General features: G+C 40.0%; 3 protein-coding genes across 8 annotated transcripts; 2 read left to right on the top strand and 1 right to left on the bottom strand.

The window, feature by feature from the left end:
• The first annotated feature begins 47,779 nt into the window (after positions 1-47,779).
• LOC106081406 (calcium uptake protein 3, mitochondrial) lies at positions 47,780-88,026 on the top strand. Of its 5 annotated transcripts, XM_013243337.2 has the most exons (11): positions 47,780-48,050; positions 59,982-60,117; positions 60,199-60,309; positions 61,913-61,960; positions 62,037-62,119; positions 62,473-62,535; positions 65,659-65,742; positions 69,018-69,128; positions 74,350-74,755; positions 74,831-74,988; positions 82,988-88,026. In XM_013243337.2, the coding sequence occupies exons 1-11, from the start codon at positions 47,826-47,828 to the stop codon at positions 83,057-83,059; spliced, it is 1,497 nt and encodes a 498-aa protein (XP_013098791.1). In that variant the 5' UTR covers positions 47,780-47,825; the 3' UTR covers positions 83,060-88,026. The 5 variants fall into 5 exon arrangements, with proteins under 5 accessions (XP_013098791.1, XP_013098783.1, XP_013098811.1 ...); XM_013243329.2 differs by lacking the exon at positions 82,988-88,026 and having other exon boundaries at positions 74,831-75,433; XM_013243357.2 differs by lacking the exons at positions 69,018-69,128; positions 82,988-88,026 and having other exon boundaries at positions 74,831-75,434.
• Positions 88,027-88,113: 87 nt separating this feature from the next.
• Positions 88,114-136,097, bottom strand: LOC106081431 (serine/threonine-protein kinase/endoribonuclease IRE1). Of its 2 annotated transcripts, XM_013243373.2 has the most exons (9): positions 135,623-136,097; positions 135,380-135,497; positions 95,251-95,694; positions 94,975-95,197; positions 93,840-94,906; positions 93,588-93,778; positions 93,361-93,525; positions 92,989-93,303; positions 88,114-89,240 (listed from the first exon to the last, which is right to left on the bottom strand). In XM_013243373.2, exons 1-9 carry the CDS (start codon positions 135,812-135,814, stop codon positions 88,641-88,643), a joined length of 3,315 nt encoding a protein of 1,104 aa, XP_013098827.2. In that variant the 5' UTR covers positions 135,815-136,097; the 3' UTR covers positions 88,114-88,640. The 2 variants fall into 2 exon arrangements, with proteins under 2 accessions (XP_013098827.2, XP_059219746.1); XM_059363763.1 differs by lacking the exon at positions 135,380-135,497 and having other exon boundaries at positions 135,623-135,707.
• Positions 136,098-137,121: 1,024 nt separating this feature from the next.
• On the top strand, positions 137,122-139,111 carry LOC106080904 (venom serine carboxypeptidase). The gene is made up of 2 exons (XM_013242511.2): positions 137,122-137,237; positions 137,330-139,111. Exon 2 carries the CDS (start codon positions 137,336-137,338, stop codon positions 138,794-138,796), a length of 1,461 nt encoding a protein of 486 aa, XP_013097965.2. The 5' UTR covers positions 137,122-137,237; positions 137,330-137,335; the 3' UTR covers positions 138,797-139,111.
• The last annotated feature ends 5,068 nt before the right edge of the window (positions 139,112-144,179 follow it).

Below are 144,179 nucleotides of genomic sequence, written 5' to 3'. Positions count from 1 at the left end.
CATGCGACGCCTATATTCTTCATCGAGTGTGCAAATCACTGTTCTAAAAATAAACAAGTTAGAGCGTGCTAAGTTCGGCCGGGCCGAATATTATATACCCTCCACCATGTATCGCATTTGTCGAGTTCTTTGCGCGGTATCTCTTTTTAGCCAAACAAAGAATAATGGATAAGAATTGTTATGCTATTGGAACTATATCAATTTATAATCCGATTCGGGCCATAAATGAATTGAATGTTGGAGACCATAGTAGTAGTCATTGGGTAATATTTCAGTCCATTCGGATAAGAATTGCGCCTTGTAAGGGCTCAAGAAGCATAATCGGGAGATCGGTTCATATGGGAGCTTTATCAGCCTATAGATCGATTAAGACCATATTGGACATGTATGTTGAAGGTGATAGGAGAAGCCGTTGTACAAAATTTCAGCCAAATCAAATAAGAATTGCGGCCTCTAGAGGCTTAAGAAATCAATATCCCAGATCGGTTTATATGGCAGCTATATCAGGTTATGTACCATTTTGCACCATACTTATCACACTTTTTGGAAGTAATAACAAAACATCTCATGCAAATCGGATAAGAATTGCACATTTTAGTGGCACAAGAAGTCAAGATCGGTTTATGTAGCAGCTATACCAGGTTTTAGAACGATTTGCGTCATACTAAGCATAGTTGTTGGAAGTCATAACAAAACATCTCATGCAAAATTTCAGTTAAATCGGATGAGAATTGGGCCCTCTAGCGACTCAGGAAGTCAAGATACAAGATAGGTTTATATGGCAGCTATATCAGGTTATTAACCGATTTCAACCATACTTAGCACAGTTGTTGGAAGTGATACCCAAACACCAAGTGCAAAATTTCAGTCAAATCGGATGAGAATTGCGCTCTCTAGTAGCTCAAAAAGTCAAAATCCAAGTTCGGTTCATATGGCAGCTATATAAAAACATGAACCAATATGGCCCATTTACAATCCCAACCGACCTAATTTAATTAAAAGTATTTGGACAAAATTTCAAGCACCTAGCTTTACCCCTTCGAAAGTTAGAGTGCTTTCCACAGACAGACTGACGGACGGACGGACATGGCTGGATCGACTTAAAATATCATGACGATCAAGAAAATATATACTTAATGGGGTCTTAGATGCATATTTCAATGTGTTACAAACGCTACGGAAACTACCGTAACGCAGAGATTAGAATGTATGCCTATAACGCTGAACGCCTGGGTTCGAACCCCAGCGAAGCCATCGTAAAATTTTCAGCGGTGGTTATCCCCTCCTAATGCTGGCGACAAAAAAAAAAACCTCTTCTCTCCTCAAAAGAGGTGTCACACTGCGGCACCCCATTCGGACTGGGCTATAAAAAGAAGGTCCCTTATCATTGAGCTTAAAAACTTGAATCGGACTGCTTTCATTGATATGTGAGTAGTTTGCCCCTGTTCCTTAATGGAATGTTCATGGGCAAATTTGCATTTGCAATTTACAAACAGAATGACGAAATTATTATACCCCATCCTATGGTGGAGAGTATAAGAAGGTTAAGCTGAAACAGAAATAAAACCCGATATTAAAGAAGTACAGATAATTTCTTTTACCATAGGCGGGTTAAATTCGAAAATGGATTACGGATTATGTATTGATATAGGTATAGGATGAGACATTAGAGCATCTCCTTTGTCATTGCCCGGCTTTTGCGTCCAACAGATACCGGTACTTAGGTGCAGACACAATATCAGATATGAACCAACTTAGGGAAGTGGTATTAAAAACAATTAAGGATTTGTAAGTAGCACAGAATTCCTAACTTAAAATTTTCTTTTTAGACGTTACTTTATAGTTTTTAGAGCGCACAACAAGCCGATTACTGGCTTAGGTGTATGTGCATAGTGGCATGGGGCGGATTAATATCTGCACCCTCTTTTCAACCTAACCTAATCCTTTGTAACCAGAGGATGAGAAGACGGCTCTTAAGAACATAAGTGTCATAGCTCAAAATTATGAGGCTACAATTTAAAGAGCAATTTCAACAGTCGCCATACGAAGATCTTCCCTCAACATTTGCTACACCATACGTGAAATTGGCTTCAATGTATCCTAATGTTATGTTTGCGTCATTTAAATTTCTTACATTAATGACTCACTCGTTTCCCTTTAAACCAATTAATAATCCATTACTTGAATGATACCTTTTAATTGCCAAAATATTGATTCGAATGTCACTTTTTCACATGACAGACAATGGTTTCAATGACATTGTTTACATTTGATTTGTGACAAAAATTGACATGATGTGAACAAAACTCAAGGTTCAAGTTCGCTTCACGTTGAGATGATACTTGCCATGGTAGGTATTAAAATGTTTTATTGCTTCTGTTGGCTGGGACCGGTAATGTTCAACACTTGATTCAATGAATCAATTAAAACAATAAATGTTCCAAAGTGTCAAATTACACAATAAAATGCCCAACTTTCTGAGAAATCAAATTCGTTACAGCCATAAAGAATCAAAACTTCCAATGAATGGCTTATTTCGAAACTTTGTTCTCGAATTATTCGGTTTTCAAACACTTCCCAACGAAGGGAATCTGCCAATTGCTTCATTCATGGGAGCAGTTGGAACGAACGACCAACCAAAGAAATGGAGACAATAAAATAAGGCAATGACAATTTCGAGATGTGGGTAAAAGAACATCGCCGCAGAGCAATGATCGCTGCCCGCCACACACATACTGAGTTGCTTGGAATACAAGCAAGCACACACACACTCCGTCACCTTGGAGTATTCCAATCAAATCTGATGCTTAGAATCACCTTCACCTCATGCGTTGGCCAGACAATGCACCGCAGCACCAACAACAATGTTGGTATGCGCCACAATAGACATAAAGTGTTAAGGGGACAAACAAAATTATTGTAATGATCGATCTTATCGCACCCACAAAATCTTATGTGCGTCAGGGCATTGTTTCAACACAATCATATCAAATCACAGCATCGCAAACCACCACAAAAAGGATTAACTCCAGGCTTCACAAATCCCTAAAATACGCTAAGCTGTGAATGATAGTCATAAACTCGAGTGATCCTCGAAAGGCAACATTTTTAATGGAAGTCTCATCATAAGTCATCCCATTGTGGATGACAAGTTCGGCGATTATTAAGCCTTCGAAGATAGTTGTCCTCTTCGGGAAAGGAAATCAGCCCAAGAAAAACCCTGAACGACCGGGGAGATTCGCAATATTGGGAAAGAGTTCCACAGACTTTTTAACAGAGCACGTAAAAAAAAAGAAGTATATTGGGATGTGTATTACACACGGCTCAAGGAATTCAATAAGATAACCAGAGCAGCTAAACGTGCCTGCTGGAAGCTTTTCTGCGAACAGGTCGTTATCGTTTATGACGCCGCCAAGATGAAAAAGTTTCTCTCAAACACCCATGTCCAGACTGAAACGTTAGTAGACAACATTGGAGTGAGAGCAGACACAACAGAGGGCATGTTGCGGCTCTTGATGAAAACGCATTTTCCACAGGATACGGAGGGATTCACGAAGACACCGGAATCTTGGAGTAATGACGTTGATCAAAGGTTTATAATAACGGAATTTATGGTGAAGGAATCCTTGAGGAGCTTTAAACCATTTAAGTCACCCGGACCTGATGGAATATTTCCGGCGTTACAACAGAAAGAGGCAAACTATCGCCTGGCCAAAATTTTCACAGCGTGCCTAGGACTTGCATATACTCCGAAAACCTGGCAGGAAGCAAGCGTGGTGTTTATACCCAACCCCGGCAAGGCAAGTTATGCGACACCAAAAGCCTACAGACCTATAAGCCTTACGTCCTATCTACTTAAATCCATGGAATGTATTGTGGATACCATGATAAATAGTATGACATCCAGCGAACTGCTCAAATACACACAGCATGCCTATGTCAACCTTATGCACTGCCCTGTACATAAAATAGAAGAATCGTTAGATGCCAAAACGTACACAGTGGCGGTATGCATTCACATCGAGGGGGCTTTTAACAATGTGCGGAGCGACACACTGTTCCAATCCTTAGATCAGTATCGGGTGGATCTGGTCCCTAGAGACTGGATAACCCATATGCTAAGGAACAAGTGGATTAATTGTGTTTCCCAATGGCATAAATATAAGGCAGAAAGTGGCACAAGGCTCGCCACAGGGGGGCATTTTATCGCCACTCCTAAGGGTGACCACCATATATAACCTTTTACGGATGCTGACTGAGGAGGGATTTGAACCCGTCTACCACGCAGACGCTGTTATACTACTTCTAAGGGGTAGGGATCCGAACGAACTATGCAGAAGGGCCGAAAAGGGTCTTGCGTATGGCATATGACTGGGCTAGACCCAGATGTCTCAATGTTAACCCAGAGAAGACTAAAATATGCCTGTTCACGATGAAGACGAAGGTGGGCCAATTTAACGCACCACATTTCATCAATAAGACTATTTCGATATCTGACAAGGTCAAATACTTATGTGTGGATAAGAAACTGAATTGGAAGTGTCACATTCAGGAGCGTACTGAGAAGGCTCACAGATGTTGGGCACTATGTAGACGGGCCGTAGGCTCGAAATTGGGTCTGAATCCTAGGATAGTCCACTGGCTCTACAGGAGCGTGATCAGATCAATACTTACTTACGCCTCATTAGTTTGGTGGACTGCGATGGAGAAAAAGCGCAACATAAGGACAATATAACAGGTTCAGAGAACATGTTGTCTTGGCATAGGCGGAGCGATGAAAACCACGCCCACTAGGGCACTGGAGACTATTCTAGATATCCGACCCATTGATATACATATTAAGTGTGAGGCAGCCACTGCGGCTATGAGACTTAAGGCGGAGTGAGTATGGATTGAAGATGGCAGCAGCTCATACCATCACGGTATAATCGAGGCGACTAAAGGAAACCTGGAAGGAAAGGGAAGAGGTTTCCGATCGGATACCTGAGATGAAGCTTGAAGTCGAGTGCGAGGCACTGCTGCCATCGGCACAGTAGTGGATTGACGGAACCCTTGTATTACCATCTGGAAGATCATGTTACACGGAAGGATCAAAGCTAGAGGACAGAGTGGGCCTGGGGGTCTACATTGAGAACCCAGGGACTGAGATCTGTTTTAGACTGCCTGACAATAATACGGTCCTGCAGGCGGAGATTCGGGCGATCACGGAATGCGTGAGGTGGTTTGGTGCTAACGTCGAGTGTGAACATCTTTACCGACAATAAAATTGCCATAGGGGCACTACCTACCAGGATGGTAAAATCACGAACAGTCTTGCAGTGTATGAAGGAGATTAACGCCTTCTCCGAGCATGGCAAAATCCGCATCGTTTGGGTGCCGGTCCATAGCGGAGTATGGGGAAATGAAAGGGCATACGATTTGCCAATGAAGGCCACAGGACTTGGTTAACCCGAAGCCTTTCGGGTCGACGCAGCCCGAGTTAAGGGAGTGGACGAATGCGCATGCAACTTTGTGGAACAGCAGATCCAGATCGTGAAAAGACGAGGCTATTACTGAAAGGAAGTAAGAAGAAGGTCAGTATAGCTATTGGTATCATCTACGAGCTCACTTATGTAAAATCGGTGCGCAAGTGATAGCATGTGTAGGGCGTGCGGGGAAGATGATGAGATGTTGAAGCATGTCATTGCCCAGCTTTCGCCACTAACAGATACCGGCACTTAGGTGGAGACTCAATAACAGACATGAACCAATTTAGGGGAGTGGTATTGAAAATAATCAAGGATTTTGTAAGTAGCACGGAATTCCTTTTCAACCTAACCTAACCTAAGCTGACATAAATGAAAATTGTTATCAAAACAGCAAAACAGTTTTCAGTTTTGAATACTGCCGATCCGAAAAACAACATTTGATACAACAGCGAGTATATTATTCCGCATTAAAACTATACTTTCGACACCACTCCAGTGCGCGTTAATAATTCATGAACTAGCAGCGAACTTAGCATATTACGAGTACCGACATTAATGTGTTAAATTATAACAAATCGTATAGTTATATATATCGTAATAGGTAGTTATATGCGGAACAAAAAATTTGAGGCACTCAAGGATGGCGGCCGGTTGGTGATGTGCATCTGTTTTCAGTGGAGCGACAGATGTAGAGCTCGGGAGTAGGCTTAGAATGGACTCAAAAGACCTAACAACTGTGGCGGCGTTATAAGCCGTAGCATGTTGTCTGATACTGAGACTGGTGGAGCAGATGCATCAGGCTATACTGGGCGTAAAACAACTGGTCTGCAGGCGTTTTTTAACAAAGAAACCTGGATGGAGTCTTCAGGACAAGGCCGCACCTATTATTACCTGCAGGGCATTTCACCCCCAAAAAAACTTAGGCGAGCAATAGTATAATGCCACCAATAACCTTTGCTTATGTCGCTAAGAACAGCTTGGTGATGGTAGTTGTTGACAAGGGAGATGAACAGGGCTACATACCTAGGAACAATTGGAGTGGGATAGTTAATGGACTGTCATCCGCATACTCCGACGTTCTTGCGTAATTGGCTGGATCTCTTCCAGTTTGTGACAATGCAAGCTATTGTAATATTAAGGGATCAACGTTCAAGTGACATGCGTCGCTGTGCCCTAAAAAAGATTGGTGAGATGAGGCCAGGCGCACCACTGGATTTAGTCAAGAAGGAAAATATTCCTTGGAAAACGGAGTGGTAGATTTGATGAAGCTGATGACAATCGGAGACATGGGGTATTCGTACAAAACTCTGGCTGTCTCGCAGACCTCAACAAGTCTGAAAGAGTTGTATCCTATGGATTCAACAAGTTGAAGCCGAACGTGGGTTTGGGGATTCAAGAGATGACTCAGCAGTTGTTGCTGAAGAACTATGAATAACATCTCTTAAGCCTGGATAGATTGAAAATCCCACTGCCACAATCAAAAAAGGAGACGAAGACGGAACCTGAAAAGTCCTGTATGGGTGGATCTGTCATTCGGTTGGATTGAGCTCAAGGTATGCGCCAGGGGTGAAGGACGTAACTCATAAGGTACTTCGACAGTAGCAGCTAGTGAAGCATCTAAGGAAGAATAGTCCCCGCCGCAAATGTCAAGTGTCCTGAGGAAGAATGGTTCCAATCCTTTCTCAACTGTCCCTTGATGCGTAAGGAAACTCAACATGACAAGATCTAACGCGTCTTGTAAGGATGGACTCCTGGGGGACTCAAAATGACGAGTCTAACGCAACAGTGAACTTGGTCGGACTTGTATGTTTAGAGCGTCCACAAAATAAATAAAAGTCGCATTTTTCCTCCGATTTCGATGAAATTTTAAACAATGAGTTGTATACCGATTTCTGAACACAGTTTGTCCTAATCTACTATATTTCGATATAGCTGCCATATAGAAAGATTGGCCGATTTTGAGTCTTAAACCAATTAATGCCGCATTTTTACCGGATTTCGCTGAAATTTGAAACGGTAAGCTTCTGGAGGCTCCCCAGTATTTGAATTGAAGATGGTTCATATCGGACCCCATTTAGATATAGCTCCCATGCAAACTGATCTCCCGATTTAACCTTTTGAGCCCCTGGAGAGCGTAATATTTACTCAATTTGGCTGCATTTTCATGCCATCTACCATAGAATTGGGAAATACTTATTTCGTTATTGCTTTTTTAACTCATCAAAATATTGATCTGGGACCTAACAAAGTTGAAAACTCTTGATCAGCTTGACGTTCTAAGTAAAACCCTTTGAATAGCAATAAAATGAGCAAATTTTATCGCAAGCAATAACATTTTTAAAATTCTAGGGACCTTATAGACTCAGAAACAGCTGAACCGATTTTCTTGAAATTTTCACAGATTGTGCATAATGACCCCGTGGTGAAAATAGGGTATTAAATTTTTTTATATCTGAAGGGGGGGCGGACCCTCCCCCTTACCCTAATTATCAGAAACGCCAGATCGCGGAGATGGGTGGTGCGATTTAAGCCAAATTTTGTGTGCTCTCATATAGAACCCTAAAAATAAAAAATTGGTATCCAAATTTCGGATGGGGTACCTAGGGGGGCTGCCCCACCCTAAAACCTACCTAACATATATTTAGACCAATCACGACAATATGGGATTCAAATGAAAGGTATTTAGGATGAGAAAACGTATCTGATATCCAATTGTCGGACCAAGTGCTACGGGGACCACCCCAAGCACCAAAACACCTCTAAATCGGACATATTTACCGACCATGGCAATATGGGACTCAAATGAAAGGTATTTGCGAGTAGAATACGAATCTGATATCCAAATGTGGGACCACGTTTCTGGGGGTCCACCCCTTCCCCAAAATAGCCCCCAAACAGGACTTATTTACTTACCATAGGAACATGGGGCTTAAATAAAAGGTATTTCAATGTAGAATACGAATCTGATATCCAAATATGGGACCAAGTGTTTTGGGGGCCGCTGCTCACCAAAAACATCCTCAAAAGGGGACAAATTTACGACTATAGCAATATGGGGCTCAAATGAAAGGTCTTTAGGAGTAAAGCACGAATTTGATATCAATATTCGGGAAAAGTGTCTATTGGGGCCACCCCACCCCACACACCACACAAATAGTAAGTATTTTCTGACTATTGCAATATGAGGCCCAAATAAGAGGGTTTTTAAAGTGGAACACGAATCCGATATATATTTTCGAGGCCAACTCACTGAGTGGCCGCCCATCCCCCAAAATACCCCCCAAGCCGGTCATGTTTGCCGACTATGGAAATATGGGGCTCATATTAAAGGTAAGTGGGAATAGACCACGTATCTGATATCAACATTGGGGGTCAACTGTCTAACGGACGTCCCACCACCATAACGACCCCCTAATAGGATTGCTCACCAAGACAATTTGGGTCTTAAAGAGAGTGGAACTATATATTCATAGTTTTTAGGGCCAATACCCCAAACCGGACATATTTACTGAATTTTGAATAAGGAGTTTAAATGAGATTAGAAAACGAATTTGATATCCAATTTTGAGGGCAATGGCAATATGGGGTTCAAATAAATGATATACAGATATATGCGAGCATATTGCTGATATATTTTCCGGGCTTAGTGTTTGGGAAACCACTCTTATTCCCAAAACACCCCTAAATCGGGAATATTTACCGACCATGTCAATGTGGAGCTTAAATGAAAGGTATTGGAAAGGGGTAGAGTTTTCTAGGGGTCTACTCCATTCCCAAAATACCCCAAAAACAGCAATTATTTAGTGACTATCGCAATATGGGGCTCGAATTAAGGTATTTGGGAGTAGAATACGAATTTTATATCTAAATGTAGGACCATGTACTTAGGGCATCACCCCTTTCCCAAAACACCTCCAAAGGGAAAAAAATTTTTCGACCATGCCAATATTTGGCTCAAATAAAAGGTATTTGAGATTAGAAAACGAATTTAATAACCTATTTTGGGGCCATGTGTTTGGGGGACGCCTCATCCTGTAAACTCCTCTTAAGCCAATGGCAATATGGGGTTTACATTAATGGTATTTGAGAGAAGAGCACGATGCTGATATTTTTTCAGGGCCAAGTATCTAGGGGACCACCTCTGCCCCGAAAACACAACTAAATCAGACATCATGAGAATATCGGGCTGAAATGAAGTATTTTAAGAATCGAGTACACCTTACATCCGAACTTAAATCCGTAGACCAATAGAGATCATATGGGATTCAGATAAAGGCACTTATATTGTTAAACTGTTAGTCAAGTTAGCATGGTATTTCACTAAAAGATCTTTAATAGTCGAAAATAAATATTCCAAGAAATCTTATGTTCCATATAAAGTAAAAGAAGGCGCAGCGGAGCGGGCCCGGGTCAACTAGTTTCATATAAAATATATATATTTTTGGTAAGGTCAGGACTTGCTTTACAACACATTGTCCAAAAAAAAAACACATGCATTGGGAAAAGTGCAGTTAAAGCCAAAGTTGTCGAGCGTGGTTAATGTGGTAATTGTATCATAGACACGTTTTCGCAATTAATACGATTCAAATACAACATACAAACGCACGGCCCTTGAAGCCATCACACCTTATATGGTTGAAATAACTTCTAACCAAAGACGAAATATTCATTTGTGGTCCGATATCTAAAATATCTTTCTTTTTTGCAAAGTGCTTCTTAAGCCCTATAAGACACATGCGTTTTTGTTTCAAATATTAGATATTAGACAGACAAACTATTTTTTTTTTTTATTTTTTACCGAGGCTGACCTCGTATTTTGTAATTAGCGATAACTTTTGTCTGATGAGACGGATATTGTAAAATAATACAGCAAAATTGATGTAAATTTTGTGACCTATCTAAATCAGTAGTAAGATTAAAATTCGGGTAAAATGGAGCTTTCCAATTTTTTAATAAAAAGTTGTCAATTTTTGAAATTGGACTACAAATGAAGATTTCGCCGAGGTGATCAAGGGGCCAGCCAGAAGGCTCTCGGATAACTCCTCAGCACACGATGTCGATAACACCTCAGCTTTTCTCACCTCTGCTTTCAAATGGCATATTTTTTACTACTTTTTTCGATTCGATCCCACTGTGCCACGCCACTAATCTGCTATTATGTCCCCAGTTATATCTAGTATTATGTCCCCACCTATGTCTGGTATTATGTCCCCACCTAAGTGCCGGTGTCTGTTAGCCCACATACCGTAAACATGCTATCAATTGCCGCACCGATTTTGCATAATTGAGCTCGTAGTCCTATACTGATCTCCTTCTTATTTCCTTTCAGTAATAGCCTCGTCTTCTGCCGATCAGCATCTCCCCATAGGATTTTTTTCGCCTTACCGATCGCAGCGCAAAGGTTAGCATGTCCGCCTATGACGCTGAACGTTTGGGTTTGAATCCTGGCGAGACTATCAGAAAAAATTTTCAGCGGTGGTTTTCCGCTCCTAATGCTGGCAACATTTGTGAGGTACTATGCCATGTAAAACTTTTCTTCAAAGAGATGTCGCACTGCCGCACGCCGTTCGAAATCGGCTATAAAAAGGAGGCCCCTTATCATTGAGCTTAAACTTGAATCGAACAGCACTAATTGATATGTGAGAAGTTTGCCCCTGTTCCTTAATGCGATGTTCATGGGCAAAATTTGCAATTTGCATTTACCGATCGCGTTCGTCGCCCAAGCCCTTAACTCGGACTGTTTCGACCCGAAAATCTTCGGGTTATCCAAATTTATTGACAGCAGTCCACTGGTCTTCACTGCCAAATCATCTGCCCTTTCATTCCCACATACTCCGTTATGGCCCGGCACCCGAACGATGCGTATTGTGCCATCCTCAGAGAAGGCGTTAATTTCCTTCTTACACTCCAAGACTGTTCGTGACCTTAGCTTTCTGGTTGTTATTGCCCTTATGGCCATTTTACTGTCCATAAAGATGTTTATATTCGACACCCTCGCGTTAACACCACACCAATTCACACATTCCGTGATAGCCCAGATCTCCGTATTATGGCCGTATTATGGTCAGGCGGTCTAAAACAGATCTCAGTCCCTGGGTTCTAAATGTAGAAAACCAGGCCTACTCTTTCCCCTAGCTTTTGACAAATCCGTGTGACATAATCTTCCAGATGGAGGGTTCCATCAGTCGAAAACTGTGCCGCTGGCGACAGTGGCTCGCACTCGACCTCAAGTGTCGTCTAAAGTATCCGATCGGAAACCTCTTCCCTTCCTTCCATTCTTTCTATCGTCGCCTCGATTATATGAGTATGAGTTACTCCTATCATCAATCCACTCTCCCATTGCCTTATGTCTCATAGTCGCAGTGGCTGCCTCACACTTAATATGTATATCAATGGGTCGGATATCTAGAATAGTCTCCAGTGCCCTAGTGGGCGAGGTTTTCATCGCTCCGACTATGCCAAGACAACATGTTCTCTGAACCTGTTGTATTGTCCTTATGTTGCACTTTTCTCCATCGCAGTCCACCAAACTAATGAGGCGTAAGTAAGTATCGATCTAATCACGCTCCTGTAGAGCCAGTAAACTATCTTCGAAATCAGTCCCAATTTCGGACCTACGGCCCATTTACTTAGTGCCCAACATCTGTGAGCCTTCTCAGTACGCTCCTGAATGTGACACTTCCAATTAAGTTTCCTATCCAAGATCACTCCTAAGTATTTGACCTTGTCAGATATCGAAATCGTTTCATTGAGGAAAAGTGGTGCGTCAAATTGGCCCACCTTCTTCTTCCTCGTGGACAGACATATTTCAGTCTTTTCTGGGTTAACAATGAGATCCCTGATCCTAGCCCAGTCATATGAAATATGCTAGAAATTTTTTGGCCCATCTGCATAGCTTGTTCGGATCCTTACCCCAAAAAAAATCATTATTGTATAAATAATTTAAAAATTTTTCAAAATAATTCAATTCATAGCTTCAAAAAGTTATATGGAAAATGTAAGATTTAATCGCATATTAAAATTCAAACCTTCAAATATGTGACTTTTGTTAAGTGTGCACCACTTATCTAACCGTTTAAGGTCGCTCGAGTGTGTATAAACACCGAGATTGAAGGAAACCCATGAAGCAAGAAAATATCATTGGAATATCAATGGTATTAACATTAATTGATTCCAGAAACCTCATCTTTGTTTTCACCTCGTATTACAATACTAAAAGTTCTTAGCGATTTGCCTGGGGGTTGAATGGGCTATATGTATCTTCAATATTAATTGTTATTGTCGTTAAATTCAATAAATTTCCATTTTTGGTAAAGAGGGACAGATTAGTTATCTTTTTCTTTTGTGCTCGGATCGTTCATTTACCTACGGTCATATGAATGGGCTAACAGTGATCTTTTCTAGCTTCTCTTAATTCTTTGTTTTTCATTTTTTGTTTTCAAAGCAATGTCTCAGAAGAAGATCTCCATGGCACAAAGTATTTATCACTTGAAATCTTTGTTCACCGGCCATCGTCTTCATTTGGGTATTTTGGAGGGTGCCGATTGGCATCGAAGAAATTAATCACAGATTGCCGGAATGTTGGTGTGTGGTTTCTCTTGGCCGTGCGGAGTAGATGTTATCACGAGCCAAAAGCTCATTAGAGTGTCTAAATAGTGTGATAGTCGTCGATGCATGGATGCATGGGGTGAAAAAAAGTAGCAGACGCAGGGTGGCAGATGGATTTAAGGTGATTATAATTTCAGAATTGGCCTTGTTCTGATTTATGTGCCTCACATTTCAGTGGCTGTCATTTCAATTGGCATTCGATTCCCATTAGAACATACGATTCGGATTCTGGTTCTCCACGTGCTGGTACATAGAAATCGTTTTAGAACGCCTTATTGTGTCGGAAATTAGCATATCTCCATGCTTCCGAGGATGACAGATGACACACTTGGGATGGCGGACTATCTCAAAGGATATATTGGTGTTGATTTGTATTAGATTGGACTTATCGTTGTTACACACGTTGTCACTGTTCTCAACAAGGTTTATCATGTTGTCCAATGACAGGTTGAATGATAAAGCTGAAGCGTCTATAAATAAGCCGAAGTATACTGGTATTCTTAATAGGGACTATGTATAGATACGATTTACGATAGAATACGAGCAAATAAAATTGGAATGTTCCATTTCAAGTTTAATATTTGGGAGACATCAAATCGGCTCGGGTGCAAAACTTTAGGGAGAGAGACATTAAATCAAAAGATCGATTTTAATGTGAAATTTACTTAAAAAACAACAAGTAACAAAAAGACGTATAAACCGAGGAGCCTTATGCGAGTTGGCTGTAATTTTACGTAATGATGTCCATTTAGATTTCGAACATCCATGTGAAATTTGGTCCGAAGTGGTATATAATCTGATATGGATAACATATAAACCGGTATTCTGATTTGGCTCTTTGATCCCCTAGAGTGCCCAATCCAATTCAGATTTGACGTGCCTACATCTATGCTACTTGGTAAGCTTACATATTATTTTCAAAGTTTACTTCTTGGGCACCTAACTTACATATTATTTTCAAAGTTTACTTCTTGGGCACCTAAATGAAGCATTACTTACCTAAACCAAAAAAGCGCCCCGCAAACCCAAAAGAGACCTTGGTCTGTCGCTACGGTGTATCACAATTGGCTTAAAGTTGTCTAAGTGAGTCTCAGGAGAACTGGACAACCTTCTAAATACTAATAAAGTAACCGCGTAAAAGAAAATCTATGTTAGGAATTCCATGCTACTCACAAAATCCTTAATTGTTTTCAATGCCACGCACCTAAGTTGGTTTATGTCTGGTATTGTGTCCCCACCTAAGTGCCAGTATCTGTTAGACGCGAAAGCCGGGTAATGACATAGGAAATGCTCCAACATCTCTTCATCTTCCCCGCATGCCCTACACATTTCACTTACCGCACCGACTTTGCATAAGCTTTACTCACCTCCTCTTACTTCCTTTCAGTAATAGCCTCGTCTTTTCACAATCCGAATCTACCCATAGAATATTCGTCGTCCTACCGACCCTTCGCTTTTACATGCGCATTTATAGCCCACGCTCTTAACTCGAATTGCGTCGATCCGAAAGGCATCGGGTTAACCAAGTTTGTGGCCTTATCAGTACACTCCTGAATGGATGTCCCACTCTTTTTCAAAGTACCCACAATGCATTCCATGGTTTCGAGAAAAATGACGTACAGCCTTTGGTGTCCCATAACTTACCTTGTCCGGCTATGGTATAAATACAGCCCTTGCCTCCTGCCAGGCTTTCGGAGAACATGCAAGTCATAGGCACGCTGTCAAGATAGCTTAATTTTGTAGTAACGTCGGAAACATTCCATTAGGTCCGGGTGACTTAAATGGTTTGAAGCTCCTCAAGGATTCCTTCACCATAAATTCCGTAATTATAAACCTTCGATCAACGTCATTATTCCAACATTCCGGTGTCTCCGTGAGTCGTATCCTGTGGAAAATGGGTTTTCATCCAAATCCTCAAAATGTCCTCCGTTGTCTCCGCTCCGCTCTCATTCCAATGTCGTCTACTAATGTTTCAGTCTGGACATGGTTGTTTGTTAGAAACTTTTTCATCTTGGCGGCCTCATTAACACTATCGTCCTGGTCGCAGAAAAGCTTCCAGAAGGAACGTTTTGCCGTTCTGGTTTTCTTATTGTATTCCTTGGGCCGTGTGTAATACACATCCCAATATACAAAATGCAAATTTTGCCCATGAACATTCCACTAAGGCACAGGGGCAAACTTCTCACATATCAATGAGTGCAGTCCGATTCAAATTTAAGGTCAATGATAAGGGGCCTCCTCTTTATTGTGAGTCCGAACGGCGTGTGGACACCTCTTTGGAGAGAAGTTTTACATGGCATGGTACCTCACAAATATTGCCAAAATTATGAGGGAAAACTACCACTGAAATTTTTTCTGATGGTCTCGCCAGGATTCGAACCCAGGCGTTCAGCGTCATAGGCGGACATTCCAACCTCTGCGCTACGGTGGCCTCCAACTCATCCCAATATATTTCCGCTTTTTTACGACGTGCTCTGTTATAAAGTCTGCGAACTTCTTCCCCAATGTTGCGAATCTCCCCTGTCCTCCAGGTTTTTCCTTCGGGTAATTTCCTTTGTCGAAGACGACAACTATCTTCGAAATACCCCACCAGTGCAGTCGTAATCCTGTCAATGTCTACTAAGCTTGGCTCACAGACCAAATAATTTATTCCGGGTTGTCCATGGATTCTGAATTAAGGCAATATATATATTGCCTTTGCTGACTTTCTCCATCAGAGGGCGTGTAGCGTTCACGCTCCGGTGGAGGTTTATCTATAATTGATCCTCCAGAAAACGGGCTTCTGGGGAGTGATTAATGATCTCATCGACCGCTCCCTGCTCATTAGGCTGCATTGACTTTCCTGTCACTGCACTGACTTGTTTCCGTATTAGGTTCTTTGCCTATCCTAATTTTCCGAATCCTTATAAAGTCGGTAATGGTTCTATCGTCGGGTTCCTGTCCGTTGGGCTATATCCCTGTACTGCCTGTGTTTAAATACTAGGGTCTTTGCCTTTGTCTTCCAAATCCTCAGTAAATGGGCTTCTTGGGAGTAGGTGATGATACCATCTCGGGTCACTGTTTGTTAGGCTGAACAGGCGGTTCGTTTACCAGATGCTTCACTTGGAACCGATGATCTGGTGAAATCCTACCGGATACATTGCCGATATCGATGACTGCATAATTCATTTCATGTCTGTTGTGCTTCCTTGCCACTCCGGCGTAAAAGGGCAGCTTCTTACTCAGCGACCATCTTCCTCTTCCGTGATGGCTGTGGCCTCCTTTTGAAAATCACAGTCCTCCATGAAGACTCTGAGGCCGTTCGCGATTCCTTCGTTCCTATTCTAACTGTCTGGACATTGTCTGGATTCTCCATTGCGGTAGGGCTAGCTTGGTCTTTCCAGCGAACTTGAAAGCGGGGAATTCTTTTTCTTCTTCAGCATTTTAGCAGTGTAATGCTCTTCGGGAGATCTGATTCTCTTTCAGAAACCTTTAGAATTACTTTGAATGTCAGTTCTATCCTTTCTAGCATCTTGCACTTTCGCTCGATTGCACTGCCGGTGCATATTCCCCTGTCCCTTCGTAGTGCCCCGGATCGCTTTCTCGATCCTCTTGCTAGAGCAAAGTCCTCGCTAACTACTGTCGTCATCCCTTTGTCCTAATCTCCCGATTCGACTGCGACGACTGTTACATTATCACTGTCGCTGTCTGAATCCGATATTTTGTAGTCAAAACAGCAGATTTTGGTAGCAAAAATAGCAGAGCGAAATATTTGTTAAAACAACATCCCTATATTTGCTAAAACAACATTCATGCCTACATCCCCATTTCAGCAGACAAACAATGCATTTTGTACCCACCAACGAAGGATGGGGGTATATTCATTTTGTCATTTCGTTTGCAACACAGAAATATCCATTTCCGACCCTATAGAGTATAGATATTCTTGATCAGCAGAAAAATCTAAGACAATCTAGCCATTTCCGTCCGTCTGTCTGTTGAAATCACGCTACAGTCTTTAAAAATAGAGATATTGAGCTGAAACTTTTCACAGATTCTTTTTTTGTCCATAAGCAGGTGAAGTTCGAAGACAGGCTATATCGGACTATATCTTGCTATAGCCCCCATATAGACCAATCCGCCGATTTAGGGTCTTAGGCCAATAAAAGCCACATTTACTATCCGATTTTGCTGAAATTTGAGACAGTGAGTTGTGTTAGGCCCTTCGACATCCTTCGTCAATTTGGATCAGATCGGTTCAGATTTGGATATAGCTGCCATAAGACCGATCCTCCGATTTAGGCCAATAAAAGCCACATTTATTATCCGATTTTGCTGAAATTTAGGACAGTGAGTTGTGTTAGGCCCTTCGACATCCTTCGTCAATTTGGACTAGATCGGTCCGGATTTGGATATAGCTGCCATATAGACCGATCCTCAGATTTAGGGTCTTAGACCAATAAAAGCCTCCTTTATTATCCGATTTTGCTGAAATTTGGGACAGTGAGTTGTGGTAGGCCCTTCGATATCCTTCCAAATCTTAATCAGATCGATTAAGATTTGGATGTAGCTGCCATATAGGCCGATCCTTTGATTTAAAGTCTAAATAAAAGCCACATTTATTATTCGATTTTGCAGAAATTCGGGACATTAAGTTGTGTTAGGCCCTTTGACATCCTTCGTAAATTTGGCTCAGATCGGTTTAGATTTCGATATAGCTGCTATATAGACCGATCCTCCGATTTAGGCTCTTAGGCCCATAAAAGCCACATTTATTATCCAATTTTGCTGAAATTTAGGACAGTGAGTTGTGTTAGGCCCTTTGACATCCTTCGTTAATTTGGCTCAGATCGGTCCAGATTTGGATATAACTGCCTCCGACTCCTCTTTCGACTTAGGGTCTTAGGCCCATAAAAGCCACATTTATTAACCGACACAGTGAATTGTGTTGGGCCCTTCGACATCATTCTTCAATTTGGCGCAGATTGGTCCAGTTTTGGCTATAGCTGCCATTTAGACCTATCTCTCGATTTAGGGTTTTGGGCCCATAAAAGGCGCATTTATTGTCCGATGTCGCCGATATTTGGGACAGTAAGTTGTGTTCGGCCCTTTGATATTCTTCTTCAATTTGACTCAGATCGGTCCAGATTTGAATATAGCTGCCATATAGACCGATCTCTCGATTTAAGGTTTTGGGGCCATAAAAGGCTCATTGTTCGATTGTCCGATTTGAGACAGTGAGTTGTGTAAGGCTCTTTGACACTTTTCTGTAACTTGGCCCAAATCGGTACAGATTCGGATATAGCTGCCATATAGACCGATATTATGTTAGACTTTTCGACATCCGTGTCGTTTACGGTTCAGATCAAATATTGGCCCGGCCGAACTTTACGCCTTTTGACTTGTTTTAACAATTTTTTTTGCTATTTTGTATTACAAATTTCGTTGAGTGTATCATATTTCAGAAAAAATTTAAGCTTTTAGGGAAGCTACATCAGGTAGTTTCTTATCGAGGCGACGATAAGAAACCTAGAAGGAATGGGAGAGGTTCCCTGAGACGACACTTGAGGTCGAGCCTTTCGAGTCAACACAGTTCAAGTTAAGTACCTATTGGTTCATCCAACACAATAAAGTTTTAAAATTTTCAATGCTTAATCATTATATGAGCATTTCCTCAATTCCTTTTGTTAAAGTTACATATTACCTAAAACCATGAACTGATGAATTCGTACTCTACTCCCAAAATCTTTGATTTTAATACTTATATTGTCCTGGTCTATAAACTCCGCTTAGAAGTCTTGATGGTTGACAGATCGCATCCTTCTTGTCCTTGGACAATCATTTGAAAGTCAAACACTTACAATACTCCCAATCAAATATTGCATTTGTCGAATGTTGCATTGTCCTCCTAACTCAGAAGAAAGCTTTGGCCTCTGTCTGTTAAAAATGTTTACTAACCTTATAAATTCCCAAAAAAATCCTAAGTCTTTTGGACGATGAGTTGCTATTGTGAACCACTGTGAGGCAGCTAATATGTAATCGAAGTTACCTCAATCCGACAACCAGAAATTTTCCATGAATTTATACTTAATTTGTCGAAAATAACCAAAATGGCCATGTAATTGAATAGATTTCCATCATTTATTTTAACGACGAAGTTAACAGAGTGATAAGTGTTTTCCTTCTTATTCTATCGGTATATATGACAAACACTTATACTGAATATTTGAAGAAGAATATCAGAATAAATGACTTCACTTTTTTCAAACATATTCCCCAATAGCTTCAAGTTGTAAAACCTCTTTTTTCAATGTTAACAAATCAATCGAAAGTTTTTGATGACCCAAACTTGAAATCGAGAATTGAAATCTGGCAGTAGATATTGTATATGTAGAACTCTTCTTAATAAATAATTGTTGAAAAGTTCTTTGTTATTCAACCCAAATTTCATGGATGATCTTCTGTCGGAAGGGGTTACGTTTCGCCAGCACTTTCATATTTTTCTGATATTCACATCACACAACAAACAGCTCACCTTCGTTTGCGGCCGGCGAATAAAGTTAATTGAACTTGTGGCATGCATTTGGAGGGGGAGTTGGTGTGAAATGTACCGTGAAGTTCAATTCCAACTCGATGTGCATACGATGACCCATTTTCCCCCATCATCAATGTACTCTCAGTGCATCTCATGCCGCACCATCATGGGGCACTTAAGCCCTGCTTACAAACACGCGTTTACACATCACTACACAGGGCCACATAAGTGTCGGTCGATTGGAAAGGAAAAGGTGTGACTTTTGAAGTGTTGAAAAGCTTACAGTTTATGTGCTCCTTTAACCCCCCTCGCCATGCCATAAATAACAGCGGCAATTTGTTTTACTATTTTATGGAACGCCAACGGTTCTTCTTGAACTTCGTTTCCATGTAATTCCTTAGAAGTTTATTAAACCCCACGAAGGGCATGGAAGTGAAAATTAGACTTGGGCAAAAACCCATATTGAAGATATGACGATAAATTTGCATAAAGGCGCCCGCACATACTCAAACGCATGCGTGCCACACAAAGGTAGCAATAGTAGTAGGAGTATAATTGTAGTTTCCTTATGGTCTAAATATTTACATACCTCCTTTAATCGAAATTGGGATTTACATTTTAACGGCATATGAGATGGTGGCCAAGATGATTTCCATTTTCAACTATTAGAAGCACAAACGAAATATAAGCTATGGATGTACGTATATGCCATTCTGCACTGAAAGGCTTACATTTTTCGAGATAGATTGTAAAATTTAAAGCCCTAAGCCAAATCACAATGAAAGATTTTTGATATTTTGAGGAATTGAAACATTTCTATTACCCTTAAAATAGAAAAAGTTATAAGCTTCTACCAAAAAGGTAGAAATATGGTATAATTGGTAGGATTAAATGTAATTAGGTATTGCAATCCTTAATTCTAAGCTATCAGATTGTGTGTAAAAAAAAGTAAAAGCATGTAAGTTCGCAATCTTATATTACCGAATTTGTCTAGTTCAATGATTTCTATAAAATGCTGAATCTGAATGCTTCTAGATAATGTGGCCCAATCTAAACTTGAACGTATCCGTCATGACCAGTGTTGCCGTTTTTGGTAGGTTCCTACCAAAATTGGTAGGTTTTAATTCCTTGATAGGTTGGTAGGCTGACCTCAATTATTGGTAGGCTTTTGAAAAAAACAAAAATACCGAAAAAATAAATGAAAAAAACAAAAAAAAATGTTTCAGTTAATAACTGAAACAAGTAAGAGCGTGCTAAGTTCGGCCGGCCAAATCTTATATACCCTCCACCATGGATCGCATTTGTCGAGTTCTTTGCGCAGTATCTCTTTTTAGGCAAACAAAGAATAATGAACATGGACGGAGTAGGAGGAGGAGCTATATCAAGTTATAGTCCGATTTGGGGCTCAAGCAGCAAAATCGGGAGATCGGTTTATACGGGAGCTATGTCAAGCTATAGATCGATTCAGAACATATTGCACACGTATGTTTAAGGCCATGGGAGAAGCCATTGTACAAAATCTGTGCCAAATCGGATGAGAATTGCGCTCTCTAGAGGCTCAAGAACTCAAGATCCCAGATCGGTTTATATGGCAGCTATATTAGGGTATGGACCGATTTGGATCACACTTCGCATAAATGTTGGAAGTGATACAAAAACACCACGTGCAAAATTACAGCCAAATCGGATGAGAATTGCGCTCTCAAGAACTCAAGATCCCAGATCGTTTTATATAGCAGCTATATCAGGTTATGCACCGATTTGAACCATATTTCGCAGAATTGTTGGAAGTGATATCAAAACATCGCGTGCAAAATATCAGTCAAATCGGACGAGAATTGCGCCCTCTAGAGGCTCAAGAAGTCAAGACCCAAGATCGGTTTATATGGTAGCTATATCAAAACATGGACAGATTTGGCACATTTTCAATCCCAACCGACCTACACTAATAAGAAGTATTTCTGCAAAATTTCAAGCGGCTAGCTCTACTCCTTGAAAAGTAAGCGTGCTTTCGACAGACAGACGGACGGACGGACAGAGAGACGGACGGACAGACGTACGGACGGACGGACGGACCGACGGACGGACATGGCTAGTTCGACTTAAAATGTCACGACGATTAATAATATATTGGGTTGCCCAAAAAGTAATTTCGGATTTTTTAAAAGAAAGTAAATGCATTTTTAATAAAACTTAGAATGAACTTTAATCAAATATACTTTTTTACACTTTTTTTCTAAAGCAAGCTAAAAGTAACAGCTGATAACTGACAGAAGAAAGAATGCAATTACAGAGTCACAAACGGTGAAAAAATTTGTCAACGCCGACTATATGAAAAATCCGCAAATACTATACTTTATGGGGTCCTAGATGCATATTTCGAGGTGTTACAAATAGAATGACGAAATTAGCATACCCCCATCCTATGGTGGAGGGTATAAAAATCGCCGGAGATAACTCAAAACTAATTAACTTCTTGTCGTTTCTGTGTATTCGTTAAGAGAACAGAATAAAGCAATGGATATTGAGGGACTAAATACTGTTACAAAGGGTGCTTCAATCGAAAAACAGGACTATGTAGTAGCTGCATACAAATATGGTCAGATCTGGTCCATACTCAGATGTTGAGGGTTCAATGCAACTCTCTGTAACGGCAAAAATGGGTAGTAAACGCGCATTTCTGGACTCAAACACTTAAATCGGGAGATCGCTTCATCCAAACTCGGCTCGGTGGTTCAAAATTTCTTATTGGGAGATCGGTATAAAGGGTGGTATATGGAGATGTTGACCATCTTTGAGTTTTAGGCTGTAGACGGACATGTTTATAACGTCTATGAATGTAACGACGATCCTGTAACGTTGAAATTGGATAATTTTCGGTGTTGCAAATGGAATTGCAAAATAACTTCGGTGGCGGGTATAAAAAGATATACTGCATTTTCTGCAATGGACTAAATGCTTCAGTAGGTGCATCACAACATCAATCGTCTCCGATCAGAAACTTCTGGCCCCTCCTCTTTAGGTACCTTGTTTGTCATACTACCACCTTCAATCGCTTCCTCTTCCGTTTCAAGTTTTGTGCCTGTCTCGTTACTTATCCATATATATATGAGTCTTAACGAGACCACCGTAGAGCAGAGGTTAACCTGTCCGTCTACGACGCTGAACGCCTCATTTCGTGTCCTGAACATCAGAAAAATTGTTCAGCGGTGGTTATTACCTCCTAATGCTGGCGACATTTATGAAGTACAATGTCGCACTGCGGCACGCCGTAGTATAAAATCGAAAAACAAATAAGAAGGCGTTTTGTTCGGCCGGGCCGAACTTTGGATACCCACCACCTCGGGTATATATTTAAATCACCTTTCGTCAAATTCCGATGAAATATCATACCTTTTGCCCCATAGCAACTATATCGAAATATGTTCCGATTTGGACCAAATACTAAGAAGTACAAGTCATTGTTCAATAGTGTATAACAAAATATTGGTCTTTTTAGTAGCTATATCTAAAAATAAACCGATCTGAACCATATACGACACGGATGTCGAAAAGCCTAACATAGATCACTGTGTCAAATTTCAGTGAAATCGGATTATAAATGCGCCTTTTATGGGGATAAATCGAGATATCGGAAGAGCCTAACACAACTCATTGTCCCAAATTTCGGCAAAATCGGACAATAAATGCACTTTTTATCGGGCCCCAACAACTTAAATCGAGAAACCGGGATATATGGCAGCTACATCAAAATCTGGACCGATCTGAGCCAAATTGAAATAACAAGTCGAAGGGTCTAACAAAACCCACTGTCCCAAATTTCGGCAACATCGGACAATAAATGCGCCTTTTATGGGTCCAAAACTTTAAATCAAGAGATCGGCCTATATGGCAGCTATATTAAAATGTGGACCGATCTGGGCCAAATTGAAGAAGGTTTTCGAAGGGTCTAACACAACTCACACGCCCAAATTTCGGCAAAATCGGACAATAAATGCGCCTTTGTGGGCCCAAAACCTTAAATCGAGAGATCGGTCAATATGGCAGCTATATCCAAATCTATACCGATCTATGCCATATTACATACGTATATATCGAGGGGCTTAACTTAGCTCACTGTCTCAAATTTCGGCAACATTGGACAATAAATGCGCCTTTTATGGGCCCAAAACTTTAAATCGAGAGAGAGTGGCTTTTATGGCTCTAAGATCCTAAATCGACGGATCGGTCTTTATGACAGCTATATTCAAATTCTTAACCGATCTACGCCAAATTGAAGAAGGATGTCGAAGGGCCTAACACAACTCACTTTCCGAAATTTCAGCCAAATCGGATAATAAACGTGGCTCTTATAGGCCTAAGACCCTAAATCGGCGGATCGGTCTATATGGGGCTATATCAAGATATAGTCCGATATAGATTATATTAGCGTGCGATTATATAGCGTGATTTCAACAGACAAACGGCTAGATCGTCTTAGATTTTTACGCTGATCAAGAATGTATATACTTTATAGATCAGAAATGGATATTTCGATGTGTGGCAAACGGAATGACAAAATGAATATACCCCCATCCTTCGGTGGTGGGTATAAAAAGGCATACGCTTTATGGTCTTGAGTAGGAAGGACGCAGGCTTCATGTGGTACATAACTCGCCGCTAATTATATTTTCATCGAAATCATTTGAAAATTACGCGCCATATACATTACAACATCTTCCAGTGTGCTGCAACAAGGGCTTAAGGGGTTTCAAATGCGATGCGTAACCAGATGAAAATTGTAAAATATGCCTTACATTCTCATAAACTAAACGAAATCTTAATATTTGCGCAATAAATGTTACTTCACACCAAATGTTGGCTAGTTATGGCCAGCCATCAAGGATGGATGAATGCAACTCAGCCGATATCGAAATACATTTAACTGGGGGGCATTCATATACAATAACCACATAACTATCTACCCATCGATGCTCACTATGGAAGCCGATGCTCACATAGCAAGCATCCAACTGCCAAACGGACGGCAAAAAGGCCAGCCAAAGATTACTGCGAACATCGTTAATAAAAGGGCATTAAGGTTGGCCAATTGAAGATTTTATTGTTTGCCAATGAGCGAGAGTTGGTACAGAACTTGTAAGAATCCGCAATCCGTCCCAGTTGTTAGCATTAGCGATGCAAACAAACTGGTTAACAAGATTCTTGTTTATTATTAGAATTGTTATTGTGTTTACTTAAATTGCCACGAAAGAATCTATTGGAAGCACTTACTCAGTGACTGCCCCTACCCATGCGAGTTGGCAATTGCAGCGAAGCAGGATGCGCACAATGTTTGTGGTAGTCAACACTGGCACTCGGTTGTATTGGCTGTTCTCTGCCAGCCTAATGAAGTGATTGCTTTTGATATGGAGTTGCTTAAATCGATAACTAAAGGTGTCAAGTGCCACATTACTCAGGGCTTTCTAATGATGATTTAGAGGTTGTAGACTAACAATCAATGCATCTTACTATTGCCCAAATGAATGGACTATTCTATGAGGTTCTGTTTGCCAAAGAAGATTAGAGGACATACATACATATGTCTGCGTCTTAGAGAGCGTCTGCTGTCATTGGCCATTTGCCTGGCATATTTGAAATGCTTCCTGTCTTGTTAAATTTCATTGTCTTCTAACACCGCGCCTCTTGCAAAGCATGTGTCGGTCACCGGCGCGATCGTCTGGGAAATATTTCTATTGAAAAAGGTTGTCATAGCTCAGACGACAGAATCAATTGAGGGCAAATTGCACTGACAGATTGTTTTAACACCAAATATTGCCACAACAACTATTCATTTACCGAACATCCTATTTCATCAGCTCTGATCGCCCGACGTTTATAAATCAAAAGAAAGCCAATTGAATTGCCTTCAGAGAGTACACTATTTGCTGATTTAGTAAATCACCTATCCGGTCAGTTGTATTGGTTGCTGAGAGAAAATTCTGAGGCATTGTAAACATAGGGAAGGGTAGTTTCATACTCGCCGGTGGACTACCTCAGGTGGGACCGAATTTACCAGCGTAGTCAGGGAAACTCGCTCATTTGTAAACTCTGTCTAGATAGTTAGAGTAGTAGTAGTGACAGTGAGGAATTAAAAGTGATCTTATCTATATCGATGATTTTCAACCTGCACCTCCAGTCGAAATCTCCACTTTGAAAGAAGGGAATAAACAAGGATTCTAGATCATGACCAAGAATTTAAAATTTTCTCTGTTCAATGATATTTTTGCTGATGTCTGAAAAGGAATAGGTGAATGGTATAGACCAGATCAGGACTAGTCCAGAAGCCAATACATTTAGGGCAGTTCTCTTCAAAGCTTGTTTGGAATTGTAAACAGAAAATAACGACATATTCTCATCCAGTTCAAGCCGATCCTTTTGGGACCGCATTTGATTTATAGAGCACTTTCGATAAAGTCAGCCGCCACACAACATCAACACATCCCTCAGCCGAATCTGAAACTTTGGAAAATGATTTATTCGAGTAATCACCAAAAGAAAATTTTAAGTTAGGAATACCGTGCTACTTACAAAATTCTTGATTGATTTCAAAACCACACCCCTAAGTTGGTTCATGTCTGGTATTGTGTCTCCACCTAAGTGCCGGTATCTGTTAAACGCGAAAGCCGGGCAATGACAAAGGAAATACTCCAACGTCTTATCATCTTCCCCGCATGCCCTACAAATGCTATCACTTGCCGAACCGATTTTATATAAGTGTGCTCGTAGTCCTATGTGTCCCGTTATGATACCAATAGCTATACTGACTTCCTTTCAGTAATAGCCTCGTCTTCTCACGATCTGGATCTCCCCATAGGATTTTCCCCGTCCTACCGACCGTTTCGTCGGATCGATTATACCGTGATGAAATGAGCTGCTCCCATCCTCAATCCATTCTCCCATCGCCTTAAGTCTCATAGCCGTGGCTGCCTCACACATAATCTGTATGTCAAAAGTGCCCTAGTGGGCGTGGTACTCATCGCTCCGCCTATACCAAGACAATATATTTTCTGGACCTGTTGTATGGTCCTTATGTTGCACTTTTTATCCATAGCAGTCCACCAAACTACTGAGGCGTAAGTAAGTATTGGTCTAATCATGCACCTGTAGAGCCAGTGGACTACGTTGGGATTCAGGCCCCATTTCGAGCCTACGGCTCGTCTACATAGTGCCCAACATCTGTGAGCCTTCTCAGTACGCTCCTGAATGTGACACTTCCAATTCAGTTTCCTGTCTAAGACCAAACCTTAGTATTTGACCTTGTCAGATGTCGAAATCGTCTTATTAAGGAAATGTGGTGCGTTAAATTGGCCCACCTTCGTTTTCCTCGTGGACAGGCATATTTCAGTCTTCTCTGGGTTAACATTGAGACCTCTGGGTTTAGCCCAATCATATGCCATATGCAAGATCCTTTCAGCCCTTCTACTTAGCTCGTTCGGATCCTTACCCCTTAAAAGTATTATAACATCGTCTGCGTGGTAGACGGGTTCAAATCCCTCCTCAGTCAGCATTCTTAATAGGTCATTGATCGAATGTGCGTCTACAAATGCCTTACCACATTGCATTACAAACACCCATGTACACTGAAAGGAAAAATCCGGTACTCTGCCAATACCTGCTGGTACTTAGTTATTCACATTATTTTTAATAACATTTAGCATTAATTCAATGCCAGGCGAAGGTAAATATAAGGAATTGACGGCCTCAACTCTATAGTCTTGTCATTTGCAAAAGTTTTTATGGCTTTGTACTTCAACTATTGTCACTGTTATAAAATGTGTGATTCAGTTTCATAAAATTTTATATAATATTATTTTATTAAGGGATGGAAAGTTCAAATTATAACGAGAATAGTATTTAAACAATCTCGGATAGGTACTAAACCCAATGGCAGTTTGGAATTAAAAGTAATACCTGTTTGGTAATAAATTTAATTCGAAATGGTACTAATCGATTTATATTTTACTCAAAGCATGCGGTATTGTTTTGATACCATTCACGATTGCATTGCTATAAAAAAATAACATATGGTTTTGAAATAAGCATATTTGGTATCAATTTTCCTATCAGTACACCGAAAGAAAAATTGATACCGTATGGTATCAATTTTCCGATTCCGAAAGGTGCACTGGGGGCGAAATAATTGATTTAGCGGCTCTAGACTTGTGGCGCTTCATTCCAAAATCGACAATTCTGCTTATTTACGTACCCATTGAACCAAAACTGAGCTTCATCGTAAAATGGATGAAGCGCGCGATGAACTTTCTTAACAGGGCACGCATTTTGATATTAAAATTCAATAATTTGCAAGACATGTTCGTTTTTAAGACGATTTGTGGTTAAATATCCAATAGAACCATGTAAGATTTTCCTACGACAGGACCACAAATTTGGATTTCCACGTCCTTAAAAGGTCATATCGGATAAAAAATTATATGGGAGTTGTATCGAAATCTGTGCCAATTTTGATGACACACACTAGGACGTCAAATATAACATTTCACGCCCTATATTGTAGAGATGTGACCAAAATTGTGGCTTTTACTGCCTTAAAAGTCCGTATCGGATAAAATATATACATTGGAGCTATATCTAAATCAGAACCGATTTTAATGAAATTTTGCGCACGTATTGGAACGTCAAATAAAACATCTCATACAAAAAATTGTGGTTTCTACAGGCTAAAGTCTATTTCGGATGAAAGATATATCGGAGACCTATATCTAAATCTAAACCGAATTTTATTAAATTTTGCACACGTATTAAGACGTCAAATAAACACCTCGTACTACATCTTATTAAGATCTGACAAAATAGTAGCTTCTACAGCCTTAAAAGACCATATCGGACAAAAAATATATATATGGGAGCAATGTCTTAATCTAGACCGATTTATATGTAATTTTGCACACATATGAAGACGTCAAATAAAACATCCCATGCCAAATTTTGTAAAGATCGGACCAAAATTGTGGCTTCTACAGCCTTAAAAGACCATGTGGGAGCTATATCTAAATGTTAACCGATTTTTATGAAATTTGCACACATATAAAGACGTCAAGTGAAGCACCTCATGCCAAATTTTGGAAAGATCGTACCAAACTTGTGGCTTCTACAGCCTTAAAAGGCCATATCGGATAAAAGATATTTATGGAAGCTATATCTAAATCTGAACCGATTTCATTCAAAATCAATAGCGTTCGTCCTTGGGCCAAAAAAGAGACTTGTGCAAAATTTCATGACAATCGGACAATAAATGCGACCTGTAACTTGATCACAAGAATACATGGACAGACGGACATAGCTAAATCGAATCAGGAAGTGATTTTAAGCCGATCGGTATACTAATCAATGGGTCTAGCTCTTCTTCTTCCAAGCGTTGCAAACAAATGCACAAAGTTGTAATACCCTGTACCCCAGTGGTGGTATAGGTTATGACGACCCGCCTTAATGTATATACCTTGTGGGATCTTAGATGAATATTTCGAGGTGTTACAAACGGAATGACAAAATAAGTATACCCCATCTATGGTGGAGGGTATAACAACTCGAAATTAACTACTTTTGGTAATTCATTTTACATTATTAATCAGTGCAAAAATGTTTACATCTTAAAAATCTTTGATTTGTTCAGATATAAAAAAACAATTTAGGATTTACATAAAATTTACAGATTTTTGTAAAATATTTTCAAATTAACTTTTTGTTCCCAGTGGAACCGTATAGCTGCAAACTTTCTTCATATTGGATGAACTCCCATACTCATACTTTCACTATACAATTGCTGCAAAAACAATTGTGACATCCCAGCAGCAAATTGAGCTTGACCATAGCTGCGAATAAAATGCAGTTAATTAAATGAATATTCAGAGCAAATTAAAAAAGTAAATATATGTATGTACGCTCCCACCCCAGCAAAGGCCAATAAAAAAAAATACCACAGTAAAAGTGGCGACATACCACATTGGCAATATGACAATTCTATTTACTTTTTAATTGAAAAGGGAAATCAATTTGTTTATTTGTCTAACAAATGTCAACTATGCCCACAAGCTAATACATGCAACCAAGCCGTAGAACACGGTCAGAGAAATTATTTGGCAAATCACACCCTAAAAAAATTGTAACTGAACAGAAAGCTAAATGGCGCTATTTTTCATTTGGGTGCAAGTCCATCTAATAGCTCACTGTTAACTTATTACGAATAAAAGATACCAACTCAGCAAGAACTTTTACACCAAAAAATTCTACAAACTTTAAAGACTTTAGTCAGACTTATTAGTAGAGAGCGGATATATATGCACTTTTTGTTTATGGACCGATTTTGACCAAAATTTACATTTAGGCATTATTTGGTGTAAGAACGTCATATCTGACGTATGCAAAAAATATGCAAATTATATGCAAAATGTACGAACCGTAAGATAAGATACGTTTAGAACCTTAAATGATTTAATGGTTTGGGTTCGAAGTACTTTTGTGGGTATAAATGTCCTCTTGAAACCCATTTTCCTCTAATTGTAATCTAAGAACATACTAGATCCAAATTTGTAGCGGCCTCCCGATTTAGGGTATTAGGCCTTTAAAAGCCACATTTATTATCCCATTTGGCACAACGAATTGTGTTAAGATCCCAGATATCTATGCCGAATATGGTTCAGATCGGTCTATATCTTAGTGTAGCTCCCATATAGACCGATTTAAGGCTTTAAGTCCATAAAAGCCGTATTTATTACCCGTTTTGGCTTAAATTTGGCACATGGAGTTGTGTTTAGATCTGTGATATCTGGGCTGGTATCATGGTTCAAATCGGTCTATATCTTAGCATAGCTCCCATATAGACCAAACTCCCGATTTAGAGTCTTAGGCCTATAAAAGCCACATTTATTATCCGATTTGGCTGAAATTTGGCACAACAAATTGTGTTAGGATTCCAGATATCTGTGCCGAATACAGTTCAGATCGGTCTATATCTTACTATAGCTCCCATATAGGCCGAATTCCCGATTTAAGGTTTTAAGCCCATGAAAGCCGTATTTATGGCCCGATTTGGCTGAAATTTTGCACAACGAGTTGCACTTAGATTTTTGATATCTGTGCCGAACATGGTTCAGATCGGTCTATATCTTAGCATAGCTCCCATATAGACCGATCTCCTGATTTGGGGACTAAGCCCTTTAAAAGCCACATTTATTATGCGATTTGGCTGCAATTTGGCACAACAAAATGTGTTAGGATTCCAGATATCTGTGGCGATTATAGTTCAGATCAGTCTATATCTTAGTATAGCTCCCATATAGACCGAATTCCCGATTTAAGGTTTTAAGCCCATGAAAGCCGTAGTTATTACCCGTTTTGGCTGAAATTTGGCACAACGAGTTGTGTTTATATCTTTGATATCTGTGCCGAATATGGTTCAGATAGGTTTTTATCTTAGCATAGCTCCCATATAAACCGATCTCCCAATTTAAGGTCGTAGACCCTTAAAAGCAGTATTTATTTTTTTATTTCGCTGAAAATTGGAAATTTTGCACAACGAGTTGTGCTTAGATTTTTTATATCTGTGCCAAATATGTGACACATAGACTGATCTTATTATTTAAGTTGAACAGATTCTTAACAATTTGCCTTCCGCATTTTCAATGTATCGGGGTTTTGCAAAGAAGACGTTTCTTTAAATACCTTTTAATATTCGTAAATTTGAATTCAATTTTAATATATATATATATATATATATATATATATATATATATATATATATATATATATATATATATGTATAGATATATATATATATATATGTATATATATATATATATATATATATATATATATATATATATATATATATATATATATATATATATATATATATAAATATATAAAGTTTATAGGAGTGAAAATAATTAAGGTTTGAATATTTGTACAGAAGAAATACTTAAATAAAAAAAATTTTTTTTACCATGTCTTTTAATTGTCAACAAGTTTTTTGTTCTTAATATATAAAGGAAATAGGAACTAATGAAAATAAGATTTAAATTTTTGTACAGAGGAAATACCAAAATAAAGAAAACATTTTTTCGTGTATTTTAATTGCTAGAAGTTTTTTTGTTTTTTTTTTTTTTTTTTTTGAATTTTAATACATATATTTAATAACGATATTTGATTTCTGTAGTTAGTATTACAATATATCAGTAAAAATTTTTCAATGTGATCTGCAGTCAAATTTCTACGTTTATCAGAGTAAACCGTTTTATATGCCGAAAAAGATCGTTCGTCTAGATGACATGTGTCCAAATACCTTACATTTGGATCAGATATTTTCCCAATCTACCAAAGTCCTTTTGGATTGGGCCGTTCACCCGATAGCTTGACCCCAAACTTACCACCAGATTCGAATTTTTCAATTATTATAAGGGTAAATACAAAAATAAGCTTAAATCGGATAAGCCACCTTCGATAACTGGCGTTTCTATACCCACCACCAAAGAATTGGGGTATATTCATTTTGTCATTCCTTTTGCAACACATCGAAATATCCATTTCCGAACCTATAAAGTATATATATTCTTGATCAGCATAAAAATCTTAGATGATCTTGACATGTCCGTCCGTCTGTCTGCTGAAATCACGCTACAGTCTTCAAAAAATAGAGATATTGAGCTGAAACTTTGCACAGATTCTTTTTTGTCCATAAGCAGGTTAAGTTCGAAGATGGGTTATATCGGACTATATCTTGATATAGCTGCCATATAGACCGATCCGCCGATTTAGGGTCTTAGGCCTATAAAAGGCGCATTTATTATCCGATTTTGCGAAATTTGGGACGGTAAGTTGTGTTAAGTCCCTCGACATTCTTCGTTCATTTGGCCCAGATCGCTCCAGATTTGGATATAGCTGCCATATAGACCGATTTCTCGATTTAATGTTTTGGGCCCATAAAAGGCGCATTTATCGTCCGATGTTGCCGAAATTTGGGACAAAGAGTTAGGTTAAGCCCCTACACATATTTCTGCAATTTGGTCTAGATGGATCAAGATTTGCATATAGCTGCTATATAGACCGATATTTCGATTTTAAGTCTTGGTCCCAGAAAAGGGGCATTTATAATCCCATTTAACTGCATTTTGACACATTGATTTATGTTAGACTTTTCGACATCCATGTTGTATATCGTTCAGATCGTTTTTTTTTTAGATATAGCTATTAAAAAGACCAATATTTTGTTATACACAATTGAACAATGCCTTGTACTTATAAGTATTTGGTCCAAATCGGATGCTATTTCGATATAACTGCTATGGGGCATAAGGTATGCAATTTTCACCGAATTTTGATGAAAGGTGTTTTACATATATACCCGAGGTGGTGGGTATCCAAAGTTCGGCCCGGCCGAACTTCATGCCTTTTTACTTGTTTCGTCAACAAATATGCACAAAATATCCAAAAGATGTGCAAAATATGCAAACATATGCAATATATGCAGTTTGCATAAAACATGCGTTTTCTAAACCTACATTCAATGAAACGAATTTCTGTGTTTTCAAATTTTTTTCCGATGCTCCAAAAAATATATACATATGCATATGTATCCGCTCTCCACATATTAGGAATACTTGCAAAGATTTTTACTTCATATTACGAAGTTTTTATCTTAAATGGTATATTCAACTTTAACAATTTTCTCTCCAGTTGCCAGTGGTATCCTAGAATTCAAGGATCCACTTCTCTCCTTATATAAAGCACTGCAATATTAGTAGAACTCAGACGAACAAGTATATGCATAAATGGGCGATCGGATCACAATTTTAAAAAACTGTACTTTGCACATAAACTATGTAGGTAGACACACGGACGGACATGGACATCAATATAAATAACTTACATTGAAACTATCTTTCTCTTCAAATTTAAGGTGTTAGAAACCAATGCACAAACTTTTACGATGCATATACATAAGTTATACTCACTATCCTGTACCAACCACATAGATGGTTTCAGGTTTAAAAACAATCAATTTTATGTGCCTCCAAAGAAGACTAATAAACGAAAACTCGTAATTGAAGTTTTATATTTCTATTTACATCCTCTTGCTGAATTCTCACTCCGTAGTTCCAACCATTCATGGTCAGTAAACGGTGAGTCCAGCTAAAAAGTATTCAAGTGTCCATAAATATATGAAACCTCTTAATTGAAACATCTTAATTATGACTGCCTTTTTTTACCCCAAAGCAAATCCGCTAATAACAGCCTGCCGTTGATAGGAGTAGCTGGTTTTTGGTTTGACTTACTGCCAGGCATCTGGACAATGCACGAACTTCAAAAAAAAATCTAATTAATTATCCCTCAAAGAAAGGAGTCCCTAAAACGAAGCCAGAGAATGTGCTAGCGACCATCCCATTTGTTTTGTTTTTGCAAATATGGGTTAAAAAGTTTGAAATATGACTCAAAGAAGGCGGTTTTATGATGGCAAAAACAAATCTGTTATACCTTTAAAGTGGTCGATGAAGTGTGGTCAACCTTCAAAAGACTTTTTAAATACTTTTATAAAATTCGATTTCACCATGATATAGTAGAACTTTAGGCCATATGCTCATTATATTAAAGGGGATTTAAAAAAACCATTGAACCAAAACCCATTTTAGGACTAAATATTGAGTTGCCCAAAAAGTAATTGAGGATTTTTTAAAAGAAAGTAAATGCATTTTTAATAAAACTTAGAATGAACTTTAATCAAATATACTTTTTTACACTTTTTTTCTAAAGCAAGCTAAAAGTAACAGCTGATAACTGACAGAAGAAAGAATGCAATTACAAAGTCACAATCTGTGAAAAAATTTGTCAACGCCGACTATATGAAAAATCCGCAATTACTTTTTGGGCAACCCAATAGAAAGAGCGAATTTTTTTTTAATTTCTGACAGCATCAACCGATGGCTGATCTCAGTGCAGAGAACAAATAAGTTCGTCAAAATTGTGTTTGTTTGTTGCTATAGGCATTGTTGGATAAGTTGGATTTGAATAAGGGAAGTACGATTTTACTTGTTTTCAATTGCACTTGTTAATCAAGTCATCTTAAAGACCCCTTTTCAAATTCAGAGTGTGTTTTGCAACCTATTCTAGTTAGGTTGGTATGCACCGTGACAAATTTCTGCTGGTGATAAATCTGCCGAATCAGAAATAGCGATACAGAAAGTCGATCAAATGCTTTTCAGCAACATCACACATTTTGCCTTACTTTTGAAAATTCTTTGCTGTGCTATTCTTTGAATAGAAAGCATTGAACGAAATGATCTATGCTATCCTCTATCCTGCAATGGAATCTAAATATTATTTTAAGACCAACAAGTAAAAAGGCGTTAAATTCGGCCGGGCCGAACTTTGGATACCCACCACCTCGGGTATATACGTAAACCACCTTTCGTCAAAATCCGGTGAAAAATGCATACCTTATGCACCCATAGCAGCTATATCGAAATATGTTCCGATTTGTATTAAATACTAATAAGTACAAGTCATTGTTCAATTGTGTATAACAAAATACTGGTCTTTATCTAATATTAAACCGATCTGAACCATATACGACACGAATATTGAAATAAGGCACTGTGTCAAATTTCGGTGAAATCGGATTATAAATGCGCCTTTTATGGGGCCAAGACTTAACATCGAGATATCGGTCTATATGGCAGCTATATCCAAATCTGGACCGATCTGGGCCAAATTAAAGAAGAATGTAGAAGCGCCTAACACAACTCACTGACCCAAATTTTGTCAAAATCAGACAATAAATGCGTCTTTTGAGGGCATAAGACCCTAAATCGGCGGATCGGTCTATATGGCAGCTATATCCAAATCTGGACCGATCTGAGCCAAATTAAAGAAGAATGTCGAAGGGCCCAACACAACTCACTGTCCCAAATTTCGGCGACATCGGACAATAAATGCGCCTTTTATGGCCCCAAAACCTTAAATCGAGAGATCGGTCCATATGGCAGCTATATCCAAATCTGGACCGATGTGAACCAAATTGAAAAATAATGTCGAAGGGCCCAACACAACTCACTGTCTCAAAATTCGGCGATATCGGATTATAAATGCGCCTTTTATGACTCCAAAACCTTAAATCGAGAGATCGGTTCATATGACAGCTATATTAAAATCTGGACCGATCTGGGCCAAATTGATGAAGGATGTCGAAGGGCCTAACACAACTCACTGTCCCAAATTTGCCAAAATCGGACTATAAATGCGTCTTTTATGGGCATAAAACCTTAAATCGGAGGATCGGTCTATATGGCAGCTATATCCAAATCTGGATCGATCTGGTCAAATTTGAAGAAAGATATCGAAGGGCCTAACATAATTCACTGTCCCAAATTTCAATAAAATCCGATAATGAATGTGGCTTTTATGGGCCTAAGACCCTAAATCGGCGGATCGGTCTATATGGGGACTACATGAAGGTATAGTACGATATAGCCCATCTTTAAACTTAACCTGCTTATGGACGAAAAAAGAATCTGTGCAAAGTTTCAGCCCAATATCTCTATTTTTGAAGACATTAGCGCGATTTCAACAGACAGACGGACGGACATGGCTAGATCGTCTTAGATTTTTACGCTGATCAAGAATATATATACTTTACTAGCTGACCCGGGCCCGCTCCGCTGCGCCTTCTTTTACTTTGTATGGAACAAAAGTTTCCTTGGAATATTTATTTTCGAAGATCTTTTAGTGAAATACCATGCTAACTTGACTTAGAGTTTATCAATATAAGTGCCTTCATCTGAATCCCATATGATCTTTATTGGTCTACGAATTTAAGTTTGGATGTAAGGTGTGATGTCTGATTTAGTGGTGTTTTCGGGGGAGAGGTGGTCCCCCAGATACTTGGCCCTGAAAAAATATCTGCATCGTGCTCTTCTCTCAAATACCATTAATTTAAACCCCATATTGCCATTGGCTTAAGAGGAGTTTACAGGTTGAGGCGTCCCCTAAACACATGGCCCCAAAATAGGTTATCAAATTCGTTTTCTAACCTTAAATACCTTTCATTTGAGCCACATATTGGCATGGTCGAAAATTATTTTTCCCTTTGGGGGTGTTTTGGGAAAGGGGTGATGCCCTAAATACATGGTCCTAAATTTGGATATCAAATTAAAATTCGTATTCTACTCCCAAATACTTCTCCCAAATACCGTTATTTGAGCCCCATATTGCGATGGTCACTAAAAAATTGCTGTTTTTTGGGTATTTTGGGAAAGGGGTAGACCTCCAGAAAAATGGTCCCGAAAGTGGATATCAATTCTTGCTCTACCCCCCAATACCTTTCATTTAAACTCCACATTGACATGGTCGGTAAATATGCCCGATTAAGGGGTGTTTGGGGATTGATATATCGGATTCGTGTTCCACTTTAAAAACCCTCTTATTTGGGCCTCATATTGCAATAGTCAGAAAATACTTACTATTTGGGTGGTGTTGTGGGGATGTTGATATCAAAGCCGTGCTTTACTCTCAAAGACCTTTCATTTGAACCCCTTATTGCTATGGTCGTAAATTTGTATCCTTTGGGGGATGTTTTTAGTGAGAGGCGGCCCCCCAAACACTTGGTCCCATATTTGGATATCAGATTCGTATTCTACATTGAAATACCTTTTATTTAAGCCCCATATTCCTATGGTAAGTAAATAAGTCCTGTTTGGGGGCTATTTTGGGGAAGGGGTGGACCCCCAGAAACGTGGTCCCACATTTGGATATCAGATCGTATTCTACTCGCAAATACCTTTCATTTGAATCCCATAGTGCCATGGTCGGTAAATATGTCCGATTTAGTGGTGTTTTGGGGCTTGGGGTGGTCCCCCTAACACTTGGTCCGACAATTGGATATCAGTTACGTTTTCTTATCCTAAATACCTTTCATTTGAATCCCATATTGTCGTGATTGGTCTAAATATATGTTTGGTAGGTTTTAGGGTGAAGCAGCCCCCCTAGGTACCCCATCCGAAATTTGAATACTAAATTTTTATTTTTAGGGTACTATATGAGAGCACACAAAATTTCGCTTAAATCCCATCTCCGAGAACTGGCGTTTCTGAAAATTAGGGTAAGGGAGAGAGTCCGCCCCCTTCAGATATCAAAAAATTTAGTTCCCTATTTTCACCAAGGGGTCATTATGCACCATCTGTGAAAATTTCAAGAAAATCGATTCCTGAGCCTATAAGGAACACACAAACATACAAACAAACAAACAAACACAAATTGATTTTTATATATAAGAATAGAGCCGGAAATGGATATTTCGATATGTTGTAAACGGAATGACAAAACGAATATACCCCCATCCTTCGATGGTGGGTATAAAAACGCAACGTTAAGTAGGCATAGAAAAAAATTACCACTGCAAGAGTATATCGAAACCCTTTATGACCAAATGTCACCGTCTATGGGTAAGTTCCCGGGCCTAGCAAACAAAAATTAAAGAATATTTATCCATTTCACAGTTGTAGAAAGATTTTGAGAATTTTTCGATTTGGAAAAAAATGGTTGGGGCTCCCCGATCGCCTAGACATTCTAAGTCGATCTAGACGTGTCCGTCCGTTTGTCTGTGGAAAATACAATAGCTGTCGAACGAATAAAGATATCCACTTGAAATTTAACATATACATAGACTTATTATTGATGTACATCGTTGGGAATTGCAAATGTGTCATATCTGTTCAGACTTGGATATAGCCCTCATATAAACCGAACCCAGCTTTTGACTTCATGAACCACAAGCCTCAATTTCAAAGCTACAAAATAACATTCTATGAACTGCAGGTCCGACGGACGGGAGGTTAGAAAGCAACACTGTACTGATGATTAGACCTGCCCGCTCTGAAACGTATAGAAAGTGGGGTGTTTCCTGTGATGAAATCCATTTGTTTGTCTGGCAATTTCTATTTAGTGATCAATAAAAAATCTTTAATTTCTTGTGATGTTCATTCCCTTGGTGAAATTAGTTGGACTCTCTCCCACAATAACGTAAACAAGTAAGAGCGTGCTAAGTTCAGCCGGACCGAATCTCATATAAACTCCACCATGGATCGCATTGCCGAGTTCTATCCGCGGTATCTCTCTTTAGGCAAACAAAGAATAATTAATAAAACTGTTATGATACAGCCAAATCGGATAAGAATTGCGCCCTCTAAAAGCTGAAGAAGTCAAGACCAATGATCGGTTTATATGGCAGCTTTATAAGGTTATGAACCTATTCGAACCATACCTCGCACAAGTATTGGAAGTGATAGCAAAACACCACATGCAAAATTTCAGTCAAATCGGACGAGAATTTCGTCCTCTAGAGGCTCAAGAAGTCAAGACCCAAGATCGGATTATATTGCAGCTATACCAGATTATGAACCGATTTAAACCATACTTAGCACGGTTGTTGGAAGTGATGCCAAAAGAACACGTGCAAAATTACAGCCAAATCGGATAAGAATTGCACCCTCTAAAAGCTGAAAAAGTCAAGACCCATGATCAGTTCATATGGCAGCTATATTAGGTTATGAACCGATTTGAACCATTCTTAGCACAAGTGTTGGAAGTGATACCAAAACACCACGTGCAAATTTTCAGTCAAATAGGACGAGAATTGCGTCCTCTAGAGGTTCAAGAAGTCAAGACCCAAGATCGCTTTATATTGCAGCTATATTAAAACATGAACCGATTTGGCCCATTTACAATCCCAACTAATAATACACTAATAACAAGTATTTTTGCAAATTTTCAAGCGCCTAGCTTAACTCCTTCGAAAGTTAGCGTGCTTTAAACAGACTGACAAACGGACGGACAGATCGACTTAAAATGTTATGACGATCAAGAATATATATACTTTATGAGGTCTTAGACGCATATTTCGAGGTGTTACAAACAGAATGACGATATTAGTATACCCCCATCCTATGGTGGAGTGTATAAAAATAAAACATTACTGAAGAAATTTTAAAACTTTATAAACACCTCAACAAGTAAAAGCGTGTTAAGATCGGCCGGGCTTTATCTTATATATCCTCCGCCTCCGTCTAGTTCTTTTTCCGGTATCTCTTTTTAGGCAAACATATGATAAAAGAAAAATTTGCTATGATATTGGAGCTATATCAACTTATGGTCCGATGGTCTGCACCATAATTCAGCCAATTCGAATACAAATTGCGCCCTTTAAGGGCTCAAGAAGTATAAAAGGGAGATCGGTTTATATGGGAGCTGTATCAGGCTAAAGACAGATTCAGACCATAATTGACACGTATGTTGAAGGCCATGAGAGAAGTCGTTGTACAAAATTTCAGCCAAAGAGGATAATTATTGCGACCTCTAGAGGCTCCAGAAGTCAAGATTCCAGATCGGCTTATATGGCACCTATATCAGGTTATGAACCAATTAAAACCATAATAAGTACGACTATTGGAAGTCATAATAAAATACGTCATGAAAAATTTCAGCCAAATAGGATAGGAATTGCGCTCTCTAGAGCTCAAGAAGTCAAGTCCCCAGATCGGTTTATATGACAGCTATATCAAAACATGGATCGATTTAAACCATTTTTGGCACAGTTGTTGGATATCATAACAAAATACTTCGTGCAAAATTTCATTCAAATCGGATAAGAATTGGGCCCTATAGTGGCTCAAGAAGTCAAGATTAAAGATCAGTTTATATGGCAGCTGTATCAGGTTATTGACCGATTTGAACCTAACTTAGCACAGTTGTTGGAAATCATACCAGAACACATCGTCCAAAATTTCATTCCAATCGGATAGGAATTGCGCCCTCTGGAGACTCAAAATGTCAAGACCCAAGATCGGTTTATATAGCAGCTATATTTGAACCATACTTGGCACAAAGGTTGGATATCATAACAAAACACGTTGTGCAAAATTTCATTCCAACCGGATAAGAATTGCGCCCTCTAGAGGCTCAAGAAGTCAAGACCCAAGATCGGTTTATATGGCAGCTATATCAAAACATGGACCGATATGGCCCATTTACAATCCCAATCGACCTACACCAATAAGAAGTATTTGTGCAAAATTTCAAGAGGCTAGCTTTACTCCTTCGAAAGCTAGCGTGCTTTCGACAGACAGACGGACGGACGGACAGACGGACGGACATGGCTGGATCGACATAAAATGTCGTGATGATCAAGAATATATATACTTTATGGGGTCTCAGACGAATATTTCGAGTAGTTACAAACAGAATGACGAAATTAGTATACCCCCCATCCTATGGTGGAGGATGAAATTCAAAAGTAGAACGCTTATCGTTCTGCTTTTGAATTTCATAGCATTGTCCTCAGTTTATTTTGACACATATAGCTATAACTAGGAGAACTATATACTTATGTTGTTTGACATACGCTCCCCCATTTTAAGGATTTAAAGTTTATAAGAATGAAGAATGAAAAAAAAAATATCAAAACCTGAGTATAACTGCTTTATGAGAATATTTTCTGTTATCGGTAGTATCCAACAAAAGACAGTGCATGAATATTACAGGAATTGACACAGTGGGATATCGTCATTCCAGTTTTCATATTTTTTAAGTGCACTTCACTAGAATATGTTAACAAATTTTAATTTCTTCGTGGCTGTTATTGCGGCTGGTTATGCTTATTGAGTTTGGTATCTTTTCCGTAGCCGGCATCAATAGATTTTAATCTATTTTATGACGATTGTCGATCGCCATGCGATACCTACCCAAGAAAATTATCGGGAATCACAAACCTCCGCTTAGGATTGACTTGTACAGAAGAAGTTCTTGCAAAAGGTATGGGAATCTGGAATATGCGGCCCAAGTGGAATAGGAACCCCATGAACTAGTGGACACCGCATCTGTAGGCGATCATATTCACACATAGTATTTCAATCGATTTAATGAGCGAGATTTTTTTCAAATGCTGCGGGCTCAACCGCACATGGTAGATGGCAAGCGGTCTCACACCCCTTTGATTGGTTAAAGAAATGATTGTTAATAACATTGCCAGTACGTGACCTGTTGTCGTATCTCCTTCTAGGCATAATGCTTTGGAAGAATGGTGACAATGATAATGTGACGTTTGTGGTGATAGTGTTGCCAACAAGCAGCAGCAGCGGCAGCAGCGGCAGCAGTAAGTGAAACATACCTCCCAGTATTGAATACAAATTCGAATGTGAGTGACTGGCTGCGATCATATGAAGGGTGGCATCTGTGGAACCTTTTCAGTCTGCCACCAAAATCAGACAAGTCTATCGATTTTCCTGTAATATTTTGACATTTTTATTGCGCTTCTTATTAATTATTGAAATGTTGCATTTATTGTCTATATATGCCCGTCTGTCTGTCCGGGCGTTCATGCTGCTACAGTGTTTTGGCCCATATCGTAGCTTGTCCTCCTTTAAGTGGGCTCAGTTCACTGCTGCTGTTGCTGCTGATGATGTTGGTTGGTGGTAACACGATACCATTGTTGCTTGTCGTCTTTGTCGTACAATCTCACTGAAGCGACCACGACTGCCCCATTGTGATTAATGGTCCATAAATCATTGAATGATTTAATAATTATTAGGAAATTAAAACAATTGTCTTTCCCTGTCTCCGATTTGTTTTTTATTGTGTCTTTGTTGTTTTAACATCTCCATGAATGATAAACCAGCGACTTAATATTACTAAACTTCATTAAGGCGCTTTTAACATTTATTGGAGAAACTTTTTTTGAAAAAACACCATTAAATCATGAACCTCAGTTTTAATCTATTATATGTGAATTTCCTTCTGGTCAATGGTGTTATGGTCCATTGGAAGACAATAGCAAATAATCACATGCATTCTATGCGGGAGTCGTGTGTGGGCTAGAATCTTTCACTTTTAGTCTTGGTCCTTGGGACATTCTCTAGTGGTTGTATAGTGGATTGTAGGCCAAAAGGGACTCCAAGTAAGTACTATTGACACTAGGATGAACTTGAACATGCAATCTGTAGACAGATTATGGATTATTTCTGTTTGAACCTTGGACCTGAACCTTGTTTGACTTTTTTGGATAAAAAATGTTACCCATATGTGCAAAAGTCGTCCCTATACGCTCATTTTAGAGATAAACAAGGCGAACGAATTACCTTTTACATCAACCATGTATTTTTATACCCTCCACCATAGGATGGGGGTATACTAATTTCTTTATTCTGTTTGTAACACCTCGAAATATGCGTCTAAGACCCCATAAAGTATATATTGTATATTCTTGATCGTCATGACATTTTAAGTCGATTTAGCCGTACCCGTCCGTCTGTCTGTCGAAAGCACTCTAACTTTCGAAGGATTTAAGCTAGACGCTTAAAATTAATAATTTTTATTAGTGTAGGTCGATTGTGATCGTAAATAGGCAAAATTGGTCCATGATTTCATATAGCTGCCATATAAACCGATCTTGGGCCTTTTCTTCTTGAGCCGCTAGAGGGCGCAATTATCGTCCGATATGAAATTTTGCACGTGGTGATTTGGTATTACTTCCAATAACATTGCTAAGTATGGTTCAAATTGGTTCATAGCCTTTTTTCTTCAGCTTTTAGAGCGCGCACTTCTTATCCGATTTCGCTGTAACAACTGTGCTAGTTCAAATCGGTCTAAATCCTGGTATAGCTGCCACATAAACCGATCTTGGGCCTTTTCTTCTTGATCCGCTAGAGGGCGCAATTCTCATCCGAATTGGCTTAAAATTTTCATGAGGTGTTTTGTTATGACTTCTAACAACTGACACTATGGACATACACCCAAGCCAGTAATCGGCTTGTTGTGCGCTCTAAAAACTATAAAGTAACCTCTAACAAGTAAAAAGGCGTTAAGTTCGGCCGGGCCGAACTTTGGATACCCACCTCCTCGGGTATATATGTAAACCACCTTTCGTCATAATCCGGTGATAAATGCGTAATTTATGCCCCCATATCAGCTTTATAGAAACATGGTCCGATTTGGACCAAATACTAATAAGTACAAGTCATTGTTCAATTGTGTATAACAAAATATTGGCCTTTTTAGTAGCTATTGGGTTGCCCAAAAAGTAATTGCGGATTTTTCATATAGTCAGCGTTGACAAATTTTTTCACAGCTTGTGACTCTGTAATTGCATTCTTTCTTCTGTCAGTTATCAACTGTTACTTTTAGCTTGCTTTAGAAAAAAAGTGTAAAAAAAGGATATTTGATTAAAGTTCATTCTAAGTTTTATTAAAAATGCATTTACGTTCTTTTAAAAAAATCCGCAATTACTTTTTGGGCAACCCAATTTATCTAAAAATAAACCGATCTGAACCATATACAACATCGAAAAGCCTAACATGAGTCACTGTGTCAAATTTCAGTTAAATCGGATTATAAATGCGCCTTATTTGGGGCCAAGACTTTAAATCGAGATATCGGTCAATATGGCAGCTAGATCCAAATCTGGACCGATCTGAGCCAAATTGACGAAAGATGTCGAAGGGCCTAGCACAACTCACTGTCCCAAATTTCAGCAAATTCGTATAATAAATGTGGCTTTTATGGGACTAAGACCCTAAATCGGAGGATCTGTCTATATGGGGGCTATATCAAGATATAGTCCGAAATAGCCCATCTTCGAACTTATCCTGCTTATGTACAAAAAAGAATCTGTGCAAAGTTTCAGCTCGATATCTCAATTTTTAAAGATTGTAGCGTGATTTCAACAGACAGACGGACGGACATGTCTAGATCGTCTTAGAATGATCAAGGATATATATACTTTATAGGGTCGAAAATGGATATTTCGATGTGTTGCAAACGGAATGGCAAAATGAATATACCCCCATCTTTCGGTGGTGGGTATAAAAAGAAAATTTTAAGTTTGGAATTCCGTGCTACTTACAAAATCATTTATTGTTTTCAATACCACTCCCCTAAGTTGGTTCATATCTGATATTGTGTCTCCTCCGCGAAAGGGCAATGACAAAGGAAATGCTCCAACGTGTCATCATCTTCGCCGCATGCCCTACACATGCTATCACTTGCCGCACCGATTTTAAATAAGTGAGCTCGTAGTCCTATGAGTCCTGTTATGATACAAATAGTTATTCTGATCTCCTTCTTGCCTTCACCGCCAAATCGTCTGCCCTTTCATTTCCCCTTACTCCGTTATGGACCGGCACCGAAACGATGCGGATTTTCCCATCCTCAGAGAAGGCGTTAATCTCCTTCTTACACTGCAAGACTGTTCGTGCCTTGCCGTCCTGGTTGTTATTGCCCTTATAGCAATTTTACTGTCGGTAAAGATGTTCACACTCGACGTCCTCGCGTTAGCACCACACCACTTCATGCATTCCGTGATCGCTCGGATCCTCACCTGCAGGACCGTATTATGGTCAGGCAGTCTAGAACAGATCTCAGTCCTTGGATTCTCAATGTAAACCCCCAGGCCAACTCTGTTCTCTTGCTTTGATCCATCCGTGTAACATGACCTACCAGATGGCAATACTAGGGTTCCGTCAATCCAAGACTGTGCAGATGGCAGCAGTGCCTCGCACTCGACTTCAAGGTTCATCTCAGGTATTCGATCGGAAACCTCTTCCCTTCCTTTCAGGTTTCCTATCATCACCTCGATTATACCGCGATGGTATGAGCTGCTCCCTTCCTCAATCCATTCGCCCAACAACTGAATTAAGTATGGTACAAATCGGTGCATAACCTGATATAGCTGTCATATAAACGGATCTGGGATCTTGACTTCTTGAGCCTCTAGAAGGCGCAATTCTCATCCGATTTGGCTGAAATTTTGAACAACGGCTTCTCCCATGACCTCTGCAAAGCTCACGCTCATAGATAGTTGTAGCCTCCTCATTAGAGTCTAAACACAATCAAAGAGCCAAGAGTCGGCGTCAATTTGTTTTGCATGCATTTCATATGGGAAAGCCGCCGCGGCTAGAGTCAGAGCCTAACGTTAGGGTTTAGACTCTAAAGCAGTGATGCCCAGCCCTTTACGGTAGCGTTGATGGCAAGTCACACATATTCTTACGCTCTTTGTTTCAGTCGTTGTTGAGACTGCAATGAATGAACATACGCAGGGATATACACATCGTTTTTCTACCTAACGGCCCCCTATCCGTTAGGCGTTGTCTTCCCAATCCTGAAAAAGGCGGCCATGGCCCACGCCATGCCTTTAGTCTTAGCCAAACTTGTCACGGAGACTTGATCAATGCCCACCACAAGGAGAGTCCCTTCCTCCTTCTCCTCCCTGTGGAAAACCTCCAATTTTTCCAGCAGAAAATCTTGGTTTTGTTTGTTTAAGTCATGCATCATCCGTTTCGGCGCGATTTCGCTGCCCACATCCTTGAGGAAGACCGCCGCCTTTGTAAGCTGTGGGATGTACATCTCTTTCACAAAGTCGAGCTTTGCGCCCCAGGGAGTGTGGATACTTCCAACAAGCTTTTTGACGGTATCAATACATTCCGCTGACGCAAAGCGCAGCGTTAAGATGTGCCCTCTATACTCACAGCTCATAATTCGTATGGGTGGACCCCCTTCAGAGTTCAATACATATTCGATAAACCGATCGTTTACCAAATGCCTCACCTGAAACCGATGATCTGATGGAATCCTACCGAATGCACAGTAGATGTCGATTACTGCATAAGTCATCTCATCTCTATTGTGCTCCATTGCCATTCCGGCTTATGGGGATGGCTCCTTACTTTTCTCAGCGACCATCTTCCCCTTCTGTGATGGCTGTGGTATCCTTTTGAAATCACAGTTCTCCATGAAGACTCAGGGGCCGTGCGCGCCATGGCTCTTAAGAATATTTTTCTTTTGTAGCGTAGCAAGAAAGAATACAAACTCCACTTCATATATTTCTGCCAAAAGAAGACATCCAAGTTTTACAACAAAACACACTTGCCCAACCGCTACTCCAACAATTGTCGGTTGCTGGAAGAGTAAGTTTTTAATATAAGCATATTGATCTTGAAATAATTCATACAATCGGATATCGTCCAGCTGCAGACTGTAGGGTTCCCAGTTTCCCTTACAAATAGAAAAAAGAAAAAAATCTTGTTAGGCAGAAACACACCAAGATAAAGGTAATGGCCTTCTCTTTAAAGTGGCATTCACACTTTTTTGCACCAATTCCATTGCTGGTCTCTAGGCTGAAATCAGTGTCCTCTCCTCCAGTTTCTGAACAGAAATTTGAAAACTTTGTTCAGGGAAAAACTGATTACTTCTCATTGTGATACGCCAAATTGTAGGTATTGACCTCCTCTTTAAAGTATTGACCTCCTCTTTGGTAGGAAGTCCATTCCTGTTCTCTAGGCTGGAATCAGTGTCCTGCCCTTCAGTTTCTTAACAGAAATCTGGAAACTTTGTTCAAGGAAAAACTGATTCCAACTATGTGTTATACGTCAAATTGAAGGCAATGACCGCTTCCTTAAAGTGGCACTCACACTTTTTTTTAGTACGAAGTAAATTCCTGGTCTCAAAGCTGGAACCAGGGTCCTGCCCTCCAAATCTAAACAGAAATCTGGAAACTTTGTTGAAAGAAAAACTTATTCCAGCTAAATGTGGCATGGCAAATTGAGGGTAATGCCACATTCTTTGAAGTGACAGTCACACTTTTTTATACAAACTCCGATCCCGGCCATTATAGATTTCGAATATATTGTGGCGATATCGCTTGAAATTTCATTATCCAAAGTCGAAGATCCCCGTGTAGGGTATGTTTTTATAGTTTTAAGCCTTTTTAATGAATTGTAACTAAAATTTTTTTTTTTTGAAAAAATCTCATATATTATTTATTTAAATTGTTTTACTAAACTCTTTTATTTTAAAAATTATTAGTTTTACTGTTTTATAGAAAATGAAAAAGCAAACCATTATTTATTCCTCTTTTTTAAAATGTTGTTATTAACGAACATAGCATTTCTATTATATAATATTATCGGTATTTCATTTCGTAGAAAATTTGGTTAAAATACGTGTCTAAATTAAAACGAAATTAAAATCGACAAAAGCCGATGATTCGATTTTTATATCGATACTCGATTTTTAACCACTAGAAATCTACTTCGACTTTTTCACACAAAAAGACAAATAATCGATTAGTCAAAATCGTCTTTTAAATCCCATCCCTACTAGTCACTTTTTTATTTCGTACGACGGGCGACAAGTTTTTCAATACGATGAGTGTTTGCAATAAATTATCATTTCGTAATTTAGCTAATATTACCAGAAATATAAGGCCTGTTCATAGAAATCTAAGTGGTTTTCGACATACACCAGAGCATCAACGAAACTATGTGAAATATATGCTATTTATTGGTGGCGGAGTGACGGCATTCATGTGTGCAAATTTTTTCAAAACAAAAACTAACAAACTCGAAGCGCTTAATCTGAAACGGATGAAGGTGAACTACATTAGAATTAAACACTTATTCTTTTATATTTTCCCATATTTTATTGAGTGTTTTCTTCTGTTTATATGACTAGAATATTAATTGTTTTTGCCATTCATTTTTGCCTGAATATGGTATGGATTTGTCTATTATTAGCACACATTTTTCTTTGCATTTTTTGTGTATTTCAATTTTGTATTGGTGTAGGTTCTCTCTCCTTTTCCAGTCAGCTGGTATTGTTTATGTTTTTGTAAGAGATGCCAAGTAACTGTGAACTTCAGGTAAAATTGCTATTTACGGGGAAACGAAATGATGAAATGAAGCATCATCTATTTGTCGGCTTAAGTTGGTACTATGTTCGCTTTTCGTTAGCAAAAACTTATGTTAAAAAGAAGAAATCTTTTATATACAAATCAATTTTTTGATATCTTATCCCCCTTTCCTAATTTCCCGGATCGCGGACATGGATGGTGCGATTTAAACGAAATTTTATTTGCACTATTATGGTTACCTTAAAACAAAAAAATGGTTTCCAAATATCGAATGGAGTACCTAGCCCGCCAGCCCGCACCACCCACCAAAAATCAAAATAGACCAATAACGACAATGTGGGACTCAAATTAAAGCTATTTAAGTGTAGAAATCGTATTTGTTGTTGTTGTAGCACTGTGTTGTATACTGAGGCGGCAGCCCTTGCCTATAAATGATTCCATTGGGTCAATCTGGGGGACAACTCCACCCCCCAAACACCCCTAAATCAGACATACACTATGGCAATATGGGTCTCAAATGAAAGGCATTTGGTAGTAGAGCACGAAATTGATACCCACTTTCGGGACGAAATTTCTGGGGTTCACCCCTACCCCAAACAGGACTCATTTACAGACAATGGGAGTATGGTGCTCAATTAATAGGTATTCGAGAGTAGAATACGAATCTGGTATCCAAATGTGGGACCAAGTGTTTGGTAGGGCCGTTCCTCCCTCAAAACACGCTCAAATTTATCGACCATGGCAACATGGGGCTCAAATGTAAGATATTTGGAAGTAGAGCATGATTCTGATATCAATATTCAGGACCAAGTGTCTAGGCGCCGTACCACCTCCATTACAAACCCAAATAGAACGTATTTGCTGACCACGGTTCAACGAGTGTGGAGCACAATGTTCATAGTTTTTAAGGTCTTTCCCCCAAGCCGTATATATTCGCCGATTATTCCAGTAAGTGTCTGGACTGAAAGGTATTTGAGAGTAGAAAACAAATTTGTGGATATCAAATTTTGGTGCCAAGTGTTTGAAGGACGTTTCATTCCATAAATTTCCCTCAAACCAATGGCAATATAGGGTTCAAATAAATGACACGATGCTGATATTTTTGCGGGGCTAAGTTTCTGGGTAGCCGCCCCACTCCCTATTTGCCAAAAAGGGATTCAAATGAAATGCATTTGGGAGTAAAGAACGAATTTTATATTCACATCGATCCTTCCTATGCTCCTATAGATGAGCAACCTCGTTCTAGACCGATCGCCGCGGGAGCAGGGTGGCCATTGGTTATTTAAAGGCGCCGGGGTATTGGCCTTTTCATAGCGAGCATCATAGGCACTCAGTTGCAGCTACTCCGTATGGAACATTCCACGATCCTCAACCTGTGAACGCGCCCGGTAACACGCAGCTAAGCTTTACGTGACAGATATGAACACCACACAGATCGGACTTCAATGTTCCAGCCTGTGTGGTGCTCACAGCTATCACGTGCGGGGACATACATATACCACTTTCGCAGATGGTATTATACTTAAAGGCCTTTAAATTGTCGAAAATAAATATTCTAAGGATAATTTTGTTCCATGTATTGTAAAAAAAGGTTCAGCGGAGCGGTCGAGGTTCAGCCTAGTCATGAATAAAAATGACAATTTTTTCTGTCAGGAAATGTACAACCTAAACCAGAGTCTTTACAATAATTGGTAGCTAAAAATTGCACCGAAAAGTGAACATAGTACCAGCCATTATTTACAATATGGTATAAAAAATCCATTTTTTTCATTTTTTCAGCTTTTATGAATTTTTTTTTTTTAAGATTTTATTTTAATTTGGTGGTTTCTTTACCAAGGAGAATCAATCATGAGTCACCCTAAAAAGGGAAAAATGAATACAATACCTCGTATGATGATATTTAATTCTTTCATTGGTGTTGGGAAGAATGCCAATATAACATTTTACCAACATATAAAACGGAATTGTAGGATTATCGTTAGCAAAAAAATTAATATTTTATTAATATTATTAATTTATTATACAAATTAAAAGTAATTTAAAGTTACTGTATCGTTTAAAAGTACATCACAACGCTTTTCTAAAGAAATAGGCTGAAATTTGCAAAAATAAAAACAACATCGAAGATAACATTTTGCAGAATCAAGGTATACGCTTTAGATTTTTGCTGTGCACGCGCAAGATAATAAAAGGGTAGCAGACGGACCAGACAATAGTTCTCATAGGGGATATCTATGTCCAATCAGCTACTTCTGCAATAGACCAGAATGACGAGATAATCAATAATCCTATGTCTTCTGGCAATTGCGGTGCAATGACACAAATGATGCTCGACAGCGTGCAGCTCCCCCTGGCCATTAAAGGCCCTCCTTATGTCCGCCTTCCTCTATGCCCAACTCGTTGTCAAAGAGTCCACATATATAATGACAGTATCCCCTGTATCGATATTTTCTCTGGTGCCTACAGAATCTTGAAAATCTCAGTTTGCAAAATAGTACGCCCGCCCAGATGCCTATATGACTTTCTTATTTGAAAAATCCACAGCAGGTCTTAGGAAAGGCAGCATACTCCCAGCACATAGTTCCTTTTCGGGAAAACGAAGTTCATCCTGTCAACAAGGAAGAATTTACTGGTACATAATCCGTCGCACCGCATCGCCAGCAAAACAGAGCAATGCCTATAGTTTAGTCTTAGGGCAATATTCGATGACGCACACTCAACACAAAATTGCAAAGGCATTAATTACATCGAACAAAGAGGACATCGCCCCTCTCGGGCACTTCTCTTTAATCCAGAGAGCAACACTGCCGCCGTACCACACCCGACCTATGCCCTCTTTCCTTACTATGGACTTGTGATAAGAGTAGAGCACATTCAGCCTCCTGCTAACCTTTTCCTTAATGCACTCTTCGCATGCGAATATGTGGTTGCTACAAAAATAACAACTAGATCACCCTTTCTGGTGCGTATGTCATCCCCATTGTCCTTCCATCCCAACCAAACATTTCCCTTATAGTAAAGATAAAGTGGTCACCCACCATGAGAAAACGTTATTGGTGTAGGCAACGATCTTTCCCCTTTACTCATCGAAAGACCTGAGAATCCCATTTATTACCTAAAACTAGAAAAAGCATTATAAAACCCCTCCCTACGTAGTTCCTCTACTCCAAATCTTCAATATCGAGCCCTCAGCTTTTAATGCGTTTATAATCCTGCCTTTCAGCATTGTATCAACCGAATTTACCAGAAGAGAGGGGATCCTCATGTCCATCAGAGGCTCATGTATAGACTCCAACTTCATGTCATTTAAAGTCCATTATATTATTAAGAAAGTCGCTAAAGTGAAGTCGCCTATCCTCAAATTCACTGCAATGCATCCAACCACATCACGAAGAGCACTTACAATCGTCAAATCCTTGTTCTCGTTGTTTTTGTAGCAGTGTGTTGCACACTAAGGTAGAGCTGTCAAACTATCGATAATCGCAACATTCGATATTTTCGATAGTTTTAATAATAAATATCGATACTATCGTTAATGTCCCATCACCTATATTTCAAACGAAAATGGGAAGCAAAAATTGGGAGATCTATTTATATAGAAGCAATATGAATGCGCAGACCAATTAAAGCCGAGGTTAATAAAGCGCCCTCTATAGGCGCAATGTATCTTAAAGGATACATTCAGTGTCGGATTGATAATTTTTGTTTAGTTTTGCAAAAAAACTAACTTAGCGATTCTATCCATCGGAAAATATCAATCGATATTTTGTCAAAAAATTCAATATCGTTAGTATCGATAGTGCCATAGATATTTTGCCAGCTCTACACTGAGGCGGCAGCCTTTGCCGATGAAAGATTCCATTGTGTCAATCTGGTACGTACAACCGGGTGTCAAATCCATACAATAAGCATGTTGGAGGCTGTATACCAGTAAAGTGTCGAGATTTTTTATGAATTAAGGTTTTCGGTGTGGCAGCACTGGTTAATAATTTTGTCCAAACGTCACCTGTGAAAGTGAAAAGCGAAGAAACTCAACGATGAGGCTAGTTTTTGGCTAAATCGTTAGCGTCTGGTGTAAAAAACGGTCATAAGCCCTACAAGAGTTCCCAATGCATTCCGGTAGCCGAGTTGGTAGCTAGCTTGGATTATCAGTGCGGAGATATTGGATTCGATACTTCCAGAGGTGTGGTGTGGTCTGTCGATACTGTGATATCACAATGGACTAAAATAGCCTAACCTAACCCTACCTGTTCTATTGCGCTTATGAATCAAGTCGTCTTAAAAAGCCCTGTTCAAATTCAGATGTGTGCTTCACAACTTACACTAGTTGGAATGGTTGTAAAGCACCATGATCCATTTGACATCTCCCGCTGATGATTTTTTTTGGTCGAAAATGAAATCACGGTAAGGGAAACCAGTCAAATGTTTCTAGCAATAAAACACCTTTGCTGACTTTTAAATGTTTTTTGCTATAGTAATGTTCGAATAGAAAACATTAAACAATGGTTTAAAGCCGGACAATATCCTGCAATGGAATCTCAATAAGATTTTAAGACCGAAAAAAGAAAGCGCAAACAGACATTAATCGCTTCCAATAAATTTTTTGAATACATGATGCAAATTTTAAGTGTTTATATGATGATGTCTAAAAAAATTAATTATGGTGTCGGATTGAGTCCTTAGAATTTCTTATTGAGGCAAACTAATACAGACTGAAGATAACTTTGAAAATAGCGAAACTTTAAAATGGGCATCTTTTAAACGTAACAAACCAGGTTATTTCCCGCATTGTAGCAAAAGAGAAATCTCTGAAACAATTCATTGATTTCCTGCCAACTGGCTTTCCACATGCAGTGATTCATATCGTTGTTATTTACACCAACAGCACAATCTTCCTTGGGTTTGGTGTGAAGAATAATACCACAATATGCCTAAGTTTAGTTTTTGTAGATCTCAACACTGAGATAAGATGATGAATGTATATCTCATTCGGATATTTAAGATAGGTGGATAATGAAAATCTGTCTCCCACGCCCGATTGCTTGCACCAACAGTGTGATAGTGATGGATGCATGATATCACTTTCAATGCGGCACATACGCGATATGCGATGATAAAGATAAGACCAAACCAAAGAGCAGATAAATCCGCATTTTAAATATAACTGACATCATCCTTTTCACAGCTAAGGCGGGACAAGCCACAATAATGCACAGACAGATGTGAAACATAAAACTGTGAGTGATTGGCACTTACAATTGTGCCATTACCAGACATCATTCATCATGGAATTGTGTCATGCAGAGCTTCTGTATCGGTGTGTCGTCTATTGTATGTCAGATTCACTGAATACATTGTAAACATCCCGACTGGGTGGCACAAAATCCCAAATGCCAACTGGATAAAAGGGAACAATACAACAGTGCCAACCAGGTGGGGGGATGCCATTGAAAGTTTGTATTCATTAATCCTTCAGATTCTTTTGTGGTACTCCCAACCAACCCAACACCAACTCCACCTAAACCTGGTGCAACAACAACCAGACGATCACGATTACCATCGCCAGAGACATGAGATCCCAGATTATCATATAAAAGTGCTTATGTTCGATGTTTTAGTTGAGATTCCAATTGTGATTTATTGATAACGTCTCATTCCATTGCCCCGTGTGTTGGGTGAATGGGAAGCAGTCGTTGCTTGAGTCTTTAGTGTTTTCATGCTATTTATCACAGGTGGGTGTTTGTTGGTGTCTGAATTAATTCACTTATCTACGCTTTGGAGCAGTAGCAATAGCTGCTGAAGTCTTTGCAACTCACTCAATTCGTATCGCTTGCTATCGATTGGAATTTGTTGACTTGCAAGCATCGTCAATTGGCGCCATTTGAGCGGCGTTGGGCTGAGCCATATCAAATTTCATTACATTTTCATGCTACTACAACCAGTAGGATAATTTATCGGCAAATTTGTTTATTTTGAAGTTAGATTTGTTAACATTTTAATTTAATTTATTATCGCTTCTTATTATTATGCACAAAGAACATGCATTGTTCTTTCGATGCTATTGTTTTCTCTTGAATGCACCGCTAGTCTATTGTCCAGCAAAAGAAAGATATCCGTGAGAATAGATGGCAAGCTTTGTTCCTTGAAAAAAAGAACGTTTTTAAACATCGTTTTATCTTTCTTTGTGCAAAAATGTCAGAATGTAGAAATATACCGCATACTTGCATTAACCTTCCTATTTTCGACCTTCTCTTTGGAAAAGCGATTAAAAAATCCAACAGTAGGTAAATATTTGATCTAAAGTATAAAGGAATCCAAGTCACATTACGAAACAAGACTGGTCAACATTTTACGGCAAGCGAAACTGCTGGCAAATAATGCAAAAATACGTGTTATTTCAATGTTTTAAGCGGGTGGCCTTAAAACTTTGACTGAGGGGCGCTTATCACAAGAGTATTGCCATCTGGAAGATCATGTTACACGGATGGATCAAAGCTAGAGAACAGAGTGGGCCTGGGGGTCTACATTGAGAACCCAAGGACTGAGATCTGTTTTAGACTGCCTGACCATTAAACGGTCCTGCAGGGCGGAGATCCGGGCGATCACGGAATGCGTGAAGTGGTGTGGTGCTAACTCGAGGACGTCAAGTGTGAACATCTTTACCGACAGTAAAATTGCCATAAGCGCAATAACAACCAGGATGGTAGGTCCACGAACAGTCTTGCAGTGTAAAAAGGATATTAACGCCTTCTCTGTGGATGGCAAAATCCGTATCGTTTGGGTGCCGGGCCATAAGGGAGTAAGGAGAAATGAAAGGGCAGACGATTTGGCGGTGAAGGCCAGAGGATTGCCATCAATAAACTGGTTTAATCCGAAGCCTTTGGGGTCGACGCATTGCAAGTTAAGGCAGTGGGCGACTAATCCGCATGTAACATTGTGGAACAGCGAAACGATCGGTAGGATGGCGAAAATTCTATGGGGGGATCCAGATCGTGAGAAGACGAGACTATTACTGAAAGGAAGCAAGAAGGTGGTCAGTAAAGCTATTGGTATCATAAAGGGACACATAGGACTACGAGCTCACTTATGTAAAATCGGCGCGGCAAGTGAAAGCATGTGTAGGACATGCGGGGAAGATGATGAGACGTTGGAGCATTTCCTTTGTTATTGCCCGGCTTTTGCGTCTAACAGATACGGACACTTAGGTGGAGACACAATACCAGACATGAATCAACTTAGGAGAGTGGTATTGAAAGCGATTAAGTAGCACGGAATTCCCAACTAAAAATTTTCTTTTTATAGGTTACTTTATAGTTTTTAGAGCACACAACAAGCCGATTACTGGCTTAGGTGTGTGTCCATAGTGGCATGGGGCGAATTAATATCTGCACCCTCTTTTTAACCTAACCTAACCTATCCTTGACGTATATTATTCTGTAACTGCTGCTGTTTAAACCCTTTACCTCGTTGAAAAAAACTAAAATATGTTAGGTTAGTTTAGATAAGGTTTAAGCGGCAGTCTGCCATCAGACTCACTTAGACGGATTCTTCCATTGTGATACCACAGGAACCGAAGAAGGAAGATGCCTTCTAGTTCCTACCGTTGAACCATCCAGATCGCTTTAAAAAGCCCAATAACTTGCGAATGTTCACATCCGCTAAATCAAACAGGTTCTCAAAGAAATAAGAACCTAAAGTGGAACTTCTCTAACTGCTAGTGCGGAACACATATGCAGAAGGTGTTCAATAGTCTCTTCTTCATTGATATTCTCACAGTTTCTGCAAAAGTCGTTGCTGGCAACCTTCAGTCTGTCAGCATGTTTTCTGATTATACAGTGACCTGTCATGGCGGACACAATGACTGAGAAGTCTGTTCTAGCCAATGACAGCAAAGCAGTTGACCTCCTCAAGTCTAGATTAGGCCTCATAGTTTTGTATTGCTCACAGCCCCCTCTTTGTGACCATCTGCCATTCGTTGTCCTTCGGGCCTGGTCCTGAAAACTTTGCTTTCATGTCGCTAGAGGCATACTCACAGATTCCAGTATCCCTGGAATGTGTAGGGTAGTTCCTAGTTTCGCAAGCTCGTCTGCTTTTCAATTCCCTGGGATATCTATGTGGCCCGACACCCAGAACAGGTGAATTTTGAACAACCCCGAAGCCCGCGTGGTCGTTTAGTTTGGAACCATCCGTATAGAAGTCCATGTAACTTCTGTCACCAGGGATATCATAGTTCCAATCGGTTCTATCAGGAATAGTGGTACAGTAATTTTTATCAAAAAGCGGCAAAGGTAGGTTGTAATACAGACTGCCTAGAACATCGGATATTGTATCAAGGATAACACAGTGTCCGTAGCTGCCACATGACCAATGAGAAAGTTCTCTTAACCTCACGGCAGTGGTCGCTAAATTTGTCTAGCCACAATGTCCAGAGGCATAAGATGTAGCATTAAATTCGGTGCATCAGATGGTGTCGTACTCAGTGCGGCTGTGATGCAAAAACAATGCATCCTTTGGATACGGCTAAGTATTGAGCAGTAGGTGAACTTTTGAAGCGACGTCCACCAGACCACAACACCATTTAGCATTATAGGTCTGACAACTGCAGTATATACCCAATGCATGACACGCGGTCTAAACCCCCAACTTTTGCCAATGACTCTCTTGCAGGTTTATAGAGCAAGAGTTGCCTTTCTTGCCCTTTCCAAAATGTTGGATTTGAAGTTCAATTTCCTGTCCACCAAAACATCAGCATACGCAAATCCACTGAAACAGCCCTTCACGACCTAGTGGTTACATAGAGGGTTCTCCCGCTGTCACGGAATATGCAATGGTATCATTTCTTGGTGCTTTCAATAATGTAAAACCGACGTCAATCATGAAGGAGTTGGAGTTTCTAGGAATCAACTCTACCGTAAGAAAAATTTTTAATAACTTACTAAAAGATGCATAACGGCTGGCTTGGGATCTACATATCTAAAAAGATGGGTCAGCAGATAAACACCTCAAGAAGGTGTACTGTCTCCTCTACTTTGAAATATAGCCATTAACAATATATTATTTTCTCTGGAAGAAATAGGTGTAAAAGTAGTATTGTTAATGGCTATATTCCAAACAAGAGGAGGCAGTACACTTCCTTAATACGTTCCTCTGCTGACCCATCTTTTTAGATCCACAGATCACAAGCCTGCCGTTATGCATCTTTTAGTAAGTAAGTTATTAATGTACTTTCTTACAGTAGAGTTGATGCCTAGAAACTCCAACTCCTTCATGATTGACACCGGTTTTACATTACATAATGTCAAGAAATGCTACTATTGTATATTCCTTGACAGCGAACGAACACTCTATATAGCCAACTAGGTCCTGAAGGGCTGTTTTAGTGGATTTGCCTTTACTATATTCATGCTGCTGTCGCTACAGGCGATCTCCAGGAATGTTTACCCTAAGATTTGTTTCTATCAACCTCTCAAAAGTCTTTAACATTCAGGATGACAGACTAAAAGGACGAAAATCTTTCGCCTTCGTTTGGTAAGGTTTTCCTGCTTTCGGAAATAAAATGACCTTAGTGTTCCTCCATCCCACAGGTATATATGACATTTTCGGCTCAGATACAATTTCCCTAATAGCCTCCGACGAATGCACACCAGTGACAACCTCTTCTGGCGCCACGTTTCCCGGGAAATGTGTATCAACGAGTAGTTCTAGTGTTAAGTTATTTAATTATAACTAACTTTAGGTGTGTTTTATTTACACATGAAGCGGATTTTCTCTCTAAGGTTGTATGGAAAATGCTATCCCCGATTAGTTAAGCGGCTAATCTTATCGCCGTTTATTAAAAGATATGGTGTCATCATTCAATTTGAATAACAAAACTAAAAGAGGAAAACACGCAACAATGATTAAACGTTCTGAAATGGCAAAATTGCTTAGGACATTATTAACAAGTAAAAGCGTACTAAGTTCGGCCGGGCCGAATCTTATATACCCTCCACCATGGATCGCATTCGTGGAGTTCTTTTCCCGGCATCTCTTCTTAGGCAAAAAAGGATATAAGAAAAAATTTGCTCTGCTATTAGAGCGATATCAAGATATGCTCCGGTTTGGACCACAATTAAATTATATGTTGGAGACCTGTGTAAAATGTCAGCCAATTCGAAGAAGAATTGCGCCCTTTGGGGGCTGAAGAAGTAAAATAGAGAGATCGATTTATATGGGTGCTGTATCTGGCTATAGACCGATTCAGTCCATAATAAACACGTATGTTGATGGTCACGAGAGAATCCGTCGTACAAAATTTCAGGCAAATCGGATAATAATTGCGACCTCTAGAGGCTCAAGAAGTCCAGATCCCAGATCGGTTTATATGGCAGCTATATCAGTTTATGAACCGATTTGAACCATACTTGGCACAGTTATTTGATATCATATCAAAATACTACGTGCAAAAATTCATTCAAATCGGATAAGAATTGCGCCCTCTAGAGGCTCAAGAAGTCAAGATCCCAGATCGGTTTATATGGCAGCTATATCAGGTTATGAACCGATTTAAACCTTATTTGACACAGTTGTTGAAAGTAAGAATAAAATACGTCATTTCAGCCAAATCGGTGAGGAATTGCGCCCTCTAGAAGCTCAAGAAGTCAAGTCTCCAGATCTGTTTATATGACAGCTATATCAGGTTATGAACCGATTTGAACCATACTTGGTACAGTTGTTTGATATCATAACAAAATACTACGTGCAAAACTTCATTCAAATCGGATAAGAATCGCGCCCTCTAGAGTCTCAAAAAGTCAAGGCCCAAGATAGGTTTATATGACAGCTATATCAGGTTATGCACCGATTTGAACCATACTTGGCACAGTTGTTTGATATCATAACAAAACACGTCGTGCAAAATTTCATTCTAATCGGATAAGAATTGCGCACTCAAGAGGCTCAAGAAGTCAAGACCCAAGATCGGTTTATATGGCAGCTATATCAAAACATGGACCGATATGGCCCATTTACAATACCAACCGATCTAATAAGAAGTATTTGTGCAAAATTTCAAGCGGCTAGCTTTACTCCTTCGGAAGTTGGTGTGCTTTCGACAGACAGACGGACGGACGGACATGGCTGGATCGACATAAAATGTCGCGACGATCAAGATATACTTTATGGGATCTCAGACGAATATTTCGAGTAGTTACAAACAGAATGACGAAATTAGTATACCCCCCATCCTATGGTGGAGGGTATAAAAACACATTTATGAACTCCGAGGACCATTTATTTAAAATTAAAATGTTTATTTTGATTATTATTTGACAATCAGTGGTATCGAGTGGAGAGTCTCAGTAAGAGATCGGTGGCACCGGCTCTTCCCAGACTAAAAGAAAATAAAGACTTGTTTCTATTAGAACTATGGTCATATTTAAAGAAAAAAGTCAAGCATATCTATACCTGATATTGTTGGTGTTGTTATGTTGAACACTGAGGTGGCAGCCGTTGCCAATGAAGGACTCCATCGCGTCAATCCGGTACGTACAACCTGCTACCATGGGATTGACCTGATATTGTAATTAATAATACCTTATGGCTTTAAGTGTTAGTTATTCTAAAACTCATTCTTATATTTTTTTAAGTAAACCATTTTTTCTACATTTTTAAACTTAATGTTTGTTTACAGCGCGATGAGGAAAATCTTGTTAAGCTTACGGCACGAGAAAGGCGTTTCATTAAATTTTCTTCCGTCGAATACGATGGCCAACTCTATATGACACCCCAAGATTTTCTGGACTCAGTAGTAGAGCAGGAACCTAGACGTAAGTGCTTCATTATCAATCATATGTAGACTTTAGAAATACAAAAACATTGCATATATTTTGTAATAATCTTTTTTTTAGCTCGCTTAAAACGTCGAATTTTAACTGAACAAGAGGTTTTGAAAATCAAGGACCAAACACCACCATTGAAAAAGGGATCCAACCAACTTTTTAGAACTTTGAGAGACAAGGGTAAGTCAAAGCCAAAGAATAAATTTGTTAATGATAACAAGTAAGAGCGTGATACTTTCGGCCGGGCCGAATCTTATATACCCTCCACCATGGATAGCATTTGTCGAGTTCCTAGCGCGGTGTCTCTTTTTAGGCAAACAAAGAATGAATAAATAAAAACTGTTATGCTATAGGAGCTATATCAAGTCCGATTCGGAACATAAATGAATTGAATGATGAACAATGTCATGTAGAAGTCATTGTGTAATATTTCAGTCCATTCGGATAAGAATTGCTCCTTCTAGGGGCTCAAGAAGCAAAATCGGGAGATTGGTTTATATTGGAGCTGTATCAAGCTATAGATCGATCCAGACCATATTAGACACGTATGTTAAAGGTCATGGAAGAAGCCGTTGTACAAAATTTCTGGCAAATCGGATGAGAATTGCGCCCTCTAGAGGCAAAAGAAGTCAAGATCCCAGATCGGTTTATATGGCAGCTATATCAGGTTATGTACCGATTTGCGCCATACTAAGCACGGTTGTTGGAAGTCATTACACCTCATGCAAAATTTCTGCCAAATCGGGCAAGAATTGCGCCCTTTAGAGGCTCAAGAAGTCCAGACCCAAGATCGGTTTATATGGCGTCTATATCAGTTTATGAACCGATTTGAACCATATTTAACACAGTTGTTAAAAATGATACTAAAAAAGCTCAAGAAGTCCAGACCCAAGATCGGCTTATATGGCAGCTATATCAAAACATAGACCGATTTGGCCGATATACAGTCCCAACCGACCAACATAAATAAGAAGTATTTATGCAAAATTTCAAGCACCTAGCTTTACTCCTTCGAAAGTTAGCATGCTTTCGACAGACAAACGGACGGACATAGCTAGTTCGACTTAAAATGGCATGACGATCAAGAATATATATACTTTATGGGGTCTCAGACGCATATTTCGAGGTGTTACAAACAGAATGACGAAATTAGTATACCCCCTTCCTATGGTGGAGGGTATAACAAGTGTGCTTATGACTCGACACGAAAGAGAATGAGACGAGGAGGGGGGAACGCATGTACCACACTAGGCAGAGAACATAGAAGCCCTTTGTGTGGTGAATAAGAAAAAGAGAGCGAGATATTGCGTTCTGTCGCACACCATGGATGCACCACCAAGTCTCGCCACCGTCACATAAATTTGGTATAAACCAAGAATGGCTAAAAATCGTGTTCATATCTTAAAATGTTGATTAGGTTAAGTTAGGTTAGGTTGAAAAGTGGGTGCGGATATTATTCCGCCCCATGCCACAATGAACATAGGTGTAGCCACCAATCTGCTTGTTGTGCGCTCTAAATACTAAAAAGTAAACTCGAAAAGGAAAATCCAAGTCCGTGCTACTGCAAAATCGTATTTATGTCCGGCAGTCGAAAACAGATCTCATTCCTTGGGTTCTCCTTGCAGACCCCAGGGGCCTTAGATGTTACAAACGAAATGACGAAATTAGTAGTTAGGATGGGGGATCCTATGGTGTTGGGTATAAAAAAACTTCTCCCTTAATGTAAAGTAATAAATATTATAATGATAACTCTTTTAAGTGTTTGAAAATATTTCTTTTTTAGGAATTATTTCCTATACTGAATATTTGTTCCTTCTTTCGGTTCTAACCAGTAAGTATTCTAATTTACATTGTAATGCTAAACTTATGTAATGTGTTGTATTTTTCACTTTACTTTCTTTTTTAAGAACCTAAATCTGGTTTTCGAATTGCGTTCAATATGTTCGACACCGATGGCAATCAACGAGTTGACAAAAATGAGTTCTTAGTGGTAAGTTTAAACCAACTCCAAAATATAAGGGATGCTTTTAGTTTGAAGTTTGTACCCATATTTTAGATTTAAATCCTAGGTTAAATCAGTGAATAATATTCAAATTTATTTGGAAATATATTTATTTTATTTTTTAAAAATTTTGTTAATGGAGTTTATTCCAATTTTTTCAATATATAGCCAGAATATCAAAAATATTTCCATATCATAAAAATATGGGTACATACTTATATCGGTGTGCATGTAAAATTACATCCTCGATTGTTTTATTTCATTTTGTTTATTCATTAATTTCAAATTTTCTTCATTTAATTTAATTTATTTTATTTTATTTTTGTTTTATTTTAATTTAGGTTAGACAAATTTTGGGTGGCTCTTTCCGCTCACATGAATTGGATGACGAAACAAGACGTGTTGTAAGAATTTTTATTTACTTTATTAGTTTTCAATTTAAGATCTTATTTGGAAAATTGAAAAGTCCTAGAGTATTAACTCCTTTGGATCTATTTGCAATAACCACAATTAACGGGCAATGAAACTGTGGACCAGTTAGACCACAGACTTTCCACATACTAGATAACACATTGTTCTCAATGAAAAATCGCCACCACGAACACAATTAGAAAACAGGCGTTTTCTTTTATACATCATACACAGTTCTCTTGAAATTCTTTATTCTATTAATTTTGTTCATTTATTTCCAATCTTTGTACTTGGTGCCCCTAAAAATAGTCTATGGTTTATCTATCTATTTATTGTCTGCGAATTAGACGAATGCAATTTCCCATAGCACTGAGGACCATACAAGAAATGCGTTTGCCAAGGATATCTTTCTCATTACTGTCTGAAAACTCCAATTCCATTTCCCCTCAACTCATACATTTCGATCGGGGATGGTGTTAGAGATGGCAAAATATCGATGGCACTTTCGACACTATCGATTTTTGTTTTTGTCTGAATATCAATTGATATCTTCCCATCGATATTATCGACAAAGTTAATTTTTTAACAAATTGAACAAAAATAAGCTATAGAGGCGCAATTTTCATTTGATTGGACTTTATTAAGCTGGTCTTATTTGGTCTGTGCATTGATATTGCTTTTATGTTCATAATCTCCCGATTTTTACTTCTCATTTTCGTTTGAAATAAAGGTTTTTGTAAATTAATGATAGTATGGATACTATCGATATTTATTATTAGAAATATCGAAAAAATCGAATGTTGCGATTACCGATAGTTTGCCAGCTCTAAATGGGGTAGCTTCCTAAACACTTGGTCACAAAAATAGGTATCAGATTCGTTCGCTTCTCTCAAATATCTGTTAGGTGAGTCCCATATTACCGTGGCCAGTCAATTAGTCCAGTTTGTAAGTGTTTTGGTGGTAGGGCGGACCCTCAAATGGATATCAATTCGATGCTCTACTACTACAGGCCTTTCATTTATTTCGGATTTGGGGGTGTTTTGGCGAAGGGGGTGATCCCCAAACCCTTGGCCCCACATTTGGATATCAAATTCATTTCCTATTCCCAAATACCTTTCACTTGAGTCGACTACAGAACTTTCATTTTTGCCCCACACATATTGTTATGTCGGTAAATATGTCCGATTTGGCGAGCTCATGGGCCCTGGGCGGACTCCCTAGGTACGCCACCTCAAATTTGGATACCAGAAAAAAGTTTTTGGGTTACTATAAGTGTATCTACGGAGGCCACCGTAGCGCAGAGGTTAGCATGTCCGCATATGACAATGAACGCCTGTGTTCGAATCCTGGCGAGACCATCAGAAAAAAACTTTCAGCGGTGGTATTCCCCTCCTAATGCTGGCAACATTTGTGAGGTACTATGCCATGTAAAACTTCTCTCCAAAGAGGTCTCGCACTGCGGCACGCCGTTTAGACTCGGCTATAAAAAGGAGGCCCCTTATCATTGAGCTTAAAACTTGAATCGGACTGCACAGGAAGGGTGTCAACACTGCCTGGAGCATCGGATAATGTATCGAGGATAGTACAGTGTCCATAGCCGCCACATGACAAACAAGAAAGCTCCCTTAGCCTCACGGCAGTGGTTGAAACAATTTGTCTAGCCACAATGTCCAGCGGCATTAGATATAGCATTAAATTCAGTCCATCAGATGGTGTCGTCCTCAGTGCAGCTGTGATGCATAAATAAGCCATCCTTTGGATCCGCTTGAGTATTGAACAGTAAGTGGACTTTTTAAATTTAAAATTTTGTACAGATACTTAATATTGATGTAGGTCGCTGGAGATTGCAAATGGGCCATATCGGTTCAGATTTGGATTAAGCTCCGATATAAACAAATCTCTCGATTTGACTTCTTTAGCCCCTGGAAGCCGCAATTTTTGTCCGATTTAGCTGAACACATAGTGTTCTTTTACGACTTCCAAGAACTGTGCCAAGTACAGTCCAAATCAGCAATTATTTTTTACATATTAAGAGAAATTAACAAGTAAAATGCTCAATTTTTGCCAATCGGACCAGGTTATAGACCAATATGAACCTTGGTTGGAAGTCAGAACATAACACTATGTGCTAAATTTCAGCCAAATCGGATGAAAATTGCTGCTTCCAGGGGCTAAAGAAGTCGAATCGGGAGATTGGTTTATATGGGAGCCATTTCAGGTTATTGGCCGATTTGGACCGTACTAGACACAGTTATTCAAAGTCATAACAGAACACCACATGCAAAGTTTCAGCCAAATCAGTCAAAATTTGCGGCATGTAAGGGCTCAAGAAGTCAAATCGGGAGATCGGTTTATATGGGAGCTATATCTAAACCTGAACCGATATGGCCCATTTGCAATCCCCAATGACCGACATCAATACTAAGTATCTGTGCAAAATTTCAAACGGCTAGCTTTACGCGTTCGACCGCTATCGTGATTTCGACAGACGGACCGACGGACATGGCTAGATCAGCTCAGAACGTCGAGACGATCAAGACTACATAAACTTTATGGGGCCTTAGACAAATATTTCGAGGTGTTACAAACGGAATGACTAGATTAGTATACCCCCATCCTATGATGGTGGGTATAAAAATACTTTAAGAGAGTATTTCACACATATAGTCACATTTCCATTTTGGACGTCGCCAAATTTGCAATTTGCATGCGTAAATTGAGTCCACCCTATTACCCTACCATCAATTAAAAAGGCGGTCTTACTTTAGGTCAATTACGCATTAAAACTTTAGGTCAATTGCGCTTTGGACATGTGTATATACCTTAAGCCATAGTCGGCATGTGAATCAAAAATAAGGTTTTAACTATAAATCACATTTTCCAAATAAGATCAATTTCATATATTTTTTACAATAATTATATTTATATAGAAAATACACATTTCTTTAAATCTTTTCTCTACAAATAATCCACATAAGTATTTCCTGGATAGCTTGCTCTCAAGGATTTAACAATGTTGTTAAGACAAAATTAAACGTATAATAATTATGTTGTGATTTTATGTTATTTTGTTTATTGAAATACTATCTAATTTTCATTCCATACATGCTATTTAGCTTAAACGTTTAGTTTCAACCGAAGAACAGGCTCGTGAATTGTATTACAAGCAAAAACCAAAAGAAACTAAAACGAATGCATTTGTAAGTTTGAGAGGTTGATTTTTAGTTTATTGAGTTCTTTGTGTTTCGATTAAAAATGTTTCGTTTCTGTTTTTCTGTTTCGAGTTACAATTTGTTTATTTGGCTATGTCCCAAGCAGACTGTTGATATGCTTTCAGTCATGAGTCGCCTGTGCTTGCAAGGTATCTTCACAACATGCGATTTTAGCTCTTAAGTACCACATTAACACTAACAATTTTACTTGTGCCAACACTGAATGAGTAAGAACTAGTAAAAACGTGCTAAATTCGGCCGGGCCGAATCTTGGGAACCCACATGGAACATGGATTCTGCAAAATATGTACACAAAATAAATTAAGTCGAAGGGCGTTATTTAATTCTACCTACCAAATGTTTACCAACCAGGCAAAAATTAAAGCTTCTGGGAACCGAACTATGGTAATTGAGAGATCGGTTTATATGGCTGCTATATCAGGTTATTGACTGTACTTGGCACTGTTGTTTGAGATCATAACAGAATTCTACGTGCAAAATTTCATTCAATTCGGATGAAAATTGCGACTTCCAGGGGCTCAAGAAGTCAAATTGGGAGATCGGTTTATATGGGAGCTATATCAGGTTATAGACCGATTTGGACTGTACTTGGTACGGTTGTGAAAAGTCGTAGCAGAATACAACATGCAAAATTTCAGCCAAATCGGACAAAAATTGCAGCTTCCAGGGGCTCAAGAAGTCAAATCGAGAGGTCGGTTTATTTGGAAGCTGTATCCAAATCTGAACCGATGTGGCTAAATTACAATTTCCAACTACTAACATCAATCCAGACACGGATTAGCTGTGAGCACTATACAGGCTGGAACATTGAGGTCCGATCTGTGTTGTGTTCATTGCTGTTTCGAGAAGCTTAGCTGCGAGCGTCTACAGGTTGCGGAAAGTGGTATGACCATACGGAGTATTTGCGACGGCCGTCGCGGACGCTCAGCGACATCGATCGGAGAGTCTCAGTAAGACGACGGGCTGCACCGGTTCTTTCGATATGACAAGGCGAGTTATTGGTGCCTTTAAATAACCAATGGCCACCCTGTTCCCGCGATGATCGGTCCTTTGGACCGAAACGAACTTGCTTATCTACCGGAGCATGACGAGGATCGCCACCTCCTCATGAAAATGTGGTTACAACAGCAACCACAACCACCTACATCAATAAGAAGTACTTACTTTACTTTAATTGGCTATGACAGAACATTTGTTCCACTAGGCGAACATAGAATAGCGTTCCAATCGCTTCGATCTAATGCGCTCATTCTAAAATGTCTGGCGCCAAGTTTCGAGGTGTCTCCCACCACTTTATCTTTCCATCGGGCTTTAAGTCTTCGCGGTTTGCGTGTACCAGCGTGTTTGCCTTCAAAAGACTTCTTTGCTGGAGCTTCTTCATCCATTCTGACGACATGACCTAGCCAACGCAGCCGTTGTATTTTGTCACACAACTCGTGGTTCATACGTCGCCTATATTCTCCTTTAACGCAAGCTGGTCCATATATTTTACGAAGAATCTCTCAAATACTCCAAGCACCGCCTCATCTGTATAGTGCAATCTTCGTCTGTCGAGAGGTGGCCATGTTTCTAAACTACTTACTTAATCCGAAATAGCATATGTTTGCCAGTTTTAATCTTCGCTTTATCTCAAAACTGGTGTTATTCTTTTCGGTTACGGCGGTGCCGAGGTAGATAAAGTTATTGACTATCTCAAAGTTGTGGTTCCCAACTTTCTCCATTTTCTTTATCTACTCGGTTGTGCAAGGCTTTTTGGGAGCTGAAACCATCCATTTCGTCTTATCTCCATTTATTGCCAGACCCATTTTCACTGACTTTTTTTTACATGGCGATGTCCTAGGAAATAAGCCCTTATTCTCACGTTTACCGGTGGCTTATTTGTAAGCATGGCCATAAAATCCAAAATTTTCATCGTTCTTATTAATTTTCTTGCTCTCTCTGTATATGTTCTCTGCTATTACTGGTAATACCGGAGGTATTAGTGTGAATAAGTCATTATTTTTAAGCCGCAAGGTAATGCTGCAAATGTGCTTACTACGTTTTTGCTAGGGGAAAGTGATTTCCCACTTCCATGTAACTGGACTTACCAAGCTGTTGTTGGCTGCAAGTAAAATTGCCTTATGTGTAACTGGACTTACCAAGCTGTTGTTGGTTTTGTGCAATAAGTCGCTTGCAACTGTGTGAAGTTTGACCTTAAAGGCTCTATTACACGGCGTGTAGTTGTCTTATGACATGACAAATTGAGCACATGGAGAGTTGTACATGTCGTTTGATACAAAAATGGCACATGTAATTTTTTTTTTTTTCGATTAGAGCCTGCAATTTTCCTTCTAACAAAAACATAAAGAAACCAGCTGTTTTTGTTGTCAGTCAAATGAAAGTAACTGTCAGTCAAATTAAACTGTTTTCACAAATTTATGATTTAAACAGATTTCTTACAATTTTAACAATTACTACTCATAAATTTTGCTCAAATTTTAGGTTATGTCATACATACAGGTGTGATAGTAAAAATGATGAATCGTATGTAAATTGACAAACATTTTCAATTACATGTGAATACAAAAAATGGCATGCCATGAGACATTTACATGCCGTGTAATAGCACCTTAAGTTAGCAGGAATTGTTTTGGCCTGGATCTTCATGTATGATCTGTCAAATGTCATTTTGTTTTGTTTTGTTTTGAAAATAAGCTTATGTTTTGTCACTAAGCCATTGAGTTACTATCGCTTAAGTTATGTTATTTCTAAGCAAAGACGTACAGTTCCGTTAAAATTTGGTAGAACTAATCCTACAATGTGTCGAGTCAGCAGCTAAGGTCACCTAAAATATTTTTTCTAGTTTTAAGTTTTATTTTTTTACGTTATTTTTATTTATGTAAATGCTTTTTTCTTATGTATTATCATTTGCCTTATCAATTTTAGTCTAGTGTGTGAGGAATTGTAAATCAATTCACAGCACAAAACTGAATTGAAGATTTTCTGTGTATGTAATTTTTCCCCTCCCCTTTTTATTGCATTTTGTACAAATGACCTGAGAATGGTAACTAATAACGCCTTTTCAAAATCCGCTCTCTCCCTTTCTCTTAATATTTTTGTATCTCTCTCTCTCTCTCCTTCCTTTCCTCTGCTAATTTCTTTTAATAATAATTAACATCAAACGTAAACTCCAACCCATACCCATACCCACGCTCATGTGTTGTGTGTTATGTAACTTTGTATGTGGTTGTTGGATTGATCAGATGGAACGCATATTTAGCGGGGCCTGGAAAGATAAACGCGGTAAAAATAAAACCGAAGAAGAGGCCGCCAACGAAGATGATAAAAAGGATGAAGATGCCAAAACAGAAGAGGTATAGTATATCGACATTTCGGGATCTTCCACAGATTATTTCAAGTTTAGTTAAGCAAAAAGTACACTGAATATTACTCCTTAAAAACCGTTTTTCATTTTTCCAAACTTGTACCACTCCGATCTTTATTCATTTTAAACAATAACTCGTAATGCTTTTGAAAAAAACCATTTCATATTCAATCTATGAATGTTGGCCGATTCCAGTTGCTAACTGTATGATGCAACGTCGTTGCGTAGAGTGACACGAAATTATAGAGAAGTTTTACATGGCTGAAGGTTTTTCAAATGACATCAGCATTAATGAGCGGATGATCGCCGCTTAAAATGTCTCTCATATTCTCCGCAGGATATGAATCCAGGAATTAAGGGCCATAGGAAGAAATGCTGAGCTATGCGCTACTGTGTTCTCCTACAATACTTAGGGCTTTCTATTATCCTAAAACATATTCGTGTCAAAATGTTTCGAGAGTTTTCAACAATTTTCGCACTATTAATATAAGCGACATGTTATTGTTGTTGTTGTAGCAGTTTTTTGTGTTCTATCTTTCGTCTGATTGATTCTGTTGAGTGTCAAGACCCAAGAACTTGACTTAGTCCACAGGGATCTGGGTCTGGCTGGGCAGTTAAACAGGTGACATGCATCGTGCGATCACTGGTTGCAATCGGGAAATACATCTTGCTCGTCGGCATCAATCCTTGCTCTGTAGGAGTTGATGAGCCAGAACTACTCTGGTTTGCCGGGAGAGGTCAATTTATTCAGGTGCAATGAGAGGCGGTCGTTCTCTAAGGACTACATTCACCCGCTAGCCATTTACCGCATCTGCTACGTGTCTGCATGAATGTTGTCTAAACCTGCTTGATCTAAAGGTTCTCTGTTGTAGCGCTGAATCTCACGCTCTAGATCATATAGATCTACTTTAAGGCTTCTGGGCGGTGGATATGTATCTATAAGATAGATGATGATTTGGATGGTCTCTGCGATGACAACCCCAAGGGTAAGCAATACCTAAGCATGTAGTTATGTCTTCGCACTGGTAGGATCTTTGTCTCCTGATAGAGGTGGTCCACATGAGACATGAGGAGACAGCCCGTCGCAGTTCGGAGGGCGGCATTCTGACAGATCTGAATATTATTCCACTGCATGTCGCAAAGCTGACGCGACCACACTGGCGCTGCATAACTTACCACTGACGGGCCAATTGCATTGTATGTGGTCAACAAGGTTTCTTTGTCTGCACGCCAAGTGCTGCCAGCAAGTAACTTGGGGACCTTGTTTCTGCTTTTGACTTTATCGCAAATTGCTGTGGCATGTGGGAAGAATGTATAAGAGCTGTCAAATGTGACGCCAAGTATTTTGGGACACTTGATGATCGGAATCATTTCTCCACCGACCATGACAGTCAGCACAGTATTCACCTTACGCGTATTTATAATGAACAATATGGCTGAAGATTTGATGGAAGATATCTTCAGATTTCTTGCAGAGAAATATGAGGCAAGTTCGTTGAGGTAGACGTTCAACCTATCGCAGATGTCAACAATGGGTGGGGGCCTGATGCCATGATCGTACAATCGTCCGCATATGATACGATCTCTATGCCGTCTGGAGGGGGTGGAATGGAGGATAGGTATAGGTTGAACAGTGCCGGAGATATCACCCCACCTTGGGGAACTCCCTGTTTCACACGACGGTGCTTCGACTTCTTATCCCTAAATTCCACACATGACTGCCGACCACAGATAATTCGCGACCCAGCGTTTCAGACCTGGCAGGAGAGACGTGTTGGCGATGTCCTCAAATAGTTTGGCATGGCTGACCGTCTCGAATGCCTTCGATAGGTCCAGTGCCACAAGACCGTCCGATCAGATGGCCTGGGTTGATTGAAGCGACGGCAAATGTGTGCGGTGATAGCATGCAAAGAAGTTATTGTGCTATGCAGTTCATGCTCGGCGAAAAAAATTCTCCTACGAGCCTCGGGAGGAGTAATGCCTCAAGCGTCTTTGCTACGGGTCCTTTCCAGGCTTCAGTAGCGGGATCACTCTGTCCATTTTCCAGACATCGGGAACTACAAGAGTGTTCAAAGACAGGTTGAGGACAGAAGTAAGGTACTCAACTCCAGGTAAATCCAGATTCTTCAACATCAATGTGGAGATTCCGTCGGGACCCAAAGCCTTGGATGATTTGGCGCCACGGATGGCATTCGTAACTTCGCCCACGGTAAATTGTGATGGCTGTCCATCGGTTCGGAGACCACGGATACGGCGAATGGCTCTCCTTCTTGCCCTGTAACTCTCGGGATGCACAATAAATTGACGGTTGAACAACCTGGCGCATCTCTTCGGATCAGTCACGGTTACTTCGCCAAAAGTGACTGAGGTCCTGTTATCCCGTCTACCGGGGTTCGAGAGAGACTTGCCTAAACCGGTGCCTAAGATACATTGATTCAAGTGTTCCAGCCACAAATTCCGCGTATGTTCCTTGACTATCCTGTTTCCAGATTTCCAGATTCAACTCGCTGATTCTGTTGTTAGTGGGGTCCATACAACGAATACCATCGCGCTCGTCTGCGAGTACCACTGCCTGCGCCGGGAAATTGGGCCGCACTTGGGTTAATCGACCGACTGTTTTAAAACGAGCGGCTGCTGCGTTAATGATGTCTCGGAATTTCCTCTCGGCAACTACCACATCCGAGGGGGGTGGGAGTTCAGTGAAGCGGCGATTGGTATACTCCTTCTTTTGATTGATAAACGTCCGGCGCTCAGAGGTTATGAAGTAGGGTGGTCGGTCGATGGTGAGAACTATGGGGAGGTGGTCTGACCCCAAAGAGATGATGCGCATTAAATTCCCCTAGAACCAGACGATTATGGCCTGATAATAACTCACTTATGTCGGGGTTATAAGCTTGGCCATTAATTGGGACACAGCTACCAACCGGCGGTATGTACACGTTGTATAGCTCTATCTCGGTAGTACCGGTGCAAGCTGCAGGCTTTGTTTCCTGGATCGCCGCGACGAATATGCTCTTCCGACTCATAAAATCCACAATCTCGTCGATCTTGCTACGAAGTCCGTTGCAGTTTAACTGCAAGAACGATACACTTCCCGGCACTGGCCTAGCAATATTGGGGCTGGGATGCTGCTGTTGCATATATTGTCGCACGGGAGAAGTCGGGGGGTTCACATAGTCCGATGACGAGTACGCAGAAGGCGACGATGCTTGTGACCCACTGCACAGCACCTTGCAACATATCCAGTATGACTATACTCTCGTAGTGAAATGAGGCCAGAGCAAGATCGGAAATGTACCCACCCCATGTACCGGTTACACCTCACCGACACCGACCGATGATGGTGGCGGTTCTGGCAAACCCAATAGAACCAGGGCACGGGGTTCTTTTCAATCCCGGCACGGACCAGAAGCATGCGGAGAAGGCACTCCGGGATGTGCCTCTTCCATGACAAAAAAAAAGACGAATACGTACACTGAGGCGGCATCCATTGCCGATGGAGGGTTCCATCAGGTCAATCCGGTGCGCACAACTGGCTGCCGTGGGATTGATTAACTTGGTATTTATATGTTGTAAAAACCTACCATAAATTGAGGTCAGCCTACCAACCTACCTACCCAATAACTTGCAAATGTCCACATCCGCTAAATCAGACAGGTTCTCAAAGAAATGAGAACCTAAAGTGGAACTATTTTTTACTGCTAGTGCGGGACACACACACAGAAGGTATGTCCTCATAGCTTCTGCAAAAGTCGTTGCTGCCAAACTTCAGTCTGTCAGCATATTTTCCGATTAGACAGTGACCTGTCATGATGGACAAAATGACTGAGACGTCTGACAGCAAAGTAGTAGACCTCTTCAAGTCTAGATTAGGCCACATAGTTTTAGAATGCTCACAGCCCCCTCTTTGTGACCATCTATCATTCGTTGTCCTTCGGGCCTGGTCCTGCAAACTCAGCTTACATGTCGCTAGAGGCATACCCACAGATTCCAGTATCCCTGGAATGTGTAGGGTACTTCATAGTCTCGCAAGCTCATCCGGTTTACAATTCCCTGGGATATCTCTGCGGCCCGTCATCCAGGTGAATTTTGAGCTGTTCATCCATCTCGTTGAGAGATATGCGACAGTCGAAGGCGGTTTTTGTGTTTAGAAATACGTTCTCCAGGAATTTAATGGCTGCCTGGCCATCTGAGAAGATATTTATGCCAATCGTCGTAATGACATCGTATCTTAGCCATTCGACCACGTCCTTAATTGCAAGGATTTCCGCTTGATGCACACTGCATTGGTCGCATAACCTTCGGTAACCCAAAAGCCCACCTGGTCGTTTAGTATGGTACACTAAGTATACACATGGGAAGCCTTTATCTTGCTATGCTATACCATCAGCAACACTTCATTGTGCTATGTCGTCAAAACCAAACCGTTTGCCATCCTGCCATGCCTAGACAAAACAAGCAATATGCCATACGGTTAGAGTGTTCAAGAGTTAGAAAACATAATTTTTTCCCTCTCTTTAAAAGTGGACAGTAATTTTTGTAACAAGAAACCGGCAAAAAGATGGCGCTATATGTTTGAACGACAATGAGCGTATTCTTACTGAAATGCCATCCCTTATTACTTATTTAGGTAAATATGTCCACTAGTGTGGGTCAATTTAAAAAGTGAAAGAGGATGGGATTTCAGTGAAAATGAAATATTAAGTGGATATTGGGGTGGGTCAATTTAGGCCACCAATCGGTTGTCAAAATCGTACACTACTACAAATTTTAAAAAGTTTTGCCCAAGAAACCGTGAGTTTAAAAAAAAATGAGCTTATGGTTGTTTCAAATAAATATTAAATTAAAATTTTAATCTTGATCAACATATTTTGCCTATCATCGATAGGAATAGATTTATTTAACCGTGAATATGCGTCACAAAATAATTTGTGGAAGATCCCATAATGAGCAAAGATTAGTACATTGGGTCCACGTCCATACAATTGTAAAAAGTTTTTGTTGCGTTGTGTTGTGTCTTATTTCTAAATGCTTTATATTCCCGAAAGTTGTGTTATCACCTGTATAGTTCTTCAAAATGCTGTAAAAACTTACTAAAATCAAATGCATTTTGTTCTAACATTCGAATGACACAACTGCCGGATGTTTTTTTATGTGTTCCACAGCAGACATAAATATCTTACTAATGCGATTAATCATACTAAAAACAGGACAATTACATCGATGATGAGGAGGGCTTGCAGCGCAAACACAAAGTGGACACCACCCTGCAAACCCATTTGTTTGGCAAGAAGGGCAATCAGGATCTTTACTATGAGGGTTTCTACAAATTCATGGACAATTTACAAACTGAAGTTCTGGAGCTAGAGTTCACTGAATTTTCCAAGGGCAATAAGGCCATCACAGAGGTGGATTTTGCAAAGATCTTATTACGCTACACTTACCTGGACACTGAAGAATACGACAGCTTCTTGGAACGTCTGTTGGATCGTGTCAAAGACGAACAGGGCATAACCTTTGACGAATTTCGTGATTTTTGCCGTTTTCTTAACAACCTAGATGACTTCTCCATTGCTATGCGTATGTATACCTTAGCCGATCGTGCCATTTCGAAGGGTAAGTTTATCGATCCTAAAAGATGGATGTGTGTTTGGAAACTCGATTTGATTTCAATATTGTTTCCCTTTTCAGATGAATTCTCAAGAGCTGTTAAAATATGCACAGGTTATACGCTTTCGCGTCACCTAATCGACACCGTGTTTGCCATTTTCGATCAGGATGGTGATGGTCTACTTTCGTACAAGGAGTTCATAGCCATTATGAAAGATCGTTTGCATCGTGGTTTTAAAGTAAGTGGTCATGCTTTTGAATATAACGAAGAATTAGATACCTATGATGAGCCGGATAGTCCCATGTTTGCCGTTTGGCGCAAGCGTGCATGTCGAAATTTGGATCATTTTTATGAACATGATGTTTTGTGAGCAACAATCCGAAGCAACAGCGCTGTGATTTGTCTAAGTCTAAGTATACTTTAGTGTTTCTTTGTTCCATTTAATGGCATTCCCACTCACAGTGTCCTAAACTTAAAATTCTTACAAAGAATAGTCGCAACAAGTAATCTCCCACGCCATGACATTTCATTGTTTAAGTCTGCAGTCATTGCGCCAAGTTCAATTTAAGTTATCTGCTTTCAATGTTTATTTTTTATTATTACTGGGCTAATACTATATCTAATTTAAGCGCTTTTTTATTATTAATTTATTATTATTTTTCTTTAATAAATGTTTATTTTTGGACAGACCCAACAAACACACATTTTTTTTATTTCTCAAATTATTTTATTTTTAATTGGCTCTTTTTCTTTTATTTGTTTTAATTGGTTACTTATTTCACTTGTTGTTGTAGTATTGTGACTAAAAATTTGCTATATATTGGTTTGACGCTCCGTGTTTTAATTAACAAAGTCCAATGTTGTTTTGATGCACAGCAAAAAGACCAATTTTTAGAGCGATTTTCAAAAGGTAACTATACGAAATTCTAAAAATATTTTGAGAAAACAACAAATCACACAATTCTATTCACTCATACCAATCATTCTCACTCTCTCGCATTCACTCACTAGTTTCGTGTTTACAAACATTTTTCATGTTCATTAAAAATAGTTGCACAATAGGCATACCTATCACCGAAAGATAATCTCTTTATTGCGAAACTTTCATCTAAAACCCCGCCAACTAAACATAGTTGTGATTTTTTCTGAAAATCTGTCAGGGCTTATCCGTCTTTCAAACGTAAAATTTGCAAATTTTGCCCATGAACATTCCGCTTAAGAACAGGGACAAACTTCTCACATATATATGAGTGCAGTCCTATTCAAGTTTAAGCTCAATGATAAGGGAACTCCTTTTTATAGCCGAGTCCAAACGGCATGTCGAAGATCAACACCTCTTTGGAGAGAAGTTTTTACATGCCATAGTACCTCACAAATGTTGCCAGCATTTGGGTTTCCCCTCATAATGCTAGCTTCCGCTGAAAAATTTTTTCGATAGTCTTGCCAGGATTCGAACCCAGAACCCGAAACATGCTAACCTCTGCGCTACGATGGCCTTCAATGAATTTTGCTAAATTGTTGAGGTTGTTGTTGTAGCAGTGTGTCGTACACTTAGGCGGCAGCCCTTGCTATAGGGATCGCTTGATAAATTGTGTTTGTTAATGGTTTAGTTCGGCCCTAATTTAGAAATAGCTGTTAAAAAAAACCAACTCTGTCCCATAGGAGGCAGCGGGTCTTCTTGTATTAAGACGACAGAAAAAAAAACACAATAAACGAGGAAAGTTGAGAGCCGAACATAAAAACTGTTAAGAGGTGTGTGTGGAAAAAACTAGGGTGATCAATAAACCGGTTTAGGTTAGGTTGAAAAGAGGGTGCAGATATTAATCCGCCCCATGCCTCTATGGACATATACCTAAGCCAGTAATCAGCTTGTTGTGCGCTCTAAAAACTATAAAGTAACCTCTAAAAAGAAAAATTTAAGTTAGAAATTCCGTGCTACTTACAAAATCCCTAATTGTTTTCAATACCAATCCCCTAAGTTGGTTCACATCTGGTATTGTGTCCCCACCTAAGTGCCGGTATCTGTTAGAAGCGAAAGCCGGGCAATGACAAAGGAAATGCTCATCATGTTCGCCGCATGCCCTACGTACACTATTACTTGCCGCACCGACTTTACATAATTGCGCTCGTAGTCTTATGTGTCCCGTTTTGATACCAATAGCTATACTGACCTCCTTCTTACTTCCTTTTAGTAATACCCTCTTCCCACGATCTGGATCCCCCATAGGATTTTCGCCGTCCTACCGACCGTTTCGCTGTTCCACAATGCTGCATGCGCATTCGTCACCCACTCCCTTAACTAGGACTGCGTCGTGAGAAGGCGTTAATTTCCTTCTTACACAGACTTTTCGTGACCTTACCGTCTTGGTCGTTATTGCCCTTATGGCAATTTTACTGTCCGTAAAGATGTTCACACTCGATGTCCTCGCGTTAGCACCACACCACTTTACGCATTCCGTGATCGCCCGTATCTCCGCCTGCAGGACCGTATTATGGTTAGGCAGTCTAAAATATATGTCAGTCCCTGGATTCTCAATGTAAACCCCCAGGCCCACTCTCTACTTTGATCCATCCGTGTAACGTGATCTTCCAGATGGCAATACTAGGGTTTCGTCAATTCAAGACTGTGCCGATGGCAACAGTGCCTTGCACTCCACTTCAAAGTTAATCTCAGGTATCCGATCGGAAATCTCTTCCCTTCCTTCCAGGTTTCCTATCGTCGCCTCGAGAATATCGCGATGGTATGAGCTGCTCCCATCCTCAATCCAATCTCCCACCGTCTTAAGTCTCATAGCCGCAGTGGCAGCCTCACACTCAAACTGTATGTCAATGGGTCGGATATCTAGAGTAGTCTCCAGTGCCCTAGTGGTCCTCACCGCTCCGCCTATGCCAAGACAACATGTTCTCTGAACCTGATCCTTATGTTGCACTTAGTCTCCATAGCAGTCACGCTGTTGATAGAGCCATAATCACGCTCCTGTAGAGCCAGTGGACTATTCTCGGATTCAGGCCCCATTTCGAGCCTACATAGACCCGTCTACATAGTGCCCAACATCTGTGAGCCCTCTCAGTACGCTCCTGAATGTGACACTTCCAATTCAGATTCCTGTTCAAGATCACAACTAAGTATTTGACCTTGTCATATATAGAAATCGTATTAGTGAGGAAACGTGGTGCGTTTAATTGGCCCACCTTCGTCTTCCTCGTGAAAAGGCATATTTCAGTCTCCTCTGGGTTAACATTGAGACCTCTGGGTCTAGCCCAGTCATATGCCATATGCAAGACCCTTTCAGCCCTTCTCCATAGCTCGGATCCTTACTCCATAGGAGTAGACGGGTTCAAAACCCTCTTCAGTCAGCATCCGTAATAGGTCATTTATGGTGGTTCTTGTTGTTGTAGCAGTGTGTTGTACACTGAGGCGACTGCCCTTATCGATGGAGCACTCCATCGGATCGATCCGATACGTACAACCGGCTGCCATGGGATTGATTTATGGTGGTCACCCATAGGAGTGGCGATAAAATGCACCCCTGTGGCGTGCCCTGTGCCACTTTCTCCCTTATATTTATGCCATGAGACACACAATTTATCCACCTGTTTTTTAGCATATGTTTTATCCAGTCTCTAAGGACCGGGTTCACCCGGTACTTATCTAAGGATTGGATCAGTGTGTCGGTCGGCACATTGTTAAAAACCCCATCGATATCAAGTATACCGCCAGGTTGTACGTTTTGGCATCGAAGGATTCTTCTATTTTATGCAAAACCTCGTGCAGGGCAGTCTCCACCGACCTTCCCTTGACATAGACATGCTGTTAAGCTTAATGATAAGGGGCCTCCTTTTTATAGCCGAGTCCAAACAGCGTGTCGAAGAGCGACACCTCTTTGGACAGACACCACAAAGGTGTCTGTTTGAGCAAGACGAAGGGCAGCTGCATCACATCCAGGACAAAACCTTTGAAGCGTTCTCTTTCTGGTGAACAGTGTCTGCTTAGTGTTCAAGTGCATTGGCCATCACACATTCAGGCAGCTTTCTCAGTGCACACTGAACGAAGTCTGTAATAATGGAGAGAAAGCGGTCATTCACCCAATGATAAATCGAAGTTTTCTTATTTGCGCGATCAAAATAAAAATAGTAATAATCTCTCTAGGGATAGATTAAGTTAAAGGTCCTCCCCTGTAGTTCTTGGGCAGAGATGTCTCCAGGTTCCCGCTTTTGGGACAAATACTACCCTAACCTTTCCCGCTTTGTTATGTCCCCAACCACGGTCAGTGCTTTGACACTGCTGTATTCGAGAGGCGTCTATATTGTCCGAGTATATGGCCTGCTGGCTAACTCTAATCATCTAGAGAATTTGGTCGCAGCTAGCCTTGAAGGACGTAATCTCAGAATGCTCCCAAGAAGTTTTGGGTCCAAAAAAAGCATCCTGCCGAATTTCCCGCCGGCTTCACTTCAAACTTGTAACTGTTTAGGGATTCCTTGTGCATGTCCCTGTCTACTCGTAGCTTGGTTCTATTGGCCCTATTTTGGAGTGTCCTCGTAGTCGATTCAAACTCCTTACAATCAAGAGTGGTGCTTATGGTTAATAGCTTAGCGTCACAATAACAGCGTAGCGGTTTCGGTTGGTCTTTCTAGTGTTCCCGAAGAGGAATCTACTCGCACGCTCTCCAATCCTTAAAACAGTCTTATCGAGATCCTTCGGAGTTATATCTATTGCTGCGATGTATCAGAGTGTCACCTCCCTTGGTTCTATTCACATCACCTACATCTCCATTTAACACCGATGCTTAGGCTCGACTTCATTACCTCTAGTAAACGCAGTTTTATTTCCACCTATGGGCTCCAATCCTTAAAACAGTCTTATCGAGATCCTTCAGAGTTATATCTATTGCTGCGATGTATCAGAGTGTCGCCTCCCTTGATTCTATTCACATCACCCACAGCTCCATTTAACACCGATCCTTAGGCTCGACTTCATTACCCCTAGGAATCGCAGTTTTATTTCCACATATGGGCTAAAAATGACAATAATTTGAAAAACGCGAATCTATCTATGTTTAGCTTACAATTCTCTTACCACAAGTTGCTCCACTTGGATAAAATTTTACCAACACAATGTCAACCATTTTTCTTCTTCTTTCTTTTTTAATTGGCTATGACAGAATATTCGTTCCACTAGCCGAACGTAGAATAGCGTTCCAAGCGCCTCGATCTTCCGCGCTCATTCCAAAATCTCTGACACCAAGTTTCGAGGTGTCTCCCACCACTTGATCTTTACATCGGGCTTTTGGTTTTGCCGGTTTACGTGTACCACCGTGTTTACCTTCAAAGGACTTCTTCATCCATTCTGAGGACATGACCTAACCAACGCAGCCGTTGTATTTTGATACGTGTAACTATACTATCGTCGTCATACAGCTCGTGGTTCATACGACGCCTATATTCTCTATTAACGCAAACTGGTCCATATATTTTACAAAGAATCTTTTTCTCAAATACTCCAAGCACTGCCTTATCTGCTTTCACAAGTACCCATGCTTCAGAACCATATAACAGGACGGGTAGTATCAGTGTCTTGTAAAGTGAAGTCTTCGTCTGTCGAGAGATGGCCTTGTTTCTAAACTGCTTACTTACTCCAAAGTAGCATCTGTTTGCCAGTATTATTCTTCGCTTTATCTCTAAACTGGTGTCATTCGTTTCGGTTACGGCGGTGCCGAGGTAGATAAAGTTACTGACTATCTCAAAATTTTGGATCCCAAATTTCTCCATGTTCTTTATCTGCTCGGTTGTACAAGGCTTTTTGGGAGTGGAAACCATCCATTTCGTCTTATCTCCATTTACTGCCAGACCCATTTCACTGACTTTCTTTCGATTCTTTCAAAGGCTGCAGTTACTACTTCAGGTGTCCGACCCATGATATCGATATCGTCGGCATAGGCGAGTAGTATGTGCTCTCTTGTGATTAGTGTGCCATATCTATTCACATCTGCATCTCGTATAATCTTTTCCGACAGGATATTAAAGAAATCACGATAGGCTGTCCCCTTGTATGAAATCTTGTTTGGTATTAAATGGTTCGGAGAGATTCTTTCGTATTATTACTAAGGAACGCGTATCAGCAAGTGTCACCCTGGAGAGAGAGAGAGGATTTGGCGCAGTGTGAATATCTGGTCTAGGGTGGATTTACCTGGTCTAAAGCCGCATTGATAGGGCCCAATTATCTCATTGACTTTAGGTTTTAATCTTTCACACAGTACAGTACTCGAGAGTATCTTGTATGCGATGGGGAGGAGACTTATTCCTCTGTAGTTGGCACATTCCGTCTTGTCTCCTTTCTTGTGTACGGGACATAGTATGCTGAGGTTCCAATCATCGGGTATGCGTTCTTCTAGCCAGATTGCGCAGATAAGCTGATGCATACGCCTTATCAGCGTGTCGCCTCCGGTCTTAAATAGTTCAGCGGATAACCCGTCGGCTCCTCCTGCCTTGTTGTTCCTTAGTCGGGTTACTGCTACTTGGATCTCATTCTGACTAGGAGGTAAACATTCTATACCATCATCAGGGATTGGTTCTGCGGTATCCTCTTCGCCGCCAAAATCGGACACTAGCAGTTGGGTAAGGTGTTCTTTCCATATCCTCAGCATGTTGTCTGTGTCATATCCATATCCTCAGCATGTTGTCTGTGTCAGTTACTAGATTTATTTCTTTGTCTCTGCAGGAGGATGTGCCTGTAACAAAGCCATCGGTTTGATGTTTAATTCTTTGGTAGAATTTCCGGACTTCATTCTGACTCCTGTACATCTCAATTCGCTCGCACTCACGTCATTCCATTTCCTTTTTCTTTCTGCGGAATAGACGTTTCTCCTCTCTCCTTTTCTCCCGATACCTCTCCTTCATCTGGCGCGTTGCTACCGATTGCAGGGTTGCTCTATATGACGCATTCTTGGCTTCAGTAGCATCTCGACACTCTTGGTCGTACCATGGGTTTTTTGGAGGAGGCTTCCGGTACCCAAGTACGGATTTCGCGGCATTTTCCATGGAGTGGGCAATAGTTTGCCACTGCGCCATTATATCATCGGAACAAGGAGTGCTTTCATGAAGCAGTTGAGTCAGTCGAGTGGAGTATGCCGCTGCCATTTGTTGTGTTTGCAGCTTTTCAATGTCCAGCTTCCGTGCAGTGTCAGATCGTACTTTCCTCGCCATGTTCAAACGGGTGCGAACCTTTGCTGCAACAAGGTGATGATCCAAATCTATATTCGCTCCACGGATCGATCGTACATCTAACACGCTGGATGAATGCCTTCCAACTATCACAACGTGATCAATTTGGTTTCTCGTGTTTTGATCGGATAACAGCCATGTGGCTTTGTGGATATTTTTATGTTGAAATCTGGTGCTACTAACTACCATGTTTTTTGCCGCGACGAAATCTATCAGCCTCAACCCATTATTGGACGTTATCTCGTGGAGGCTAAACTTTCCGACTGTGGGACCAAAAATGTCTATGTGTTAGTGTTTCGAAAAGATAATAGCGAGAAACATGTGTTTTCTACTGTGAAAAACGAACGTAGTATTAACCTTAAGTTGGGTATTAACGTGGCATTTCTCAAGCGAAATCGAAAGTACAAATGCTTTGCATATTTCTGGTAAACACATTATATTTAAAGTAACCATAGGCATTTTGTTTGTAAGAAATTAATATATTTGTACATCATATTTCATTCTTGAAATTTCATTCGTTAACCCATCATTTTCACATACAAAACAACCTAATATCGATAAACACATGCGTCGATAATAGTGTCACCATAGGCAGACTAATGTCGTTAACAACAGCCTACAGGGACAGTGTTATCTACTATAGTCGATAGTCTCATAAGAAACTGTTTTAAAAATGCGTTACTCTGTTAGTAGTCGATTTTTATCAGCGGAACTTAAGCACAAGTATATTATGCTGCTCATGGTTTGAAAATATGATTATCGGCTGACATAACGTTGTTTTATATGAAGTCGGTATAAATTGTCCAATATGAACTATTAGCGGCACTGAATCTTAAATAGCCGCTGAAGAAATAGGTAATATCATTAAAGACCTGTAACGGTAAGTAAGAAAAAAATAACATAGATTTCTTTTGATAAATTTTCCAAATATTCTTTCAATTCTCAAACTCTTAATGTGATTTTGTATATTAAATAAGACAATACTATAAAATTCGATAATTGAAATTTCATTTCAGTCCGTTGGCAAATCTGAAGGATGGGAAGCATTTAAGTCTTGCATCAAACAGGATATGAAACAGAACAAATAAAACGCCCTCTATTGAAACCATAACAAATGACAATGTCATTTCAACCTTTAAGAAGCTTTACAAAACCAAAACAAAAACTTGTAGTCTAGCCAAATAAAATTCAATTACCGACGCTCCTTAGACCAAATTCGAACAAGTTTTGAAAAAAAAACTTCTATTATTATTCTATGCATTTTATCCATATCTACATACTAAAACATTGTATTTGTACTAAAAAATATTTATTCCAAAATTATTTATTCAATCAACTGACCTTTTTGGGAATGTGCCATTGAAATTTGTTTCTTTGAACATTTGTTATTCTATGTACATACATACATATAGTATATAAAAATTTTCTGTTATTAACTTAATTTATTGAAGAAACTAGAAAAAATTGTTATAAATTATCTTAGACATCATTTTTAGTGGTAATTATTGTGCATTACTACAATAGTTTGCTGAAGAAATTTCATTTCATACTCGAAAATGTTTTTCAAAAGCAAATTCCGTTCTAGATTATTTGGATTATTTGCCCTCTTTGTTCTTTTACCGCTTAATTATCATATGTCCAAGTGCTCACTAATCTCACTGACAGTCTCCACTCAATGTCACAGCTTGTATGCGACTGAAATAGCAGTTACTCCGTATACGAAGCATGCCAATATCCACAACCTGTGGTCGCGCCCGGTAGCTCGCAGCTGGGCTTCTCATGATACATTGAACATCACATAAATCAGAGCTCTAAGTTCGTCTGCTTGGTTCTGCAGAACATCTAGATCTAGAAACTCTGCGACCAAGGGTCTGAAACGAGTGGGTCTGGCTGGGCAGTTAAATAGGTGACTTGTGTCGTATGGTCCCCGGCCACAAATGGCACACACCCTTCATGTTGGCATCAGTCCTTGCTCTGTAGGAGTGGAGACCAGAACTACTCTGGTTTGAGAGAGGAGTATCGCTGAACATCTTGCTCTACATGAAAATGCATCTTAAGGCTTCTGGGCGGTGGATATCTATCCACAAAATGATGATTTGGATGGTGCCTGCGATAACAGCCCAGAAGCTATTGCTTAGATAGCATGTAATTATGTCTTCGCATGGGTAGGATCTTTGTCTCCTGATGAAGTTGGCCCACGTGTGAACTGAGAAGACAGCCCGTTGCAGTTCGAATAATATATCTGAATATTATTCCACTGAGTGTCACATAGCTGACGACACCACACTGGCGCACAGTGTTGCCAAATCGAAAAAACTGGAAATAATTTTGGAACTTTTGTACGAATAGAGCTATAAACACGGACCTTTACTTAGTCAATGTAGAGGTGTTTTCCAAAAAATATGCAAAATTTGGGGACCCCAAGTCTACAAGTAATCGTTGTAAGTCCAACGCACACATAAACCGTTAAAATATAATCCATGTTTATTGTAGGGTTTTACGACCTCTATCTTTTAAAAAAAGAATCAAGTCGATCGTTCGATAAATGAGCAGTACAAAATTTGACATAATCGAGGTGACCAACTTTTTAGCACCATGGATAAGACTCTGAGCCTATTAGGGTTTCGAGTACATAGCTCTATCCGTTCAAAAGTTCCAGAGTTAATACCGGTCGGCATGTGACTTGAGGACCTTGTTTCTATTTCTGACCTTATCGCAAATTGCAGTGGCATGTGAGAAGAATTCGTAAAAGCTGTCCAATGTGACACCAAGTATTTTGGAACACTTGGTGGTCAAAATCGTTACTCCATCGACTATCACAGTCAGCTCCTTACCCACTTGTTGTTGTAGCAGTTTGTTGTGTTCTATCTTTCATATGCTTGATACTGTTCAGTTTTAAGATCCAAGAACTCTGCCACTAAGATGGGGTGCGTCCGCAGGGATCTGGGTCTGAATCGAATGGGTCTGGCTGGAGAGTTAAACAGGTGTTGTGTATCTTGCGGTCCCTGGTTACAATCGGGACATACATCTTGCACGTCGGCATCAATCCTTGCTCTGTAGGAGTTGAGGCGGCTGCATCTGCCGGAACGTATTTGAGCCAGAACTAGTCTGGCTTGCCGGGGGAGATCAATTTCTTCAGGTGCATCGGGAGGCGGTAGTTCTCCAAGGACTAAATTCACCCCGTAGCTATTTACCGCATTTCCTACCATGTCTGCATGAATGTTGTCTAGACCCGCTTGATACGCCGCTTGATTCAGAGGTTCCATCATGCAGAGCTGAACCTCACGCTCTAGATCATTTGGATCTACCTTAAGGCAGATCTACCTCATGTGTGTATGTTGTGAACAATGGGGCTGCAGATTTGGTGGCAGATACGATTGGACCCCTTGCAGCGAAATAAACTGCAAGTTGGTTAAGGTAGATGTTTATCCTATCGCAGAAATGTTGAAATCGCATATTATACGATCTCTATGCTGTCTGGAGGGGGTGGAATGGAAGATAGGCAGAGGCAAATGTGTGTGGTGATGGCATGCAAAGCAGTTTTTATGCTATGCAATCTTCGAAATCCATGCTGATGATTGGTGAATGGAAATTCCCCAACAAGGCTCGGGAGGAGTAGTGCCTCAAGCGTCTTGGCCACTGGTGAGAGAAGGGAGAAAGGTCCGTGCGACTCCTCCTTGGGTTCTTTTAAGACTTCAGTAGTGGCATCACTCTGTCAATCTTCCAGACATCGAGAACTATAAGAGTGTTCAAAGACAGGTTGAGGACAGTTGTAAGGTACTCAACTCCAGGTAAATCCAGATTCTTCATCATCAATGTGGAGATTCTGTCGGGGCCCAACGTCTTGGATGATTTTGCGCCACGGATGACATTCGTAACTTCGCCCACGGTAAATTGTGATGGCTGTGCATCGGCTCGGAGACCACGGATACGACAAATGGCTCTCCTCCTTGCCCTGTCACTCTCGGGATGCACAATAAATTAACGGTTGAACAACCTGACGCATCTCTTCGGATCAGTCACGGTTACTTCGCCAAAAGTGACTGAGGTCCTGCCATGCCGTCTACCGGGGTTCGAGAATAACTTAACAGTACACCACAGCTTGCCTAAACCGGTGCCTAAGTTACATTGCTCCAAGTGCTCCAGCCACAAATTCCGCATAAGCTCGTTGACTACCCTGTATATTTTCAGATCAAGCTCATTGATTCTGGGAGCTGCATGGATTCTGGCGAGCTGCTGCACCACCTCGTAACCCTAGTGGGGGTATCCTCATTCACCATGCAAAAAGTGGAGCCTTCTGCTCTGCCAAAGCTATGCTTCGCTGGACGTTATCTAGGGGAGAATGGCATGAAGTGTGATGCGCATTAAAGTCCCCTAGAACCAGACGATTATGGCCAGATAGTAACCCACTTATGTCGGGTTTGTAAGCTTGGACATTAATTGGAACACAGCTACCAACCGGCGGTATGTACACGTTGTATAGCTATATCTCGGCAGTACCGGAACTGACTGCTATCTCCATGCACTCCATGTAGGGGTCCCTAGCGCCAGGCGCAGGCGAGATGGGTCTATATTGCACAAAATGGTGTATCACGATTGGCCAATCCCCCACCTCCATTCCTTGAGAGATCCCTACGTAGCACATTGTATCCGTGACTACTGTGCAAGCTGCAGGTGTTGGTCAGCTTTGTCTCCTGGATCGCTGCTACCAATATACTCTTTCGACTCATAAAATTTAAATTCTCATCGATCGTACCACGGAGACCGTTGGAGTTTAGTTGCAAAATGGATACACTTTCCGGCCGTCAGTAATATAAATTTCACGATGGATACACTTTCCGGCCGTCCGTAATATAAATATAAATTTATAATCGAACCAGAATATTACAACCACAAATTGTCACAGAAAAAAAGTCTGTCATTACACAAAACACATGCATTGGGCAAAAGTACAGCTAATAGACAGGGTTGTCGAGCGTGGTTAATATGGTAATTGTATCATAGATGCGTTTTCGCAATTAATACGATTCAAATACAACATACCATCGCACGGCCCTTGAAGCCATCACACCTAATATGGTTGAAAAATCTTCTAACCAGAGACGAAACGCGTCCGATAGTGGATGGTGTGTGTTACTATCTTTGGCTTTCCTTTTCCATTTGCAATCTCCGATCATTGAGCTCGTCTCGAAAGACAAACAAACAAAAATATTATTACTATCGTTTTATTTTTTGAAATAAATACTTTGATGTCCTGTTTTTAGCCTAGTTTCTGGAAAATGGACAAAAATTTGTTATTTACAATAGGTAAATTGCTGCGGGCAAAAACTCGCACGTTTCGAATAGAATTAATCGATAACGAATGCCATAATCCAAAAAATACGAAACTCGATCATTATAAGTCGATTGCGAATACGAGAATTAGGCCTCTGTTTCCCCATCTTCATCTCGATCTACCAAATCATTTCGAACATAAATGGGTAAATATTCAAATCCTTAAAATTGCCGCTGACTTTTAAGCTTTATATTGCATTTGTTATATAATTACAATTGAAAGTGATGTCCTGTCTCTCCGTTTAGGTTAGAACTATGTTTTTAATATATATTTGAAGATAAATTAATGTAATGAATCTTCTGTAGTTAATAATCACCCTTATTCCCGTTGTCGAAGGTGAAAATCGACAGTAGTCGTTTGACTATGAATTTCACATTTCATGGTATTCTGTAACTTATATTATATAAAAGTAGGTTCCATGCCCTTTCGACAAACAGGCGCGATGTAATTTAGAATGCAATCTTATAAATATTGACAACCGAATTCGACTTATGTGATACCAAAAATGCCAATACGAATTTTCGCCTTTGACAGCCTTAAAACCAGTTTGCTTGCACACATTTCGACATTCGACTACGCCTTTGCCAAGCGGAATAATGGGGAATATCGTTCATAATCTTTGTCATAATAGAGTAAATTGCATCTAATTGTTGTGTTGTTTTATAATTTTATTTGTTTAATAAAAAAACATATTTATTACAATTATATATTACAAGTAAATGTATTTTTTTTTTTTTATAAAAAACACAAAAAGTTTTTGTAAGTGATAAAGTAAAAGGTATGGTGGATTAACACACACACAGGCAATTACAAAAAAATGTTGAATTAAAAAAAAAAACATTTTATTGTAACTACATTTTGTAGTTAAATGTGAGAGTGTCTATCGGTCCGTGCGTCCGTTAAGGGGCATAAATTAAGGCGTCATAGTAATATATTCTATTTGTGTGATTTTAAAGAACTGTAGATAGGATTAAGAAGGAAAATTGAGACATAATATACAAATAATAATTATACACATATTTATCACAGACAAGAGGTAATCGTTGTAGCCTGACGTCCTCATCAATCTCTACAACGAAATACCATTTCTTACAGACTACAGCATTCCTTAGTAACTGCTAACTTAAGTATTAACAGGGGTGTTTAGTCAGTGACATACAATACAAATCATTGTGATATTTTTGGGTTAAATCATTTGTTGTTTTTTTTTTTTGGAATTAAATACATTTTACTAAATAATAATAGGACCGGCAACACAGGGGCAGTCACAAAAAAGTCCCCAGCATGTATACTTAAATCTAAGAAGAACATAGAAAATTGCACATACATAATTACTATTCATCTTTTGGCATGGTGTTAGAGGGCTGCATAGTACTGACAGTTGTCGTCGGGGACAATGTCCAAGTGACGTTTTTGTCTTTTTTACCTAAATTATTATAACTACGATTTGAGGATTTGTTATTGCGTCTGAATTTAAAATTTGCAAACACATCACGTTTTTCATCCTCGTTGGATGGATAATTACTATCGAAATTACGCTGCAGCCCTCCATGAGCTGGCATCAAATCATCTCCCTCTGCTGGGGGCTTGCGGAAATTATAGTTGCCCTTACGTTGTCTAGGCTGTTGTGGTGTTAGCGGTTTTTTCGGACTTGCATTGCCGGATGATGTTGTTTGTTTGGCCAATGGCTTGGGATCTCTCTGCAAAAGTGTTGGGTACAGATCATCATCCGCATCAAAATAATCCGGTCGTGTGAAGTGGTATGATGAATTGTAGTAGGACTTAAAAATGGGCTCATTTGAGCAAATACTGAAGGCATGATAGGCATGCGATATCAAGTAGGGGAATTTACTTATCCAATAGTTGGTAAATTCGTGTGGAATGCTGCCAAGTATATTTTGCATTTCATCACTTAATTCATGATAGTGGTGTTTCTGCAAGTAAAAGATTAAAGACAGAGTTGATTTCAAGTTATTTCTTCACTGAAAGTTGCATTTAGAGACAAATAACTTTTTCTAACCTCAAAGGCTCAAAGGAAGAAAGAAGAACATAGACAGTTGTAGAAGCTGCCCTCTAGGTGAGGAAGTGGAAAGTGTAAATATAACAATATTTATATATATAAAAATGAATTTGTGTTTGTTTGTGTGTGGGTTTGTAATCTTGTTTGTTCCGTATAGACTCAAAAACAGTTGAACCGATTTCTATAAAATGTTCACAGATTGTGGGGAGTGGTCCGGAAAGAGCAATAGGGTATAAAAATTTTTAAAGAGTAGAATACGAATATGGTAGTAAAAGTTGGATCCAAGGAACCCAGGGTCCACTCCATACCCAAAAGTTCCCCAAACAAACATAATGGACGTACATATCAATATGGGACTCAAATGAAAGGTATTCGGTAGAAGATATATGACATTAAATATGATGTCTTAGTATTTGCAGGTCGCCCCACCCCAAAAGGCCCCTAAATGGGAATTTTACTCGATCATAGATATATTAGACTTAAATCAAAGTTATTTGGTAGTTGATTACGAATATGACATTAAACTATATGTCGACGAATTTAGGTGGCGCTTTACCTCCAAAAATCGCACCCAAGAGATTATGTGACCATTAAAACAATGGGGATCAAATGATAGATATTTTTGAATAGAGTGAGTCATTCAAATATGTGCTCAAGTGGCAGATGGAGTGTGGCACACAATCCTCATAGAGACACCCTCCACCTAACGGTTGTATACACCAATCATGACAATATGGGCTTAAATTAAAGGTACAAGGTTGTGGACTACAAAACTGATATCTTCATTCTGCTCATATATCTAGCGGGCCTATTCACCTCAAAACAGTTAATCAATCATTATGACCTAACAGGACACTGTATGATTTAATTAATGTGTGGGGACACAAATAAATGTAGGCCGCCATAGCCCCGAAATTGTGACGTTCAGCGTGATAGCAGGATTTGCAAACTTTTAACGTTAAGGTTGCAACCATTTTTAGCTCATCGATAGACAAGACCAAACGAGGTGTTGCCGGGCAACACTTTTTTGTTCAAAAGTCTTACATGGTTTAATAGTTAGAACTAGAGCCACCGCATTAAAATATATAGACTGGCTAATTAGTTCTTTACCACAAAAAAAATTGTTTAATTCGGCAATTTGATTTGATTTTAAAAATAAAATGATATAGACAACTACCACATGGTGATCAATATTATAGGCGTTAAGCCACTCCAAGCGAATAGTAGCACTAACATTTAAGTAAGCGCCATCTATTGGCTGGATTTAATTGATCCAATTGAAAGAAGCCAGTAAATGGCGATTTTGAGAAGCCGACATGAACAGAAAGGTGGCACAGTGGTCAAAATTGAACATACAGCATTTATCTTCGTTATGACTTCGCTGCGGTTGTTTGCGGTACTATTGGGTTGCCCAAAAAGTAATTGCGGATTTTTTAAAAGAAAGTAAATGCATTTTTAATAAAACTTAGAATGAACTTCAATCATATATACTTTTTTTACACTTTTTTCTAAAGCAATCTAAAAGTAACAGCTGATAAATGACAGAAGAAAGAATGCAATTACAGAGTCACAAGCTGTGAAAAAATTTGTCAACGCCGACTATATGAAAAATCCGCAATTACTTTTTGGGCAACCCAATATTTATGAACTTTCCCACCCTTCCCCTTACCATAATTTTCAAAAAAGCCAGATCTCGGAAATGGGAAGAGCGATTTAAGCGAAATTATGTTTGCACACTTACAGTAACCTAAAACCAAAAATTTGGTATCAAAATTTGGGGTGGGAGGCCCTCCTAGGCATCCAAAACCTGCAAAACGGAATTATAGACTACAATATGGGTATCAAATCACTACAATATGGGTATCAAATTAAAGGTATTTGAGAGTAGATATCGAATCTGATACCCAATTATGGTACTAAGTGTTTCGTGGGTCACCCCACCTCCAAAAAACCCCTCAAATCGGACATATTTACCGAACATGGCAGTATGGATCTTAAATGAAAGGCCTTTGGGAGTAGAGCACGAAATTGACTTCCACTTTTGGTGAAAATAGGGTACTGCATTTTTTTTTTATTTCTGAAGGGGCAGCGGACCCTCCCCCTTTGTCTAATTTTCAGAAACGCCAGGTCTCGGAGATGGGTGGTGAGATTGAAGCGAAATTTTGTGTGCTCCATTTTAGTAACCACGCCAAACATTTGGTATCCAAATTTCGGATGGGTAATTAGGGGGGCCGCCTTACCCCCAAAACCCACCAAATATATTTATTGACCAATCTCGACAATATGGGAGTCAAATGAAAGGAATGAGAGTGGAAAACGAACCCGTTATTTAAATATGGAGTCAAGTGTTTGGGGGCCATCCCACCCCCAAAACCCCTTAATCTGACATATTTAGACTATTGGAAAATAGGGCTCACATAAAAGGTATTTGGGAGTAGAGGACGAAACTGATATCCACTTTCGGGACCGAGTTTCTGGGGTCCCCTTCCCCAAACAGGACTTATTTTCTGTCCATGGCAATATGGAGTTTAAATAATAGGTATTTGAGAGTAGAATACGAATCCGAATCCAAATGTGGAGCTAAAAGTTTGGGTGGCGTCCCTCTCCCAAAACAACCCCCCAAAGAGGACATGTTTACCGACCATAGCAATATGTGGCTCAAATGAAAAGTTTTTGGAAATAGGGCACGAATTTGGTATCAACATTCGGTAAAAATTGTCTATAGGGCCTCCCCCAAAGAGGACAAATTTACTGACCATGCCAATATGGGACTCAAATAAAAGCTATTTAAGAGTAGAATACGAATCTGACACATATTCTCAGGGCCAAATCACAGAGTGATCTCTCCAATCACTAAAACAACGTGTCAAATGCGATTCATGGTAAAGGGTATATAAAATTCGGGCTGCCGAACTTAACGAGCTTTAACTTGTTTCTATCTTCCCCTTTGTTGTTGTTGTCGTAGCCACATTTTCATGTGGAGGGGCCGATCCTTTTCCAGCTCCTGTAGATGAACAAGCTCGTTTCGGACCAAAGGACCGATCGCTGCGGGAACATGGTGGCCATTGGTTATTTAAAGGCCCCAATAACTCGCCTTGTCATATCGAGCATCATAGGCACTTGCACTATTGGTGCAAGGGCCAGTGCTGCCTGGCCTGTCCCTGAGACTCTACGCTTGATACCGCTGATTGTCAGCGACTGCCGTTAAAGTTACTCCATATGGCGCATTCGACTATCCGAAACCTGTGTAGTTCGCAGCTAAGCTTCTCGTGACAGTAATGTCGTGTCGTGTTCACAACTATCCCGCGCTGATGATAGCCACAGCAAATTAAACCACATTTTTGCTTCTTTTTCTATTCATTCAACCCGATTTCGCAAAAAATGGGTCCTTTTTGGTAATTAAATGTACGAATTTTGTAACAGCCATCTGTTAACATGCCATAGTATACAAAATTTTTGAGTTCTAGGTCAATTCGTAAACAAAGTACTAAATAGTATCAATTGCAGAACTAAAAATACATTTTCTGCCCCTTTCCTGTACAATTTGCTTCTGGCTGCCTTTTTTTATGCGTTTGTGTCGGATAAAGAAGTTTTTAAACATCAACGTACAATATTTTATAGCCAACTACAACTAAAGTTATGTAAGCGTAGATTTGCCTTACCTTATTTCTCAATGCTCTCAATAAATCTCTAACACTTGCTCCCATATAGCCACGGAATTTCCGTAAATCCTCGGTTATAATTGGGTCCAGGTGGATATTCCAATCCTCCAAGACAACAATAGTACCATTCTTTTCCAGCGATTTCAGTGGCTCCACATTGAATTGCAACTTCTCCACACGATCGCTAACATCTTGAAGAAAGGCCAAAATCTTTTTGTCCGTCCAAAATGTGGGATGGTTACCAATACACTTGGCAGGAGGACGGCATTGGGGATCTCTATGGATCATATCGCTGATAAGTTCGCCAGCTAAGATCTGAAATTAATTTTATTATAACACGAGAAGCTAATATCACATATCTAAAACACTTACGTATTTACTACACTCATTACTATTGTCGGGTTTTAAGTGATCAAGAATATGATCGTTGGTTAAGATGTTTGCTTGTCTTTTGAGTGCATCGCCAAACAAATGTTGTCCTCTGCTGAGAACATAGTAATACACACAACCCAAGGAGAAAATATCAACAGATGTTGTCTAAAAGGAGAATTTTCATTTAGTATTCGATGTCATGTCAAAATTCTGCCAATGCATTATACCGTTCTTTGGCCTCTCATCATTTCTGGAGCTATCCAGCCATCGGTGCCTGTTACACCTGAACGTCTTGAGAAACTGGTTTTGCCATAGTTAAGTTTCTTGCAAAGACCAAAATCGGAAATCATAACCCTTACTACGCCATTGTTGTCAGGCAACGAAAGTAATACATTCTGGGGTTTTATATCACGATGAACTAGAACGAGACAAACACGGGAGATGATAAATTGATTTTTTCAAACATCAAATATACTCACCAATATTCAATGAATGCAAATGACTTAAGCCGGATGCAGCTTGCTTTAAAACTTCCCATACCGCTATCTGGGATCTTAGATCTATGCTGCGTTCTCCTTCTGTATAATCTTGCAATGTTGCGGCACACAATTCTACAGCTATATAACGAAACTGACGATCTTGCTCTGTGCAAAAGTAACGCACAACATTCTCGTGAGCATCACTCTCTCGCAGCAATGCCACTTCACGATCGGCAAATGTGAAACATTCCGGCAGCAGTCGTTTAACTGCCACATAACGTTCTTCAAATGTTCCCTTGAAAACGAAAGTACCCTCGCAACCTTTGCCCAGAACTTCATTCGAATTGAAGGAGATTTTGCCAACACGTATATGTCCATCTCCCAGGTCAATGAGATCTTGAGCACTAATATTACTACTACCACTGCCTCGGCTACCGCTATATGTTTTGGAGCCATTCTCACTTTGATTTCTCAATTCACGCATAGAACTGTGCATGTACCAGAACATCATGAACATTACAATGATAATGATGCACAAAATGACATGTACCCGATTGCTGGGGTGGTCAATAAACCACTCGTAGATGAAGGAACGCACTTGCTTGCTATTGTCTATAATAATTTCCTTGGTCTTATTCAGGGCGAAACGGCCAAATGTTTTGTTGGGAACTTCCGATTCAATTTCCAACTCTATGACTGGCTCAGTTTGTGTGCCAATATTCGACGTAGCTGTAGTGCTTTCTTTGTCCGATGAAAGAATACTACGACCAGGACCCTTAAGAGAAGCACTAATAGTAGCCAATTGGTGATTGCCATCATCCTTAGTTACTGTGGGAGATGGCGAGAGTTGTAAGTTAACATCATTGGGTCGATTATAGTAGCCCAACAGAATGCCAGCGTTCTTTTTTAAGACATCGTTTAGATAAACGGTATTGGGATCAACATCGGTCTCAGGACCACCCAATAAATGTATAGGTGGAGCTGTAGAAATTCGCGGTGTATTTTTGTCTACCAACGAAGGCAGGGCATATAGGCCATTGCCATGTTCGCCCACGTACAGTGATTGGCTGAAACAGATATGTAGCAATAAAGCAACATTGAACTACTTAGTTTTTTGTTGATCCTGACTACTTACAACAATTTCACAGTATTCACGTTGCCATCTTTAGATTCATCCAAAATGGCCTGAAAAGCTTCGTCGGATACAGTGGTAAAAGGCACACTTAACAAGCCCTCGGGGCCCAAAAGAAAAGCAGCTACAACGGGGCTGCTCAAATCATTTTTCCATACAAATTTGCCCTTTTTACGATCCAAAGTCAATATATTTCCATTGGTGGTAGTGGTCAAGTGTAGGTATTCTAAAAGTAGTGATTCAAATATTGAAAATTTCATAATTATTTCCAATGCGTACCGTAATCCTTTGATATATCAGGTGTGGTGGCCATCGAACTATAATCGTAAAATGTTATATTCCATGGCTTGGTATTTTTATTCTTATTCATGCTGTCAAACATCATAACCGTGTATTGTGTCCTGCCCAAATAGATGGCCCTTGATGTTGCCCAACCTATGCGTTCACCGGCTGATCCTCCACCTTCCACTGAGCCATCAAAGCCCACCTTTTCTCGCCGCCCCGATTTTGGATCAACGATAAACCACGTGTCGCTCTTTTTGCCAGAATATAAAATTCCATCCGAAGACCGACAGGGAGCATTGGCTACTAGCTGCGGTATGGTGTAGGGTAACTTTTTCAAATTACCCATGTCGCCAAGTTGATAAATGCTTCCATCTCTGGGATCCGGTAAATATTGTGGCACATGAACATTCTGCTGCTGTTCGGCTCTTATTGGAGGATCTGTAAAGAGAAGAATCAAATTGAGAATGTTAATTTACAAAACATATATGAAAGGGGAAGATTTATAGATTGCATGGGCTAAATTGCCTAAATCATTATACATACGCTCAGAGAAATTTGTTAGTAAAACAGCAAAAATGTTTGCTCTAGCAACAGAAAATTGGACAGCAGCAGTTTTTTTCTAAAGCAGCAAACATTTTCTGCTATTTACAGATGGTAAAAAGTTGGAGGCCACCGTAGCGCAGAGGTTAACATGTCCGCCTATGACGCTGAACGCCTGGGTTCCAATCCTGGCGAGACCATTAGAAAAAATTTTAAGCAGTGGTTTTCCCCTCCTAATGCTGGCAACATTTGTGAGGTACTATGCCATGTAACACTTCTCTCTAAAGAGGTTGAGCCGAGTCCGAACGGCGTGCCGTTATAAAAATGAGGTCCCTTATCATTGAGCTTAAACTTGAATCGGACTGCACTCATTGATATGTGAGAAGTTTGCCCCTGTTCCTTAGTGGAATTTTCATGGGCAAAATTTGCAATTTGCAAAAAGTTAATCATCTTCTCTTAATTATTTTCAAAAATATTTCAAAAAATATAAAACAGTTTTTCATGAATGAAATATTGACCTGCAGGTGAACGGGGATGTTGTTTTCTGTGGCCTTTTAACATAACATATGCGAATTGCTTAGGATGTTACTTAAATTTCACAAAAATGAGCAAAACGATGGTAGTGAAACAGAAAATCTAGCCTGCTGTTATGTCTATGTCCAAGGATCCATTGATCAGGCAATTTCTTTTTTTTAGCAACATTCCAATAATCAAATCATTCCGCTTAACATAATTCTTATGGTCATTACGTGACCGACCTGCAATAGGCTTACATAAATGATAGCAAAAACAAAACTGTCAAAAATATTCAAAAAATAACTTAGGTTAGGTTAGGTTGAAAAGAGGGTGCAGATATTAATCCGCCCCATGCCACTATGGACATACACTAAGACAGTAATCAGCTCGTTGTGCGCTCTAAAAACTATAAAGTAACCTCTAAGAAGAAAATGTTAGGTTAGGAATTCCATGCTGCTTACAAAATCCTTAATTGTTTTCAATACCACTCCCCTAAGTTGGTTCATGTCATGTTGGTCCTAAGTGCCGGTATCTGTTAGAAGCGAAAGCCGGGCAATGACAATGACGGGCAAGCGATAGCATGTGGCCTACACATGCTATCGCTTGCCGTACCGATTTCACATAAGTAAGCTCCTAGTCCTATGTGTGTCGTTATGATACCAATAGCTATACTGACCTCCTTCTTGCTTTCTTTCAGTAATAGCCTCGTCTCCTCATGATCTGGATCCCCCATAGGATTTTCGCCGTCCTACCGACCGTTTCGCTGTTTCACAATGTTGCATGCGCATTCGACGCCCACTCCATTCACTCGAACTGCGTCGACCCAAAAGGCTTCGGGTCAACCAAGTTTATTGACGGCAGTCCTCTGGCCTTCACCGCCAAATCGTCTGTCCTTTCATTTCCCCTTACTCTGTTATGGCCCGGCACCCCAACGATGCGAATTAAGCCATCCTCAGAGAAGGCGTTAATCTCCTTCGTGACCTTACCGTCCTGTTCGTGACCTTACCGTCCTGGTTGATATTGCCCTTATGGCAATTTTACTATCGGTAAAGATGTTCACACTCGATCGCCCGGATCTCCGCCTGCAGGACCGTATTATGGTCAGGCAGTCTAAAACAGATGTCAGTCCTTAAGTTCTCAATGTAGACCCTCAAGCCCACTCCTCTGCTTTGATCCATTCGTGCAACATGACGTGCCGATGGCAGCAGTGCCTCGCACCCGACCTCAAGGTTCATCTCAGGTATACGATCGGAAACCTCCTCCCTTTCATCCAGGGTTCCTATCGTCGCTACGATTATACCGCGATGGTATGAGCTGCTCCCATCCTCAATCCATTCTCCCATCGCCTTAAGTCTCATAGCCGCTGTGGCTGCCTCACACTTAATCTGTATATCAATGGGCCGGATATCTAGAACGGTCTCCAGTGCCCTAGTGGGCGTCGTCCTCATCGTTCCGCCTATGCCAAGACAACATGTTCTCTGAACCTATTGTATGGTCCTTATCTTGCACTCTTTCTCCATAGCAGTCCACCAAACTACTGAGGCGTAAGTAAGTATTGGTCTAATCACGTTTCTGTAGAGCCAGTGGACTATCCTCGGATTCAGGCCCCATTTCGAGCATACGGCCCGTCTACATAGTGTCCAATATCTGTGAGCCTTCTCAGTACGCTCCTGAATGTGACACTTCCAATTCAGTACCTGTCCAAGATCACACCTAAGTATTTGACTTTGTCAGATATCGACATCGTCTTATTGAGGAAACGTGGTGCGTTAAATTGGTCCACCTTCGTCTTCCTTTTAAACGGGCATATTTTAGTCTTTTCTGGGTTAACATTGAGACCTTTGGGTCTAGCCAAGTCATATGCCATATGCAAGACCCTTTCGGCCATTCTGCATAGCTCGTTCGGATCGTTACCCCTTAGAAGTATTATAACATCGTATGCGTAGCAGACGGGTTCAAATCCCTCCTCGGTCCGCACCCGTAATAGGTCATTTAGTGTGGTCACCCATAGCAGTGGCGATAATATGCCCCCTGTGGCATGCTTTGTGCCACTTTCTCCCTTATATTTATACCATGGGACACACACTTTATCCACCTGTTCCTTAGCTTGGGTTTATCCAGTCTCTAAGGACCGGGTCCACCCGGTACTGGTCTAAGAATTGGATCAGTGTGTCGGTCCGCACATTTTTAAAAGCCCCCTCGATGTCAATGCATATTACCAGGGTGTACGTTTTGGCATCGAAGGATTCTTCTATTTTATGCACAACCTCGTGCAGGGCAGTCTTCACCGACCTTTCCTTGACATCGGCATGCTGTTTGTATTTAAGCAGTTCGCTGATGTCCTACTGGTTATCATGGTGTCCGCAATACGTTCCATGGTTTTGAGTAGAAAGGACGTAAGGCTTATGGGTCTTTAGGCTTTTGGTGTTGCATAACTTTCCTTGCCGGGCTTGGGTATAAACACCACCCTTGCTCCTCCCAGGTTTTCGGAATATATGCAAGTCATAGGCACGCTGTGAAAATATTGACCAGATGAGGCGCCAGATCGTCTGCCTCTTTCTGTAGTCACGCTGGAAATATACCATCAGGTACGGGTGATTTAAATGGTTTGAAGCTGCTCAAGGATTCCTTCACCATAAATTCCCTTATTATAAACCTTCGATCAACGTCATTATTCCAAGATACCAGTGTCTACCGTGAGTCCCGTCGTATCCTGTGGAAAATGCGTTTTCATCAAAAGCCTCAACATGTCCTACGTTGTCTCTGCTCTCAATCCCATATAGTCTACTAAAGTTTCAGTTTGGACATGGGTTTTTGAGAGAAACTTTTTTATCTTGGCGGCGTCACTAACGCTATCGAACTGTTCGCAGAAAAGCTTCCAGGAGGCACGTTTTGACCCTCTGGTAATCTTATTGTATTCCTTGAGCCGTGTGTAACACACATCCCAATATCCGCTTTTTTACGACGTGCTCTGTTCTAAAGTGTGCGGACCTCTTTCCCAATGTTGCGAAACTCCCCGAGCATCCAGGGTTTTTTCTTAAGCTGATTTCCTTTCCCGAAGAGGACAACTATCTTCGAAGGACCCCACAAGTGCAGTAGTAATCCTGTTAACATTTTCGTCAATGTCTTCTATGCTTGGACAATCTAAATTATCTTGCCCGGTTGATAATTTGCGTCTTTTTCCAGAGGAGCGGCAAATCTAGAGCCCGGTAATAGGCTAAAATTGGACTACAAAGAACTTACAGTTGCGGTTGTGGTATCAGGCCTTAGCATGTTGTCTGCTATTGAGACCTCGACTGGAGTCATTAGCCGAAAAACGACTGGTTCTAATCCGAAGACCGAATCTATTTTAAGTTCGCATGTCCATTATTTGCCTAGGGCAACGACCTTATCTGGCAATCTATTACTCTCTTTGAGGACTTGGAATAGCAAAAGTCACTTCGCCCTTAGATTTATTGAGAGGCTTGGTGAGAATGATTCTAAAACTCTCATCGATAATTAGAAAGGCTCCCTTATTTAGGAAATTCGGAAAAGGCACAGCCAAAAGAACTAATGCGAACAATGGTAAAATAGGTCCAAGAACCTTTGCTACAGTCGCTAAGGAAAGCTTGGTGATGGTAGTTGTTGACATGGGAGAGGAACATGCTGTGTACCTAGGAACAATTGGGGTGGGATAGTCAATGGACTGTTATCGGTATACACTGTCTTTGCGGAATAGCCTGGCCCTCCTCCAGTTCAATTGATATATACCGTTGCGCTCTACAAAAGATTGGTGAGATTTGACCAGACGCAGCACTGGATTAAGTCATAGAGGAACATATTCCTTTTCGACCAATGACACATGCAGGGATGCCAAACAGTGGCAGAGATACTGAATACATGCTTGGGAGACTAAGGTGGGTAGATTGGATGAGGCTGATGGCAATTGGAGACTTGCAGTATTCGTACTATACTCCGGATGTTTCGCAGACCTCAACAAGTCTGAAGGAGTTGTATGATGTTCCCGCGGCAATAGGTTATAGACCGGAACGTGCTTGCTCATCTATAGGAGCTTGACTAGAACAACAACAACAATTTTCAACAGATTTTTATTTCCGACCCTATAATGACAATGTCCGTCGTCTGTCCCCTCGTCCATCTGTTGAAATCACGCTACAGTCTTTAAAAATAGAGATATTGAGCTGAAACTTTGCACAGATTCTTCTTCTGTTCATAAGCAAGTTAAGTTCGAAGATAGGCTATATCGGACTATATCTTGATATAGCCCCCATATAGACCGATCCTCTGATTTAGGGTATTAGGCCCATAAAAGCCACATTTATTATCCGATTTTGTTGAAATTTGGGACAGTGAGTTGTGTTAGGACTTTCGATATTCTTTTTCAATTTGGCCCAGATCGGTTTAGATTTGGATAAAGCTGCCATATAGACCGATCTCTCGATTTAAGCTCTTGGGCCCATAAAAGGCGCATTTATTGTCCGATTTTGCCAAAATTTGGGATAGTGAGTGGTGTTAAGCCAGTCGATATCTTTCTTTTATTTGGCCCAGATCGGTTCAGATTTGGATAAAGCTGTCATATAGACCGATCTCTCGATGTAAGGTTTTGGGCCCATAAAAGACGCATTTATTATCCGATGTCGCCGAAATTTGGGACAGTGAGTTAAGTTAAGCCCCTCGACATATTTCTGCAATTTGGCTTAGATCGATCAAGATTTGCATATAGCTGCCGTATAGACCGATCTCTCGATCTAAGGTTTTGGGCCCATAAAAGGAGCATTTTTTGAAATTTTGGACAGTGAGTTGTGTTAGTCTGTTCGACATCTTTTTCAATTTGGCCTAGATCGGTCCAGAATGGATATAGCGGCCGTTTTTGCCAAAATTTGGGAAAGTGAGTTGTGTTAGGCCCGTCGATTTGGCAAAAAATGTGCCTTTTATGGGCCCAAAATCTTACATCGAGAGATCGGTCTATATGGCAGATATATCAAAATCTGAACCGATCTCTCGATGTAAGATTTTGGGCCCATAAAAGGCACATTTTTTGTCCGATATGGAAGAAATTTGGGACAGTGAGTTGTGTTAGGCCCTTCGACAATCTTCTTCAATTTGGCTCAAATCGGTCCAAATTCGGATATAGCTGCCATATAGTTACGCTCTTCGACATTCTTCTTCAATTTGGCTCAGATCGGTCCAGATTTGGCTATAGCTGCCATATAGACCGATCTCTCGATTTAAGGTTTTTGGGGCCATAAAAGGCGCATTTATTGTCCGATTTCGCCGAAATTTGGGACAGTGAGTTGTGCTAGGCTCTTCGACATTTGTCTGCAACTTGGCCCAAATCGGTCCAGATTTGGATAAAGCTGCCAAAAAGAGCGATCTCTCGATCTAGTCTTGGCCCCATAACAGGCGCATTCATAATCCGATTTAACTGAAATTTGACACAGTGACTTATGTTAGGCTTTTCGACATCTCTGTCTTATATGATAACACTAAAAAGACCAATATTTTGTTATACACAATTGAACAATGGCCTGTACTTATTAGTATTTGGTCCAAATCAGAACATATTTCGATACAGCTGCTATGGGGCATAAGGTATGCATTTTTCACCGGGTTTTGACGAAAGTTGGTTTACATATATACCCGAGATGGTGGGTATCCAAAGTTTGGCGCGGCCGAACTTAACGACTTTTTACTTGTTTAATACCCTGAACCTGAATCTGAATCTGAATGCCTCTGCTAAATTTCATCAATTGACAACTATTTTCTAGCGGAGACATGAGCCAAAATTTTCGCTATAATTGCGTACCGGCCCCATTACCCGAAATGTTGGGGCATTCCAATTTGTATAAAATCATACAATTTGTAATAAAACACAGGCCATTTTATATTGAATTCTTCAGAGTCGGAGATGATTTTGGTAAAAACCAAGCCCATAGTCATTATAAATACTAAAATGAAGTGAATGTTATGTACTCCTAGAGACAATGTCTTTGGCCTAATTAAATTTCACATTTAATACGAATTTTCTGGAGTCTAACACAGAGGATGTATTAACGTCCAATAGCTAGCAACAATTTCCCATCCATCGAATGTTCTGCACGTTGATTTGGCTATCATAAAAACATTCTATATCAAAAACAAAAGTAAATAAAATAAATTAAGTATCGGTTCTTAAAGACACATTCATTGACTTGCTATACAGTCGTCCATAGTCGTATTCTTATCATTATCACTATGTCGTTTTTTTAAAGAGATTTTTTTTTAATTTTCCTTATCTTTTCCTCTTGCTCTAAACACATACACCAGAAAAAAACGGAAAAAGGCACATACATTTTTTCTTTCAAAGAAAAATAAATTGTAAACTACAAACTTACGAAGCAATCATTTAAACATGTAGGCAAACAATGTAGATTTTTTGTTTGCCACAGGCAGAAAAAAATTAGAAACAATTAAAAACGCAGAGCTTGACTACCCAACACCGTTGATTAGAATTCTTAGAAGAATTATTTAAAATTTTGAAAGTGGAATTCTAAGAAGAATTATTCTGAATTTTATTTAAATTTATTTTTTTGTTAATGCGAGAGATGGATTTAGATTTTTTAAAAATGCCATTATTATTACAAACCAAGTAAGAGCGTGCTAAGTTCGGCCGGGCCGAATCTTATATACCCTCCACCATGGATCGCATCTGTCGAGTTCTTTGCGCAGTATCTCTTTTTAGGCAAAGAAAGAATAATGTATATGGACGGAGGAGGAGCTATATCAAGTAATAGTCCGATTCGGGGTTCAAGATGCAAAATCGGGAGATCGGTTTATATGGGAGCTGTGTCAAGCTATAGATCGATTCAGACCATATTGCACAGGTATGTTGAAGGCCATGGGAGAAGCCATTGTACAAAATGTGTGCCAAATCGGATGAGAATTTCGCTCTCTAGAGGCTCAAGAACTCAAGATCCCAGATCGGTTTATATGGCAGCTATATCAGGGTATGCACAGATTTGGACCATACTCCGCATACATGTTGGAAGTGATACCAAAACACCACGTGCAAAATTACAGTCAAATCGGATAGGAATTGCGCCTTCTAAAAGCTCAAGAAGTCAAGACCCAACATCGATTTATATAGCAGCTATATCAGGTTATGGACCGATTTGAACCATCCTTCGCACATTTGTTGGAAGTGATATCAAAACACTATGAGCAAAATTTTAGTTAAATTGGATAAGTATTCCGCCTTCTAAAAGCTCAAGAAGTCAAGACCCAAGATCGATTTATATGGCAGCTATATCAGGTTATGGACCGATTTGGACCATACATCGCACAGTTGTTGGAAGTGATATCAGAACACTATGTGCAAAATTTCAGTTAAATTTGGTTGAGAATTGCGCCCTCTAGCGGCTCAAGAAGTCAATACCCAAGATCGCTTTATATGGCAGTTATATCAGGTTAGGGACCGATTTAGACCATACTTCGCACAGTTGTTGGAAGTGATATCAGAACACTATGTGCAAAATTTCAGTCAAATTGGATAAGAATTCCGTCTTCTAAAATCTCAAGAAGTCAATACCCAAGATCGGTTTATATAGCAGCTCTATCAAAACATGAACCGATTTGAATCATACTTAATACAGTTGTTGGAAGTGATACCAAAACACTATGTGCAAAATTTCAATCAAATCGGATAAGAATTGCGCCCTCCAGACGCTCAAGAAGTCAAGACCCAAGATCGGTTTATATGGCAGCTATATCAAAATATGGACCGATTTGGCCCATTTATAATCCCAACCGACCTACACTAATAAAAAACATTTGTGCAAAATTTCAAGCGGCTAGCTTTACTCCTTCGAAAGTTAGCATGCTTTCGAGAGACAGACAGACGGACGGACATGGTTAGATCGACTTAAAATGTCACGACGATTAAGAATATATATACTTTATGGGGTCTTAGACGCATATTTCGAGGTGTTACAAACAGTATACCCCCATCCTATGGTGGAGGGTATAATATTGCCCTTAATGTACTAGAAAGAACAAAGTGAAGATATGTTTATTTTTAGTATGAATAGACCGATATCACGTTTTAGGGAGATTTTATTACGCGATATCGACTAAATTTGCCCAGAACGAACTTTAAGCGTTTTTACTTGTTTTAAGAGTTTAGAATTTTCCAAATGGCAATCCTTCTTAGTGTCATTTACAATGGTAGAAAAGATGTAGGTGAAATTAAACCACTAGACTTAGACTTGGTTCATTATTAAAATGTTTTTGTTTAATGGTGAACTCACTACAGTCGAGTCCACGTTTTTCTTCGTACATTTTCACTTGCAATTGCCAACAATGTATTTTGCAATTGAGAATTATTAAAGACATACATCACTTTCAAAGCAATTAAGGCATTCGCACTATTATTCGAGCAAACGCATTTGAAAATCAGCACATTGTGTGCATGGCATCACAACATAGGCCCAGAATTACATATGGTATAAAATTAGAATATGTGGTCAACGCACACAAACATGAACAGTTCTCATGTGAATTCTTGGCGAGTAAAAGATTTTTGCGAAACTTTTCAGCAAAGACGTTGTCGTGGAACTGGAATTTCCTTTTTTACCCTCCACCATAGGATGGGGGTAAACGAATTTCGTCATTGTTTGTAACTCCTCGAAATATTCGTCTAAGACCCCATCTTATATATGACATGTTATAGTCCGATTCGGACCATAAATGAATGCTGAACATTGTAGAAGTCATTGTGTAATATTTCACTACATTCGGATAAGAATTGCGCCTTGTAGGGGCTCAAGAAGCAAAATCGGGAGATAGGTTTATATGGGAGCTGTATCAAGCTATTGATCGATTCAGACCATATTAGACACGTATGTTGAAAGTCATGAGAGAAGCCATTGTACAAAATTTCTGCCAAATCGGATGAGAAATGCGCTCTCTATTGGCTCAAGAAGTCAAGATCCAAGATCGGTTTATATGACAGCTATACTAGATTATGAAGCGATTTGAATCATATTTAGCACAGTTGTTGGAAGTGATACCAAAACACTATGTGCAAAATTTCACCCAAATCGGACGAGAATTGCGCCCTCTAGAGACTCAAGAAGTCAAGACCCAAGATCGGTTTATATGGCAGCTGTATCAAAACATGGACCGATTTGGCCCATTTACAATTCCAACCGACCTACACTAATACAAAGTATTTGTGCAAAATTTCAAGCAGCTAGCTTTACTTCTTCGAAAGTTAGCGTGCTTTCGACAGACAGACGGACGGACGGACATGGCTAGATCGACTTAAAATGACATGACGATCAAGAATATATATACTTTATGGGGTCTCAGACGCATATTTCGGTATAAAAATCAATTTGTGTTTGTTTGTTTGTCGGTTTTTTTGTTTGTTCCGTATGGACTCAAAAACGGCTGAACCGATTACCTTAAAATTTTTACAGATTGTGTAGGTTGGTCTGGAATGAAATATAGACTATATAATTTTTTGGGGCGGACCCTCCCCCTTAACCCAAAAATACGACGCAAGAATAAAAGTGGACCGATCGGGACAATATGGAACTCAAATAAAAGGTATTCAGGAGTAGTTAGAATTTCATATTAAAAATTGGGTCCAAGTAACTAAGGGCCGCCCCAGCCCCAAAACCCTCTAAAATAGGTTTATTTGACCATCATGGAAAGGTATTCGGGGGTAGATTACGAATATGGCCAGGAAGGAGGAATAGGCTTTATAATTTTTTGATATTGGAAGGAGGCGGACCTTTCCCCGCGTCCCCAAAAACACGAACCAAAATCAAAAGTGGACCGCTAAGGACAATATGGGTATCAAATTAAGGTATTGAAGAGTAGAATACGAATATGGTATTAGAAATTGGGTCAAAGTTCCCAGGAAGTCGCCCTAACCCCAAAACTCCTCCAAGCAGACAAATTGAGCGTTCCTCTCAAAATGGGGCTAAAATGAAACGTATTTGGGAGTAGATTACGAATCTGGCATACAAAATCAGGTCGAAGTATAGGGGGTCACCTACCCTCCCAAAAACTCCACAAATGAGCGTATTAGCCAATCACGACTATATGGGACTTGGTTTGTATGTTTGCTCTGTATAGACTCATACACGACAGAATCGATTTTCTCGAAATTTTCGCGGATGTTGTAGGTTGATCTAGAAGGAAACAAAGGTTATATAATTTTTCGGAAATGGGGCGCACTAACCAAAATCAAAAGTGAACCGATCGGAACAATATGGGTATCAAATGAAAGATATTGGAAATTAGTATACGAATATGGTATTAAAATTGGAGTACAAATACCGAGCGGGCCGCACCAACCCCAAAACTCGCCCAGACAGACATATTGGACGTTGATATCAATATGGGCCTCAAATCGAAGGTATTCGGGAGTAGATTACGAAAACGTCAAAAAAAGTGAAGTCCATGTAATGGGTGTTTCACCACCCCCAAACGCCCCCAAATGGGCATAATTATGGGAGTCAAATCACGACAATATAGGGCTCAAATGAAACAGGACTTATTTACAGGCTATGGTAATATTGGACTCATATAAAAAATATTTGAGGGTATAGCACGAAGCTTATATTTATTCTAAGGGCCAAGTGTCTGGTTGGCCAACCTACTCCCAAAATGCACCCCAAGCCGGACATATTTAACAACTACAATAAAGGAGTCCGAAGAAAGGTATAAGGGAGTAGAGCAAAATTTTTCCAAGAACATTTCATTAAAGAAAATAGGCCAACTTTTCACATGTCAATGAATGCTGTCCGATTCAAGTTAATCTCAATGATAAAGGACCTGCTTTATATAGCCGAGTCCCAATGGCTTCCCGCAGTGCGACACCTCTATGGGGAGAAGTTTTCACATGGCTCTTGTGCGTGGCAAAGCACCTCACACATGTCGCCAACACTAGGAGGGGATAACCACATCTTAAAATTTTTGCGATGTTCTCGCCAGGATTTTAACCCAGGCGTTTAGCATTATTGGCGGTCTTGTTTACCTCTGCGCTTCAATGACACGAATTCGATATCCACATTCGGGGCGAAACGTCCCCATCATAAAGCTATACCAAAACATGATTTATATATCGATCATTGCTATATAAGTCTCAAATAAACAGTAATAGCGTTATGAAAGGCGCTGCGGAGCGGGCCCTGTCCAGCTAGTGAAGTATAAATATTCTTCATCGTCATGAAATTTTAAGTCGATACAGCCACGACCATCCATGAACGCTAACTTTCGAAAGAGTAAAGCTAGCCGGTTGAAATTTTGCACAAATACTTCTTATTAGTGTAGGTCGGTTGGGATTGTAAATATAAACCGATGTTGGATCTTGACTTCTTGAGAAACTAGAGGGCGCAATTCTTCCAACAACTGTGCAAAGTATGGTTGAAGTCGTTCCATAATCTGATATAGCTGTCATAAAAACCGATCTGGGTTCTTGACTTCTTGAGCCCCTAGAGGTCGCAATTCCTATCCAATTTGGCTGAAATTTAACATAAATGACGTGCTTCGCTATAACTTCAAACAACTGTACTAATTATCGTTCAAATCGGTCCATAACCTGATATAGCTGCCATATAAACCAATCTTGACTTCTTGTTATAACTGCAATTTTGCAGTACAGGTCTTCGTTATGACTTCCAACAACTGTGCCAAATATGGTTCAAATCGGCCCATAACCTGATATAGCTACCATATAAACCGATCTAGGATCTTGACTTCTTGAGTCTGTAGAGGGCGTAATTATTATACCATTTGGCTGAAATTTTGTACAACGGCTTTTCCCATGACCTTTAACATGCGTGTCAAATATGGTCCGAATCGGTCCATAACCTGATACAGCTCCCCTATAAACCGATCTCCCTATTTTACTTCTTAAGCCCCAATGGTAGAGGGTATATAATATTCGACCCGGTCGAACTTAGCAAGGTTTTTGTTTTTTTTTTGTTTCGTTCATCTTTACCTTAGTAAAAAATATAAAATTTTATACAGGATTCTATCTATTATTAGGTTCGGTTAATATGTGTGGGTCGCCATACCACATGAGAAACCAAATGTGCGTATTTATTTTTTTATTCTTATCGCCTTTCTTGGAATTAAAAATTATAGAAACAATAAAAAGAATTGCAATATAGCTTTGCAGAATTATTATATAAAATATTGCATGATAAGAAATAGGTGTCTTCAAATAGTTGAATTGGTGCTAGCTATAGACAAATGCACTTTGAGAATTATTAACCCACCCAGCACGCTCCGCTTTGCTATCTTTACAATACATAGACAAAAAAATTCCCTTCCTTTTTAATCTAAACTTTTAGGTCTTATGGTTGCATCTTAACTTTGAAGGTTTGTGTACAAAGTTGCAAAAAAAGATACACTCAGAGAAATTTGCTAATAAAATGAGCAAAAAATGTTAGTGCGACAACAGTGAGTCTACTAGAAGTTGGACAGCAGTCATTTTTTGCAAAAACGGCAAATATTTTCTGCTGTTTTCAGAAGCTAAAACGGTTGACAAGGCTAACCTGCTGGCTGAAATGTTCGCGGGGAATTCTTCCCTGCCAGTTAGCTCTCAACCACTCCATGCATTCAGGAATGTATCGAGCTCGATGCCTCAGATATATTTTTGAACGACTCATCAAAAGACTTTTTTCGAATCTCGACTAAATAAAACCCCAGGCCGGGATGGTATATCGACATTTGCTCTATGTAACTATTCTTCGACGCTTGCTTGTCTACTACGGAAGCTTTTCAACTTTGCTTACCGTGCGGAAGTCTTCCCCGCGTTTTGGAAGGTTGCAAACGTTCAGCCGATACCCAAGAAGTGTCAGGCGAACAACCGACGATTTGCGATTTGCTCTGAGCTTTCCAAGGTTATAGAAAGCATGGTTGAACACCATCTTGTGAAGTATCTTGAGTCCAATGACCTCCTTAGCGATAGAAAGTATGGTTTCCGCAAAAATCGCTCGACGGGCGAAACGGCGCTTTCCAAGGTTATAGAAAGCATGGTTGAACACCATTTTGTGATGTATCTTGAGTCCTATGACCTCCTTAGCGATAGACAGTATGGTTTCCGCAAAAATTGCTCCACGGGTGACCTGATGGCATTTTTGTCGGAACGTGGAGTGAGCCGCTCTATCCCCCAGTCTGGCACGGCGCACTTATATCAAAGCTAAACGCCTTTGGAGTCGGTAATGACTTCTCTCGTTCTATAACGAACTTTCTTGAGGACCACACTATACGAGTTGTTGTAGTTGAGTTCTCATCCGATGAATAAAAACTGACCGCAGGTGTACCACAAGGCTCTGTCCTTTCTCCGTCTCTATTTCTCATTTTCATTGACGATCTATTGAGCCAGACTTTGCATCCAATCGAAACCATAGACCAAGTCTTCGGGAATGTGATACTCTGCCAGGACTTGCTGGCCATTTACAAGTGGGGTCGAATGAACAGAGTAGATTTTAATGCACGCAAGACGCAGTGTTGTTTGTTGTCACACAAACGATTCTCTGACTCAATCCAATCGTCAACATCTATCTTGATATTCGGGGCATGAGATACAATGTGATGTCCGTTGGTCAAACCATGAATTGGAAGTGTCGAAAGAAGCATCCAAATTTTTAGGTTTTTTTAAGCGATGCAAGAATAACTTCACTCCATCTGACCTTTTCAATATCTATACTACCTACATCAGGCCGAAGTTGAAATATAATTTACATGTATTGGCTGGAGCTTCCTTGAAACTTTAAAAATAAACGTGGACAAATGGATCATATCATTTTTGGTCCTAAGTCTTTTGTAATAATAAATAAGTAAAAGCGTGCTAATTTCGGCCGGGCCGAATCTTATATACCCTCCACCATGGATCGCATTTGTCGAGTTCTTTTCCCGGTATCTCTTTTTAAGCAAACAAATGATAAAAGAAAATGCTATGCTATTGGAGCTATACCAAGTTATGATCTGATTCGGATCATAATTAATTTAAAAGTTGTCATTGTGTAAAATTTCAGCCAAATCGAATAGGAATTTGCGCCCTTTAGGGGCTCAAGAAGTATAATAGGGAGATTGGTTTATAGGGGAGGTGTATCAAGCTATAATCGTTTCAGAAAATATTTGACAGATATGTTGAAGGTCATGGAAAAACCCGTTGTGCAAAATTTCAGCCAAATCGGAAAATAATTGCGCCCTCTAGAGGCCGAAGAAGTCATGACCCCAGATCAGTTATAGCGCAGCTCTATCAGGTTACGGACCGATTTCAACCATACTTAGCACATTGGTTGAAAGTCGTAACAAAAAACACGTTATGCCAAATTTCAGCCCAATCGGATAAGAATTGCGCCTTCTAGTGGCTGAAGAAATCAAGACCCCAGATCAGTTTATAGGGCAGCTCTATCAGACCGATTTGAACTATACTTAGGGCAGTTGTTGGGAGTTGTAACAAAATACGCCATGCAAAATTTCAGCTAAATCTGATGGGAATTGCGCCCTCTAGATGCTCCAGAACTCAAGACCCCAGAAAGGTTTACGGACCGATTTCAACCAAAATAGCACTGTTCTTAGATGTCATACCAAAACGATATGTGCACAATTTCAGCGTAATCGGATAGAAATTGCGCCCTCTTAAAGCTCAAGAAGCCAAGACCCAAGATCGGTTTATATGGCAGCTATATGGCCCATTTACAAACCAAACCGACCTACACTAATAAGAAGTATTTGTGCAAAATTTCAAGCGGCTAGCTTTACTCCTTCGAAAGTTAGCGAGCTTTCGACAGACAGACGGATGGACTTGGCTAGATTGACTTAAAATGTCATGACGATCAAGAATATACATACTTTATGGGGTCTTAGACGAATATTTCGAGGAGTTACAAACAGAATGCTAGGACACCGTAGCGCAGAGGTTAGCATATCCGCCTATGACGCTGAACGCCTGGGTTCGAATCCTGGCGAGACTATCAGAAAAAATTTTTCAATGGTGCTTTTCCCCTCCTAATGCTGGCAACATTTGTGAGAGACTATGCCATGTAAATCTTCTCTCCAAAGAGGTATCGCACTGCGGCACGCCGTTCGGACTCGGCTATAAAAAGGAGGCCCCATATCATTGAGGTTAAACTTGTATCAGACTGCACTCATTGATATGTGAGAAGTTTGCCCCTGTTCCTTAGTGGAATGTTCATGGGCAAAATTTGTATTACAAACAGAATGACGAAATTAGTATACCCCCATCCTATAATGGAGGCTATAAAAATATATGTGCCAAGTTTCATCCACCTACATTAACTCCTCCTATTTTTGGCCAACTTTACTATGAACTCACTACACTATGCACCGCCATCATTTCCCCATAAAACGAGCGAGATGGGATTCGTTGCATAGACCCCACTAACTCCAGAATCAGCGAGCTGAATCTGAAAACAAACAGAGCAGTCAACGAACATAAGTGGAATATGTGGCTGGAACACTTGAAGCAATGTTACTAAGGTATCCATTTAGGCAAGCTGTGGTCGAACCCCGGTAGAATGACACGGCAGAAGTAATATTCGATAATTGGCAAGGACAGACAGACTAACGAACAGTCTAGACCCAGAAAATGCAACCGATCCGTATACTTATTAATGGTTCTCTCGCTTTCATTATTAATGTCAGAAAATTGACGTAAGAAATGCCGATTTTAGTCGAGCAACGGTAACGCTGACCACCATCGCCGTATATAACAGCTGCATCAACATTCTCTTCATTTATCGCAGACACACACACTCTTACGACAAATAACAAATAGGACTATTTTTTTCTATTCAAAACTCATGTTTATATGTATTGGGTTGCCCAAAAAGTAGTTGCGGATTTTTCATATAGTCGGTGTTGACAAAATTTTTTCACAGCTTGTGACTCTGTAATTGCATTCTTTCTTCTGTCAGTTATCAGCTGTTACTTTTAGCTTGCTTTAGAAAAAAAGTGTAAAAAAAGTATATTTGATTAAAGTTCATTCTAGGTTTTATTAAAAATTCAGTTATTTCTTTTAAAAAATCCGCAACTACTTTTTGGGCAACCTAATATATTAATTCACAAAGTCGTTTTGTTTTCTTTGGTTGTTGTCAGATGTGTACGGCCTCCTCTGCGCTAGTAGTATATCATTCTTGCCTTTTCAAATTTTCTTTTATGATTGCAAAAATTATTCGTTCCTTCCATTTGATCAACCTATTTAGTCATGGCTTAGATAAATAAAAACAAGTAAAAGCGTGCTAAGTTCGGCCGGGCCGAATCTTATATACCCTCCACCATTGATCGCATTTGTCGAGTGGTCGGTATCTCTTTTTAGACAAACATAGAATATTAAATAAGAACTGTTATGCTATCGGAGCTATATCAAGTTTTAGTCCGATCCGGATCATAAATGAATGCTGAACATTGTAGGTCATTGTGTAATATTTCAGTTCATTCGGATAAGAATTGCGCCTTGTAGAGGCTCAAGAAGCAAAATCGGGAGATAGGTTTATATGGGAGCTGTATCAAGCTATTGATCGATTCAGACTATATTATACAAGCATGTTGAAGGTCATGAGAGAAGCCGTTGTACAAAATTTCAGCCAAATCGGACGAGAATTGCGTCCTCTAGAGGCTCAAGAAGGCAAGACCCAAGTTCGGTTTATATGGCAGCTATATCAAAACATGGACCGATTTAAGCCATACTTAGTGTAGTTATTGGAAGTGCTATCAATATACTACGTGCAAAATTTCAATAAAATCGGACAAGAATTGCGTTTCTAGAGATTCAAGAAGTCAAGATCCAAGATCGGTTTATAGGCAGCTATATCAAAACATGGACCGATGTAAACCATACTTAGCGTAGGTATTGGAATTGAAATTTTGCACAAATACTTTTTATTAGTGTAGTAAAAAGTATTTGTGCAAAATTTCAAGCGGCTACAGACGGACATGGCTAGATCCACTTAAAATGACATGACGATCAGGAATATATACACTTTATGGGGTCTTAGACGCATATTTTGAGGTGTTACAAACAGAATGACGAAATTAGTATACCCCATCCTATGGTGGAGGGTATAAAAATGAATTTTTTGCATAGAATTGCGAAATACTTTAGCTATTTTATGTTAGACGACTTCTCCGCATTGTTTTAGCGATTCCGCGCAAATATTTTCTTTCATTCCGCAATTTTAAAATAATGTCTGTCATCATTAACACCAATTACTTACTATGGCTATGAAAGAACACTTGTCCCACTAGCCGAACTAAGATTCGATTTTTAAGCTTCTGAATCTTCTGTGCTCCTTTTCCAATTTATTACAACTATTGGGTTGCCCAAAAAGTAATAGCGGATTTTTTAAAAGAAAGTAAATGCATTTTTAATAAGACTTAAAATGAACTTTAATTTTTAACAAGCTAAAAGTAACAGCTGATAACTGACAGAAGAAAGAATGCAATTACAGAGTCACAAGCTGTGAAAAAAATGCGCAATTACTTTTTGGGCAACCCAATAGTTTCGCAAAGTCTTTTTTTTCTTGCCATCTGAGTTTTGGTCTTCCCTTTTGCCCGTCTTAATTATCTTACCTACTATACTTCAATTGGATATGACAGAACATTTGTCCCATTAGCCAATTAGAATTGGATTCCAAGCGCCTGGATCTTTTGCGTTCCTTCTAACATCTCTAACAACATCTGTACAATTCCGAGATGGGATTTCTAAAATGGACTGTATATCAATGTAGCTCCCAGAACAGTTAATTATCAGTGAAACGAGAAGTAATAGTATGTCAGTTCTTTTAATCCAAAGTGACAGCAGTTTATTTAAGGACGGCAACGGCTTGCCCTAATGGAAGTTGATGCACAAGTGACAGTTATAGATCATCAGACATTATGAAATTAAATTCGGCAATTAATTATTAGGATCGAAAAGGACAAATGTCGTGGCAGAGAACAGCCTACAGTTACCGCTATTTTAACTAAATTTAACAAGGAATTTAAGCATAAAATATTAGGAGTACATATTTATCGTTCAATTTAATATGTGGCAGAGAACAGCCCAGTGTTATCGCTTTTTTTAACTAAATTAACAAGGAATTCAAGCATAAAATATGAGGAATACAGATTTATAGTTCAATTCAATATAATTTAATTCATTTCAATTCCTTTAAATTATTTTAAGAAGTAATTCAACTTATGGATAAAAGTATAGGAAACATCACATTATTGTTGAATGGGCATTCAACGCCATCTTCCACACGTCTTTTTTATCACTGACTCAAATCTATTTAATATGCTGGATTTCCTCCAAAGTGTATGCGTGTGCAAACATAAAAAAAAATATATAATGTTTTTGTGATGTTAAAGTCAATCACAACACATTCATATATATAATTTTTATTAGTGAACGGAAAGATTATTTATTCTGCCAATTGTATTTTTAACTGGATGTATAGAGCTTACCGATACAAAATAATTTTTTAGTTCATTGAAGTTTTTCATCCAATGTCGATGTTAAACATTTTACTCCACTTGGATTTGCTATAGGCATCATGGCGAAGTTTAAATGCTCATGCAGTTGTGTAGACCTATAACATTGCTACATGCTATTTGGCGTTATGTGTTTGTTTTGTCAATTAGTTTTGTTTGCCGATTAAACCACAGAGGTTGCTCATTTCTTATGGTAATGTGTTTTTTTTCTAGAACGCAATGAATATATGCACATTACCATACCATATTGCTTGATTATATGCATATAAAGTTTTTCTTTATTTAACTTTAGCATTTAAGGTCGAAATTTTCCAATTAATCTCTTTTTTGATATTCTCATTTTCGGTATTAAATAGCTCACAAGATTGCTTAGAGCTTCCATTAGATATGATATCAGTTTTACTCGTACAAATATGTCATTCAACAAGTAAAAGCGTGCTAAGTTCGGCCGGGCCGAATCTTATATACCCTCCACCATGGTATCCAGTTCCTTCCCGGTATCTCTTTTCAAGGCAAACAAAGGATAAAAGAAAAAAATTGCTATGCTATTGGAGCTATATCAAGTTATGGCCCGATTCAGACCATAATTGAATTGAATGTTGGAGACCATAGTAGAAGTCATTTCGAATAAGAATTGCGCCCGTTAGGGACCCAAAGAGTAAAATAAGGAGATCGGTTTATATGGGAACTGTATCAGGCAGTAGACCGATTCAGACCATATTTAACACGTATGTTGAAGGTCATGAGAGAAGCCAATGTACAAAATTTTAGCCAAATTGGATCATAATTATTTAATTTAAGATCCCAAATCGGTTTATATGGTAGCTTTATCAGGTTATGGACGAATTTGAACCATTCCTAGCACATTTTTTGGATGTCAAGACATGACATCACAAACGTGGACCGATATGGTTCATTTACAATCCCAAGTGATCTACACTAATAAGAAGTATTTGTGCAAAATTTCAAGCGGCTCCTTCCAATGTTAGCATGCTTTCGACGGACAGACGGACGATTTAAAATGTCATGACAATCAAGAATATTCACATAGTCCATAAAGTCTGCGTTCATGTGACAATTTCTTTTTTAATGATTAAAAAATAAATAAAGTTAAGTTTTGTTGTATATGTTGTTTCTTTATATTTCTTAAATTAGAAACCAAAAACAAAAATACAAGTTTGCTTTTGCTTTTTTGTTCTAACGGTACTTTTGTCTCATAAGAAGAAATTATGACAACCAAAAAGTCTGCGTTCACTTTGTTTACCTCGAAAGTACCGTTACTTTTTATGATGCTTGTTCTTATTTTTGATCAGTTTCAGTTCATTATCATAACAAGTGATAGTTACACTGGTTTTTTTTTTTTTAATTAATAAATTTGGAAACATGGAAACTTAAGGAAAGGAAATATGCCAGAAAAATATTACATAGAGCTGGATTTCATGGAAGAGTTGCTCGAAGAAAGCCGTATATTTCAGTCATAAACAGACAAAAGCGGATTGCATTCGCTAATACTTTCATCAATAAGCCTCCTGAATTCTGGAAACAAATTATTTTCTCCGACGAGAGCAAATTCTGTATTTTTGGCATTAAAGGTTGGCAAATAGTGTGGCCAAGTCCGGGACTGAGCTGGAAAAACAAAATTTAGTTGGAACGGTGAAGCACGGTGGTGGTGGAGTTATGGTGCGGCGGTGTATGGCTGCTAATGGAGTGCGTCAATTAGAATTGAGTCCAAAATGGATAAATGGGGTTATCTCAATATTTTGAAAAAAAAAAATTTAAACCAAGTGCTCCTAAACTAGGGTTAGCAACGACATTTTGGTTCCAACAAGATAACGATCCAAAGCATACATCGGAGGTTGGTAGGCTTTGGCTTCTATATAACACTCCAAAGCAGCTTAAAACACCGTCCCAATCACCAGATCTCAACTCCATTGAGCATCTTTGGGATCTATTGGAGAAAAAAATTCGTCCGCACGTAATAACCAGCCAGGAGATGTTACAAAGTGTCATGCAGGCAGAATGGTCCAAAATAACATCTGAGGAAACAGAGAAAGTGCTTAACCAAACTTAGAATTTTGTTTTTGTTTTTTAATGTTAGGAATATGAAGAAAAATATATGTAAAAGAGTTGATTTGATTTATAATTTTACTTTGTGTTCTTTAACCAATCATAAAAGATTGTCAGGTGAACGCAGACTTTATGTGCTATGTGTATATACTTGATGGGGTCTTATAAGAATATTTCGAGAAGTTACAAACAGAATGACGACATTAATATACCCCCATCCTATGGTGGAGGGTAAAAAAAAGCATTAAGTTCGTCCGGGCCGACCTTTGAATACTCACCACCTTCGTCATAATCCTATGAAAAATTCATAATTTATGCACCAATAGCAGCAATATCGAAATATGATCCGATTTGGACTAAATTCGGATGGAAATTGAATGGTGTAGTAAATACAAGTCACTGTTCAATTTTTTAGGACAAAATCTTTTTGGCAGCCATATCCAATTATAGACCGATCTGAATTATATAGGACACGGATGTTGAAAAGCTTAACATAGGTTAGGTTAGGTTGAAAAGAGGGTGCAGATATTCATCCGCCCCATGGCACTATGGACATACATCTAAGCCAGTAATCGGCTTGTTGTGAGCTCTAAAATCTATAAAGTAACCTCTCAAAAGAAAATTTTAAGTTAGTAATTCCGTGCTACTTACAAAATCCTTAATTGTTTTCAAAACCACTCCCCTTAGTTGGTTAATGTCTGGTATTGTGTCCCCTCCTAAGTGCCGGTATCTGTTAGACGCGAAAGCCGGACAAAGGAAATGCTCCAACGTCTCATGATCTTCCCCGCATGCCCTACACATGCTATCACTTGCCGCACCGATTTTATATAAGTGAGCTCGTAGTCCTATGTGTCCCGTTATGATACCAATAGCTATACTGACCTCCTTCTTGCTTCCTTTCAGTAATAGCCTCGTATTCTCACGATCTGGATCCCCCCATAGGATTTTCGCCGTCCTACCGACCGTTTCGCTGTTCCACAATGTTGCATGCGCATTCGTCGCCCACTTCCTTAACTCGGACTGCGTCGACCCGAAAGGCCTCGGGTTAACCAATTTTATTGTCGGCAGTCCTCTGGCCTTCACCGCAAAATCGTCTGCCCCTTCATTTCCCCTTACTCCGTTATGGCCCGGCACCCAAACGATGCGGGTTTTGTCAGCCTCAGTAAAGGCGTTAATCTCCTTCTTACACTGCAAGACTGTTCGTGACCTTACCATCCTGGTAGTAATTGCCCTTATGACAATTTTACTGTCGGTATAGATGTTCACACTTGACGTCCTCGAGTTAGCACCACACCACTTCACGCATTCCGTGATCGCTCGGATCTCCGCCTGCAGGACCGTAGTATGGTCAGGTAGTCTAAAACAGTTCTCAGTCCCTGGGTTCTCAATGTAAACCCTCAGCCCCACTCTTTTCTCTAGCTTTGATCCATCCGTGTAACATGATCTTCCAGATGGCAATACTAGGGTTCCGTCAATCCCAAACTGTGACGATGGCAGCAGTGCCTCGTACAGTAACATAAGTCACTGTGTCAAATTTCAGCGAAATGGGATAATAAATGCGCATTTATAGGGGCCAAGACTTTAAATCGAGAGATCGGTCCATATGGCAGCTATATCCAAATCTGGTCCCATCTGGGCTTAGAAAAGGATGTCGTAGCCCTTCGGCAACTATATCCAAATCTGGTCCGATCTGGGCTAAATTAGAAAAGGATGTCGTAGCCCACAACTCAATGTCCCAAATTACAGCGAAATCCGATAATAAATGCGCCTTTTATGACCCCAAAACCTTTAATCGCAGATCGGTATATATAGCAGCTATATCCAAATCTGGACCGATCTGAACCAAATTGGAAAAATATGTCACTGTCCCATTTTTCGGCAACATCATACAATAAATGCGTTTTTTATGGGCCCAAGACCTTAAATCGAGAGATCGGCCTATATGGCAGCTATATCCAAATCTGGAACGATTTGGGCCAAATTGAAGAAGGATTTCGAAGGATCTAACACAACTCAATGTCCCATAATTCGGGAAATCGGACAATTAGTGCGCCTTTTACGGGACCAAGACCCTAAATCGAGAGATCAGTCTATATGGCAGCTATATCCAAATCTGAACCGATCTGGGCAAAATTGAATTTCGAGTGGCCTAACACAACCCACTGCCCCAAATTTCAGCAAAATCGGATAATAAATGTGGCTTTAATGGGACTAAGTCCTTAAATCGACAAATCGGTCTATATGGGGGCTATATCAAGATATAATCCGATATAGGCCATCTTCGAACTTAACCTGAATATATACAAAAAACATAATCTGTGCAAAGTTTGAGCTCAATATCTCTATTTTTAAAGACTGTGGCGTGATTTCAACAGACAGGCGGACGGACATGGCTAGATCGTTTTAGATTTTTACGATTGTCAAGAATATATGGTCCGAAATTGATATTTCGATGTGTTGCAAAAGGAATGACAAAATTAATATACCCCCATTCTTCGATGGTAGGTATAAAAATACAAACCGAATTCTTTTATATTTTAAGATATCTATTGCCAATATTTTGATAGATTGCTAAAATTGTTCTTGCAGTCTAAACTGGGAAGCTATTTATCCGTTCTCAGGTCTTTGTTGATACCCCATTTATTGCTGCTGCTATTTTTCACCTCTACCACAAATATTTGGGTTCGATTTTTGTTATCACAAATGTATTAACTTCTGACTGAAAATAAATGTTTGGGTGACTAATCGCTTTTTTGAAAATTCTTTAAATTTTTTACTGTGAAAAATTAAACAAGCATAGGTTGGTGATAAATTGGAACAGCGTTTGTTTGGAACGTTTATTATCTCTTAGGTTATTATCTATGTAGGTTGTTGAGTTTAATTTTTGTAATGTTTTAACCTTTACACGAAATTTAAGTGTTGACCATATGAACTCGAATTGGTAGTTTTAGTTGACTAACCCACATGACATTCGTTTGGTTCCTTTAGCACAAAAGGTACCAATTGGTAGTTATATTTCTGATGTTATGTCTGTATTTGAGAATGATAAAATCAACAAGCCGCGTTTTACTTTGCTTCGTATATTGAAATGAAAGTTCACAAACAACATGATTTGAGCGATAACATTTTAATTACAAGTGCATACACATATTATATCATTCATAATTGCAATTCTGTATCTGTAAATTGTTTTTATACCCTTCACCGTAGGATGGGGGTATACTAATTTCGGCACTCTGTTTGTAACACCGCGAAATATGCGTCTAAGACCCCATAAAGTAGGTATATTCTTGATCGTCATGACATTTTAGTCGATATAGCCATATCCGTCCGTCTGTCTGTCGAAAGCACGCTAACTTTCGAAGGAGTAAAGCTAGCCGTTTGAAATTTTGCACAAATACTTCTTATAAGTGTAGGTCGCTTGGGATTGTAAATGGGCAATATCGGCCCATGTTTTGATATAGCTGCCATAGAAACCGATCTGGGATTTTGACTTCTTGAGCCACTAGAGGACGAAATTCTTATCCAATTTGGCTAAAATTTTGCATGAGGGGTTTTGAAATGATTTCCAACAACTGCGCCGATAATGGTTTAAATCGGTCTATAACCTGATATAGCTGTCAAATAAACCGATCTGGGGTCTTGACTTCTTGAGCCCCTAGAGGGCGCAGTTCCTATACGATTTGGCTGAAATTTTGCATGACGTGTTTCGTTATGACTTTCAACAACTGTGCCAAGTATGGCTTAAATCGGTCCATAACTTGATATAGCTGCCATATAAACCGATCTTGAATCTTTATTTCTTTACCCACTAGAGGGCGCAATTCCCATCCGATTTGGCTGAAATTTTGCATTAGGCGTTTTGTTATGACTTCTAACAAATATGGTTCAAATCGGTATACAAACTTATATAGCTGCCATATAAACCGATCTGAGAAGTTGACTTCTTGAGCCTCAAGAGGGCGTAATTATTATCCGATTTTGCTGAAATTTTGTAAAGCGGCTTCTCCCATGACCTCCAACATATGTGTCAAATATGGTCTGAATCGGTATTTAGCCTGATATAGCTCCCCTATAAACCGATCTCCCTATTTAACTTCTTGAGCATCTAAAAGGCCCAATTCTTATTCGATTTGACTGAAATTTTACACATAGACTTCTACAGTGGTCTCCAACTTTCAATTCAATTACCATAGCAATTCTTTTCTTTTATCCTTTGTTCGTCTAAAAGGAGATACCGGGAAAGAACTCGACAAATGCGATCCATGGTGGAGGGTATATAAGATTCGGCCCGGCCGAACTTAGAACGCTTTTATTATTAGAGGCACTTTGCTACGAAGACAAATTAAATTGATTCCAATTTGAAAGATCCCTTTTATAAGATAGAGCATTAATCTTGGATGACAAAGCTAGGAGAAGAGCCATTCAACGACTATGGCCAACCCCAAAGGAATAAAAGTGTTTTTTGCATATTTTCGAACTAAATTTAAAATATTTCGTCGCCTTAGTACCAAATTAGATAAAAGTGGACTTCTCAAATAACCATGGATTAGTTCTTGAGTTATCACTACCACTACCAGTGTTGCCACTTGAGATTGAGAAATTATTTCCTATCAAACTTTAAGAAAAATCCTACCAAACCTAAACAAAACCTATCAAATGTTTTACAGGCCAAAAATGTTTGTCCTGATTTCAATAAACAACAGTGCCTAGTTTCAATAAAGCAATTTAAGGGTTTGAACCCAGAAATAAGCCTTTACTGCCCATTTTCACCGTGCCAGTAAGTTGCATGGACCCCTCAACGTCTGAGTATGAACCCGATCTGACCATATTTGTATGCAGCTGCCATATAGACCAGTTTTTCGATTGAAGGCACTGAACGCACAAAAGACTCATTTGTTGGCCAGAATATATGAAATTTGGAAAAGATCCCTTAACACATGTGCCAGTTACAGTCCATTTATGAGCTTACGACTTTTTCCTCAAGTTTGAAGCAGTGAAACCCCCTTGTAACAGTATTTGGCTCCTCGCCATCCATGGGCTTATTCTGCACGTTTAATGAATACACATAAAGGACAAAAAGTGAAATAATTTGGAGTTATCCGCAGATTTTTTTAGTAAATAATTTGATATTTATATGTTGGAAAAACCTACAAAAAATTAAGGTCAGCCTACCAAGAGAATAAAAAACCTACCAATTTTGGTAGAAACCTACCAAAAACGGCAACACTGGTCATTTGACATTTATACTCAAAATCTTTTTAGGGTTGGGACACTTCGCCCTGAAAGCGGATATCGAATTCGTGCCATTGTAGCATATAACGTTGAACGCGATCGAATCCTGGCGGGAACATCGTTCAAAGCGGTGTTTATCCCCTCTTAATGTTGGCGACATTTGCGGGGTACAATGCCATGCATGTTGATTTAAAAAATTTTCCCCAAGAGGTCTCGCACTGCGGGACGCCGTGCGGACTAAAAAAGGTCCCTTATCATTGAGTTTAAACTTGAATCGGAAAGCACTCATTAATGTGTGAGAATTTGCCCCTTCTCATTTAGGGAAGGATGGGATCGTGCTGCTCTTCCAAATCCCTTTAATTTTAGCCCCATATTGTCATGGCCGGTAAATATAAGCCGTTTGAAGGGTGTTTTGGAGCTGCGGCGGCAACCGGCACTTTGCACTGAAAATAAATAGATATCAAATTCGTTCTTTATTCCCAACGGAAATGAAATTCAGTTTAGGGCGTGCTTTAGGGCGTATCCCAAAACACTTGGCTCTGAAATTGGATATCAAATTCGTTTTCTACTTTCAAATACCTTTCATTTGAGTCCCATACTGTCATAATGGGTCAAAAAACCCATTTGACGTATCTGCCATCTAGGCTCCACCCGATATCTAAAAATTATATAGCCTATGTTTCCTTCCAGACAAACGTACACAATCTATGAAAATTTTAAGTAAATCGGTTCAGCCAAGTATTACATAGTCAAAAGGGGTCTAATGGCGTTTTTGAGGGATGGCGTGACCCCCTATACTTCGATCTGATTTTGTATGCCAGATTCGAAATCTACTTCCGAATATCTTTCAGTTGAGCCCCATATTAAAATTAACGTTCAATATGTTTGTTTGGGGGAGTTTTGGGGTTGGGGCGGCCCGATGTGTACTTAGATTCAAATCTTAATACCATATTCGTATGCTACTCACCAATACCTTTCATTTGATACCTATATTATCCCGATCGGTCCACTTTTGATTTTGGGTTGTGTTTTTGGCATAAGGGGGAGGGTCCGTCCCCATTCCGATACCGAAAAATTATATACCCTATATTTTTTTCCAAACCAACCTACACAATGTGCGAAAATTTCGAGAAAATCGGTACTGCCGTTTTTCAGTCTATACGGAACAAACAAACCGAGTCCCATATATCCGTGATTGGCTAATGTGCCCATTTTGGGCGTTTTTGTGGGGTTGGGGGACCCCCTATACTTCGACATGAATTTGTATGCCAGATTCATTATCTACTCCTGCATACTTTCCATTTGAAACCCATGTTGTCCTTATCGGTCCGCTTTTGATTTTGGGTTGTGTTTTTGGGGTAACGGTGAAGAGTCCGCCCCCTTCCGTTATCAATAAATTATAAACCTACTTCCTGATCATATCCGTAATCTACTCCCGAATACCTTTTATTTGAGTCCCATATTGTCATGATCATCAAATAAACCTATTTTAAGGGGTTTTGAGGATGGGGCGGCCCCCCAGGTACTTGGACCCAACTTTTATTAAGAAATTCGTACTCTACTCTTGAATACCTTTCATTTGAATCCCATATTGTCCCGATCGGTCCACTTTTATTTTTGGGTAGTACATTTGGTGTTAGGGGGAGGGTCCGCCCCCCTCCCGATATCAAAATATTATGGAGCGAGAACAAATTACCCTATCTGGACACCATGCTTTATAGACAGGAAAACAAGTTAAAACTAAACTGGTACCAAAAGGATACGGCTACAGGGTGAATAATTAATTTCCACTCAAAAGATCCACGACGGATAAAGATTAACACAGCAACAAACTTCATAGAGAGGGTTTTTAAAATCAGTGACACCATTTTTTACAACGAGAAGAAAATACGACAAATCCTCAGATTAAATTGTTTTCTAAACAACGCCATAAACAGTCTTATCAAACACGTAAGGGAAAAATCTTCCAACACGGAAAAAGAAAAATCGCCAGAGATATTCAAATCTCCAACTTACTTTTCGGAACGCCTAAAAAACTCGGATATATATGACGAAAATAAATTCAGATAAGCATTTAAAAGCAACAACACCGTAGGTAATCTCTTTAGCAGGACAAAAACTAAAATCGACAAAGAAGATAAGCCTAATGTGGTTTATAAGATACAATGCAATGGAAATGGCATATGTAGGCACCACAAGTACAAAACTGAAAACTCGAAGTTCGTCCCACAAATCGGTTCAAAAACTGTCCCATAGACAAAAGGCGGCACTTGCCGCTCATTGTAGCTTGACAGGACACATTCCAAACCTTAAAGATGTAAGAATTCTGATACAAGGAAACGTAAGGGAAAAATCTTCCAACACGGAAAAGGAAAAATCGCCAGAGATATTCAAATCTCCAACTTACTTTTCGGAACGCCTAAAAAACTCGGATATATATGACGAAAATAAATTCAGATAAGCATTTAAAAGCAACAACACCGTAGGTAATCTCTTTAGCAGGACAAAAACTAAAATCGACAAAGAAGATAAGCCTAATGTGGTTTATAAGATACAATGCAATGGAAATGGCATATGTAGGCACCACAAGTACAAAACTGAAAACTCGAAGTTCGTCCCACAAATCGGTTCAAAAACTGTCTCATAAACCCATAGACAAAAGGCGGCACTTGCCGCTCATTGTAGCTTGACAGGACACATTCCAAACCTTAAAGATGTAAGAATTCTGATACAAGGAAACAATTACAAATGTAGATACATGTTAGATATGTTACATATAATTAACACTCTTTCTGACCCCCGTGCACAGATTTATAGGAGTTTGAAACATATGTATAGGCCTTAGAGAGAGAGAGAGCTTTAGTATAAGTTTTACATTGTTAGAAGAAAGTCGTTTGAAACTGTTAAGAATAATGTAATTATTGAAAAAAGAAAAAAATATTTGTTTTTTTGTTTTGTATATTAATGTTAAATGTATAAAAATTTCAGTGAAACTCCCTGAGGAAGAAAACCGGTGGTTTTCGAAATATTGGATTTTTCAATAATAAAACAATTTTCAAAAACAACAACATCAGTTTTTTACAATCCCATGGCAGTCGGTTGTACGCACCGGATTGACCCGATGGAATCCTCATCGGCAAGGGCTGCCGCCTCAGTGTGCGTGTTTGTCTTTTTTCGCCATGGGAGAGGCACATCCCGGAGTGCCTTCTCCGCACGCTTCTGATCCGTGCCAGGATTGAAAAGAACCCCGGACCCTGGTTCTGTTCGGTTTGCCAGAACCGCCTTCATCATCGGTCGGTGTCGGTGAGGTGTAACCGGTGCATGGAGTGGGTACATTTCCGTTCTTGCTCTGGCCTAACTTCACTACGGGAGTATAGTCATACTGGCTATGTCGCAAGGTGCTGTGCGAACACAGCCAGCAGTGGGTCACAAGCGTCGTCGTCGTCGCCTTCGGCGTCCTCGTCGTCGGACTATGGACCCCGCTAAATAAAATCTGGAAATAAACAGGGTGGTCAACGAACATAAGCGGAATTTGTGGCTGGAACACTTGGAGCAATGTAACTTAGGCACCGGTGTAGGCAAACTGTGGGCCACTGTTAAGTCACTCTCAAATCCCGGTAGACGGGATGACAGGACCTCAGTCACTTTTGGCGATATAACAGTGACTGATCAGAAGAGATGCGCTAGGTTGTTCAACCGTCAATTTATTGTGCATCCCGAGAGAGACAGGGCAAGGAGGAGAGCCATTCGCCGCATTCGTGGTCTCCGAGCCGATGAACAGCCATCACAATTTACCATGGGCGAAGTTACGAAAGTCATCCGTGGCGCCAAATCTTCTAAGGCGCCCCGACGGAATCTCTACATTGATGTGAAGAATCTGGATTCACCTCGAGTTGAGTACCTTACCACTGTCCTCAACCTGTCATTGAACACTCATAGTTCCCGATGTCTGGAAAATGGGCAGAGTGATCCCGCTACCCGAGCCTCGTATGAGAATTTTCATTCGCCGAGCATCAACATTGATTTCGAAGACTGCATAGCACAACAACTGTTTTGCATGCAATCACCGCACACATTTGCCGTGGCTTCAATCTGCCCAGGCCGTGTGATAGGACGGTCCTCGTGGCACTGGACCTATCGAAGGCATTCGACACGGTCAGCCATGCCCAATTATTTGAGGACATCGCCAACACGTCCCTCCAGCCAGGCTTGAAACGCTGGGTCGCGAATTATCGGTGTGGTCTCTAGTCATTTGTGGAATTTGGGGATAAGAAGTCGAAGCACCTTCGTGTGAAACAGGGAGTTCCCCAAGGTGGGTGATGTCTCCGACACTCTTTAACCTCTACCTTTCTTCCATTTCACCGCCTCCACCGACGGCATAGAGATCGTATCATATGCGGACGATTGTACGATCATGGCATCAGACCCCCCAACCATTGATGACATCTGCGATAGGATGAACGTCTACCTCAACGAACTTGCCTCATATTTCGCTGCAAGAAATCTGAAGATATCCGCCACCAAATCTTCAGCCATATTGTTCACTACATATACGCGTGAGGTGAATACTGAGCTGACTGTGATGGTCGATGGAGAAATGATTCCGACCATCATGTGTCTCAAAATACTTGGCGTTGCATTGCTTACACATTTTCCCTTACATGATAAAGCAATTTGCGATAAAGTCAAAAGCAGAAACAAGGTCCTCAAGTCACTTGCCGGCAGCACTTGGGGTGCAAACAAAGAAACCTTGTTGACCACGTACAAACCAATTGGCCGGTCTGTGGTAAATTATGCAGCGCCAATGTGGTCTCGTCAACTTTGTGACACGCAGTGGAATAATATTCAGATCTGTCAGAATGCCGCCCTCCAAACTGCGACGGGCTGTCTCTTGAGTTCTCATGTGGACCACCTCCATCAGGAGACAAAGATCCTACCAATGCGAAGACATAACCACATGCTGTCTAAGCAATACCTTTTGGGCTGATATCGCAAAGACCATCCAAATAATCATATTGTGGATAGGTATCCACCGCCCAGAAGCCTTCATGTAGATCTGTATGATCTAGAGCGTGAGGTTCATATCAAACAGGTCTAGACAACATTCATACAGACACGATAGCAGATGCGGTAAATGGCTACCGGGCGAAAGTAGTCCTTGGAGAACGACGGTCTTCCATTGCATCGGAAGAAATTGACCTCCCCGGCAAACCAGAGTAGTTCTGGCTCAATTACGTTCCGGCAGATGCAGCCGCCTCAACGCCTACAGAGCAAGGATTGACACCGACGTGCAAATTTTGTGAAATTTTGTAAATCATTTTGGGTGAGATGTTTTTTTTTACGAATTACCTAATATTTAAGATTTTATCTAACCTTAAATAAAATATGATATAGGAATATGAGGTTATAAACAATTCATCACTCTAGTGTCTATACTGTATTAACTTTTTTTAAACCAAGAAAAGTGCAGATATCTTGCTAACTGATTCACATACCCACATTTATAAATAAAATGTTCCAGTTTATTCACTTCAATATAGGCGATATAGGACAACTTTAATCAGATATCGTTTAAAAAATAATTTCCTTCATTATTTTTACCATTCCAATGAATGAAACTTGATTTCCTAGTAACCCAATTGTTGTATGCCCAATATGTAAATTGTTTCATTAATCCGTATTGACACCTTCAGTTAAATATTCAGAATTTTTTCAGGTTCTTTCAAGCGTGAGACAAACAAGAAAATCTCATGACAATGTACTTTGTACGTTGTGACGCACAAATGAGTTTAGTTTGCCAAAACGAGTTGGTGGATCTTATATTTAAAGCTTATTGTTACTGGACGAATATGTATTTAACTCAGAATTGAAATCCAATTATTTATGTCCATACTACGTCACTGGAGTAGTTTTTCTCCCTACACAGAAAAAATTATATAAACATCGATTTCAATCACGAAATTAATTGATCCAATTAATTTTTTTATTTGAAACTGCTTCAATCACGAAAATGATAATATCAATCACCATTTTTGTAAACGTAATTAAAAAAATTTTTCATTTAAAAAATTGCATTTTCAATTAAAAAAATGATAGAAATTTCTTAAAAATTCCAATTAATGTCTATGTTTGTTACACATATTCTTACCCCCTGGAACATTAACTTGAGGTGCATTGTTTGGCCAAAGGCAGTCCTTGGTCGATGAAGGACTCCATCAGGTTGAGCCGGCAAGTAGAACCGGCTGCCATAGTATTGTTATATATTTAGGGAAATGTGGGACGTATAGGGCTTTGAAATCTTCTTCCCTTTGTATTGAAGGGGGCCAAATAGCACTTAATTGAATTTACTTTAGCACCATATTTAAAAATTTTTAAGATTCGATTAGAAAATGATTGAAACAATTAATTTTTTAATTGAAAAAAATTGTTCGAACACGATTGTGAATGAAACAATATTCAAGCTGTATTTAATTAAATTTAAATTTTTTAACTGAAACGATTTTATTTTCAATTAATTTTTTAATTGAAAAATTTTTGTCGATTTTTTACTGTGTACATTAGGGAGGTACTTCTTATTGGTACGAAAGAGTACTTTTTTGTTTTGCATATAAATTTCAAAAATATTCGAGTGCTGAAATCGAACATTTTTCTCCGGAAAACCTTACCGATTTCTGAATACACAGTACAACTGCCCTTTATATATAAACCTAACCGAAGACGAAAGGCCCCCATTTTTTCGATATATGCGAGATATATGTACATAGGCCATTGGTGAACCGATTAATCCGAATTTTTGATGTAAATTGATAGTAACCCAAAAACGGAAATCAGAAATTTTAAGTCAAGTACCTAAGGGGAACGGCCCAACACAAAACAGACATGTAGGCCAATGGGTACAATATGGGACTTTCATGAAAGGTATTTAGAAGTAGAACGCGATGATTGGTTGTAAAGTATCAAGACCCCTCCCCAAAATTTTCTAGTGCCTCAATAGGTCATATATGAACTATTATTGCTTCATTAAAATCCCAAACGTCCTGCATAAGGCAAATTCAACAGTCAGTCCGAAATGATTCGATCGTCTAACAAATGAATATCCCTATTTTATGCCGATGTGTTTCCTAAATTAAGAACTACTTTTCTGTAAAAGATGAAGCTCGAAAACAACCGAATAGTTAAAAAAAAAATCTCAGAGCATGAAAAGGTACCAAATGGACCATGTAGCAAACAAGTAAGATCGTGCTAAGTTCGGCCGTGCCGAATTTTATATACCCTCCACCATGGTTCGCATTTGTCGAGTTCTATGCGCGGTATCTCTTATTAGGCAAACAAAGAATATTGAATAAGAACTGTTATGCTATAAGAGCTATATCAAGTTATAGTCCGATTCGGACCATAAATGAATGCTGAACATTATAGAAGTCATTGTGTAATATTTCAGTTCATTCGGATAAGAATTGCGCCTTGTAGTGGCTCTAGAAGTAAAATCGGGAGATAGGTTTATATGGGAGCTGTATCAAGCTATTGATCGATTCAGACCATATTGAAAACGTATGTTGACGGTCATGGGAGAAGCCGTTGTACAAATCGGACGAGAATTGCGCCCTCTAGAGACTCAAGAAGTCAAGACCCAAGATCGGTTTATATGGCAGCTATATCAAAACGTGGACCGATTTGGCCCATTTACAATCCCAACCGACCTATACTAATAAAAAGTATTTATGCAAAATTTCAAGCGGCTAGATTTACTCCTCCGAAAGTTAGCGTGCTTTCGACAGACAGACGGACGGACATGGCTAGATCGACTTAAAATGACATGACGATCAAGAATATATATACTTTAGGGGGTTTCAGGCGCATATTTCGAGGTGTTACAAACAAAATGACGAAATTAGTATACCCCCATTCTATGGTGGAGGGTATAAAAAGGTACAAAGGTATTGTTGTTGTTGTAACAGTGTGTGGTACACTGAGGCGGCAGCCCTTGCTGATGAAGGAATTCATCGGGTCAATCCGGTACATACAACCGACTGCCATAGGATTGATATATATACATTGTCATAACAGTGCAGGGCACACACCGCTAAGCTCTATAGATTAGTCCTCTCCAATGCCATGACAGCTAATACCATTGTCCTTCGAACTCTCAACATTGAGATCTGTGATGACAAACAACAAGAAATGAGCCAGCCTTCTGTTCAAACTTTGAAAAGAACTTCAAAGCAACGGCAGCCTGTTCATATTAAGCCGCATAATCTTGGGGCATTACCATTTTTTATACATTCGACCAGCGGACGACAAAAACAGACATTCTTTTACACATTATCGTGTACATACAACTACAAATATAAAGCCCGGCGCGGGATAGTTGTGAGCACCACACTGGCTGGAACATTGAGGTCCGATCTGTGTGGTGTTCATTGCTGTCACTAGAAGCTTAGCTGCGAGCTACTGGCGCGTCTACATGATGCGGATAGTGGAATGCTCCATAAGGAGTAGCTGCTATGGAAGTCGCGGACTATCAACGGTATCGAGCGGAGAGTCTCAGTGAGAGGCCGGGTGGCACCGGCTCTTGCACAAATACTGAGTGCCTATGATGTTCGATATGACAATTCGAGTTATTAACGCCTTTAAATAACCAATATCCACCTTATTCCCAATCCCATGGCTGACGGTTGTACGTACCGGATTGACACGATGGAATTTTTCAACTGCAAGGCCTGCCGTCTCAGTGTATAACACACTGCTACAACAAGAACCTTATTCCCGCGGCTATAGATCCTTTGGACCGGTACGAATTTGCTCGCCTATAAGAGCTTGACGAGGATCACCACCTCCACATAAAAATGTGACTACAACGACAACAACAACAAATATAAAGTGCAAATATGTGAGTGTGCATATCACTGTATGACACAATTATGGGGTATACTGTGGATTTCAATCTTTAAGTTGTTCGTTTTGTTAACGCGTTACTTGTTAAATTCAATTTGTCTTGTTTTGGTTTGTAGGACCAATGTGGACAATGTGTACCATACATTACTCACTTTTAGGTGCCTCATTATTAAATTGACAATGATTGTGTCACCTCTTGTAAATTAGACTGCGTAAACAGTACTGTAACTAATAAAATGTTATTATAACAGATGTCATCCGTTTAGAATAATACCAATTGTGGTGGATAGTAAATACATTTCATATGAAAGTAGTATTTAATTGCGTAGTGCATATTTCATTACTGCGCCAGGTTTTGTTCATAAGAAAATCTTTATGAAAAGAGGTTTCATTTCATTATTTTACTGGCTGTAATTTAGATGAGGTATTTGGAGCAGTTAAGCCCAATGCATCAAGGTTGGGTGGCTTCACATTGAATTTTCTGAAGATGATTTACACTTGGTCTATACCATCTTAAGGATTTTTTAATTTTTTATGTTTTCCAAACCATTGGAAAGTGTCGAAAATAGTTCCTGTGCGGAAAAAAAACACCTTACTCTTTAAACGAGTGCCGAACTATATATGTTCTTCCTCTCCTGTCCAAGGAAGGAAAACGTGTTGAAGTTCAAGATGTTGGACTTTTTGGAGGGCAAGTCGGTGTTGCATGATGCTCAGTGTGTGTTTAGACGTAACAGAAACACAATACCTTTGCTTCTTGGTTTAACAGATTACATTCTGCATAAACTTTGGTGGTGAGCGGTTTTGTGTTCTATTAGATTTAAAAACGGCTTTTGACAGGGGTGACTATGGTAAGTTCTTGCGTAAAATAATTGACATTTACCGGTTTTCGAGTAGTGCGTGTTGTTTGATGTTAAGAGCGGGATTCCGAATAGGTCGGTTTTAGTTCCCCTCCTATTTATTTTGTTCGGTAACAACTTATTAGGCGAATTGTCGGATTGGTTGCCCGGCAATTTTGCAGTCAACGATTGATATGTTCCTGCTGAAGCATAGTACTTGGATGAGTGTAAATAGCCTTTCCATTAATCCTTCTAAATGTAAGCACCTTATGTTTTCGCCTGGTATGCTAGACAGTATTCATGTTAAGTACAATAATATTGATGTTGCTTTTGGGGTGTTGGTGGATAATAAATTGAGTTTTAATCCCGTCAGCCGGCTGATCTCTCACTGAGACTCTCCACTCGATGTCTCTGATAGTTCGAGCGGCAGTTGCAGCTCCAACCTTTCGACAACCCTCTCTCAGCTGAGCTTGTTGTTGTTGTTGTTGTTGTTGTAGCAGTTTATTGTGTACTATCTTTCGTCTGCTTGATTCTGTTGAGTGTCAAGACCCAGGAACTCCGCGACTAAGATGGGGTGCGTCCACAGGGATCTGGGTCTGAGTCGAGTGGGTCTGGCCGGGCAGTTAAACAGGTGACGTGTATCGTGCGGTCCCTGGTTACAGTCGGGACATACATCTTGCACGTCGGCATCAATCCTAGCTCTGTGGGAATTGAGGCGGCTGCATCTGCCGGAACGTAATTGAGCCAGAATCACTCTGGTTTGCCGGGGGAGGTCGATTTCTTCGGGTGCAATGGGTGGCGGTCGTTCTCCAAGGACTACATTCACCCGGTAGCCAGTTAACGCGTCTGCTACCGTGTCTGCATGAATGTTGTTCAGACCCGCTTGATATGCCGCTTTATCTAGAGGTTCTCTCTTGTAGCGCTGGACCTCACGCTCTAGATCATGTAGATCTACCTTAAGGCTTCTGGGCGGTGGGTATCTATCCACAAGATGATGATTTGGATGATTTCTGCGATAACAGCCCAAAAGGTATTGCTTAGACAGCATGTAGTTATGTCTTCGCACTGGTAGGATCTTTGTCTCCTGGTGGAGGTGGTCCACATGAGAACTAAGGAGGCAGCCCGTCGCAGTTCGGAGGGCGGCATTTTGACAGATCTGAATATTATTCCACTGCGTGTCACAAAGCTGACGTGACCACACTGGCGCTGCATAACTTACCACAGACCGGCCAATTGCTTTGTACGTGGTCAACAAGGTTTCTTTGTCTGCACCCCAAGTGCTGCCAGCGAGTGACTTGAGGACCTTGTTTCTACTTTTGACTTTATTGCAGATTGCTGTGGCATGTGGGGAGAAAGTGTAGGAGCTGTCAAATGTGACGCCAAGTATTTTGGGACACTTGATGGTCGGAATCAATTCTCCATCGACCATCACAGACAGCTCAGAATTCACCTCACGCGTATTTGTAGTGAACAGTGTGGCTGAAGATTTGGTGGCGGATATCTTCAGATTTCTTGCAGCGAAATATGAGGCTTGTGATGACCACGAACAACACACAAAGACATCCCCTGCCGGGTTATCTTCTTTATTTCTATCTGCATTCTTTTTTCCTGTTTCTTCTGCTTTTCTCCTCCTAGGGCGAACACAATGTATCTAAAGTCTCCGAGGGAAGAATCTTGCAACGGACACTTGCTGGGCGCGTGCCATCCAACCTAACACAAACTAATGCCTGGAACGTTGAATTGTCTATATCCCTGCACGGGATAGCTGTAAGCACCACGAAGGCTGCAACACTGAGGTCCGATCTGTGTGGTGTTCATTGCTGTCGTGAGAACCTTAGCTGCGAGCTAACGGGCGCGTCCACATGATGCGGATAGTGGAATGCTCCATACGGAGTAGCTGCTATGGGAGTCGCGGACTAGCAACGGTATTGAGCGGTGGGTCTCAGTGAGAGGCCGGGTGGCACCGGCTCTTGCACAAATACTGAGAGACTATGATGCTCGATATGACAAGAGGATCGCCACCTCCACATGAAAATGTGGCCACAACAACAACATGATCTTCGCCCTAACAGGCAAAAAACTTGAAAAGTGAAAGGTTCGGCAGAGCCCGGCCGGGATTCGAACCTGGGTACACGTTCAAAGCCATCAATACAACTTCCAACAGATGCACAAAATCATGTGTAGTACGGAAGAAGTGTAATTTGTCACAGAAATAATGTCTGTCATTGCACAAAAATACATGCATTGGGAAAAGTACAGCTAACAGACAGGGTTGTCGAGCGTGGTTAATGTAGTAATTGTATCATAGATGCGTTTTCGCTATTAATAGGATTCAAATACAATATACCAACGCACGACCCTTGAAGCCATCGCACCTAATATGGTTGAAAAGTCTTTTAACCAAAGGCGAAACGCGTCCCATAGTGGTCGGTGTGTGTTGCTATCTATGGCCTTGCTTTTACATTTGCATCTCCGATCTTTCAGCTCGTCTCGAAAGAGAAATAAACAAAAATTGTAAAATTTAATGATCTTCGCCCTAACGCAAAAAACTTGAAAAGTGAAAACAACGATTGTCTATATGAAGTTTACGAACTCACCGATATGATAAAATATTACAAGGCGTTTTTAAATTTGACAAGCGATTAAAACCAAAAGATATGACCAAAGATTGCGAGAGAGCACTTTACTACTGTCATCAATACGGATTGCCAATATCGATTCAGAAAGGTGTCAGAAATTCGAGAAGCAGCAAAGAAGATCGAGGAGGTAGGGCACCTATCTTTAACTGGAATAAGTGGTCTATGGCAGCAAACTAAGCAAGTAAGGATTCTAGAAACCTTCATCAAGGAATTCATGGTAATTGCTGTAATGCTACTGAGACAAGGAACGAGTCATACAAAATCGTACATTAGCATGACCCTGAAAAGATTTAGGATAAATCTGATGGCAAATACGATATATAACAAACAACATAAACTACCTGCTTATGCTAATGATATCGATATTATTCGCGCAATGCAGAAACTGCTAAGTAGGTCTACTTATATCTGTTATAACCCAGACATTACATATTAAGCTCGGGTTCTCAATCAATATCATAGACAAGGTACTTCATTTACACTTAGTTTGGAGTAAAATTTTCATTTTTTTAGAGAGACGCGCATGGAGTTTATACAATGCTTGACTTTATTAAAAGAGCTAGAATGAAAGCCATAGCATTTCATTCAGTCTCAGGACTTCAATGTTCTATTGTTATGCAGTCGATGATCTTATTGGCTTAAACGAAGAATATTTGTTAAATTGTAAACAATAAATATGTGTGCCACCACCATTATGATGCACACATGCCTACGAACAGTCGGTCGTCTGGTACTGGCATAATAATTATAATGAACAAGAACAGATGTGTGTCTGCCTATGCATAGAAATTCGATAAGTCAGTGTACGAATGGATGAATAAATAAAAAACTATATACAATATGTGTTTAAATATGAGTTTCATGAATTTCATGTATGTGAGTTATCATAATTACCATCCGCTATGGTCCAACGTATCTCGCTTGTTATTGGATCGATCGCCGTCAAACCGCCCCCTAATGTCGAAAAAACCATCAGGGTTTCCTCGTCACGGGCCAAATCTGTGCAGCCCTCCTAAAAGAGATAGCCATACAATATGCATGAACATATGAAAGAGTACATATTCCCGGTTGCTAATGAAATTTGCCAATTTCAAGATGCAGGAGTGGAGTTTGGATTGATGACAAACCAAAACATACCTTCGGCAGACGATTACTAATATCATCGTCAACGACCTCACTATCTTCTGCTTTCTGCGTAGTTGTAGTTGCTGTAGCGAAGGCTGATGCAATAACAATCACTAATATAAAACAACGAAATAGAAACAACGATTTGCGAAAAGACTTTTTCATTTTATCGCCCGTTCCCGAACTGCCGACCATTGAAAACATATTGGTTTGTGCAAGTGTGCCAACGATTGGCTGTGTAGGGTGTTCGGTTGTGTGTTCACTTTGTTTTTCTCTTTTTTCCCCAAAACACGAAAGACTATTTTCGTTGTAATTTACGCATAATTTGCGTTTTTGTTTTGACGTTGTCACTGTTTTCAATTTTTTTGCTGTAAGCAATATCTTCCATTGACTCTATAATCAATACTTTGACAAATCACAAAATTATTAGCACTCCACGATCCGTATTTCAGAAAAAATGTCAAAATAGAACTGTCGGAAAACTGATGTGAATTGACACATCTGCAATTCGAACGTTTTTAGGCCCGCACAAAACTAAGTATTAGTGGCGTTTGCGTCTGGCAAAACACTAAAATACAAAATGACCGTTTTACACGGTATATCTAATGTGTCGTCAACAAGCGTACCACGGTACAAGAACTTAGAAGGTAGGGTCATTTGCCCAACAACAATATTTTTCTATGTAACCCTGGTGGATTGTTTACAACTCGTAATATCAAATGCCGGCTGAGCAGCTGTATGTTTGCCGAGGTTAGAAGAAGAAAAAAGTTCAATAATTTTTCAGGTAAAATCGCCATATTGCCATCTTGGCGAAACAATTAAAGGTGGTCTCAATAAATAAAATAAATAGTTGCAAGCTTTGCCACTAAAATTTGTTTTTGCAGAGTACTACTTTTTTGCCTATTTTTCTCCATCACTTCGCAAACGGTACATTGGTAGGAGAATTTCCCTAAATCTTTCTTTCGGTGGTTTGACAATGTTACCACATTTGATTTTTTATGCCAAAATGTTGCCATTTACATATAAAAATTCATATGGCACCAACCAATTTATCAGCTGCTTACGTACATGTTTACATACAAATGCGAGTGTGTGGACCGCACCCAATTCATATATGTTGTTGCAATTTCAAACAAAACTCACCCTTTCGAAATTAATAAATAATGAATCACAAAACTATTTAAATAGGAACTGTTTCTGCTTTTATTTTTAAAAATAATTGGATTTTGTAGTATTTTTGGATGATATAAGTTAAATTAACACAACTTTGCAAAATGTAAATTTTCACTAGACGTAAAAACAAATTATAGCGAAACGAACACTTTTCATCAATATTTTTCTTTTATTTTTTTTATATGGAGTTTTACCGCGAAAACCGAATATAGTACCAATCTTTATACAAAGTTTTGCATTATTCCTGCTGAACAACTGCACGCAATTTGTGTGAGTTTACCTTACAAAAAGATCGTAAATTGGCATCCCTGAAATTCGACATTACAAGTGCATTGTTTTGGTTTTGGAGACCGGCGGTTCGTTCATTATTTCGTTATTATTCTTCGGTTTTGTTCAGGCAGGCAAAGAACTGCTTTAGTCGGAAAGTCGTAATATCTTATCTGATCAATAAGAGGTATTTGTATAGAGTCCAGCCTTTCTTTAATGAACATACACAGTTAGCCGCCTGCTCAAAAGTTATAAATATTATAAAACTTGGTTTTACAGATTGTCATGAAAAGTGCAAATCATTGTGCAATGACCATCGCGGGCATTGCTTTGATTTTAATTGTGGGGTTAAGTTCTGCCGAGCAACGCCCCCCTTATCGCAAAAGTTTTGTTAACCCCTATCCAAGGTTTAGGGAATTTAGTGATGGAGGAAATCCAGGAGAACCACTTTTCCTTACACCGCTCATCAACAATCCAAAAATCCCTCGTGCAGAAATTCAGAAGAAAGCTCAAGTGATTGGCTCCCAGTTTCATGAGGTTGAGAGCTATGCCGGCTTTTTAACTGTCAATCCTGGTTTTAACTCGAATATGTTTTTCTGGTATTTCCCGGCCGAAGAAGACCGCGCATATGCTCCTGTCTTATTATGGTTACAGGGTGGACCAGGTGCTTCTTCGTTGTTTGGGCTTTTTACTGAAAATGGTCCTTTTGAATTTGACAAACATGGCGCATTGAAAAAGCGGAATTATACATGGAGTAGATCTCACAATTTGATATTCATTGATAATCCCGTAGGTACAGGCTTTTCGTTTACCGATAAAGATGAAGGATATGCAAAGAACGAGAAAGATGTTGGTCATAATTTACACGAAGCGATGCAGCAGTTGTATGAGCTCTTCGAATGGAATCAAGAGGCTGGCTTTTGGATTTCTGGTGAATCATATGCTGGAAAATATGTACCGGCTTTGGCTTACCACATTCACCGCATGCAAAATTCCATCGATACTCGTGTTCATATTCCTCTTAAGGGTCTTGCTATTGGCAATGGGTTATCAGATCCTGTGCATCAATTGAAATATGGAGATTATTTGTATCAATTAGGCCTTATTGATGATCATGGGTTGGAACAATTCCATAATGCTGAAGCGGCCGGCATTAAATGCATTCAAAAACATGACATGGATTGCGCTTTCGATGTTTTCGATAACCTTCTTAATGGCGACATGGTGAACGGATCCCTTTTTTCCAATCTGACTGGCTACAACTACTATTACAATTATCTTCACACAAAGGGCGATAACTACGGCCAAATAATGGGCGATTTTATACAATCAAGTTCAACGCGGCGTGCAATACATGTGGGCAATTTAACTTTCCATGATTTGGATACTCAGAACAAAGTAGAGATATTCCTGAAAAAAGATGTGATGGATACTGTAGCTCCTTGGATTGCTGAACTGTTAGATACGTATACTATATGCATTTATAATGGCCAATTAGATATAATCGTAGCGTATCCCTTGACTCGCAACTATCTGAACAAATTGAAATTTAAGGATGCTGAAATCTACAAGAATGCACCTCGAGAAATTTGGCGTGTAGATGATGAAATTGCCGGCTACGCCAAGCATGCTGGACACTTGGTTGAGATTATGGTGCGAAATGCTGGTCACATGGCTCCAACTGATCAACCGAAGTGGATGTACACTCTGATCCACCATTTAACCCATTACAAGAAAATAGTTTAAGTGTTCATTATTCAAATAAAAAAAAACAAATTAGGTATACGAAAATCTCTAAAATGCACAGCTTGTAATTACCGAAAAAGTAAAAAAGGATAGGAAACAAATGCATTAGAAAAAGATAAGCGTGTTAAATTCCAGTCTGAAAGACATTGTGGTTGTATTTGTATCATGCAGTTAATATGGCGAGAACTACCTAACTTAGATGTACTTACTTCTACATCATTTAGCTAAAAATTAAATAAAAAACATTTGAATTAAAAATTTGGTCTTGTAAAAATTTATGTAATCCTAAAACATAATAAAGCAATTTGAAATACATCTGATCTATTTCATACGCCACGGGGCTTTAATTTTGTTGATTTGCCTAGAATTTGCCTATAAAAAGGTGTACTGGACCAAGCTGTTTGGACCCGGTTATATACCAGCGGTCCTTTCATTAAGGCAAACCCTGGTCTTGATAAAAAATACTGAAACGAGAGAAGCCTTCCCTATATCTGCGTTGCCAGGAGATAAAACCACTACATAAAATCTTCTTAGATATATAAATATCAATTTGTGTTTGCTTGTAGGTTTGTTTGTTTGTGCATTCCTTATAGACCCAAAAACGGCTGAACCCTCCCTAAAAACACCCCAAGCAGGACTTATTTACTGACCATCACAATGTGGGGCTCAAATAGAAGGTATTTTAGTGTAGAATCCGAATATGGTATCCAAATGTGAAACCAAGTGGTTTGCCCCTCCATAAAAACACCCCCCAAAGAGCACAAATTTAAGAGCATAGCAATGTGGGGCTCAAATGAAAGGTCTTTGGAGTACCCCACGAATCTGATATCAATATTCGGAAAAAAGTTTCTATGGGCCCAACCCTCCCAACAACGCCAGCCAAATATGAAGTATTTGGTGACCATTGCAATATGGGGCTCCAATAAGAGGTACTTTAGAGTAGAATACGAAGCTGATATATATTTTCAGAGAAAGTCACTGAATGGCCGCTCCATCCAACAAATATGGGGCGCAAATGAAAGGTATTTTGGAGTAGACCACGAATCTGATAACAACATTCGGGACCAACTATCTAGGGGATGTCCCACGAACATAACAGCCCCCAAATAGAACGTATTTGCTCACCATGGCAATTTGGGTCTTAAAGAGAGTGGAGGTACATATTTGCTGAATTTTGCAATAAGGGGTTTAAATGAAAGGTATTTGAGATTAGAAAACGAGTTTGATATCCAACTTTGAGTCCATTGACAATATGTGGTTCAAATAAATGATATTGAGAGTAGAGCAAGATGCTGATTTATTTTCAGGGCTAAGTGTTTAGAGGACAACCCCACTCGCCAAAACACACCTAAATCGGACATACTTACCGACCAGTTCAATGTGGGGCCCCAATGAAAACTATTGGCGAGTAGAGCACGAAATTGATACCCATTTTCGGGACAAATTTTCTGAGGGTCTACCCCTTCCCAAAAACTCCCCACAAACAGCAATTATTTATTGACCATCATAATATGGGGCTCAAGTAAAGGTATTTGGGAGTAGAATACGAATCTGATATCCAAATGTAGGACAATGTTTTTGGGCACCACCCCTTCCCCAAGAATACAAATTTACCAACCAAATGAAAGGTATTTGAGATTAGAAAACAAATATGATAACCATCGGGTCAATCCGGTACGTACAACCGTCAGCCATGGGATTGGGAATAAGGTGGCCATTGGTTATTTAAAGGCGCCAATAACTCGCCTTGTCATATCGAGCATCATAGGCACTCAGTATTTGTGCAAGAACGCGTGCTGCCCGACCTCTCCGCTCGATACCGCTGATTGTCCGCGACTGCCGTTGCAGCTACTCCGTGTGGAGCATTTCACTATCCGTAACCTGCGTACGCGCCCGGTAGCTCGCAGCCAAGCTTCTCTTGATAGCAATGAACCCTTGTATGGTGTTATGGTCTGGTGGACGGCGCTTCAAAAGTCTACCTACTGTTCAATACTCAACCGGATCCAAAGGATGTTTTGTTTGTCCATCACAGCTTCATTGAGGACGACACCTTCTGATGCACAGAATTTAATGCTACATTTAATGCCTGTAAACTTTGTAGCTAGAAAACTTGGTGCGACCACTGCCTTGAGGCTAAAGGCTTTCTCTTTGGTCATGTGACGGTTGCGGACACTGTGTTATCCTTGATGTTCAGTGTGAATTATTCTTTATAGAATAATAGTATTCCTTATAGAATCGATTGGAACTACGATACCCCTGGTAATAGAAGTTACATAGACTTCTTTACGGATGGTTCCAAACTAGACGACCAGGTGGGCTTTGCTGTGTACTCCAAATATCCAGAACTGGTCATAGCGAAAAGATTACCCGACCACTGCAGTGTTTACCAAGCAGAGATCCTTGCAATTAAGGGAGTGGTGGAATGGCTAAGATATAATGTCATTACGGCGATTGGCATAAATATCTTCTCAGACAGCCAGGCAGCCATTAAATCCCTGGAGAATGTATTTCTAAAACATTCGACCTCGACGGTCGCAGATCTCTCAACGAGATGGTTGAACAGTTCAAAATTCACCTGTTTCGGGTGCCTTGTCACAGAGATATCAGGGAATTGTTGTTGTTGTAGCAGTTTATTGTGTACTATCTTTCGTCTGCTTGATTCTGTTGAGTGTCAAGACCCAGGAACTCCGCGACTAAGATGGGGTGCGTCCACAGGGATCTGGGTCTGAGTCGAGTGGGTCTGGCCGGGCAGTTAAACAGGTGACGTGTATCGTGCGGTCCCTGGTTACAGTCGGGACATACATCTTGCACGTCGGCATCAATCCTAGCTCTGTGGGAATTGAGGCGGCTGCATCTGCCGGAACGTAATTGAGCCAGAATCACTCTGGTTTGCCGGGGGAGGTCGATTTCTTCGGGTGCAATGGGTGGCGGTCGTACTCCAAGGACTACATTCACCCGGTAGCCAGTTAACGCGTCTGCTACCGTGTCTGCATGAATGTTGTTCAGACCCGCTTGATATGCCGCTTGATCTAGAGGTTCTCTCTTGTAGCGCTGGACCTCACGCTCTAGATCATGTAGATCTACCTTAAGGCTTCTGGGCGGTGGGTATCTATCCACAAGATGATGATTTGGATGATTTCTGCGATAACAGCCCAAAAGGTATTGCTTAGACAGCATGTAGTTATGTCTTCGCACTGGTAGGATCTTTGTCTCCTGGTGGAGGTGGTCCACATGAGAACTAAGGAGGCAGCCCGTCGCAGTTCGGAGGGCGGCATTCTGACAGATCTGAATATTATTCCACTGCGTGTCACAAAGCTGACGTGACCACACTGGCGCTGCATAACTTACCACAGACCGGCCAATTGCTTTGTACGTGGTCAACAAGGTTTCTTTGTCTGCACCCCAAGTGCTGCCAGCGAGTGACTTGAGGACCTTGTTTCTACTTTTGACTTTATTGCAGATTGCTGTGGCATGTGGGGAGAAAGTGTAGGAGCTGTCAAATGTGACGCCAAGTATTTTGGGACACTTGATGGTCGGAATCAATTCTCCATCGACCATCACAGTCAGCTCAGAATTCACCTCACGCGTATTTGTAGTGAACAGTGTGGCTGAAGATTTGGTGGCGGATATCTTCAGATTTCTTGCAGCGAAATATGAGGCAAGCTCGTTGAGGTAGACGTTCAACCTATCGCAGATGTCATCAATGGGTGGGGGGCCTGATGCCAAGATCGTACAGTCGTCCGCATATGATACGATCTCTATGCCGTCTGGAGGAGGTGGAATGGAGGAAAGGTAGAGGTTAAACAGAGCCGGAGATATCACCCCGCCTTGGGGAACTCCCTGTTTCACTCTACGGTGTTTTGACTTCTTATCCCTAAATTCCACAAATGACTGGCGGCCACACAGATAATTCGCGACCCAACGTTTAAGGCCTGGCTGGAGGGACGTGTTGGCGATGTCCTCAAATAATTTGGCATGGCTGACCGTGTCGAATGCCTTCGATAGGTCCAATGCCACGAGGACCGTCCTATCACATGGCCTGGGTTGATTGAAGCCACGGCAAATGTGTGTGGTGATGGCATGCAAAGCTGTTGTTGTGCTGTGCAGTCTCCGAAATCCGTGTTGATGCTCGGCGAATGGAAATTCTCCTACGAGGCTCGGGAGGAGTAATGCCTCAAGCGTCTTAGCCACCGGTGAGAGAAGGGAGATCGGTCTGTACGACTCCCCCAAACTCGGGTCTTTACCAGGCTTCAGTAGCGGGATCACTCTGCCCATTTTCCAGACATCGGGAACTATAAGAGTGTTCAATGACAGGTTAAGGACAGTGGTAAGGTACTCAACTCCAGGTAAATCCAGATTCTTCAGCATCAATGTAGAGATTCCGTCGGGGCCCAACGCCTTGGAAGATTTGGCGCCACTGATGACATTCGTAACTTCGCCCACGGTAAATTGTGATGGCTGTTCATCGGCTCGGAGACCACGAATACGGCGAATGGCTCTTCTCCTTGCCCTGTCTCTCTCGGGATGCACGATAAATTGACGGTTGAACAACCTGGCGCATCTCTTCGGATCAGTCACGGTTAACTCGCCAAAAGTGACTGAGGTCCTGTCGTCCCGTCTACCGGGGTTCGAGAGAGACTTAACAGTGGCCCACAATTTGCCTGCACCGGTGCCTAAGTTACATTGCTCCAAGTGTTCCAGCCACAAATTCCGCTTATGTTCGTTGACTACCCTGTTTATTTCCAGATTCAGCTCGCTGATTCTGGGGTTAGCGGGGTCCATAGCACGAATCCCATCACGCTCGTCTGCGAGTACCACTGCTTGCGCCGGGAAATTGGGTCGCACTTGCGGTATTCGACCGGCTGGAATAAAGCGAGCGGCTGCTGCGTTGATGATGTCTCGGAATTTCCTCTCGGCCACAAGCACATCAGAGGGGGGTGGCAGTTCATTGAAGCGGCGATTGGTATACTCTCTGAAGCCAGTCCAATTGGCCTTCTTATAGTTGATGAACGTTCGGCGCTCAGAGGTTATGAAGTCGGGTGGTCGGTCGATGGTGAGGATTATGGGGAGGTGGTCTGACCCCAAAGAGATGACGGCTTGCCAGGATACGTCACTCAGGAGATCAGGGGATGCGATTGAGATGTCTGGCGAGCTGCTGCACCTCCTCGTAATCCTAGTGGGGGCATCCTCATTCACCGTGCAAAACGTGGAGCTATCTATCTGCTCTGCCAAAGCTATGCCACGCTGGTCGTTGCCTAGGGGAGAATGCCATGACGAGTGATGTGCATTGAAATCCCCCAGAACCAGACGACTATGGCCAGATAGCAACCCACTTATGTCGGGGCTGTAGGCCTGGCCATTAATCGGGACACAGCTGCCAACC

The sequence above is a fragment of the Stomoxys calcitrans genome, chromosome 2 (assembly GCF_963082655.1).
Source record: "Stomoxys calcitrans chromosome 2, idStoCalc2.1, whole genome shotgun sequence".
NCBI lineage: Eukaryota > Metazoa > Arthropoda > Insecta > Diptera > Muscidae > Stomoxys > Stomoxys calcitrans.
Note: the sequence above shows the minus strand (reverse complement) of the source record. Positions and strands in the feature narration are given on the sequence as shown.

Bases quoted from the DNA above. Each gene is read 5' to 3' on its own strand.
- LOC106081406 (XM_013243329.2), top strand. From the start codon at position 47,826: ATGAGTGTTTGCAATAAATTATCATTTCGTAATTTAGCTAATATTACC. The intron at 60,118-60,198 runs GTAAGTGCTTCA...TCTTTTTTTTAG, and splicing joins AGTAGAGCAGGAACCTAGAC to CTCGCTTAAAACGTCGAATT. The intron at 74,756-74,830 runs GTAAGTTTATCG...TTCCCTTTTCAG, and splicing joins CGATCGTGCCATTTCGAAGG to ATGAATTCTCAAGAGCTGTT.
- LOC106081431 (XM_013243373.2), bottom strand. From the start codon at position 135,814: ATGTTTTCAATGGTCGGCAGTTCGGGAACGGGCGATAAAATGAAAAAG. The intron at 135,498-135,622 runs GTATGTTTTGGT...TATCTCTTTTAG, and splicing joins TTAGTAATCGTCTGCCGAAG to GAGGGCTGCACAGATTTGGC. The intron at 89,241-92,988 runs GTAAGGCAAATC...TTTTACTTGCAG, and splicing joins TGAGAGCATTGAGAAATAAG to AAACACCACTATCATGAATT.
- LOC106080904 (XM_013242511.2), top strand. From the start codon at position 137,336: ATGAAAAGTGCAAATCATTGTGCAATGACCATCGCGGGCATTGCTTTG.